At 59.1% G+C, this 131,313-nt stretch overlaps 16 protein-coding genes across 25 annotated transcripts in view; 9 read left to right on the plus strand and 7 right to left on the minus strand.

Moving 5' to 3' along the window:
• Positions 1-5,592: 5,592 nt before the first annotated feature.
• On the minus strand, positions 5,593-9,636 carry SLC35E4 (solute carrier family 35 member E4). The gene is made up of 2 exons (XM_066199961.1): positions 8,822-9,636; positions 5,593-7,441 (listed from the first exon to the last, which is right to left on the minus strand). Exons 1-2 carry the CDS (start codon positions 9,420-9,422, stop codon positions 7,014-7,016), a joined length of 1,029 nt encoding a protein of 342 aa, XP_066056058.1. The 5' UTR covers positions 9,423-9,636; the 3' UTR covers positions 5,593-7,013.
• A 626-nt stretch (positions 9,637-10,262) lies between these two features.
• Positions 10,263-13,654, minus strand: TCN2 (transcobalamin 2). The gene is made up of 10 exons (XM_066199969.1): positions 12,962-13,654; positions 12,243-12,432; positions 12,128-12,169; positions 11,914-12,047; positions 11,663-11,821; positions 11,411-11,586; positions 11,029-11,203; positions 10,746-10,938; positions 10,466-10,587; positions 10,263-10,369 (listed from the first exon to the last, which is right to left on the minus strand). Exons 1-10 carry the CDS (start codon positions 13,020-13,022, stop codon positions 10,308-10,310), a joined length of 1,314 nt encoding a protein of 437 aa, XP_066056066.1. The 5' UTR covers positions 13,023-13,654; the 3' UTR covers positions 10,263-10,307.
• A 767-nt stretch (positions 13,655-14,421) lies between these two features.
• Positions 14,422-21,377, plus strand: PES1 (pescadillo ribosomal biogenesis factor 1). Its single transcript, XM_066199747.1, has 15 exons — positions 14,422-14,502; positions 14,885-14,964; positions 15,306-15,459; positions 15,533-15,642; positions 16,601-16,772; positions 16,943-17,032; positions 18,223-18,339; positions 18,476-18,553; positions 18,902-18,991; positions 19,149-19,279; positions 19,423-19,548; positions 19,642-19,826; positions 19,912-20,075; positions 20,436-20,603; positions 20,903-21,377. Exons 1-15 carry the CDS (start codon positions 14,479-14,481, stop codon positions 20,987-20,989), a joined length of 1,776 nt encoding a protein of 591 aa, XP_066055844.1. The 5' UTR covers positions 14,422-14,478; the 3' UTR covers positions 20,990-21,377.
• Positions 21,378-23,555: 2,178 nt separating this feature from the next.
• Positions 23,556-30,447, plus strand: GAL3ST1 (galactose-3-O-sulfotransferase 1). Of its 2 annotated transcripts, none has more exons than XM_066199967.1 (3): positions 23,556-23,575; positions 27,057-27,190; positions 28,302-30,447. In XM_066199967.1, exons 2-3 carry the CDS (start codon positions 27,066-27,068, stop codon positions 29,449-29,451), a joined length of 1,275 nt encoding a protein of 424 aa, XP_066056064.1. In that variant the 5' UTR covers positions 23,556-23,575; positions 27,057-27,065; the 3' UTR covers positions 29,452-30,447. The 2 variants fall into 2 exon arrangements, with proteins under 2 accessions (XP_066056064.1, XP_066056065.1); XM_066199968.1 differs by lacking the exon at positions 23,556-23,575 and adding an exon at positions 25,672-25,691.
• Positions 30,448-31,772: 1,325 nt separating this feature from the next.
• Positions 31,773-34,566, plus strand: LOC136298684 (uncharacterized). Of its 3 annotated transcripts, none has more exons than XM_066199597.1 (8): positions 31,773-31,831; positions 32,364-32,510; positions 32,934-33,117; positions 33,252-33,366; positions 33,542-33,624; positions 33,898-34,001; positions 34,090-34,170; positions 34,267-34,566. In XM_066199597.1, the coding sequence occupies exons 1-8, from the start codon at positions 31,780-31,782 to the stop codon at positions 34,524-34,526; spliced, it is 1,026 nt and encodes a 341-aa protein (XP_066055694.1). In that variant the 5' UTR covers positions 31,773-31,779; the 3' UTR covers positions 34,527-34,566. The 3 variants fall into 3 exon arrangements, with proteins under 3 accessions (XP_066055694.1, XP_066055696.1, XP_066055695.1); XM_066199599.1 differs by having other exon boundaries at positions 33,898-33,992; XM_066199598.1 differs by having other exon boundaries at positions 33,545-33,624.
• Positions 34,567-34,952: 386 nt separating this feature from the next.
• Positions 34,953-37,117, minus strand: MTFP1 (mitochondrial fission process 1). 2 transcript variants are annotated; one of them, XM_066199982.1, is made up of 4 exons: positions 37,029-37,117; positions 35,830-35,957; positions 35,537-35,760; positions 34,953-35,162 (listed from the first exon to the last, which is right to left on the minus strand). In XM_066199982.1, exons 1-4 carry the CDS (start codon positions 37,078-37,080, stop codon positions 35,087-35,089), a joined length of 480 nt encoding a protein of 159 aa, XP_066056079.1. In that variant the 5' UTR covers positions 37,081-37,117; the 3' UTR covers positions 34,953-35,086. The 2 variants fall into 2 exon arrangements, with proteins under 2 accessions (XP_066056079.1, XP_066056078.1); XM_066199981.1 differs by having other exon boundaries at positions 35,537-35,957.
• A 504-nt stretch (positions 37,118-37,621) lies between these two features.
• SEC14L2 (SEC14 like lipid binding 2) lies at positions 37,622-42,652 on the minus strand. Its single transcript, XM_066199525.1, has 12 exons — positions 42,573-42,652; positions 40,455-40,530; positions 40,329-40,372; positions 40,112-40,171; positions 39,822-40,010; positions 39,131-39,226; positions 38,900-38,960; positions 38,741-38,824; positions 38,512-38,618; positions 38,297-38,436; positions 38,043-38,212; positions 37,622-37,961 (listed from the first exon to the last, which is right to left on the minus strand). The coding sequence occupies exons 1-12, from the start codon at positions 42,624-42,626 to the stop codon at positions 37,831-37,833; spliced, it is 1,212 nt and encodes a 403-aa protein (XP_066055622.1). The 5' UTR covers positions 42,627-42,652; the 3' UTR covers positions 37,622-37,830.
• Positions 42,653-45,845: 3,193 nt separating this feature from the next.
• On the plus strand, positions 45,846-51,059 carry RNF215 (ring finger protein 215). Its single transcript, XM_066199739.1, has 10 exons — positions 45,846-46,133; positions 46,780-46,911; positions 47,172-47,243; positions 47,317-47,402; positions 48,073-48,127; positions 48,370-48,474; positions 48,565-48,681; positions 48,763-48,900; positions 49,019-49,121; positions 49,235-51,059. Exons 1-10 carry the CDS (start codon positions 45,846-45,848, stop codon positions 49,255-49,257), a joined length of 1,119 nt encoding a protein of 372 aa, XP_066055836.1. The 3' UTR covers positions 49,258-51,059.
• Positions 50,373-55,383, minus strand: LOC136298927 (coiled-coil domain-containing protein 157-like). Its single transcript, XM_066200080.1, has 9 exons — positions 55,072-55,383; positions 53,752-54,529; positions 53,375-53,452; positions 52,468-52,658; positions 52,195-52,353; positions 51,542-51,710; positions 51,031-51,170; positions 50,697-50,758; positions 50,373-50,619 (listed from the first exon to the last, which is right to left on the minus strand). Exons 1-9 carry the CDS (start codon positions 55,381-55,383, stop codon positions 50,418-50,420), a joined length of 2,091 nt encoding a protein of 696 aa, XP_066056177.1. The 3' UTR covers positions 50,373-50,417.
• A 1,070-nt stretch (positions 55,384-56,453) lies between these two features.
• LOC136298766 (coiled-coil domain-containing protein 157-like) lies at positions 56,454-56,772 on the minus strand. Its single transcript, XM_066199740.1, has one exon. The coding sequence runs from the start codon at positions 56,703-56,705 to the stop codon at positions 56,454-56,456; it is 252 nt and encodes an 83-aa protein (XP_066055837.1). The 5' UTR covers positions 56,706-56,772.
• Positions 56,773-57,173: 401 nt separating this feature from the next.
• Positions 57,174-70,228, plus strand: SF3A1 (splicing factor 3a subunit 1). Its single transcript, XM_066199620.1, has 16 exons — positions 57,174-57,345; positions 59,451-59,563; positions 60,689-60,893; positions 61,673-61,930; positions 62,330-62,404; positions 62,943-63,093; positions 63,555-63,748; positions 64,350-64,467; positions 64,563-64,748; positions 65,057-65,178; positions 65,362-65,604; positions 66,211-66,421; positions 67,138-67,292; positions 68,233-68,334; positions 68,492-68,563; positions 69,592-70,228. The coding sequence occupies exons 1-16, from the start codon at positions 57,280-57,282 to the stop codon at positions 69,691-69,693; spliced, it is 2,373 nt and encodes a 790-aa protein (XP_066055717.1). The 5' UTR covers positions 57,174-57,279; the 3' UTR covers positions 69,694-70,228.
• Positions 70,229-72,602: 2,374 nt separating this feature from the next.
• TBC1D10A (TBC1 domain family member 10A) lies at positions 72,603-83,663 on the plus strand. The gene is made up of 9 exons (XM_066199795.1): positions 72,603-72,876; positions 76,056-76,155; positions 79,262-79,369; positions 79,514-79,620; positions 80,150-80,264; positions 80,470-80,535; positions 81,553-81,742; positions 82,020-82,174; positions 82,350-83,663. Exons 1-9 carry the CDS (start codon positions 72,677-72,679, stop codon positions 82,740-82,742), a joined length of 1,434 nt encoding a protein of 477 aa, XP_066055892.1. The 5' UTR covers positions 72,603-72,676; the 3' UTR covers positions 82,743-83,663.
• Positions 83,664-84,984: 1,321 nt separating this feature from the next.
• CASTOR1 (cytosolic arginine sensor for mTORC1 subunit 1) lies at positions 84,985-90,396 on the plus strand. 3 transcript variants are annotated; one of them, XM_066199946.1, is made up of 9 exons: positions 84,985-85,130; positions 85,250-85,320; positions 87,572-87,765; positions 87,867-87,999; positions 88,462-88,585; positions 89,138-89,254; positions 89,342-89,424; positions 89,545-89,639; positions 89,721-90,396. In XM_066199946.1, the coding sequence occupies exons 1-9, from the start codon at positions 85,018-85,020 to the stop codon at positions 89,784-89,786; spliced, it is 996 nt and encodes a 331-aa protein (XP_066056043.1). In that variant the 5' UTR covers positions 84,985-85,017; the 3' UTR covers positions 89,787-90,396. The 3 variants fall into 3 exon arrangements, with proteins under 3 accessions (XP_066056043.1, XP_066056044.1, XP_066056045.1); XM_066199947.1 differs by having other exon boundaries at positions 89,141-89,254; XM_066199948.1 differs by having other exon boundaries at positions 89,141-89,254; positions 89,545-89,635.
• A 2,283-nt stretch (positions 90,397-92,679) lies between these two features.
• LOC136298928 (uncharacterized) lies at positions 92,680-94,148 on the plus strand. Its single transcript, XM_066200081.1, has 3 exons — positions 92,680-92,716; positions 93,442-93,578; positions 93,693-94,148. The coding sequence occupies exons 1-3, from the start codon at positions 92,680-92,682 to the stop codon at positions 94,146-94,148; spliced, it is 630 nt and encodes a 209-aa protein (XP_066056178.1).
• A 4,765-nt stretch (positions 94,149-98,913) lies between these two features.
• LIF (LIF interleukin 6 family cytokine) lies at positions 98,914-102,514 on the plus strand. The gene is made up of 3 exons (XM_066199673.1): positions 98,914-99,004; positions 100,710-100,888; positions 101,020-102,514. The coding sequence occupies exons 1-3, from the start codon at positions 98,986-98,988 to the stop codon at positions 101,455-101,457; spliced, it is 636 nt and encodes a 211-aa protein (XP_066055770.1). The 5' UTR covers positions 98,914-98,985; the 3' UTR covers positions 101,458-102,514.
• Positions 102,515-121,214: 18,700 nt separating this feature from the next.
• The window catches only part of HORMAD2 (HORMA domain containing 2), a 24,020-nt gene continuing 13,921 nt past the window's right edge, over positions 121,215-131,313 (minus strand). For 3 of the 4 annotated variants that reach the window (XM_066199902.1, XM_066199900.1, XM_066199901.1), the window contains 2 exons: positions 130,581-130,645; positions 121,215-121,550 (listed from right to left, as the gene is read on the minus strand). In XM_066199902.1, the coding sequence (XP_066055999.1) occupies positions 121,434-121,550; positions 130,581-130,645 (182 nt within the window). In that variant the 3' untranslated portion in view covers positions 121,215-121,433. Of the gene's footprint in view, positions 121,551-130,580; positions 130,646-131,209 lie in introns of those variants that run through there. The other variant, XR_010723394.1, reaches the window with a different exon arrangement.

A 131,313-nucleotide genomic window follows, 5' to 3' on the forward strand; every position in this document is an offset into this window, starting at 1 on the left:
TCATCTTGCTTCAATCCACAGGGACACCTTCCACCAGACCAAGCTGCTCCAAGCCCCAGCCAACCTGGCCTGGAACACTTCCAGGGATCCAGGGGCAGCCACAGTTCTGGGCACCCTGTGCCAGGGCCTCACCACCCTCACAGGGAAGAATGTCTTCCCAATATCCCATCTAAACTTATTCTCTTCCAGGCTATCATTGGAACAACGTCTGAGTCCAGGTGAAGACCATGGCCAATGATGCCTGTAGCTTATTCCAAACCACAGGTGACTTGGATGTAGGATATGGCAGCTGTGTCCTGAGGTTAGGATGGAGGCACAACCACTCGTGTCAAAGGTGGCCCAAATGCAACAATTGCCTCTCTCAACCATTGCAGACAGCCTTGGCACCCCCTCCTGATCCAGCAGGCTGAAGACCTCCTTGTGCCACGGGGGGGGGCCATGAGCTTTGTCCCAGGGGAGAGGACACCTCACCTGCACCTCCAGGAGTTGCAGCTCATGGGCACTGGTGGGGCCGCTGGAGGTGGGCAGGGGGTAGTCCAGGTCCAGCTCCCAATCTGCAGGGCTGCTCAGGGTGAGAAAGGGCTTTGTGTCACAGGCCCATGGATTTGCTCCCGGAGTGTGAGGGGCCCTCAGCCCGGTGTGAGGGTTCCCCAGCCCAATGTGAGGGTTCCCCAGCCCCAGTCTGGTGTGAGGGTTCCCCAGCCCCAGGACAGTGTGAGGGTCCCCCAGCCCCAGGACAGTGTGAGGGTCCCCCAGCCCTGCACCGGGGCCTGCTGATCTGGCTCTGGGATGGTGCGAAGAAAGTGACACGAGGCCGTGTTTGGCCCTGCTCCTCCATGACCTCCTGTCTCTGCTGTTGACGGTCAGTTGTCGTCATGGTGACCTTGACAGGCAGCCTGTCAGGAGTCACCTCCCAACTCTACCTCAGTGACACAGTGGTCCCGACAGCTTCTCCTGCCCTTCACCCACTGCACCAGCACCATCCTCAATGTCTGCCTGGAGTAGTGACCAGGCTCTGTCCTGGCATGGAGCACCTGCGCGTCCCCATGATGGACACCCCCACCACCTGCATCTCCAGCTGCAGGGCTCAGTGACAACCAGGATCCACAGCGTGGGGACACATACGGGTGAGTCAGTCCCCACTTCTGCTTGGCCTGATGGAGCACCACTCCATGTCCCCTATGGGAATAGGACCACAGAGTCATGGAATCATGGAATCATGGAATGGTTTCGGTGGGAAGGGACTTAAAGCTCATCTTGTTCCAGCCCCTGCCATGGGCGGGGACATCTTCCACTATGCCAGGCTGCTCCAAGCCCCATCCAACCTGGCCTTGGACACTTCCAGGCGTGGGGCAGCCACAGCTTCTCTGGGCAACTTGTGCCAGGGCCTCCCCACCTTCACAGGGAACAGTTTCTTCAAAATATTCCATCTAAACCTACTCTCCTTCAGTTTGAAGCCATTCTTCCCTCCAGACCCTTGTCCAAAGTCTCTCTCCATCTTTCTTTCTCTCTCCATCTTTCTTGTTGGCTCCCTTCAGATTCTGGAAGGCTGTAATTAGGTCACCTTTTCTTCTCCAGGCCAAGCTATCCCAATTCTCTCAGACTTTCTTCACAACAAAACTGCTCCATCCCTCTGATCATCTTGGTGCCTCCTCTGGACTTGCCCCAGCAACTCCATGTCCTTCCTGTGCTGGGCCCCAGGGCTGGTGGGGTCTCACCTGTGTGGGGTAGAGGTGCAGAATCCCCCTTCCCCTGCTGCCCATGCTGGGGGATCAGCCCAGCTCAAAGTGGCTATCTCCAAGGTCAAATCCTGCCATCCCAGCAGAGAGCTCAACAGCTCCTGGCAGCAGGGTCAGGTCAGTGCCAAGTTCAGCATCAGCAGGTCCAGATGCTCAGCTCTCCGGTCAGGATGGTGCCCCATGTTTATGGAAATGAAGTAGGAGAAACTCCGCTGCTCTGAGTACAAACGAGCTGTTGTGACCTCTTGGCAAGAAATCCAGGGAAAGCCAGCAGCAGTTCTTCCAGATCCATGCTGGAGTAGTGAAAATAAACTCACATCTGAAGAGCTGGAACATGGTCTGTGCTGAAAGTACAGAGGATTTGAGATACCCCAGCGAGTAGTGAATTTTACTATTAATAAAATCAGCACAGTTTTCACTTCTCATTTGTACCAGAGCCTTGACAGGGACTCCGAGACCACCACGTGCTCAGGGAGTGTTGTTTTACTCCAGCACAAAATGTGCTGCTGAGGCAGGACAGCAATTTGCTGTGAGTCAGGAGACTTGGAACATCACCAACACTTGTTTTTCCTAGCTGGGATACAGCTTTGGGTTTTGAGACAGCAACTCAAAGTCCTGTCATCTGCTGCCTTCCAGAGAGGGAAGGAAGAGCACAGGCTCCAGCATCTCTGGTTGGGAGACACCCAAAGATGTCACGGCCCTTTCCCTTTCCCCACCTAATTGCCACAACTCTTTTTCAGGAGATGCCTCAGTTATTGTCTCTGCCCGTGGCAAGGCATTGGAATGAGATGAACTTTAAGGTCCCTTCCAACCCAAATCATCCATGTCTTATGATCTGAGCAAGTTCTTCCTTGATTGTGAAGAGCCCCATTCCTTGGTGGGGTCCCACAGCCCCAACAGATGTGAGGGGCTGGAGCCAGGGGGGCTCAGGCTCTCTTCCCAGGGAACAAGAGACAGGACAAGGGAGGTGGCCTCAAGTTGCACCAAGGGAGGTTTAGGTTGGATATTAGGGAAAAAATCTTCACAGAAAGGGTGGTAAGGCATTGGAACAGGCTGCCCAGGGCTGTGGTGAAGTCCCCATCCCTGTAAATGTTCAAAAAATGTATGTGGCACTTGGAGACATGGGTTAGTGCTGACCTTGACAGTGCTGGGGGAACAGTTGGACTTGGTGATCTTAGAGAGCATATCCAACCTTAACCACTCCATCTTCCTCTGATTCTAAGACTTTTAAAATGTCTCTAAGCTCCTGTGATTTCATCTTTTAGAAACTCAGCTACTCAGCCAAGAGCCTGCTCAGTGAGGGGCAGGAGCCTGTGACACAGAGCAGTGAAGCCAGCAGTGAAGCCACCAAATAGTTAAGGACAAAGCCTGGAGGGGATTTTTGGGTGCTGGAGCAGAGGCTGTGGGACTGGAGGGGAGTCTGAGGGGTCATCCTGTCCATCTCCTGGCCTCCAGTCTCATTTGGGCAGCTTCAAATGCCCTCAGCTCTCTGGGCTGTGATGTCCTACAAGGAAAAATGCAATCTTCCTACAACTACCCTAAAAAAGGCTTTGCCAAAATTCCACCTCCATGCCCAGGACAGTCCCTGACACTATTTGAGTACTGGGATGTGGTAGGCTTGAGAGCACAGCCCAGCATATCCCAGAAGGATATAATTTCCTGGCTCAGGCTCCCCAGCTTAGCAAGTGTTTGCCCCTGCTGCAGATCCCAAATCCTGCTGTGCCAGTGCAGTGAGCTCCCGACGAGCCCCAGGGCAACAGTTAATCCCTGTCCTGAAACAGAGATAATTTCCACCCTGTGCTCCCAGGCACACAGTAAATCCACCCTGGATTTCCTCTCCCCTGCGTGGGCACACGCTGCTGCTGCTCCAGCACCATCCCAGCATGTTCCATCGCCACTTCCAAGAAAGGATTCAGCAGTGGTTCAGCAGCAGATCCATGAAAAACTGTCTGGCCCAATGTCATTAACTACACTGTCCCACTGGACACAGGTTTATTTCTCCCACCCTGGACTTTCACACTTCACCTGGAGCTCCTTGATGGAGAGGGACTTTGAGCAAGGGTGTGGAGGAACAGGACACAGGGAATGACTTCCCACTGCCAGAGGGCAGGGATGGATGGGATATTGGGAAGGAATTGTTCCCTGGGAGGGTGGGCAGGCCCTGGAACAGGCAACCCAGAGAAGTTGTGTCTGCTCCTGGATCCCTGGAAGTGTTCAAGGTCAGGATGGACGGGGCTTGGAGCAACCTGTGCTAGTGGAAGGTGCCCCTGCCCATGGCAGGGGATGGGATGAGATGACCTTGAAGTTCCCTTCCCACCCAAACCATCTTGTGATTCCGTGATTCTTTGTCAGCCAGCACCTCCAAGCATGTGGAGACGCCACCCATCCCTCAGAGCTGTGACCCCTCCTCACAAGGGGTCACCCCTCCCCATGCCCATGTGAGAGCTGTGCCCCTTGTTCCCTGCTCCAGTTGGGCTGCTCCTGCCCTGTGCCATGGGCTGCTCTCCAGGAAGGTGTCTCTTCTGCTCCCCTCCCAAAAAACCCCAGGGCTTGGATGCCTTTCCCTCCTCCAGTTTGGCCGGAGCAGCACTGGACTCAGCACATGGGCAGCTGTGGGAAACCCAATCCTTCCTGTGGCCGGAGCAGAGGGATAACACCAGGCTGAGATCATGGCCTGGAATACCCAGCGAGAGGGTCACCACCCCCAGCCACCCCTCCTGCCACTGCTGGGCTTTCCATGGGCCACATAACCCCAATCCCAGCAGGAATGCTGCCCTCGGGACCCCCATGACCAGCCCAGCTACTCTCACCACTGCACAGGGACACACGCAGCCACAGCCAGCCACGCTCCCTGGAGCTGCAGGGCACCAGGAGCACCACAAGGCACTGAATCCAAGGTGGAAAAGGCAAAACCATGGATGGAGCCAGGATCTAGGCAGACCCCAGTGCCAGCAAATGAGTCAGGGGGTTGGGATAGGCAGAGTCCCAGGGGAGGGCTCCTGAGCCAGCGATGCTGCAGGTGGAAGGTTTGCAGGTCTCACTCCTCCCTTTTAACACTCCTCGCTATGAAAAACCCTCTGGAATGTGAGTCCAGGAAGCAAACAGGCTCCCGGCCAGAGCCGGGGCCGTTGGCTGATAACTGTGTCCCTTTGTGTCCTTTTCGGGAGGGGCACCACTCCAGCCATGCCGGGGGCACCTTGGCAAAGGTGGCGGCAGCAGCAGTGACACGCTGGGCACGCCCCGGGGAGCTGCCCACCCCTCACCTGTGTGCTGGGAAGGAGCCGTTCCTCAGGTGCTGCTGGAAGCAACCTCAAATCACTGCTCTAATGGAAAAAAGTCGCTGTTTGGGAAAGAGGGTGGGGAACCAGTGGGGATTTTCCAGGGGAAGTGGGGTTGTGCTTGTGTTCAAGTGAGTCACCAGGCTGGAAAGGGGCCGGACAAGCAACACATGGTGTGACTTTTGGGGCCGTCCTGTGCAAGGCAAGGAGCTGGAATCGATGATCCCTGTGGATCCGTTTCAACCCAGGATATTCCATGATTCCGTGACTCAGGATGCTCCAGCGTCATACCACCCCAGGGCAGGGCAAAGCTCCCAGCCCTTTTCCAGACACTTGTGGTCGGTGACTCCTCTCGCCGTCACTGCATCCCTCCCGTGTCCTGCGGGGTGTCCCAGTGCCAGCCCTGGGACTGCCAAACCGCAGCTGTCCCTGCTGGAGCTGCAGATGCCAGACACAGCTTCCCAGGAGCTGGAACATCCTGAGGCATTTCTGTGCCTCAGTTTCCTATCCCTGCACTGAGTGTCCCTCCCTTCCTTCCTTCTTGGCCAGGAGATCACTGGGAGCCGAGGGTGGAGTACAACAAAAATAGAGCTTTATTTCAGGACAAGTGCAATCGGAGCTGGGTCCTTTGGCCCCAGCGTGGAGATACAAGTGTGGCAACGGCCAACACGGACCCCAGCAGCGGTGCCAGGCACACACACCGGGTTGTCCCTTAGCCATGGTGAGCATGTGCTGTGTCACAGCCCAGCACTGTCCTGTGTCACAGCCCAGCACTGTCCCGGAGAGATGGCAGCTGGTCCAGGCTGCTCCGTCCCCTCGGCTGGGCTCTCGCCATCTCCGCCACGGATGCCAGTCTGCAGCGAGCTGGGAGGGGTGGGGACAGCTGTGGGGGCTCAGGGGCATGGTGGGGACAAAGACGACACTGGCAGCACCACCGGCAACCCTGTGGGATTGTCACGAGACGGTGGGGATGGGGACAGGAGAGGGGACACACACCTGCCCTGTCCTGGGCGTTCGGTTTGGCCACAAGAACCAGGGGCCACTCCAGCCAGCAGAGCTCAGTAGTGACACACACAAACAACACACACACACAAACACACACACACACCTCTTTTCCCAGGTGAGACAGCAGCTGGATGCACAGAGCTGTGTATCTGGAGCCGTGTATCCAGAGCCACGTCCCTGGGCGTGCCCAGCCCGTGTGTGCACACAGGAACACGTGCAGAGCCAGTGCACACACACAGGTACCTGCTCACCTGCACAGAGCCCCTGTGCACAGCGGTACCTGCCAGCAGCACACACCTGCACACACACACAGAGCTGTGCACACCCAACCTGTGCACACCAGCACACGTGTGCCACACACTCACCTATGTACAGTCTGCACCAATGCACACGTATGCCACACAGACACTCACCTATGTAGTCTGTACCAATGCACACTGCCCACAAGCACGAGACCTGCTTGCATGTAGAGCCTGTGCACACCAACACGTGCATACAGAGCTGTGCACACCAATGTGTGCAGGGTCATCAACACACGCATGTCCCACACCCGCAGAGCCTGTGCACACCCACAAGCACAGAGCTGTGCACAGACCCACTCACACCTGAGTGTACAATTCCACACAACGTGCTCACAGCTGTGCACACACCAGCACATCCGTGTGCACACCAGCACACATATACACTGTGCAAAGCAGGACGTGTGCACTCACATCTGGGCACGCCAGAAAACACACGTGCACGCAGGCATGCACACGTGTGCACCTCAGCACCTGCGTGTGCGCACAGAGCCGTGCACACTGACACACACGTGCAGAGGCGCACACAGGCACAGCATGCGTGGACTCACACACACTGGCACACACGTGCACCGTCACACACATCCAGAGTCACAGACACCGGCACACACATGCACAGAGTCACACGCACTGTCACACACGTGCACAGCACTCCCCCAGAGCCCTCCTGGCCCCGATGCCCCCGTGGGTCCCTACTCGTGGCGCGGGTGCCGCCGCAGCCCCCGCAGGCCCCAGCAGGCGGCCAGGAGCCGGGGCTGGTGGTACAGCACCATCCCGGCCAGCGTCAGCGCCACGCCGGCGTAGCCCAGCGCGCCCAGCCGCGTGCCGAACAGCAGCCGGGACAGCAGCAGGTTGCCCACCACGGTGAGGCTGCCCAGGAGGTGCAGCGTGAGGGCCGAGGTGAGGGACAGGAGGCAGGAGGTGGCCAGGTTGTAGAGGACGGAGCCCAGGCAGCTGAGCAGGACGCAGCCCCAGAGCGCGGCGTCGGGGCGAAGGACGCTCTGCCACGAGGGGCCCAGCTCCAGCGCCACGGCCGCTCCAAACAGCAGCACAAAGCTGGGCAGGGACGTCAGGCCGAGCAGGGACAGCGCGTCCAGACGGTCCTCCTGCAGCAGCACACCTGGGGGGACAGGGCACAGTCAGTGGGATATCCCACGGGAACACCCACCCGCCATAGGGACACACAGCACCCACAGGAGACACCCACCAAGACAAGACCAAGCAGTAAAAGAAATCCCCAATGTCACTGGGAAGGGGAAAATGAAGGGGGGAAGCTCCTTCCATGGGCTGGGGGTGCCCTGATTTGGGGGGGGGTCCCAGTTTAGAGGTTTCCTGGTTTGGATGTGTCTCTGTTCGTAAGTTCAGGAGTCCTTCCTTTCTGGGATTCCTTGTTTTAGGGGTGCCCTGGTTCAGGGGGTGTCCCACTCTGGAGATGCCCTGATTCAGAGAGTGTCCACTTTCAAAGGTGCCTGTGTTTGGGGTCAGAGTGCCACAGGGAGGGTTGGACAGGGCAGCTTTCCCAGCCCATTTCAGAGCCTTTGTCCCCATGACCCCCCCTCCAGGTCATCCGAGGACAGTAGGGACAGGAGGCACAGCAGGGCTGGCTGCCACACACAGACATGCCCCTTCCCTCCCCAGGGCCAGTGTCCATGTCCCACCGGGGGTGAGAAGGTGACAGGGCAGTGGCACAATGACCACACAGTGTCCCTTGGGGGCCACAGCACCTCAGTACAGCCATGGAAACGTTGGGGTGGGCACAGGGCCCCATGCCAGAGCCCGTCCCCATGGTGCCCCGAGTCACAGGCTCCAGAGGAAATGCTCCCTTCCCAGCCAAAAACATTCCAGCTGCCTCCTCACTGCCATCTGCCAAGGACACCACTAGCCTGGGTGGCACCGCGGCCACTCGAGTCCCCGCGAAGGGGGGACTCGCAGGGAGTCCAGCAGCCCACAGGGATGGGACAGGCTGGGTGACCCTGTGCCAAGCTAGGGCACTTCCACCCCCCATGGCCCAAGGACACCGCAGGGACACTAATGGTGTCATTACTGACAAATTAAAGTCAGGGCACCTCAGGGCCACGAGCACGGCACAGCCCAGAGAGGGGCAAGGGTGGCTCTGGGGTGGCACCAGAAACAGAGTGGGACAGGGGTGGCCCTGGGGCTGGGGGGGTATAAGGGTTGTACCAGGGCCAAGAGGGACAGCAGGTGGCACCGGGGCTGGGGTGAAAATGGGAGCCAGAGTGCCACCACGGCTGGGTGGTGCCACTGTGACCAGGGTGGGCAGGGAGTGTCACCAGCACAAAGGTGGCACTGGGGTGACACCAGTGATAGGGTGGGGTGGCATTGGGGCTGGGGTGACACCAGGGTGCACGGCAGGCAGCAGGACGAGCAGAGAGAAGCCCCAGCACCGGGGGTGGCACCAAGGTGACACCAGCACCCCCGTGCCCCAGGGGCCGTGCCAGGGTGCGGGCGGACATGCAGGACAGGGACAGGCGGCACTTACTCTGCTGGATGGACTTGAGGGCGCGGAGCACGGTGGCGGCCAGGAGGAAGCCGCAGCCGGGCTGGGAGAAGCAGAGCCCGCCGGCGATGCTGCAGGCGGCCCCGGCACACACCGGCCCCATGGCCCAGCACTGCAGCGGGTGCGGCCGCCGGCCCCCCAGCACCCCCAGCACCAGCGTCACCAGCGGCGTGGTGGTGGCCACGGCCTGTGCCACGTCCAGCTGCACGTAGCTCAGGCCCAGGTTGCCCAGGGCCACGCTGGTGCAGAAGGTGAGGCTGAGCAGGTAGATCCTGGCGCGGGGCCGGGGGCCCGGAGCCCGTGCCCAGCCCAGCGGGTAGCCCACGGCCACGCCGGACAGCATGTGCAGCGCCGAGAGCAGCAGCGGGTAGCGGAACCCGTGCGCCGCGAAGATCCACTTGTTGAGGCCGGCCATGGTGGTGCCGGTGCCCAGCCAGGCCAGCACGCTGAGGGTCAGCGGCAGCGCCGGCCCCGGCGGCCGCCCCCCGTCCGCCTGCCCCGGGTCGGGCTTCCAGGGCCGCGGGGCGCCCCCGCCCGCCGCGCTCATCGCGGCTTCACCGCCCCGCCGCGACCGCGGGCACATGGGCACCGGCTCCGCTGCCTGCGGCCGCCGCTCGCCGCTCTGCCCCGTCCTCCCGAGAGCCCCGCGGTGGGCGGCGGTGGCGGCGGCGCTGGCGGCGGCGGCGGCGGCCGCGCTGTCCCCGCTCCCTGCGGCGGCGTGTCCCGGCCGGGGGTGCCGGCGGGGCTCAGCGCCGGGGTGGCGATGCCATGTGCCGGGAGGCGGCGGCCGGGGCCGGGGCAAAGTTTGGCGATGGCGCGAGCGGAGGGCGGACGCTCCTCCCCGCGAGGCCCGCGCGTCACTGCCGGGCGGGCGGGGCGCGGCGGCCGCGGGCACCGGGGCCACACCCGGCCGTGCCGCCCGCCCCCGCGCCTCGTCACCGTGCGGCGGCTCCGTGGTGAGCGCGGGGCCGCCGCCAAGCCCCCGCCCGGCCCCCGGCGCCATCGCCCCCAAACCGCCGCCGCCCCGGTGATTTCGGGCGCTGCATTAAACTCCCGGGGAAATCACGCAGGTTTGGGCACACCCAGGGGTCCCCCTCGGGCACCGCTGTCCCCGAGCCCTGGGACACAGAGGGTTACAGAGGAGGAGGATCCCAGCTGGCACCTTGCTGAGGATGAACAGCGCTAACTCGGGCTCCCAAATCTTTGGCCATCCCAAAAATGCTCTGGACACCCCAAAAACGGCTGCTCCCAGCGGCCGCCTGAGCCATTCCAGAGTGGGACCAGGACTGGAGGAGCTGCTGGATTGGGTGCTGCTATCCCACTGCACCCGTAGGACACAGGGCATCGTGTGTGTCCCCTCCTCCTGCCCCTGGCAGATCTGGGGTGCTGGCCCCCGGAAAGGAGGAGGCAGGGAGCCGGCAGGTCATGTGCCCACAGTGGGGGTTTCATTGCCACCATCCCCCACCCTCTACCACTCGCTGAGGCGCAGGATGAGGATCTCCTCATCCCGGGGTCTGTAGTCAGCAATACCTGTGGAGAGAGGAACAAGGGTTTGAGGTGACACAGCAGCCATGGGGCTGCGGGGGACCCCTGCCACCTCCCCAGGGACACCCACCCACCACTCACCCATCTGCAGGGGGATGTCGGGTGCGGTCAGGAGCTGCCAGTAGTTCTGCTTCTCCTGCCGGGCCTCCAGCCCCAGCACCTGGGTCAGGAATGGGCCCTGGGAGGTGTCCTGGGTGTGGAACCTGGGGGTTGGGACAGCGGGCTCAGGGGGGTGAGGGTCCAGCCTCGGCACTGCCAGCGCTGGCACAGAGCTGCTCCCAAGGGAGCTGCGTGCTGGGAACTGGAGTGAGCCGGGCACAGGTGCAGGACACGTGGCCACCACCGCGTGACCCCCACACACCTGAACTCATGGGGGTCCAGCGCAGCAGCCGCCTGGAGCACATCCAGGAGGGAGGCAGCGGCGGGCACAGGCACCAGGCGGTCATAGAGCTTGAGGTCGTAGCACCAGGGCAGGGGACACTCCACCACCAACTGCACCGTCTTGTTCCCTGGCACCTCAGCCAGGGGCTCCATGTCCAGGGGTGTCAGCGTGTCTGTGAGAAGCCACCACAGCACTGACGACGCCCAGCCATCCCTGTGGGGACACCAGCACTGACCCCAATCCCTTTGCCCCTAGCTCCTACCTGGCTCCTCCTGGCAGTGCATGGAGGTGATGTCCAGGTAGGAGCGGCCGTGCAGCACCGGCAGCACCTGGGCCATGGTGGCAGCAGTGCCGAAGGCTTCCAGGTTCTCCAGCAGTGCAGCCATGGCCTGGCCGAACGCTGGCTCTGTCTGGCACGTTCCTGTGGCCAGGAACACCTGGGACAGGGAGGGATGGAAGTGGTGGGAAGAAGAAGGAGGGTTGGGTACCTGGGCTGCTGAGCACCACCTGCCCCGGGGCAGCTGCCCCTGCCTGGGCACCCACATCTGCACCCGCATCTCCACCTGCATCCCACAACTGCAGCCCCTCTCTCCCCCGTGCCCATTCTCAGTGCCAGCCCACATGTCCCCTCAGGTGACACCCACCTGCAGGGCCCACGGGGTGCTGTAGATGTTGCCGATGACGCCGTCGGGGCCCTGGGCCTTGGCCATGCTCCTGCTGGCCCTGTGCGCGGCCGCCCGGAGCTCGGCCGCCAGCTCCGTCCCCACCAACCTCCTGCGCTCCAGGCAGGTGAAGGCCAGTGCCACCACGGCCTCGGTGTCTGCAGGGACACCCCGGTGTCACCCCGGAGTCACACACCCGCCGGGGTGCCACCGCCTGCGCCCACGGGCCCTTACCCACGGTGTTGCCGCCGTGCCCGAGCCTTCCATGGTGCTGTGCCGCGAGGAGCCGCCGGATCACCTCCTCCCGCACCCGCTTGTGGTGCGCGCACAGCGCCAGCACGCCCAGCCCGTACTGGTAGTAATTGCTGAGGGGGCGGCCGTGCCGCCGGGAGCCTGGGGACAACGTGTGGTGTCACCAGGGAGAGCCAGCGCCTCACAGCTGGATGTGCAGATGCCAAGTGGGCGCCCGGCAGGGACACTCTCACCTGTCCAGTCCTCCTCCAGGCAGTATTTGAGCCATGTCACCAGCGCGCGGTGGGGACTGGGTGTGGGACAGGCGGCCCGCAGCCCCAGCAGGTACAGTGCCAGCCGCCCCGTGTGCGGGGGCTCCGCCGCGCTCCTGCAAGGCACCCGTCACCTCCCAGGACACCGCCTCAGGTGTCACCCGCCCCGAGGGGACCCCGGGACACCCACACGTACATGCTGTGCTCGGCGTCCCACCGGCCGCGCTCCTGCAGGCTCCTGCGGGGACAGGGCGTCAGCACGGGGGACAGGGGCGGCCCCCAAGACCCGTGGGGGATCCCCGGGCACCCACCTGCCGTAGGGGTGCTGGAAGGCGTCCTGCAGTCGCTCCAGGTAGCGCTGCTCCAGGCGCGGGTCGTGCTCCCGGGCCAGGCGCAGCGCCAGGTACACGGCGGGGTCGGGGTCCCGGGCGGCGGCCCCCGCCAGCCCCAGCAGCCGCGCACTCAGCGCCCGCACGGCGCCCGCCGAGCCCTCCGGGGGCTCTGCCCCGGCCCGGGGGAGGCAGCGCAGGTCAGGGGGCACCGGACGGCCGAGACCCCCCCCAGGCACGGCCCTGCAGCCCCACGGCCCCCCCAAAGCTGCGTGGGGCCGCGGTGGGGAGGGACCCCCAGCACCCACTCCCTCCGTGCACCCCACCCCCTCCTCGTCCCCCCAAATCTCATAACCTCCAGATTTCCCACCACAAAAAAAGAGGAAGAAACAAAGAGACGTGACTTGGAGCGGATGCACAGAGAACCCGAGGGGGTGTTAGGGGGCTGGGGTGTCACCCCTGTCCCCAAGGACCCGTGCGGGGGTGGGCACGGGTTGGCTCTGAGCAGGGGAAGGGGTTGCAGGGGTTGGGTTGGGGGAGCTGAGCCCCAGAGAATTTGTCCCCGACGGCTGCCACGAGTCGCCGTCCGAGGCTCTGGAGACGGGGCTCATCCCCCCCAGCGCCGCTCCTCGGGGACCCCCCGAGCTCAGGGCGAGCCCCCGGCCCGGGGGGACCCGGGCGGGTTCGGGGGCCGCACTCACCGCAGCAGCGGGCGGGCAGGAGCGCGGGCAGCAGCAGCAGCAGGACGAGCGGCAGCCCCATGCCGGAGAGGGACGGGGGGGACGCTGGGGACACGGGTGTGACACAGCTCGGCACAGCCCCGACAGCCCGGCGGCCGGGAGCGGCAGGATGAGCCGGGCCGGGAGCGGGGACGGCGGGGGAAGGTGTGGCGAGAGGCCGTTTCCGCACGCCGCCGCCGAGTCAGCACAAACGGGGCAGAACTTTGGCTGAGGCGCGGCCGAGGGGAACGGGGACAGCCCCGGCCAGCCCGGGACACCGTGCCCGGGACACCGTGCCCGGGGCAGCCTGACCCGAGGGGCCGCCGCTCGGGTCAACGCCGGCGGTCACAGCCCGAAAATAGACAGGGGTGAAAGGCGGCCAAATCCGGCCCCCTTGGAAACGAGAATTCCCATGCTCGCCTCGAGCTACGGTTTAATTGAGGAAACGGAGATTGATCAGCCCCACGCGGGAGCCGAGGGACAGCCGGGGAGGGGGCACGAACCCCAAAAAATATCCCTAAAGCCGGGGGGTGTGGGGGTCCTGAGCCCCCAGAGGTCAAACCCTCCCTCGCCCGGGGGGAGCCCTGAGCCACAAAAGCGAATCCCCCGAGCCCAGGAAGGGATCCCGGGGCGCCGCTGGGGCTCCGGTCCCGTCAGCCTGGGGACCCGGGGACGAGACCCCCCGTGCCCGGCCGTTCCTCAAACACCGCCCCGCTGTGGGCCCCGCAGGCCGGGCACCCCCGGGCCGGTGCCTGCGGCAGGTGCTGCAGCGCCAGGGACCACAGGAGGGCAGCGGGACCCGCAAGCCCGGCCAGGGACCCGCGGCCGCCATCCCGGTGTGCGACCGGCATGGAGCCCCCGGCCCCGCCCTCCGGCCGCCCCTCCCGCCTCGCTAGATCCCAGCATGCCCCGCGCAGGCCCGCCAGGGTGCATCCCGGCGTGCTCCTCGCCATCCCCTGCCCCGCTATATCCCGGCGTGCACCGCGCTATCCCTGCCTCATTATGTCCCAGTATGCCCTGCGCAGCCCCGCCCCGGTACATCCCGGCATGCCCTGCGTTACTAGGCCTCGCTAGATGCCGACGTGGTTCGCATCATCTCTGCCTCGCTATATCCCAGCATACTCTGCGCAGCTCGGGCAGGCCCCGTTGTATCCCGGCATGCCCTACGCGGCACCGCAAAATCCCAGTGTGCTCTGCGCCTCAGGACCCCTCCTGCTAGGGCTCTGGGCTGCCCTTGGCGCGCCTGACTGAGTCCCCTTCTGCCGCCCGACCCGCCCCGGCCCGGCCGCCCCCCGCGCCGCTCGTTGTGCCCGCGCCGCTCGTTGTGCCCGCGCCGCTCGCGGTGTCCGCGCCGTTCGCCGTGTCCGCGCTGCCCTCCTGCCCGGGCGGGGCCGCTCCGGTCTGCGCACGCCCGGCCGCGGGCGCAGGCGGGGCGGGGGCAGCGTGGGGTCCTGCATTGCGCGGGCGCACGTGGCGGCGGCGGCGGCGGCGGCGGGGCCATGGGCGGGCTGGAGAAGAAGAAGGTACCGAGCCCTTCCCGGCCCCTCCTTTCCGCCGCGGTGACGCGCCCGGGGCCCGTGCCCGGTGCCTTCCCGGGCCGTTCCTCCCTCGCTCCTCCCTGCCCTCTCCGTGCCCTCCGGTGTCGGTCCGTGGCCGCTGCCCCCGTTCCGCTGCCGGTGACGCGGCTCCGGCCGTGTCGTGTCCCTGCAGCCCTCCCTAGCGGTGGTGCTCGCCCCCCCTCCCGGTTCGGCTCCTGCCCCCCGCGCTGGCCGTGCCCGGTGCCCTCTTCCAGCCCCTCGTCCTCCGGTTCTTGCTTCTCCTCCCTGTCCGCCCCCAGGAGCCCCGGTGGCGCCGGGGCGGTTGCGGGGTCCCCTCAGCACCCCCAAGGTCCCCGTCTCTCCCTAGTACGAGCGCGGAGCCGCCACCAACTACATCACCCGGAACCGGGCGCGGAAGAAGCTGCAGCTGAGCCTGCCCGACTTCAGGTGCGCCCGGGACCCCCCTCCCCCTGCAGGTGCTCCCTGCACCCTGAACTCCCATCCCGCCGAGCTCTCCGGTCCCTTTGAACTCCCCCGGGGACGCCCGGTCCCCAACCAGGGGGAGCAGAGGGACCGAGGTCTGTGCTGGCTGTGTGGGGTGGCCGTGGGACACCCTGCACCCCTCTCCATGGGGTGGCCCTTTCCCTCGGGGTCAGGGCGCGGTGTCCTGTGTCCTGGGTTTCAGGCTGCCAAGTTTGGAATTCCCTCTCCAAGGGAAGGGCCCGAGGTGTCCCAGGGGACACAGGGATGCCGTGGCCCCTCTGTCCCAGCCCTGTCCCTGTCTCCAGGCGCCTCTGCATCCTCAAGGGGATTTACCCCCACGAGCCCAAGCACAAGAAGAAGGTGAACAAGGGCTCCACCGCCCCCAGGACTTTCTACCTGCTCAAGGACATCAAATTCCTGCTCCATGAGCCCATCGTCAACAAATTCCGGGAGTACAAGGTGATTGTCCCCCCCGAGGGGCCCCGGGGCTGGTCCTGTGCCACAGACACCCCACGTCCCCCTGTCCCCACAGGTGTTTGTCCGGAAGCTGCGCAAGGCTTACGGGAAGAGCGAGTGGGGCACTGTAGAGCGGCTGAAGGACAACAAACCCACCTACAAACTCGACCACATCGTCAAGGAGAGGTGAGGCAGCCCTGGCAGAGCCACCTGGAGCATCCACCTTTGGAGTCCCAGCCCAGGAGGGACCTGGAGCTGCTGGAGAGAGTCCAGAGGAGGAGATGCTCCCAGGGCTGGAGGCCCTCTGCTCTGGAGCCAGGCTGGGAGAGCTGGGGGTGCTCACCTGGAGAACAGAAGGCTCCAGGGAGAGCTCAGAGCCCCTGCCAGGGCCTAAAGGGGCTCCAGGAGAGCTGGAGAGGGACTGGGGACAAGGGCTGGAGGGACAGGACACAGGGAATGGCTTCCCACTGCCAGAGGGCAGGGATGGAGGGGATATTGGGCAGGAATTGTTCCCTGGGAGGGTGGGCAGGCCCTGGCACAGGGTGCCCAGAGCAGCTGTGGCTGCCCCTGGATCCCTGGCAGTGTCCAAGGCCAGGCTGGACACTGGGGCTTGGAGCACCCTGGGATAGTGGAAGGTGTCCCTGCCCATGGAATGAGATGATCCTTAATGACTCTGTTAGCCCAAACTACCCTGGGATTCTCTGATTTTTCACCGTATCCATCCCTCTCTGGGAATCCACCTCGTGTATTTTCTGGAGTTATTGATGGAATTTTGTGTTTCTGGGCTGGAGAAGAAGAAATGAGAGAGCAGGGAATGCCTCCTGGGTAGCTTCAGGATTACACAGGGAACTCTCCTGCTCTCCCTGTGGGCTGTTTTCCTTGGAGGGCTGGTGAAGGGTTAATGCTGCCAAGGCTTTGGTGAGTTTGGTGACAACAAGGAGGGGACACGGGAGGGAGGAAACCCCATAATCCTCGTGGGTCCCTTCCTAAACCAGGATATTCCATCATTCTCTGGCCAGCTCTGCTGGGATGTGCGGGCGGCTGCTCCACAGTTCCCATTCCTTTCTCCCTCGGGGTCTCCCCCAGCCCCTTCTGCAGGACTCTGGGGCTGGCTGTGACCCCCCTGGTCCTCCCCTGGGCACAGGTACCCCACGTTCGTAGACGCCCTGCGGGACCTGGACGATGCCCTGTCCATGTGCTTCCTGTTCTCCACCTTTCCCCGCACGGGGAAGTGCCACGTGCAGACCATCCAGCTGTGCCGGCGCCTGGCCGTGGAGTTCCAGAACTACGTCATCGCCTCCCGCTCCCTGCGCAAGGTGGGAGCTGGCCACGGCCTGGGCCTGCGGGGTGCTGGCCTTGGGCGCTGGGATGTCAGATCACGGGTCCCACTGGGATCTGGCGCTCCCTGAGGAGCCTCCTGCTGAGGGAGGCGGTGACAGGGACGCCGCGGCCTTCCTCTCACTGAGCCTTTGCTCTGTCCTGCCAGGTGTTCCTCTCCATCAAGGGCATCTACTACCAGGCAGAGGTGCTGGGGCAGCCCATCACCTGGATCACCCCCTACGCCTTCGCCCACGACGTGAGTACCTGGGAAGAGCCCGGGGGATCAGCAGGGAGGGGGTGAGGGACCATCCTGTGCCATCCCAGCCTGTGGTGAGACCTGCCGCAGGGGTACGTGGGGACAGAGTGCTCTGTCACCTCAGGAGTCCCCGAGGCTGCCTGTACCAGTCTCCGCAGTTCCTCGTGTTCTCAATTATTAATGTGCTCCTTTATCAGCCATAAAAGATTAACCTGTGGGAGCAAGGCTGATGGATTGGAGGAAAGGGATGAGTCAGATCCTGCAGCCTCCCCAAGGGGATTGTGCTGTGTCCCCCGGGCAGCAGGGCAAGGGAAGGTCCCCATTGTGCTGGGACAGCTTCCCCTGAGCCTTGGCAGGAGGTCACAGGCACAGCAGGGCCCTCTCCATTCACTCCTGGGATTTCCAGGGCTGGGCACCGTTGGGTTGAGGATTTGTGGTTTTGTGCTTCTGAATCACAGAATCCTGGAATGTTTATTTGGAAGGGACCTTAAAGCCCATCCCATTCCACCCCTGCTGTGGGCAGGGATACTTTCCACTGGACCAGGTGGCTCAAAGCCCTGTCCAGCCTGGCCTTGAACCCTTCAGGGATGGGGCAACCACAGTTTCTCTGGGCACCCTGTGCCAGAGCCTCATCACCCTTACAGGGAGGAATTCCTTCCCAATATCCCATCCATCCCTGCCTTCTGGCAGGCTGAAGCCATGGTCACTTGTCCTTGGACTTGCTCTTGTCCAACTCTGCCATACCCTGCACTTTTCACCTGGAAGAGCTGGGAGTCCCAGGCCTAAACCCCAAGGTCTCCATCCATGATGGGATGAAGTGTTCCATGTATCCAGGCATAGAGGGGTGGCAGCAGGACCCTGGGGGGAGCCTACAGCGTTCTCCCTGCCCAGGGTCTGGTGGTGGCTGTGACATCTCTGTGATTGGGGCACGTTTAGGTTGGATTTTAGGAAAAGCTTCTTCCCCCAGAGGGTGCTGGCACTGCCCAGGCTCCCCAGGGAATGGGCACGGCCCCGAGGCTGCCAGAGCTCCAGGAGCCTTTGGACAGCGCTGCCAGGGATGGCCTGGGTGGGATTGTTGGGGGCTCTGGGCAGGGCCAGGGGCTGGGCTGGATGATCCCTGTGCGTCTCTGTCTAAATGGGGATACTGTGTGATCTTTGTCCCTGTGTGCCCCCATGCCGTGTGCTGGCAGCACCCCACAGATGTGGATTACCGGGTCATGGCCACCTTCACCGAGTTCTACACCACCCTCCTGGGCTTCGTCAACTTCCGCCTCTACCAGTCCCTGAACCTGCTGTACCCCCCCAAGGTGAGGCCACCACCCAGGTCACTGTGTCCCACCCTGGGGTGGTGGCAACCCGGATTGGTGGGATGGAGAATGGAAATGAGGGATTTTTGGGATACCTGATTTTGGCAGCTGCCTCCACACCCCTTTTCCTCTCCAGATCGACAGCCAGGCTGAGGATGAGCTGAAGCCTGCAGAGGGCAAGGAGTACGCCATGGATTCAGAGAGCTACCTGGAGGTGAGGGGCACTGCTGGCACTGTGGCCCATGGGGACACTGTGGCCTTTGTGTCTTGCCCACAGCTGTCCTAGTGTGGCACTGAGGGACAGAGCCAGCACCCTGCAGGGTGGAGGGGGCTGATCCAAACTGCCTGTTCCTGTAGGGCAGAGCTGGGCTCGGCTTCAGGCACCACCGGCCTCCCCCTGCATGGCCAGGGACCCCCCCAGTCCCATGCTGGGGATAGTGCCTGGAGTGGGCTGAATTCTGTCCAGGCCCTGGCTCTTCCGGCCTCTTGCTCTGGGAAATCCCCCCATGGGGCTGCCCCTTTTCCCACCCTCTGGATGTGACTCCATGTCCTCTCCGTGCAGAAGCTGTCAGCTCTGAGTGCCAGCCTGGCCCGGGCAGTGGCTCCAACCCACGAGGATGAGGTGGAGATGGATGAATTCCCAGTGGAGGGGGTAAGACCCTGGTGTGGGACTCATCCCTGGCCTTGGGGGATCCTGTCCTGTGCCCAGGCTGGCAGTTTGGGGACAGCTCCTGAGAACCCTCTTTGCCAAGGGAGGGCTTGGCCAGGGCTGTGTGAGGGGAGGAGGCTGAGGGCTTCGCTCTGAGCAGGAGACGGCAGAGCTGATGGACGCCAAGAAAAAGGAGCAGGAGGCTCTGGAGAAGCACAAGAAGCTCTTTGAGGGGCTGCGCTTCTTCCTCAACAGGGAGGTGCCCCGGGAGCCGCTGGCCTTCGTCATCCGGTGCGTGGTGGGCAGGAGACCCTCGCAGCCCTGGCCTTCCCCTCTGGCAGGACTTTAGGGACCAACCCACCCCATGTCCTGTGCGTGGGGTGACCCTGAGGGTCCCACCTGCCCGCCTGACCCCTCACTGGCATTGCCCACAGGTGCTTTGGTGGCCAGGTGTCCTGGGACAAGTCCCTGTGCATCGGTGCCACCTACGACGCCACCGACCCGTCCATCACCCACCACATCATTGACCGGCCCCGCGTGGACAAGCAGGTGGTTGGCAGGTGGGTGAGGCGGGGGGCCCTCCCCAGAACAGCCATCCCAGAGCTGTCCCGTGGCCTCCAAGGGCTGAGGTGGGACCCCTGTGCCTCGCCCAGGTACTACCTGCAGCCCCAGTGGGTTTTTGACTCGGTGAATGCCAAGCTGTGCCTGCCTGTGGCCGATTATTTCCCCGGGCTCCTGCTGCCCCCGCACCTCTCGCCCTTCGTGACGGAGAAGGAGGGTGACTACGTCCCTCCCGAGAAGCTGAAGCTGCTGGCCCTGCAGAGGGGAGAGAATCCAGGTGCTGGGAGCCCTCGGAAGAGTTTGGGAGCTGGGCTGTGCCTGTTCCAGAGCATCCCAAGGGTAACGGTGGTGTCTCCTTGTAGATGAAGAGAGTGAAGAGGAGGAGGAGGAGGAGGAAGAAGAGGAGGAAGAGGAAGGTGACAATGACAAAGAAGAGGAGGAAGATGAGTCTGAAAAAGAAGAGGAGATGAAATTACAGAAGATGGAAGAGCAGAAGATGGAAGAGCAGAAGACTCAGAGCAACAAGGTGGGAGCCCAAGGAGGCAGCTCCGATGTCACTGTCCCTGTGCTGGGACCACTGGGATGCTCAAACAGTAATGGAATGGTTTGGGTTGGGAGGGGCCTTTAAAGCTCCTCTTGTTCCCCCCTCTGCCATGGGCTGAGAAAACTCCCACTGTCCCAGGTTGCTCCAAGCCCGGCCTGGAGCACTCCCAGGGGTGCTGCTGGCCCCACATCCATGAGCTGCAGCTCCCATCCCTGTCAGAGCCTGCCGCAGGTCCCGAGGGAGCTGTGGCCCTCCCTGGCCCGCAGTGAAAGGGCCGGAAATGCCAATCCCTGTGGAAGGGGGGTGGGTTCCCGGTATCCTGAGCTCCCTGGCTCCCCACAGGTGCTTCCTGTGAAGGTGACGGCGGGGAAGGTGCGAGTGGAGGACAAGCAGCGCCTGGAGCAGGAGCAGCAGAGCGAGGAGAAGCGCTTGGCCATCATGATGATGAAGAAGAGGGAGAAGTACCTCTACAAGAAGATCATGTTTGGGAAGAAGCGCAAAATCCGTGAGGTACGGAGACTGGGCCCCTCACCCACATCCTGGGACGGGCTCTTCCCAAACCCACTTGCTCCTTCCATACTCCCTGTCCCTGGTGAGGGTGTTGAGGTCCCTCCCGGTGTCCCCAGGCTGCCCCATGGCAGAGCTCCCTGTGCCCCTCAGGGTTGTGTCTCCTGTGGTCACTCTCCCCATCCCACCCCTGATCCTGGTGCTGTGGGGTCCATCCTCCACGTGCACCGGGAGCTTTGGTGGGACCGAGGGGTTGCAGCCCCTGTCCTGCTCTGACCGAGGGCTCGGGGGTCTCTCCCCAGGCCAACAAACTGGCTGAGAAGAGGAAAGCCCACGACGCAGCCCTCAAGATGCAGAAGAAGAAGAGCAAGAAGGCGCGACAAGCGTGACGGGACCGGGGGCTCCTGGAGTGTTTTCCACTGTTGCTTTCGGGTGGAAAACCCTTGGCTTTGCTCCTGGGACAGAAAGGCTGTGTTTGAAATGTTTCCCATCTGTAAATACACCTGCTGCTCTGCCTTTCCCCTGGTCCCCTCCGCGGAATCGGTGTGACAAGGACTGTCCTCCCTGTGCTGGTGCCACCTCGGCATGAGGAAGAGGAGGCCAAGGAGAGCTCTGCGATCGTTCCGTGTGAATTTGCACAGCCCTGGCTGCTGGAGCCTGGCTCCCAGGAGCTCCCTGGGGCAGAGGTGTGCAGAGCCCGGAGCTGCTTCCCAGTATCCACACAGAAAACCATATTCCCGTGTATTTTTATTTTTAATTAAAGAAGGTGATGCTTTCCTGGTGGTGTTTGTTGTCTGCCCCTTCTGCCTGGGCATGGGGGAGGCTCCTGAGGGGGTGATGTGGATGGATGTGGAGATCCATGGCTGATGCCAGGGTTGCTGATCCTGCTGGATGTGTCCTGGCATCAGCAGTTACCTGTCAATCCTCGGTTTTCCCCCCAAAACACCTTGGAGATACCACAGCTGGGGACAAGGTGTCTCATGGGGTTTATGAGCAGAAATGTGATGAAGACTCTGTCTCACTCTGAGGGATTTTTGGAGGACACCCCTGGCACTGCTGTGAGGACACAGAAGATCCCAGGGAGTGACAGTCCCTGGAAGGGAGTGAGCTCAGACAGGGAACAGCTGGGAACACTCAACTCATATGACCTTCAGATTTAGTTTCTTTTCCTAGATTTTTTTTCCATTTTTTTCTTTTTTTTTTTTATTTTCAATTTGGTTTAAGTGCTTTCTTCTTTTTACTGTTTCCATTCTCCCCTGTTGTGTTCCATTTTTTTCAGTTTTTTTTTTTCCTTTTTTCCTTTTTCCTTTTCTTTTTCCCCTTTATTTCTTTTCTATTTATTTATTTTTTATTTTTCCCCTTCAGTCGTTCCCCTCTTTCTTCCCCTCCCCTTTTTCATTTTCCTCTTTCCCCCCCCTCTTTGTTTTCTTTTTTCTGCTTCAGAGGGTTGGAAGGCTTTTCCTTTTCATGTTTCTCTCCTTGCTTTCCCCTCTGCCAAGAGGAGCAGGACCGACCCCTGGGGCAGGGCCAGGCCCGGGGCCAGGCCGGTGCTGGTGGCCACAGACCCCTCCGGCTGATAAAGGCCAAGTGTGCCCGGCCAAGGGTGACCCCTCGGTGTCACCACCCACTCGGCCTCCTCACCCAGCCCCTCAGGGCCACCCGTGGTCCCGGCCATCACAGCTTCCAGTGAGTGCTGCTTTGTACCCCCAGATCGGGGGGGACGGGTGGGGATGAGGTGGTGGAACCCTCCTGGTCACCCCCCTGTGGGATGTGAGACGTGGCATGTCGTGGCTTCCCGGCTCGGTCACATCCAGCGTTCCATGGCTGAGCTGCCATATACCGGCCACTGCAGCTTTCTTCTGGAAGAAGGAAGGAAAGGCTGGAAACCCTTTGCAACCCGTTTCCCAAAATCCAGGAAACCTGGAAATACTCTGCAACCCATTCCAAAAAAAAAAAAAAAAAAAAAAAAAAAAAAAAGGGAGAAACCTGGCAAACCTTTTCAATCCATCCCCCCCAAAAAACTGCAGGGGCAACCTGGAATCCCTTCATAACCCACCCCCAGAAAGGGGGAAACCTGGAATCCTTTTGTGACCCACCCCAAAAGAGGGAGAAACCTGAAATTAGGAGAGGTGCCCTGCAGAGAAGGGTGGGACAGCTCCTTGCTCTCACACCACCAATTTGACAGCAAATCCTGTGACTGCGACTGTGATCACTTGTCTTCGCCTCTCCTCTTGCAATGATGATGGTGATGATGATGATGATGATGAAAACTGAGCACAAGTGAAGTGTCGTGCAGGTTACTCTGGTATGAGAACTGGTCCTGATGAGGTCTGGCGAGATGGGGCAGCTGCCAGGAATGGGGCAAGAGCTGCCAGCTCACTGCAAGGTGATGCCTGTAAATCCTGTAGGGGCAAGCTCTGAACCCCAAACACCTCCAACAGGGACAGTGAGTCACAGGCACGGCCAAGGTGGTCACCCCCTGCGTGGGGACCCAAGGCCGACCCTTTAGCGACAGAGACCCGGGTCTGAGGGCAGCAGGAAGAGCCAAGGCTGGATCCAGGAGCGCGACAGCCCCTTTTGCACCCTGACGCATGCAGGGTGAGGGACCAGCGACAGGGCTGAGCCCTCCTGGTGTGGCCAGGGCACCCTCTGGCATGACTAGGGGAGGGTGGAAAGGCAGGTGGCATCGTGGTTGCTCCATAGTTGTCACACCAATGCTGGAGATGCCAGAATATTACTGTCATCAGGGCTGTAAATCCATGGAAACATAGTGGGAGGGAGGAAGGAGGGCGGGGAAGCTGCGGGAGAGTGGAGAGGAGCTGATGATGCGTGACCAGGGTGCCCCAGGGAGCAGGCGGCCGGCACGGGGTGCGGGAGCGAGCTCCCCAAACCCAGGTGAGCTCCGGCTGCAGGAGGTGACAGCCAGGCCATGAGCCGTCCCCTGGGACGAGGAGGAGGACGGTGGCTGGCGGGAGGTGGGTGCCACCGCCCGGGGACTGCCGTCGTCACCCAGGGCTGTGGGGCCACGCCAGGCCGGTGGCGGGGAGCCGAGGGGCCGGCAGTGGGGCCCGCGGGGACAATGTCCCCGTTGAGGCCGCGGTCACAGATGGAGACAAATGTCCCCGTTGTTCCCGGAGCGGGCTGAATGGCTCCTCTGTGCCCTGGCAGCGAGTGGGGGCCGGGTGGCTCGGGGTGGCCGCAGGCGCCCAGGGCCGGCCCTGGGGAGCCGGGCAGTGCCCGGCCGCAGCCCCGCGTCCCCCCGCCGGCCGCTCCCACTCCTGCCCCGTTCCCCCTTCCCAGGGCGGCCACCCGGGGCCGCGATCCCGGTGATGCCATAAACACCGCGGTGCAGTGGGGAGGCTTTGGAAAAGCCGGCATTTGCGGGGAGCCGCCCGGGAAGAGCTTATTCCATGTCGGAGCAGCATCGGCACCCCCGCCCCGTGCCGCCCGCTCCCCTGGCACCCTGGTCAGCACAGGAGAGCAGAGGCACGGCCCAGCGCCAGCGCTGCAGGCAGAGGAAAAGGTGATGGAGACTGAGGGGGCGGCGGGGAGTCGAGACGCTTGGAGGAGGCGGTGGGGTGCTTGGAGGGTGGCAGGATGGAAAGGGGGCAGCGGTATGTTTTGGGAAAGGTCAGACTCCACGGACGTTCCTACAGGGATGCTTGTTGGGTAGCTTGGGAGGCAGTGGGATGCCAGGGGGGGCAGCAGGATGATAAGGAGCTAGTGGGATGCTTAAGGGGGTGTTGAGATGCCTAGAGGGTGTTGGGATGCTGGGGGGGGGGGGGGGGGCAGTGGGATGCTTAGGAAGCAGCTCTGTGGGGAGAATTTTGTATGCATGGGACACAGAGGGGACAGAGGGGAGGGAAGCACCGTGCCTGTGTGGGATGGGGCCTGTGGAAAACAGTGTGTCCATGAATTTGTGGGATCAGGAGCAAGCAGGTGCATGTGCCTTGTGTATGGCAGGGGCTTGGCCCTAAAAAGATTGATCCTGTAGGGAAAACCCAGAAGCAGACTCTGGGATGCCCCCAAGGAGATGGGGAGCTGCTGGGACATGGAGATGGGGCTGCAGAGCTGCGTGGCCTGCCTTGGCCCAGGGGTAGCTCTGGAGGAGATGGTGTGTGCAGCCGTGTTCTCTGGCTGGGCATCCCAGCCGGCTGGCGCCGCGGCCAGCTCCTACCCGTGGGAGCCCCAGGAGAGCACCCAGCACACCACGTTTTTCCTGACAAGCTATTAATAATTAAGCTGCTCGCTGAAGGCAAAGTCAATAGAGTATTTGGCTGGGAAGTGTTTGCCAGAACCACCCCAGGGAGGCAGGCAGGCAGGCTGGCAGGGTGGAGCGAGGCATCCTCTGGGCATTCCAGAGCTCCAGAATGGGGTGCTGTGTGGTCCTGAGAGCCTGGTAGGGTCCCATAGGGATCTATCAGGATCCATTGGGACCCATCTGGACTCACTGGGATCCATTGGGACTCATCAGAGGGGTTCATGGTGCCATTTCACTCACTCCAGCGGAGTTGGTGCCAGCTTCGCTCTCGCCTGGCAGCACCCACAAAAGTGGGTGTCTCCCCAGCCCTGTCCAGTGGCTTTTCCAGGTGGTGCCAGGTGGTGACTGTGATGGAATCACAGCCACCGCGTAAAACTGGGCTCCTGCTGCTCCTGGGCACATGGAGCTCTCTGGCATTCCCACCCACACGGTGGTTTTGGGATGTAGTCTGAGCCGCCTGCTCCCGCCGTGGTGACACCGTGCCCCCCCACATCCACATGAAAACCACTCGGGGAGAGGCTGGATGCACCAGCCCTGCCTGATCCAGCGGTCCCGGCTCCAGGGGAAGTGGGGGGGGGACCTGGATGAGCTTTCCGGGTGCCCCAGGCGCCCCTCTCCCAGCTCCCTCTCCCTGTCCGCGGCGCTGTGCCCAGCACCCGGCCGCAGCCCGGGGCTCCGGTTGCATTTTCCATTCATTATTCATCGAGCTGGAAATCTCGGCAGCACGAGGCGATCCGACCCGGGGGGGCCGGAGCGGGGGAGCAGCGGCAGCAGCGGCACCCCGGGATCGCCGGGCGCCGGTGACCGCGGCGGACCGCCGGCTGCTGGGGGTGAGCCGGGAACCGGGGGGGGCTTTGCCTCGGGGGCTCGGGGGGTGGGACGTGCCGGGCTGCGAACCGCGGCGCATGGCAGCGGGATTTCATCCCGCCGGAATATCCGCGGGAGCTCTGAGGGGCTGACGGGGTGATGCGAGGCGGGGGTGGCGGACCGGGGTTTTTTTTTTCAGGGGGTGTTATTCAGTGGGAGCGCAGCCAGCCTCGGCCGAAGGATTCCGGAGGATGTGGAGCAGCGGGAGCAGCGGGAGCTGGGGCAGGCAGGCGATGCTGCTCCCGCCGCTAAACGGGGGTGCAGGGCCGGGGGGGCTGGGCCCCCAGCTCAGGGGGGGGCTCCCGGGCGCCGAGCTCTGCTGTGGAGGGCTGCGATCACCGGTGGCGTGTCCCCGTGTCCCCGTGTCCCCGAGTCCCCGTGTCCTGCCGCAGGGGACGGCCCTGCTGCAATGCGGTGTCACAGTGAGGGTGACCCTCGTGTCCCGGGAGGAGGGAGGGGACAGGGATGGGGGCCACGGGGGGAGTGCTGAGGTGAGGACAGCGGGGGCCTCTGCGAGCGTGTGTGTGTGTCTGTGTGCACATGTGTGTGTGTGTGTGAACAGGACTGATGTGTGTGCACATTGTGTGTCTGTGTGTGTGTGTGAACACGCATGGATGTATGTATGTATGTCCTGGTGCACACACGAGCACACGAGGGGGCAGAGGTGTCTGTGTGTGCCCCTGTGTGTACCCTCTGTGTGTGTGTGTGTTCTGTGTGTTTGGGGGTGCCGTCCTGCCTGCACCCCTGTGTCCCCAGTTCCGTGTCCCTGGCCCCCACCCTGTGCCAGCCCGAGCTGACATGACCAGAGGGGCCCCCGAGCCCCCCGGTGCTGCTGGCAGGGCCGGAGAGGCCACGCTGGGAGGGTATTGCAGCACCCAAACCATCCCGAGCTGCTGCAGCTCCTGCTCCGGCCTGCAGGTTTTCCCGGGAAAATGGATCCCAGCGCCCTCAAGGAGCTCCTGCCGGTGCTGGTGGTGACCCAGTGGAGAATGGCCACTCTGTCCCTCAGCAGCCCACACAGGCCCTGGGCTGTCCATGGCCCAGCTCCCCCTTCCCCCAGTCCCAGCCCTGCGGCCTCTCCCACCAGGCCTGGGAGTCAGCCTGGGAGTCACTCGGTTTTCCCAGGGCGGGCAAAGCTCGGCTGGGCGGGCAGAGCCGCTGGGCCTGGGCCACGGATCTGCTGTGCCCATGGCTGGGTCATGCCAGGCGCCGGTGAGATGCTTGCCTGAGAATTGCCATGCCCGTGAAATGTCCACGTGCCTCATCCACGCCACACACCCCCCAGTCCCCGTGTCCCTGGCACCAACATCTCTCCTCTCTGGCTGCAGGTGACCAGGATGCTGTGGCATGGGAAGCCCTGGAGGTCCATGTGCAAGGGGCTGGTCCTGGGGACCCTCCTGACCAGCTTCATGTTGCTGCTCTACTCCTATGCCGTCCCCCCGCTGCAAGTCAGCGTCACTGAGTGAGTCTGGGGTCCCTGCATGTCCCCCCCACAGCTCAGCCTCTCTGTTCCACACCAGGAGCCCCCAGCTGGAGGTGGGGGATGTGGAGATGGCCCTGGGACTTTCCAAGCCCTGGTGGCTTCACACCAAGATGTCCCCTTCCTGCTGGAGGCTGCACCCTGTCCCGCAGCCAGGGGGGAAGTGGCCCCCAACTCCCTGCAGGACTGGGGACACACCCTGGGGCGCTCACTGCCACTTGGTGGAAAGGGGAAGAGAAAGGAGGAGAGGGAGAGGACTCCAAGTCTCGGGTTCTTTCACTGCCAGAGCTCCACAGTGCTCAGCTCCCAGCCGTGCCACCTGTCATCAAATTAACCTCCAAGCTTGTAAACAAGGTCCACATGCCTCACAAGCCTGGTGCTGTTGGGTGGGATCCTTATTAAGGATCAGTTTGGCGAGTTCATTACAGGTGTCCAAAGTCACTCGACTGTGGGCTCTGCTCACTGTCCCAGGTAGCTCAGATAACGTCCTGTGTGTCCTCACGTTCTCCTCCAGGGCCCATGAACTCATCTCTGGGGCCAGGCTCTGGAATTATTTCCCCTGCTGGATCCTTCATGGATCCCACAAGGTGTTGAGAGCTCCCAGACCTCCACAGATCCCATGAGAGGTTTGTGGCTCTTGTAAGGGGTTGAGAGGTGTCCCTGACCTCCTCCATGGATCCTACAAGGGGTTAAGAGCTCCTAAGCCTCCTCTATGGATCCTACAAAGGGTTGAGAGCTCTCATACCCCATAAAAATGTTATCAGCTCCTCTCTGTGGAGTAGGGGCCATGGACAGCTCCCTTTAATGCACTTTTTGGCATCACCTCCACCAGGACCACTATGGCCATGGCCATGGAGACCCCCTGCTCTATTTCCGTTTCCAGCACCTATTCCCATTTCTAGAACCCATTCCCAAGGTCCAGCACCCATCCCCAGATCCAACACCCATTTCCAGGTCAGCATATATTCCCAACGTCCAGCCCTTATTCCCAGGTCTAGAACCAATGCCCAGATCCAGCTCCTCCAGCACAGAATACCCCTAAACTTTCAAAGTGGCAGTGCCACTCTCATCATGGTGCTCTTCTGTCACCCAGGATCCCCGTGCCCTTCTCCTGCTCCTCCCACCTGTCCCCCGTCCAGGCTCCGTCCTCGTCCAATGGCACGGGCAGCGCCTCGGGCTGGAGCTGCCGGCCCAAGCTCAACGTCATGTTCATGAAGACTCACAAGACAGCCAGCAGCACCATCCTCAACATCCTCTTCCGCTTCGGGGAGAAGCATCGCCTGAAATTCGCCTTCCCCAACGGCCGCAACGACTTCTACTACCCGTCCTTCTTCGAGCGCAGCCAGGTGCAGCACTACCGGCCCGGGGTGTGCTTCAACATCATCTGCAACCACATGCGCTTCCACTACGAGGAGGTGCGCAAGCTCCTGCCGCCCGACACCATCTTCGTGACGGTGCTGCGGGACCCCGCGTACCTCTTCGAGTCTTCCTTCCACTACTTCGGGCCCATCATCCCCCTGACCTGGAAGATCACGGGGGAGGATAAGCTGGACGAGTTCCTCCGGGACCCCCAGCACTATTACGACCCCAACGGATTCAACGCTCACTACCTCCAAAACCTCCTGTTCTTCGACTTCGGCTACGACAGCAGCATGGACGCCAACAGCCCGCTGGTGGAGGAGCACATCCAGGAGATCGACCGCCGCTTCCACCTCGTCATGTTGCTCGAGTATTTTGATGAGTCGCTGGTGCTGCTCAAGGACCTGCTGTGTTGGCAGCTGGAGGATGTCCTCTACTTCAAGCTCAACGCCCGCAAGGGCTCCACCGTGTCCCGGTTGACCCCTGAGCTGTACGAGCAGGCGACCGCCTGGAACCTCATCGATGCCAAGCTCTACCGCTACTTCAATGCCACCTTTTGGCGCAAGGTGGAGGCCTACGGGAGGGAGAGGATGGCCAGGGACGTGGCCGAGCTGCAGAGGGAGAATGAGAAGATGACCAGCATCTGCATCGATGGGGGACATGCCGTGGATGCCAGCGCCATCCAGGAGTCCTCCATGCAGCCCTGGCAGCCCCTGGGGGAGAAGACCATCCTGGGGTACAACTTGAAGAAGAAGATCAGCAAGAAGCACCAGAAGCTGTGCCGCAAGATGCTGACGCCTGAAATACAGTACCTGACTGACCTGGGGGCCAACCTCTGGATCACCAAGCTATGGAGCTACGTGCGGGACTTCCTCAAGTGGTAGGGGCTGGCAGGTGCTCCGCTTCCCTGGGGAAGAACCAGGTGCTTTTGTTTTTGTTACTCATGGTTCTCTTGGTTTGGAACTGGCTGGAGGCTCTGGAGCCCGGGAACTTTTGGGGGGATCCTCCATCACCTTCCTGCAGAGCCTCAGCTTGGGCAGGAGAGTGGAGACTCTGCCTCTATCAGCGGGGTCAAGGACTGGGGGCTCAGGGGTGGTGTTTTCCTGCAGGATCCACTTCTTCCTTCCCCATGGAAAAGCTGGAGGAGGGATTTCTGAAGGATGTGGCCTCGTCACAGCAGGAGCAGGACATCCATCACTAGGTTGCTGGGTACACGCAGGGATGTGCTGGGACAGCAGTGGTAGAGGTTCTCCCTTGGCCGGGGTGGGCAGAGGTGCCCACAGGGAACCCAACTCTCCAGGGCTCCTCAAATCACCCTGCTGAGCCCTGGTTTTGGGGTGTGGGAATGTCAGAACCTGCTGCACTGCCTCAGCCCATGGCTGTGATGAGTGCAGCATGTTCTCAGCCTGCCTACAGCCATCACTCCATGCCAGGCTGTGACCCAGAGCCACCCAGAGCCAATTGGAGATTGGAAAACCCACCCCAAAAGCCCCAGCCTTTATCAACAGCTCCCTGTGGCAAAGGGCACCCCCTCCCTGCGCCCCATCATCCCAGTTGGAGGGCCCGGTGGGGACATCGCAAAAGGCCAGCAGGGTCTGGTGACAACTGGCATGGGGAGGAGATGGGAGTGGGTGCAGTGGGACTGTCCCCGTGATGCCATCCTGGGCACAGTGGGGATGCTGAGGGCAGGGGCCATCCCCAGTCCCCACCCTGCCTTGGGGACAAACCTCGTGCATCCCAGCTGGGCTGGATGACACCAGTGACGCCGTGTCCCACTGAGAGTAGCCTTGACTGGGTACAGAGGTGGCACCTGTGGCTGAGCCACACCCCCCAGCAAAGGGACCCCTTTGTCCCCCCACCTGTGTTCAGCTCCTTCTGTAATGAGCAGAAATAAAAAAAAAACAATTTACTTTTGTAATATAATTGTATATTTGGTAGTTTTTGATATAAGGATTGTCCAGCTGGTGTCCAGCCATGTCCTACTTCTCCAGGATGGGATGGATGGGGTGAAGATGTTCTTACAGCCACAGCGGAATGCTCAGCCAGTCCCTGCTCCTGGCACAACTGTCCCCATCAGTCCTGAGGGTGGGGGGCCCTGTGTCCCCCAGGCAGTGCTGAGGCATGAGACCCTCAGTGCAAATGGGCTACCTGTGTCTGCCCCCAGTGTCCCTGTGTGCAAGTGCCCCCAGGAAGGTCTGCTGGCTTCACAGGGACACCAGAGCCATGGGAGCAGCCCTCACTGGTGACACAAACCACTCGTGCCACCACGTTCCAGCTCTGCTGCTGATGGGGGGCACAGCGTTTCAGGGGTGGCCATGGGACTTGCACTGGGACTTCTCCATGCTCCCTGTCCCTCTGTGCCCACGCCACCAGGTCAGCCCAGTCAGAGGAGGCCTGTGGTGGGGTGTTGGGGCTGTGATGGGGACACCTGAGACAGGCAGGACTCCGGGACACAAACGCTTCACCAGGTCTCTGTCCTGGCTGTGACCAAACTGCTGCTCCCAGGTGGTCTTCCTCTCCAGCAGAGCTGGAAGCAGAGCTATGATGGGACAAGGAGGGGTGCTGGGGACTGGGACTCTCTGGTAGGACCAGGATCAGCCATGGGATCATGACAATGGTGGGGTCAAAACTGTGGTGGGCTTAGGAGCCATGAGGTGGGACCAGGGACATCCAAGGGACCAAGGCTGAGTGATGGGACCAGGCCATGTGGTGAACTGGGATCAGGGTGAACTGTTTGGATCAGGGCCATGTGCAGGAGTAAAATGACATAGTGGGAGCAGCACCCTGCACAGGACAAGGACCAGCTGATGGGGATGAGACCTTGTGGTGGGATCTGCACCTGGCTGAGGACCAGGACCTCAACAATGACATAGGAGGCCCAGCACCACACCTGGGAACAGGACTGATTGGTGAGTATGGAACCAGGACGAACTGGTGGGTGTGGGATCATGCTGAGGACCACCTGCAGGAGCAGTCTGAGTGGTGGCACTGGGACTGTGAGATGGAATAGGGACTGGAAGATGAGCATAGATTCTTGTGGTGGGACTGGGAAGGTGTGAGGGATGGGACCAGCCCCACGTGTGGGGCTGCCAATGGCTGCCGAGACCAAGCAAAGCCCCCGACCCCATCAGTGCCAGCTGGGACCCATTGACACCCAGCCCCAAGTCCTTAAAAACCCCCAGCTGGTGGGGTGGGGATGCTGCTCCCTAGGGATGGAGCTGTGCCTGTTGGTGCTGGTGTGTGGGGCTGTGCTGGAGGTGGCAGGTGAGTGGGGCTGGGATCCCCCTCTAGTCCTCCCGTGGGTTGTACCGGGAGGTGGGGGGTGGGTGCCCCTTGCTTTTCCCAGTGCTGGCTCCTGATGGTCACCTGGGGACTGTCCTGGGGGAGAGGAGCCTTCCTAAAACGATCCCAAGCTCTGAGGGCTGGGGCAAGGGGCTGCCAGGAGCTCCTCCAAGGTCCCAGCAGGGCTGGTGGGACCGGGCTGGGGGGATCAGAGGTACTGGTGGGGTCTGTGGCTGCTGACGGTCGTGTCCCACCCCATGAGCAGCTCCAGGTCTGTCCCCAGCCCTGGGCAGGGTCGAGGTGCTGGGAATGCTCCTGGTGTGTTCCTGTAGTGCAGGTGAGTTCCTGCTGGGGTGGGGCTGAGGACAGAGGAGCCCCTGATGTGCTCCTGGATGCTGTCCCTGCCTTTGTGCTGCTGCCACATGTCCCCAACCAGTCCTGGGGACACCTGAGGACCTAGATGTCTCTGCTGTGTCTAGGACATGCTACTACTGGCTCAACCCTCCCCTTGCAGGGACCACCACGGTTCCAGTTGCCTCAGAGCCCCCTGGTCACATGGTGATAGCTCCAGTGATGTCCTCAGGCATGGGGACAGGGGGGGTTCCTGCTCACCCGCACTCTGAGGAGCCCATCATGAACTTCACCTTGAGGCTTCTGGATGGTGAGTCCTCTGGGGGTGCTGCAGGAAAATGCTGAGGGGTGAGGCCATGGGACGGGTCCAGCCAAGACCCTTGGGCTCAACCAGCAGCAGTCAGTGCCTTCTCCTGGCTGGCCCCAGCACTAGGACCACCAGGAATGGTGGCTGTCCCTGCAGGAACTCAGGAACTTTGAGATGCTCCCAATCCTGTGCCTGATACCACAATGGGGTTTGGGGGTCAGCTCTGCCCCTGGTGGGTGACGTGGTCCCTCTCAGCTCCAGAGGGGTCCAGGAAGGTGCTGTAGCTCTGGGGGGCAGAGCCAGGATGGGGGAAGCTGTAGGGATGGGGGCCAAGACACCGGTGGATGGTAGTCTGGGATGTGTCTGGTGCCCCCATCCCTCGTGGGGATAGGTTTGGGGCTGTCACACTGAATTCACACTTCTCAGAGCACTGCAGTGACACTCCAGGGAAGCTGCCAGTGTTCAGCCCCAGCTCTATGATCCGCCTGGAAGCCAGTGTCCACTTCAGTCCCACCATCTCCATGAAGATCCACGTGGATCAGTGCTACACGACCACCACGGAGCAGCCAGGACACTCCAGGAGAGTCTTCATGGTGGTGAACAGCCATGGGTCAGTGCTGGTGGGGCAGGAAGTTGGGGCTTCTTCTCCAGCCACTCTGTGGTCCTGCAGGACATCCTGATGGAAAGGGATGTCCAGAGCCTGGAGATAGCCCTGGAATGTCCTGTGTCAATCTCCTGCCACAGATGCCTGCACGGGGAGAAGTTGGGGAATGTGTCTGTCCAGCACCAGAGAGGGGGGTCTGTCCTCCAGCTCTCCATCCTGGCCCCCACCCTGGAGGGTGAGCCCGAGGAAGAGCAGGTGAGGTGGGGATGATGCCCTTGGTGGTGGGATGGAGGTCCCAGGGAGGGGGATGACGTGGGTGTCCCAAAGCGTTGTCCATCCTGAGACATGGTGCTCCTTCTGGGGTGGCCTCAGCCCCATGAGGTCGTGTGGAAGGAGAACAGGGTCCCTGAGGAAGGGTGTGGTGTCTCAGCAGGTCTATGTGCACTGCCTGCTGATGGCATGGGGACAAGGACGTGCCACCAGGTCCTGCTTCTACAGCTACACCACGGCCAGGTACGCTGGGTGTCTGGGGGCACGAGCACCCCACAGGTGTGTTGGGGCAGAACCTATCTCTGGGAAGACCAAGTCACCCCACTGTGGTCTGGATGTCACCTCTTATTCAATGGCAGCTGGTGGCATTGCCACAGGTCCCAGCTCCCTCATGCTGCTGATGTCTTGAGGAGGTGCTTGGAGACATCTCCTCTGGGATGGCACCATGTGGGACTTGTGGTGGAGTCTGGGGACCCCTAGAACTGTCCCCCCCAGTTCTGTCCTCTCCTCTCCCAGCTGGCATAACGCAGAGGACCCTGTCCAGAGTACCCCATGCCACTGCTGTGACATCGGTTGTCCCGCTGCTGACACTCTCCGTGGAGATGTGCCAGGTACCAGGGGTGAGACAGGGTGGCCCTATTGTTGTTTTGGGGTCTTGGGAGGGCTCCTGGACCCGGGCTGGATTGCATTGGACAAATCCTCCCACAGCATTCCCAGGAGAGGGGACTCTCCACCATGAAACAGTTGGACCAATGCTGGTGCAGAAGGAGAAGGTGCCATGGTACAAAGGTGAGGGACACCCCAACCCTCTCCCATGTCCTTAAAACCCTCCCCCTTGTGCTGAACTCCCCTCTGACCCCCAGGTGTGTTTTTTCCCTTTCCCAGCACCGTGCCAGACGATGAAGAGGTTCCTGCTGGCTGGGCTGGCCCTGGTGGGCAGTGCCGTGCTGGTGGTCGCCGTGCTGGGGGGGCTGCTGGGGCTGGCCCTGACCACCTGGGGCCTGGGCAGACCCCGGCAGGGACAGCGGCCACCCAGGCAGAGGAGTCCCTTCCAGGCTGAGCTGCAGAGCGTGGTGGGGGCCTTGGTGCTCAGGGAGACAGAGAAACAGGGCAAGATGGGACCAGAGCCTCTTTCTCGCCAATAAATGTGGTTTTGCTTTCTCTAAAGCTTCTCTTGGTTGGTAGCGTGTGGATGCCACCAAGGGATGGAGATGTGCCCCTACACTGGCAAGCCACATCTCCAGGTTTCCCCAGGTAGCTGGAGATGTGGCTTCCAGGTGTTGTGGCACTGTTCCAGCCTTGGTGTTGGAGATCGTGGCTCCCAGCTGGGTGGATTTCATATCCTTGGAGGCCATGGACATGGTGGCAGCTCCTTGGGGACAGGCCCCAGGATCCCCCATGAGGCTGTGGAGATGGAGAGGTTCCAGGGTGGGGGACAGCAGGGCTGCTCTGGGCAGGCAGAGACCCCGCCTCCCAGCTGGAGACCCCTGAGGGATTGGGACCCACCCAGACCATCCCCGCCAGGAGAGGAACTGGCCTGGCCATGGTGGCACCTCAGCATCATGGGCTCATGTTTGAAATGGTTTATTAGGACCAGTGTGGAGCAGGGTGGCCACTCTGGGGGTCACCAGAGTGAGGGGTCACAGTAGGTGGGTCACAGCAGCATGCCTCAGTTTCCCCAGAGGGCGCGGGGCGGTGGCGGTGCTCAGTGGGACGTCGGGGGCTCTCCTGGTGTCCTGTAAAGCTTGCGGAGGCTGGAATCCATCAGGAAATCTACAGTCCTGCAGCAGGAGAGGGTGTCAGCGGGGTCCCGGGGGGGTCTCTGGGGCAGTGGATGTGATGTGGGATGGGTGGGGCTGTCCTTAATATCCCCTGAGACACCAGCGCCACCAAAACCAGGTTTAGCACAACCTCACTGTGCTAATCCCGGCTCAGCTCCAGATAATCCCCACCCTGACAGGGACGTGTCCTGGCTGGACCCCAGCAAAGCCCCTTTGGAGTAGAGACATCCCATCAGCACCCTGTGCTCCCGGCCCCAAGCCCATTCTGGGACCCGTCTCCAAGGAGGCAAACGTGCTCCATCCCTCGGGGCGTGGGGATGGGGCGGTGGCACCCGCCTGTCCCTCCGCCCCAGGGGTGTCGCAGTGTCTGTTACCTGTCGATGGGGGTGATGATGAGGGGGATGGCAGCCAGCCCCAGGGCAGTGGTGGTCCAGCGGCGCACGGGCAGGGGCCAGCGGGTGAGGGACCCCAGCAGGGCCAGCGAGGCGGCACAGAGCCGGTTGATGGTGAAGCCGGGGATGGCCACCGAGGCCAGGCTCTGCCACACGAAGGTGTCTACCACGGCCACCCCCACGCGTGTGGGGTCCTGCGGGTGGGCCTGGGGGGACACGGGGGTCAGTGGAAGGGCAGGGACAGAGGCTGGGGGTGAGGAGGGGGTGGCACTCACGGTGGCAGCTTTCCGACCCTTGTCGATGGCGTCTGCGGTCACGTAGGCGGTGGCCACGCCGTAGCTGGCCCACACCACCGGCACTGGCACCAGTGGGCGGAAGGACTCACCCACCTCGTTGGCATAACCTGAGGGGATGGTAGGGTCAGGGACCAACTGTCCCCGTGTCACCTGTCCAGGGTGACCCAATGTCACTGGATAGATCTTGCACAGGGGGTGTTTGGATTGCCTGGGTCTCCTTGGACCCACTACCACCAGGACAGCTGGGTTGGGGGTGACCGGTGCCAGTGCTGGTGACAGTGCCCACTTCTAGTATCTGTGCCCATAAGTGGTCCTGGTATCCACTGCACGGTGCTGGTGGATGATGCCACTATCCAGTGTCAGTGCTGGTGACAGTGACAGGTACCGGTGCTGGTGTGCAGTGCTGTGAGCCTGTGTGCTGTGCCGTGCCCAGTGCCAGGGCCTGCTGTGTGGTGCTGATATCTGGCACCAGAACCCTGTACCAGTGCCCGGTGCAGCGTGCAATACCTGGTGCTGGGTGTCAGTGCCCAGTGCACTCTGTGGTACCAGTGCTGGGTGTCAGTGCCCACTACCACGTGCAGTGTCCAGTGCCTGGGTGTGTGATGTTGGTGCCCAGTACCCGACATGGTGGCTGGTGTCATGTTCCCAAAGCAGTGCCGGGTGTCAGTGCCTGGTTCCTGGCGTGCGCCTGACGTCGGCACCCGGTACCAGTGTTTGGTGCCGTGCCCAGCGACCAACACCACTGCCCACTTCCTGAGGTTAGTACCCACTGTCGGTACCCGGCGACAGGGGCCGGTGCTCGGTATCACTGCCCCGTTTGTGCAGCCAGTACCCGACGTCAGTGCCCAGGTACCGGTGGCGGTGTTTGATGTTAGTGCCTAATGCCCGGGTCCCCATGCCTGTGCCCGGGGCTGGTACCAGGAACCCGATGTCGGTACCCGATGTCAATACCCGGTTCCCGGCACTCCCGTAGTTCCCGGCGCCGGTACCCAGCGTCAGTGCTCTGTACTCAATGTCAGTGCCCGCTTCCCGGTGTCAGCGCTCAATGTCAGTGCCCGGTGCCGGTACCCGCTTCCCGGGGTCAGCGCTCAATGTCAGTGCCCGGTGCCGGTACCCGCTTCCCGGGGTCAGCGCTCAGTGTCAGTGCCCGGTGCCGGTACCCGCTTCCCGGTGCTCACCCAGGTATCGGACCCACGTGTCCCGGTACAGGTCGGGCTCCTCCTGCCCCATGGCGCGCGCCACCGCTCCCGCAGCATGCCCCGCCCCCTGCGTTCGTCACAACGCCACGCCCACTCGGGAGCAGATTTGCATGACTCCGCCCCTCGGGGCCGCGGGATGGCGGCGGGGGCGGGGCCTGGCCGCGTACGTGACCCCGCGGCCTTGCGTCACCGGCGGGCACGGGGCGACAGTGGCGGGGCTGGGGGACAGCTGTGGGGCTGGGAGGGAAATTGTGGGGCTGAGGGGCTCCTTACGGATCTGGAGGGACAGTTACGTGGCTGGCGTGGCGCCTGTGGGGCTGCGGAGACAGTTATGTGGCTGGGGGCAGCTGGGGTGGTTATGGTACTAGGGGGCGGTTACGGGGCTGAGGGGGCAGCAGGGGCAGTTCTGGGGCTGGGGGGGCAATTGTGGCACTGGGGGCACAGTTAAGGGGCTAGGGGAAGCCGTTATGAGGCTGAGGGGGCAGTTCAGGGGCCGGGGGGCAGCTGGTCTGGTTGTAGGGTTGAGGGGGGCAGTTCTGGCGCCGGGGAGCCACAAACCGGAGCAGACCCCATCAGTCCATCCCTTTACTCCCCACCCCAGGCAGCAGCAGCAGCAGCAGCAGCAGCGGTGGGTGCAGGACCCCGTAAGGCACAGAGTTTGGGGGGGCTGCGGGCGCTCGGCCCCACTCGGCCCCGGCCTCAGTCCGGCAGCTCCGGGGCTCAGCCCCGGCTCCATCTTCCTGTGGGGCCGTGCTGGGGGCGCGGTGCAGCCCGGGGGAGCTCAGGGGCTGTGGCTGGGGGACTCCCCCTGGATCTGCTGGGCAGAGGCAGTGTCGGGCAGCAGCACCTCCACGCTGTAGCTCACCTTCTTGGAGTGGAGGAAGCTGTAGGTGTTGTCGAAGCGCAGGACATCTGCGGGGGGACGGGAGTGTCAGCGACACGGGGGACGCCCCGGGGGTCCCCGCAGCGCCCCGGGGAGGGTTCAGCACTCACAAATGCCGGGCGTGGAGCAGGTGAGGGAGCCGTCCTCGGGCACCATGTGTGCGTTGTAGCGCTGGTTGGGGAGCACCTCGGTCATGTCGCCCGCCCGCTGCCGCTCCCCGACCTTGGTCTTCAGGTACACCCCGAAGCCGATGTCAGCGCCCTCGGAGCGGAACTGCCACCTGCAGGGCACAGGGGCGGTGCTGCGGCGGGGTGGGGACACCGCGGCTGTCACCCGCTCCCCGCGGCGCAGAGCCGCCGCTCACCTGAGGACACAGCCGGGGAAGAGGATCTCGTACTCGACCTGGTGGGATGAGCCCCGGTTGACCACGACCGAGTGCTCGTACTTCTGTGCCAGCTGGTCCCGCACGTAGTAATGCGAGGGCACATCCCCCCCGTAGTTTATCTGGAAGAGATGGAGGATATGGGGGTGGGAGAACTGCCCAGCACGCCTAAAGAACCCAGTGGGGACTCCTCCTACCTTGCTGGAGCACTTGGGGTCCCCATCAGGGTCTGTCAGTGTCCCCCCGTACTCCACCGGGATCTGTGCGGGGTCGATGTACTTCTGCAGGACCTCCTTCCAGTTGGCTGGGGGGAAGGACAGCAGGTTTGGGGGGCTGTGAGTTGAAGTATCCCCCCTGGGTGGGATGACAGCCGTGGGGGGATGTGTCACCCCCATTTGGGATGACGCGTGGAGGATCAGGACTCACATCCCAGCACCACGACCTTCTTGCGCGTGTCCTCGCTCAGGAAGTGCTTGACCAGGTTGTAGGCCACGGGGAAGAGCTTGGGGGCTGGGGGCAGAGTGGGGCATTAGGGGGGGTGTCAGCACCTGGATAAGGGGAGCGGGACCCTGGGGCCGAACTCACCCTTCACAATAAAGAGGCGCTTGAGGGACTCAGGGTAGTTCTCCTCGAACATGGCCAGGATCTGCAGGAGGGGGGAGCTCAGGTCACCCATGCCATGCACCCACCAGAAGCCCACCCAGAACACAGGGGGGGAGGGTGCAGGGCACTGCAGGGACCTGCTCCTGCATCATCCCAGGGGTCAGCCCAGACCCCTGTGGTCCAGCGGGAAGTGGGGTGGGCAGGAGCCCTCACCTCCCCATACGTGTCCACAGCTGGCTTCCAGAGGTGCTTCAGGCCCAGGCCCTCACAGTCGTACACCATCATCACCATCTCAACCTTCTTGCCCAGCTGGGATGGGAGGAGGGGGAGGATCAGGCAGGATTCGTGGGGAGGTGCAGGGATGGGGTGGCCCCAACAGGCTGGCCACCCCAGCCAGAGCCTCCTCCCAAGTTTAGGTGTAGGGAGAAGGGGCATCATGGGAGCTGGGAGAGGGACACAGGCTGAGGAACAGCAGGAACATGGGCTGGTGGGATGGGCAGGATGCAGAGTTGTGGTGTGAGACGATGAACCAGAGATGGACATACAGGGTTGGCAGGGACATGGTCCCTGGTGGGGTGGACAGGACATGGACTTGTGGGGCTGAGGGAGATGAACTGGACATGGACCTGTAGGACTGGCAAGTGAGAACATTGTCTGGTAAGAATGGACCAGAGATGGGGAGCTGGGGAGATGTGGGGCTGGGGAGGACTTTGAGTTGTGGGAATGGACATGCACATATAGGGCTGGCAGGGAACATGGATAGAAGGGAATGGACAGGATAGGGGCTGATAAGGCTGGGGAAAATGACGACTGGTAGGGGCAGACCAGTTGTGGACACATGGAGCTGGCACGGACATGGTCCCACAAGTCTGCTGGGGCCAGCAGAGGCTGGGCAGGTTCACACCTTTTCGCTCTGCTGGTCACACTCGCGCCGGAGCACTTCACAGTCCCGGAACTTGTTCTTGATCAGGTCCTGCTTGGAGGCGGAGAACAGCAGCCCCTTGGCGTCCAGCGGCCCGATGATCTCGTACCACACTGGGCTGCCCTCCCGGTCGTAGCCACACAGCCCTCCGGACATGTACTTCCGAATCACCTGCAGGAGCATGGGGGGTTCAGGGCACCTCACACACCCACCAGGGGACTCAGGGGGACGGTCCCCTCCAGGGCCACCCCCGGGAGGCCAGGGACACTCGCCTCAGGTGGCTCCCAGGCGATGATGTTGTCGGCGTCCATGTGCTTGCGGACCTCGATGTGCTGCAGCAGGGGCAGAGCGGGCCAGGGTGAGATTTGGGACAAGGTGAAGCCCGTGGGCAGGAACCCCTGTCTGGGCCGGTGGCTCACGGCAGGGCATCCCATGCCAGGTATGTTCCAGCACAGCAGGGTCCCCCCAAAAGCAGGGTGCCCCTCTCACCTTGCGGAGCATTGCCTCTGCCTTGGGCAGGTCGAAGGAACGCGCTGCAAGAGAGCAGAGAGCTCAAGCCCCTGCCAGCCCCATGGGGCTCCCACCCTGCCAGGGCTGCTCCCACTCTGGGGTTACCTCGGAGCCATTTCAGGAGGAAATAGTCGTCCTGGGAGGGTAGGGAGGGAAGCACGTCCTGCAGCTTCTCCCGGAACTGTGGGGACAAGAGGGACAGTTGGTAAAGGGATCCCTGATCCTCCCCAAAAAACTCAAGGCTGGAAGTTTGTCCCTTCCTTGTACCCCCAAAAACATGCCGGCCAGTACTGGGACATTCTTCCAGGGGAGAAGGGTCACCCTGTGCCCCCTCCCTGCCCCACGTGCAGCCAGCTGGGTTCAGCGGTCACCTGGCAGGGGACTGTCCCCAGGCCAGCTGCCATGCTCTGGGTGTCCCCTAACACAAGGTGCCCCCAAGCTCTTGCGTAAGGTGTGAGTGTGGGCTGTCACCACCCCACTCCTCCCAGGATGTCCCACAGGGAGTGGGTGAACCAGTCCCCTCCAGGGGTGTCCTTTGGGATGGGTGGAGGCCGTCACTGTGTGTACCCCTGCTCCAGTGACAGCCCAGTGGGTCACAGCCCCTTGGCACAGGCAGGAGGGTGTCAGGGTGCAGGACTGGAGGGGGGGGGTTGGGAAATCTCAGGGACCCCCCCCTCAGAGGGGGTCCTGCATGCACCAGGCAGACCAGGCCCCACCAATGGCATCCTTGGGATAAAGCCAGTCACCAGCAGTGTCCCTGTTTCAGTGACACAAACAGGAGGGTGTTGTGGTGCAGGACTGGGGGATTTGGTGTCCCCTCAGGGAGGGATCAAGCAGACCAGTCCCCAGCAGAGGCAGCCTTTGTGGTGGAGTTGGTCACTGTGTCCCCCACTGTTTGTGACCCCCCCCCAGTGGGTCACAGCCCGCTAGCACAGGCAGGAAACTATTGGGGTGAAAGACTGGGAGGTTTGGGGGACCCAGGCTCCGCTCTCCACATGGTCCCGCTCACCCCAACCAGGCTACGGCTCAAATCTCCGTACCAGCCGAGGCCCTCCCCTTAATGAGCCTGATTAGCTTATCTCCCGCTGAATTTAGGGGTAATTAAACCCGGGATTAGCTCCTTCACCCTGGGACAAAGCCGGTGGTGGTGGTGGACAAACGGGTTCGGCCACTCGCCTCCCTCACCCACCCCGGGCACGGCTGGCACCGGGCACGGTTTGGGCTCCGTGCCCCACTCCTGCCTCTGCCCCCCCACCCCGTGCTGGCACCCGGCGGGGTCATCGCCCGCCTGTGGAATTTGGCTGGGTCTGAAAGGCAGCGATAAGATAAAGGCACAGGGGTGCCCTCGTGGTTGGGGTGCACTGAACCCCGATAACGGCTGGCACCCAAACACGAGGGGCGGGCAGAGGTGGCCCTGGTGGGTGACAATCGCCAGTTCTGGGTGTCCCCGGGCCCGCAATCACGGCGGTGACGGGAGGAAGTTTTCCAGTCCCGTGGGAAGGGTGGAAGAAGAATATGGGGCTCGGCGGTGCCCGGTCTGGTGGGACACCCGGGATGGTCCTTCCCTGGTGGGCAGCACCACGGGGGTCTCAGCCCGTGAGCGTGGGGTCCAGGGTGGGATGGAGGTGGCAGACAACCACCATCCCAAGGGCCCGGCAGTGAGGCAGGAGGTTCCCAAGTCCCGGGGAGGATGGGAGAGGGATGTGGGCCCACCAGCGGGGTGGTCCACTCGGAAGGACACCCAGGACCCAGCGGGGCCCGTCCTGCCCTGGTGGGCAGCGCCACAGTGGGGCTCGGCCCGTGTGTTTGGGGTCCGGGATGAGGGATGGAGGCAGCGGAACCTCCCGGGGCCGGATTTAGGGGGCGGGGTGGAGGCTGGAGGCGATGGGACGTCCCCGGGGCCAGAAATCGGGGTGAAGCCGGTAGGTTTTGGGTGCGGAGCCCTCCGGAGCGGGGGTGATGCCGGTGGGTTTGGAGTCCGGGATGGGGGGGGCTGGGGGAGGCGGTGGGAGCCCCCCGGGGCCGGGAGCGGGGCCGATGCCGGTGGGTTTGGGGTGCGGTGGGGAGCTGGGAGCCCCCCGGGGCCGTAAACAGAAGTGCTGCCGGTGGGTTTGGGGTGGGGGTGATGCCGGTCCCGTGGCGGATGCGGGCGCACATCGGGGAGGACAGCCCGGCCCTGGCCCCGGTCCCCCCGCAGCCCCTGGTCCCTCCGTCCCAGCTCACCTGGGCCAGCACCTCCGCCTGCCGCGGGCTCAGGTCCCCGACGCGGCCGCTCATGGTGCTCTGCGGGCGGCTCTGCCCGGCCCCGGCGGCCGGGAAGGCTCCGAGCACCTCCCCGGGACCGCCCCCCGCCCCGCCCGGCCCGGCCCGGCCCCCCGCCCACCCCTGTAGCCTTGGACCCTGCCCGACCCCTGCCCGCCCGGTCAGCGCCCGCCGCCGGCCCGGGATGGGGGATGGGGGGTGCGGGGGGTGATGGAGGCATAGGGGATATGGGGGCACAGAGGGGCTTGGGGACTATAGGGGGGTATGGGAGGCTTGGGGGGTTATGGGAGCTATGCGGGATTTGGGGGCACAGGGAGACATGGGGGATATGGGGGGCATGGAGGGGTATGGGGGCTATAGGGGATATGAGGGCATGAGGAGGCACGGGGGGCTTGGGGACTACAGGGGACTGTGGGGGCTATAAGTGATATGGGGAGTATGGAGGACTTGGGAGGGTATGGGGCCTGTAGGGGATATGGGGGCATGAGGATGCTTAAGGGGTATGGGGAGTATGGGGGCATAGAGGGCCTTGGGGGTATGAGGGGCTTGGGGGGATGTGGGCGATAGGGGGACAAGGGGGATTTGGGGACCATAGGGGACATGTGGGGCAGGAGTACATGGGGAATAGGGGTTATGGGGGCACAGGGGGCCTTGGGGGGCATTGGGAACAGCGGGATTTGGGGGGCAAGGGGAGACATGAGTATAGGGGCTCTGGTGGTTATGGAGTGTACAGGAGGGTGGGGGCCCTGTGAGAGTTTGGGGGATGCAGTGGGGTACAGGGGGTGTGGGAGGACATTGGGGTCTGGAGGGAGATGTGGCCGTGGGGTGGGAGATGGTGATATGGGGCAGGTGTCAGGGAGAAGGGACAGTGATGAGGACAGTGACAGGGATGGGAGGTGGGGACAGGGGACAGAGGTGGGAACAGGGATCGAAAGTGGGGCAGGGACTGGGGCAGGGTGCCAGGTAGAAGGGACAGGGACAGACTCAGGGCTCAAGTGCAGTGATTGGAAGATGGGGATCAGGAGCAAGATGCCAACGGGGCTCTCTGTGTCCAGTGGAGCTGTGGATGTCACACAGACCCCCATGCCCCATGTGGACACATGATTGTCCCAGAGAGCTCTGCATGTGCTATGGAACCATATTTGTCCCATGGAGCTGTGGATGTCCCATGAGTGTCCCTATGAAGTTATACATGTCCATGGATAACCCATGGAAACATCCCACGAAACCATACACGTCCCTTGGGGCTGTAGATGTCCCACAGAACCATCTGTGTCCCATGTGGGCATGTCCCAAGGAGCCATTTATGTGCCATGGAGTCATATGTGTCTCTTGGAACTGGGACCCATAGATGTCCTGTGGAGCCACATTCTGTGGACCCATAGGTGTCCCTGGAGCTGCAGGTGTTCAGGAAGCCATCCGGATCCCACAAACCTATGGATGCTCCACAGAGCCATTCACCCTCCTTGTGTGTCCCCTCCGTGGAGCAGCTCTGGCAGCAGCCATCCCCAGGATCCATTTTGCTGTTCCCCCCAAATCCACAGAGTCCCGCACATCCATGCTCACCATTCCAGGCTGGTTCCCGAACCAGCTGTGCTCCCGGCTGTTGTTTATGGCACATCCGGAGCCGTTGCAATCGGGATGTTTTGCCATGTGGTTAAACCGGCTTTGGCTGCGGCCGTGGGAGGAGGGACCGTGCCCACCCTGTGATTACACCCCCGCACTTACAACATGGATGGAGACAGGAGGGACACGGGGACACACCCAGACCCATCCCACAGCCCCCTGCAGCCATGGGAACTGGGTCCCACAACCACGAGTCCTGTCCCCAGTGTGGCCCCTGCCAAAAGCAGGTCAGCCTGGGCCCATGCCGAGGCTAATCCAGCCAGCAAATCCCCCAGAGGCACATGTGCTGGGCACACGTGGCCAGAGCAGGGCCAGGATGTTGCACCCAGGGGTCGGGATGGGGCACCCAGGGATCAGGATGTGGCACTGGAGGCTGCCTGGCACCCACCAGGCTGAGGGTGTTGAGGGGTGTCCGGTGTGGGGGACAGATGGATTTTGGGGTACTTGGGTGTTGGTGTGTGTCCATGTCACTCAGGTGTGCCCTTGTCACCCTGGGGTGAGGGTGTGCCCCTGTCCCTCTTCCCCCAGAGCACATGTGTCCCTGTGTCCCAATGTGTCCCTGGATCCACACATGGGGATGTGGTGGACGTGATATCTGTGTCTGTTCCTGTGTCTGTCACTCCCCTGGTGACAGTTGGTTTCCTGGTCCCTGCATCCATCCCTGTCCCTGTCCTGCTGCTGGTTCCCATTCCATCCCGAGCTCCTTGTCCCTGTCTTGCCTGCCCCTGCTTCACTCCTGATTCCTGTCCTCCTGGTCCCTCTCCCTGTTCCCATCCTGATCCTGGTCCTGGTCTTTGTCCCCATGCTGGTCCCACTCCCTCTTGTTCTTCTGGTGCCTCTGCTTGTTCCTGTTTTCCACCTGGTTCCTGCTTCTCTTCCCATCCCGGCCTCATCCTTGTCCTTGTCCCTGCCCCATCCCTGTCCCAGTGCTGGTTCCCATCCCAGCCTCAGCCCTTGTCCCTGTCTTGATCTCCATCCTGTCCCATTCCCTGTCGCTGTCCCTCTCCTGGTCCCCATCCTCTTCCTGGTCCCCATCCTGGTCTCTGTCCCTGCTCTGTCCCAGTGTCCATCTTGGTCATGGTCCTTGTCCCTGTCTCAGTCTTGATCCCTGCTCCCTGTCACTGTACCTCTCCTGCTCTCTGTCCTCATCCTGGTCTGCATCTCCATCCCCATCCCCATCTCCATCCCCCGCACCCCTGTCCCTGTCCTGGCACTGGTTCCTGTCCCTGTCCTTGTCCCGACCCTTGTCCCGGTCCCCATCCCAACCCCTGTCCCTGTCCTTATCCCGACCCTTGTCCCGGTCCCCATCCCGATCCCTGTCCCTGTCCTTATCCTGACCCTTGTCCCTGTCCCCATCCCGATCGCTGTCCCTGTCCTTATCCCGGTCCTTATCCCGACCCTTGTCCCGATCCCCGTACCGGTCCCCATCCCTGTCCCTGTCCTTATCCCGGTCCTTATCCCGGTCCTTATCCCAGTCCTTATCCCGGTCCATATCCCGACCCTTGTCCCGATGCCGGTGCGGGCTCTCGGGCTCCCCCTGCGGGCGGTGGGGGCTCGGCGGGTCCTCCCCGGCGGCAGGGGGCGCTGCGGGGCGCGGGGCGCGCAGCCATGGCGGCGGTGCGGGCGGCCCTGCTCGCCCCGCTGCTGGCGCTCGGCCGGGCCGGGTCGGGCCCCGCGACCCCCGCGAGGGTCGAGGTGGCCGTGGCGGAGCCCGGGGCGGCGGGGCCGGACGGGGACGGGGCCGGCAGCGGGGCCGGCAGCGCGGCCGCGGTGCCCGGCGGCTCGTACACGCTGCGCGGGGCCGTGCTGGGAGCGGGGGGCGGCCGGGCCGGGCCGGGCCGGGGGGGCCCGCGGGGGGAGCGGGAGGAGATGGAGATCCAAGGCCGCCTGGTGCTGGTGAGCGCGGGGAAACGGGGAATGGGGCTGGGGGGGGAGGGCTGCTGCCACTGGAGAGCGGTTGGGAGGGGAGCACTGGGAACTGGAGGTATTGGGGGGCAGGGAGGGAGGGAGGGAGGGAGAGGAACAGTGGGGACTGGGGCGCACCGGGAGACATTGAGGGGCTGCCGGGTGCGGAGTTGGGGACGTGGGTGCGGGGTGGCAGGGATGAGGGGAAAGCGGTGGGAACTGGGAGACATGACGGGACCGGTGGGCATTGGCGGGGCAGTGGTCGGTGTGGGAGGGAAGGGGGGTCGGTGGGCACGGTGAGCCAGGGGGTGCTGGGGTGAATCCTTGGGCACTGGCAGAAGAATGAGGCAGGGGAGGAGCGGGAGCTGAAGGGCCTTGGGACGCACTGGGGGATTGGTGGGGAGGCCGGAGACGCTGGGGGACTGACCAGGGCAGGCACTGCTCGGGTGTGGCCAGCAGCAGAGGGGGGGTGCAGGCAGGGGCATAGAGGCAGCGTTCCCTGCGTTACCCCAGCTGCTGGCCCTGACCCCACACAATGCCTGGCTCCCCAGGACCCTTGGGGGGCAAAGGGGTGCTTTGGGGGTGCCCTGAACCTTGGGGTCCATGCCAGCTCTTCCTCTCCTTGTTACCTCCGCAGGTGGGTGATGTGGAGCCGGAGCTGGGCGCTGCCAACAGCTGGATCGGGGTGGTGCCTGTGGGCACCGAGGAGCCGCCTGAGGGCCCCCGGGGTGCCAAGGAGGAGTCCTTCACCACTGCCGTGGTCACCAAGGTGAGCCTCTGCCTGGCCTGAGGGCTGCCATGGTGTTTGCAGGTCACAAACCTGCAGGGGTGTCACCTGGGGTGTCTCCTGGCCAGATCTCAGGGGTCCTGGTCTGCGCTTGGGAGTCTCTGACAGCTTCTGATCCCTCTTGGGTCCCTTGTGACCCTTCACCCTGGCAAAGAGTTGCTGAGTGCTTCCTGCAGCGGGACAGGAGCTTGCCGGGGACACAGCCTCGCTGTCCCCTGATCATGTCCCCACTGTCCCTGCAGATGAAGCGAGCCCTGGTGCTGGGGGCCTCGGCGCTGCTTATCCTGGCGCTGAACCAGAACGCCATCCGTGAGGTAGGGCAGTGCTGGCGGCGGGGCCGGGCGGGGACCGTGCCCCGCTGATGGCTCCGCTTCCCTCCCGGTGCAGCTGGACGTATCCCAGCTGCTGGCCAAGCCCGTCATCGTCATCCAGTCCTCGGACAACGTCACCAGGCTGCTGGGAGCGCTGCTGCGGTACGGGCTGGAGCGTGGGAGGGCTGGCCCTGCCTGGACCCTGCTTGTCGCTGCCTTGTCCTTGCCTTGTCCCTCAGCAGGCTGTGACGCCCCAGGACTGCCCTGGGGGTCTCTCACTCAGCCCATCATGTTTGCTGGGATGGTGTTCCACCATGTCAAGGCCAGCTGGGGTTGAGATGCATTTCCAGGGGTGATCTGGGTCAGATCCAGCCCTTCCCCAGGGCTGTAGCCCTTCCTTGGCTTCCCAAGTGATGGCAGGTGTGACAGTGGCCTCAGCCAAGAGCTTTAGGACTTTCAGTAGAATTTATCCAGACTGGCTGGTTCTCATCGTGGCACTGGCATCCCCACAATCTCTGTGGGTGTTTCTTCTCACCACCAGCAGCAGTGGGACCCTGTCAATCCTCCTGACATGTGGGACATTGGGATTGCTGCCATAGTGTCACACATGGGGAAACTGAGGCACAAGGTTGGGAGGAAGAGCCCTGTGCAGGGTCACTGAGGGCTGGACACAGCTGGGGAGGAAGTGTCTTGCTGTCACCTCCCCTCTGTGTTCTCGGGTCCCCCTTGGTCACTGCCCATCCCTGTGGGGAGGGGGTGCTCCCTGGCACTGGGGAGCTGTGCCTGGATCCTGCTGTGTCAATGGAACTGACACTTTTCTCTCTGCTCACAGTGGGCTCCGGGCTACGGCAAAGATCACGTACCAGGCAGTGCTGCTGGAGAACCTGGTATGTTTGTCTGTCCTCCTCTTCCTCTTTCTGCCAGTGGGAGAGCAGTGGACTGTTTGGCCCAGCCAAACTTCCCTGATCCAGGGGAGGCAGCTGCAGGGAGCAGGGAAGGGAAAGGATCCAGTGGGAACAGGGCAGCTGGCAGCACTGTTCCTCCTCCCGTGGAGGGGGAGGAGGGACACGTGTTCTCGCATCGCTGGACCCTGCTGTGGCCATCAGCCATGCTGTGTCCTGCCTTGCAGGGAGTGACCCTCACGCTGTGGTCCACCTGTGGCCTGTCCCGAGGGGGCCTCTATGGGGAGTGGCAGGGGGTCATCTGCCCCGGGGAGAGCAGCTCGCAGGTCCAGGTACGGTGCTGGGGCTCCGCTGGGGCCGGGAGCGGGGCTGGGAGCGGGGCCGGGTCCCCGGCTGCCATCCCCACCTCCCTGTCCCCACAGAAGTACCTGCAGCAGCTGTGGAACACCATCCTGCTGATCGCCCTGCTGCTCTGCACCGGCGTCATGGTGCAGGCCCAGCGCCAGTCGCGGCAGGACCTGTCGGAGCGGGACGCCGAGGTGGGAATGTGGGAATGTCTCTGCTGTGCGCCGTACCCGGGCTTGTGGCGTGGGCTCTGACCCTCGGCTCTGCCCCCACAGCTGGACCTGAAGCAGCACATCCGGCGGCGGCTGTTGGCGCTGAAAACCCGGCGCTACCATCCCAGGAAGCTGCCCCGGAGCCGGGCCTGTGAGATCGACAGCTGTGCTGTCTGCCTGGACCAGTTCTACAAGAGCCAGGTGGGACTGGGCGGACTGGAACCCACTCTGGGCTAAACTGCTGGTCGCTGGCCGGGGTCTGGGCTGTGTCCCTGCCACCCAGCTGTGCTCACACGTGCCCTCACTTCCCTGCTGGCAGTGGCTGCGGGTGCTGCCCTGCTCCCATGAGTTCCACCGGGACTGTGTGGATCCCTGGCTCCTGCTGCAGCAGACCTGCCCTCTGTGCAAGCGCAACATCCTGGGTGAGAACTGCCCTGGCGTCCAGCCGAGCCCCCGCTGACCCTGGGGCACGGGCTGGTGAGGACCTGGAGCCTGCCAGGCTCCCTGTGCCAAGGCTCTCTGTCTTCCTTTGCAGGGAACTGCTGCACGGACAGCTAGCTGGCCCGAGGACACACTCCAGGGACAGATCCTCGGCTGCTCCAGGGACAGGGATGGGGACAGGGGGTGCCCGGCAAGCGGCGCTTGCTGCCGGAGCAGGGTTGCTGTGGCTGTGCCTGTCACAGTGCCCAGACTTCGGAGAGGGAAGGACTCGGGACTCTCCTGCCAGGTGGGAGTAGAGGGGTGGGGGGTCCAGAGGGGCAGTGTTGGGGAGGGAAGATTTGGGGCACCCATGGGTGTAATGGGGTGGGGGCTGGGGCAGGCAGAGCCTTGGTCCTGCTGAGCTCTTGCCCTGCTCACAGCAATTTTTCTACGACTTGGGTTTTTTGTCTATTTGCTGGTGGCCGTGGCAGGATAGGCAGAGCCTGGCTGCGGTGCCAGCCCCTCTGCGAGGTGGGTGACAGACCTGCCAGGGCTGGGGCTGGCAGGGCTGTGGGGTGACTCACGCCCTCATTATGGGAGGGCAGGGGTCAGACGCTTTATTTATAATAACTTATTAGAAAGGATGGCATGAGTTGGCTGCAGAGCCGACACAGGGCTTGGCTCACCCAACATGGTGATGGGGGACACGCCGTGGGTCCTGCCCAGGTCCTGCCCCACGGGCTGCAACACGGCACATGTCCATCCCTATTAAACGTGGAGCAAGGACTGGCTGTGTGGTTTGTGTGGGGCTTGCACAGGGCTCATAATGCTGGGGAGGCAGCTCAGAGGTCAGGGCCACCCATGACTCGGTGATTCCCAGCCCCTCTGGGTGCTCATGGAGGGGGGAATGACTTTGCCAGGTTGTGGCTGTGCTGGTGGACTAAAGGTGGCTCGGACTACTCTCATCCCAGGCCAGCTCTGCTTTCCTCTTCCAAGTGTGGCCACATCCCAGTTTCCTCTTGGGAACTGTTCCTGGCAGGAGTTATGACATGCTATGCCCTGGCATCAGCCCAGGGCTCTTCTGGGGACTCCAGCAGCAGTGTAGCCAAGGGTGACTGAGCTTCAGTGCCCAGGAAGGTCCCAGGAGCAGCTCCCCAAGGAACCAGGCAGAGCCCAAGTTTCCCAAGGGAATGCGCCTTCCTGGCGCACAAGGAACTGGTAATGAGGTCCCCTGGGCAGGGCAGGTGGCTGCTGGTGGAACACAGTTTCTCTGTTAGGAAATTGAGACGGATGCATGTTTATTTGCGGTGAACCCGGCTGTGGTGTGGGGAGAGGCCAAGCCCCAGGCGTCGCACCGGCAACGTTAGGCAGGGTTTGGCCTGGACTGTGGGCTTTGCCCGGAGCTGCCTGGAGTGTTGGCTGCTGGGAGCTCCCTGCCAGGCTTTGTCAATGCATCCCAGCATCCCTGTGCTGTCCCTGCTGCTTCCCCTGCTGAGCCACCTGCGGGGTGGGAGCAGTTAAAGGGGAGGAAGAGCAGGGAACCCGCCCCCAGCCCCTTTCTCTGGGTTCCTACTCACCCAGTGTCCTGCCTGCCAGCCTCCCTGTGGAGCTGGGACCCCAGCTGGGCCTGTGGGACGAGCTGGGGAAGGGAAGAGGAGGTGAAATTTCCCCCCACCAGCTTCAGCTCCAGTCACATCCATCGGCCACCGCAGCTGGTGGCACAATGGCCACAGTGAGGGAAAGGAGCTGGAACCAGCCCTGAGCACTTCAGGCAACACAAGTTAAACCAGAGCGACCTCCCAGCAGCATGTGGAGCCTGGGCTTGGCCCTGCTGGGGTCCCCAGAGGATGTCTGGGGGCCACGGGGTGGTTTTGGGGTACACAGCACCCACCCCTGTGGCACCCAGCTCACCTTGAGCACGCCCTGCTCAGCTGCTGCCTTCACCTTGGCAAGCAGCGCCTGGAGCTGCACGTTCTCCCGCTGCAGCACCTCGATCCGGATGGTGTTGGCCTGGAGCTGCCTCTCCATGTCCTCTGTCAAGTTCCCGCTGCCTGCAAACAAAATCCAACAGAACCCAGGCTGCTGCTGCTGCCTGCCTGCTCAGAGGCGTGGGCACCCCTCCTGCCTGCCAAGGAAAGGAGCCTGCCCCGGGCAGGGAGCACCGGCACAGCCCAGGAAGTGGCAGCTGGGACCCCAAGCCCTGGGGGCAAAGGAAGCTGTGCCATGTCCTGGTCCTGCCGTATATCGTGGCCCAGACATGGGATGCACAGCATCCATGCAGGGAAGCACATTGGGATGGTCACAGGTTCGCCCCTTCCTGGATATCAGTGGGACAAATGGAGTGTCTGGGGCCAGCAGGATCCCCCGGGAGCTCTGGAGACCCCAAGGCACAAACCCTCTGTGCTGCCATCTGCTCCCTTACTCTCAAACTGCATCTCAGTGGGGACGTGGAGATCAGGGAAGAACACCAGGAGCCTTTCCCGCTCCCTCAGCTCCTGTGCCTGTTCCTCCAGCCGGGATGTGTTTGCCTGCAGCTCCAGGATGGATTGCTCCAGTGCCAGCTTCTCCTGCTGCAGCTTGTCCAGCAGCTCCTGCATGGCACAGCAGGGAGGAGATGAAGTTTGCAAGAGTGAGGACTCAGCCCCTCATGGAAAGCTCCCACCCTTCCCTGATAAAAAGGATGTCCTGTGGCAGTGGGAAGTGGACAGTGACAACGTGCAGGGTGTTAGCTGTGAGATCCCTGTGTGTGCTGGAAGCAGGGGCACCAACCATGAAGTGTGGAGCATGTCCAGGTGTCCAAGAACAGAACACTGAAGATGTGGAGGCACCTCAAGATGTTCCTTTCTGCTGCTCCCGTCTGCCCTGACTCAACCAGAGACTCGTCTGGCACTGGGTGGAGGGAGAGGGCTCTTCCCCAGGGAATCCCCTGAGGACGTGGCCATGTGACAATGTCACCCTAGGTCCCAGAATATCCCTCCGGGGAAAGCTCTGGCTGTGGCTGTGGGACAGGGCAGTGTGTGGCTCTGACAGCCCCGTGGCACAGGCTGTGTCCCACACCTGGGTACCAGCAGTCACCTGCTGTGCGTGGAGCTGTTTCCCACTCTGCTCCTGGCTCTGCTCCAGCTGCTCCGCCAGCCGGGCCTTGTCCTCCTCGGCCTCTCCCAGGCTGGCCTGCAGCTCCTCACGCTCCTGGTCCAGGCTGTCCAGCTGCTGCAGCAGGGTCCTCTGCTTAGCCTGCAGGGACTGTGTTGGGGGGGTGAGCCTCTGTGGGGCCGTGGCACCCATTCCCCACAGCCCTGACACTCAGCAGCAGCTCAGCTGTTCCCACTGCTCCGGAGCCAGCCGTACCTCCTCGTGCCGGGACATGCTCTCCACACGGACCTTCTCCTTCTCCAGCTGCATGCTGGTGGCACTCAGCTCCTGGTCCAGGCTGTCCCTCTGACCTGTTAGTACCTGTACCTTCTCCTCCAACTCCAACACCTGGCTCCGGGCCACCATGGTGGTCGTTATCTCCTCCAGCAAGGTGGTCTTGGAGAGCTCTGTGGAGACACAGACACCGTGGCCCAGGCTGGGCACGGGCAAGAAGCTGGAGGACCATGGAGGTGATGAGAGGGATGGGCATGTTCAGCCTGAAGAAGAGAAGGCTCCAGAGAGAACTTAAGAACCCTTTCCAATGCCCAGAGGGGCTCCAAAAGAGTTGGAGAGGGACTTGGGACAAGGGCCTGGAGTGACAGAACAAGGGGGAATGGCTTCGTGCTGCCAGAGGGCAGGGATGGATGGGATATTGGGAAGGAATTGTTCCCTGGGACGGTGGGCAGGCCCTGGAACAGGGTGCCCAGAGCAGCTGTGGGTATCCCTGGATCCCTGGGAATGTCCAAGGCCAGGCTGGATGGGGCTTGGAGCAGCCTAGGGCAGTGGGAGGTGTCCCTGCCCATGGCAAGGGATGAAATGGGATGGGCTTTAATGTCTCTGCCCATCCAAACCAGTCCATCATTCTGTGGTTCAGGGCCACCCCATGCCCTCCACAGGCCCTGGCAAAGGGAGGCAGATCTGACAGGAGGCCTGTGACCCCCCAAACCTCCACCAGCATCAGCCCACTGTGGCACTGAGTGATGTTGGGGTGCTGCTGTGAAGGAGGCCCATCCTCTGCCCATCCCCACCAGCTCTACAGCCCAGTCTCGGGGCTGCTGGGGGCTACATGGGTACGAAACAGCCATGAGGCCAGGGTGAGGGCAGAGATGGGTGAGCCCCTTACCCAGCTCCTGCACAGCCATCTGCTTCGCTGCCAGCTCCTTCTTCACAGCCAAGAGTTGCTCCTCCAGCAGAAGAGCTCCTGAACAAGCACAAAACCCCTCTCAGTAATCAATTCCTTAAAAAAAACCCTAAACCAAGGGGCAGCAAACAACCACACTAAAGTGTTTTCATCCAGTGATTGTGTTGTGCTACCGGGGAGGAGGCAGTGATAGGACACAGACAACCAGCTCCCACTGCCCAGGATTAGCCTCACAGCAGGGAAAATTCCTCAGCACCTACAAAAAGCCCTGCTGGTTGTGGTGGGGCCAGAATTTGGCCATGGACTCTGTTCTGCAATGCCCCCGAGCCTGGGAGGGGATGCTGGCAGCAGCTGTGTACCTCTCCGGAGGTCGTCCTTGTCCTGCTCCAGCCTGGCCACAGCCTCGGAATGCTCCTTGACCTTGGCTTTCAGGCTCTGCTCAGCCTTCCTCTGCTGCTCTGCTTGGGTGTCCTTCTCTGCCTGCAGCTTCCTGGAAAAGTCCTCAACCTGTTTCTGCAGCTTCTTGTTCTGTTTGCCTGTCTCTTCCAGCTCAGCCTTCAGGGGGTTCACCTGCTGCAGCAGCCCCTGGAGGTGTTTGTTGATCCGGGAGAGGTCCTTGCTCTGCTCCGAGGCCCAGTAGCTCACGTCTTTTGCAGAGAGGTTCCTTCTCCCTGCGCTGTCCTCCAGCACCTCCTGGAATTTGCTGAGAGCTGAAGGGATGTTCTGGCTCTGACAGATGCTGGTGATGGCTCTGGTCACCTCATGGAGGCTGGCCTGGGCGCTGGAGCAGGTGTCACAGGAACCCAAGGGTGACCCTGGGGTCTGTGTGGAGACACTGCTGGTGCTCTGAGCCAGGCTGGGGCCAGCCCTGGGCTGGGAGCTCCTTGAGCTGCCCAGCACGTGGACACTTGGGCACGGGCACACAGAAGTGGACGGGGCAGCCTCTGGGGCACCTCCTGACTCCAAAACATCCGGCAAGAAGTGTTTCAGGTGCTCCTTTCGATATTTCTCAGTCTGGGGAGCAGAGGGGGGAGTGGATTGCTGTGTGAGGATCTCCCACCTGCAATCCTTCTCCTGAGGGAGACAGCACAGAACAAAACCAGAGCCCAGATCAAAGTGGAAATGACCCACAAAAGCCTAAATCAGGTGTGGAGATCGGACAGCAATGCAGGCAAGGGACAGTGACCAAGGGGAAGCCTCAGCAGCAAAACCTACTCCCCAACTCCCCACCATCCCTTCTTTCCCACCCCCTGCACTGCCTCCTGGTTTTGCCACGTGGATTGTTGTAAGACTTTTCCATGAGAAAGATCATTTTGGGGAAAATAAAATGCAGGAGAGGTTGTTTTTTACCACCAATTATTTCACCGTCTTGAGGCAGCTCAGATCCACAGTGGGATCAGCAGAGCTGCAGCATTTTGGCACAAGAATATTTTCCAAGCTCTAGAGGCAGCCCAGCTCACTCATCCCGAGATCCTGGAGCAGGATGGATGCAGTGGCACTGCTGGGAGGGGTGTAGGGAAGGGACTCAGGCTGGGAGGGGACAGATGTGTGACGCGGGGGCCAGCACTCAAAGGGTGCACGCACATCTGGCGTGGCCACAGGGTGTTGGGAAGGACCACGATCCAAATCCTGGGGGGAGGGGAGCGACTCGGCTCACCGGACGTCCCCAAATGTCCCACCTCGTCCCGGAGCTGCTGGCAGAAGGCCCCGAGTTTCAGCATGGTGCTCCAGAAGGTCCTGGCCGTGAGCCCCGCGGACATGCCGGGCCCCAGGCCCCGCGCCGGCGGCACCGCCTGCCCGCTCAGCACCGTCTCTGCGTACGCGGTGAAGCTCTGCAGCAGCAGCAGCAGCCTGTCCCGATGGGAAAACACACCTTGGAGCAACGGGCAGCTGGGAATTGGAGCTGGGGCAGGGAGGTCGCCCCCTCCCATCACCCGGACAAAGGCGGTGTGATGCAGGAGGATGCTCCCCTCCCGGGACTCCCCAGGCATGGATCACTCCATGGAGCAGCCACTTCCAAGAGGCTGTGATTAAGCTCCCCCCAAAGATTTGGGGCACCCATGCTTCTGCGAATCCTGACTCTCAGGGCCAACAGCTCAGTGGGAACGGCTTATCTTTTAAACCAGAGCTGTATTTATTTCACCCAGACTGCAGAAGGGGCTTTGGCCTCCCAGGGCTGTCGATGCAGCTGTGTCCGAGTGTTTCCAAGGTTTTGGGAGCCAGTTTAACAAGCTTGTCCCATCTGCTCCACCTCAGCTCCGGGGTGGAGCATGTCTGGCTCCGCTTCTTCGTGGCCAGTTTGTGCTGGGAGCTCTAAGCGGGGAAAGGAGTTGGGTTTTAAAGCTCAGCAGGGCATGAGGCCAAGGTGCTGGAACTGCTCATCATGGAAATACATGGGGAACAAAGCATCCAAAAGACTTCATAAAATCATGGGATATCCTGAGCTGGAAGGGACCCAGGGATCATCCAGTCCAACTCCTGACCCTGCACAGACACCCCAACAATCCCATCCTGTGCCTGAGAGCATTGTCCAAAGGCTCCTGGAGCTCTGGCAGCCTTTGGGCCGTGATGTGGCACTTGGTGCTACGGTTTCATTGATAAGGTGCTGTTATGTCATAGCTTGGACTTGATGATCTCCAAGGTCTTTTCCAACGCAGCTGATTCTGTGATCATTCCCTAAGGAACCTGTTCAGTGCCTGAGCACCCTCTGGGAGAAGAACCTTTTCCTGATATCCGGGCTAAAGCTCCCTGGCACAGTTCCAGCCATTCCTTTGAATCCCACCCCTGATCACAGACATCCGAGCTGTTTCCCGGGAGGAGCTGCAGCCCCGGTGAGGTCTGACCTCCGTCTTCTCTGTTCCAGCTGAACAGACCCAAGTGCTCTCACCCTCAGCCCTTCACCACCCTCTCAGCCCTCATTTGGACGCTCTCTAACAGCTTTAAGCTCTTCCTGTGCTGAGGTGCCCAAAACCTTCACCGGGACTTGGATAAGCTCAGCACGTCAGGCACACAGCCCCCCTTCCCCGCGGGCCAGGAGCCGCTCAGGGGTGCCCGGGGCCTCTCACCTGTCTATGAGCAGCTCCAGCAGCACCACGTGTGCGTGCTGGCTGAACTCGGGCTGGCTGTCGCTGTGCCTGTAGCGCTGCAGCAGCACCGCCATGTCCAGCTCGCAGGACACCTTGTCGGGGAACTTCCAGGAGGGGAAGCGCACGGCGCCGGCCCGGGAGCCCACGTCGGCGATGGCGGCCTGCAGGTCCCGCAGGTCGGCCCGCAGGCTCTCCATGCAGCCGCGGTGGCCCAGGAGGTGCGCCATGGTGGGGGCTGGCACGGGCCGGGGGACACGGCCTGGGAACAACGGGGCACTAGGCCACGACCGATGGGGTCACCGAGCCCGGCAGGGAGGGAACGCCCTGCGGGGACAGGCTGCTGGAGAGCGGCCGCCACGGAACCCCCCGGGCCCGGCGGTCTGCAGCAGTGCTGGGGAACCGGAGGGAACCGGCGGGATCGGAGGAATCAGCAGCAACCGCGGAGAAAAAGCGCCGGGCGCGGGGCCTGTGCTCGGCCTCGGCGTCCCAGCGCCGTCGCCGCGGCAACCACACCCCCCCGCGCCGCAGTGGCGCATTCCTGCTTTGGGCCCCCCCCCCCCCCCGGGGGGCGCTAATGGTACATCCCACAGCGGGCGCCGGCGCCCCCGTGCCCAGCCGCTTCCCGGCAATCCACGCCTGCGTCCTCGGGCCTTGCGTCACTTCCGGCGCGCACGCGCGGCGCTACGCCCGCCGCCGCCATTTCGCCCCAGTCGGTGCCGGCGCCGCGGCTGGTCCGGACCGAGCCTCGCCCGCCCCTCGATCGGCCCCGCCCGGCGCGGATCGCCCGGCCCCGGCAGCGCCATGCCCGCCGGACCCGTGCAGGCTGTGCCTCCGGCGCAGCCCGCGCCCCCTGCCGAGAGCAAACCGGTGCGGGCTGGGGAGGGGGGGCGGGGAGGGAGGGGAGGAATGGCGCGAACCGCGGGGTTTGGGAGTGTGGCCCTCACGGACCGGGCTGGGCTGGGGGGAGCTGTTGTTTCGTCCGGTGCTCGGCACTGACCCCTTGTGCCCGCCCAGGTGAGACCCCACCTGCAGAGCTGCCCCAGCCCTGGGGCCCAGCACAGGAGGGACCTGGAGCTGCTGGAGAGAGTCCAGAGGAGGACATGGAGACAATCCAAGGGCTGGAGCCCCTCTGCTCTGGAGCCAGGCTGGGAGAGCTGGGGGTGCTCACCTGGAGAACAGAAGGCTCCAGGGAGAGCTCAGAGCCCCTTCCAGCGCCTAAAGGGGCTCCAGGAGAGCTGGAGAGGGACTGGGGACAAGGGCTGGAGGGACAGGACACAGGGAATGGCTTCCCACTGCCGGAGGGCAGGGATGGATGGGATATTGGACAGGAATTGTTCCCTGGGAGGGTGGGCAGGCCCTGGCACAGGGTGCCCAGAGCAGCTGTGGCTGCCCCTGGATCCCTGGCAGTGTCCAAGGCCAGGAGCCTGGCATAGTGGAAGGTGTTCCTGCCCATGGCAGGGGTTGGGATGAGATGAGCTTTAGGTTTCCTTCCCACCCAAACCATTCCAGGATTCCTGCTGGGGCTGGGCAGCAGCCGAGCCCTCCCCTGGCAGTGCCCCAGGGCTCTGATTCCAGGGAGTGTGGGGGGTTGCCAGGAGTTGTGGGAGCCACCCTGGCTCCAGGAATAATGTGTGGAAGGCTTATAAGTCTGAGGGCAGTTTCAGTACTGCTGCATCCCAGTACTCTCCCCGATCCTTTCTCTCTTGGCCATATTCGTGTTCTTTGCAACCCTCCAGAGATGGGAATAGAGCTCCTGCAGAGCTGGGGCTGCTGTCCTGACTCTCACACAGCACCATCAGCACTCCTGGAGGTGACAGGGAGCTGATCTCACTGAGAACCTTGGGAAATTGTGATTTCCCCCCCAAAACCCCGTGACTTTCATGCACAGATGTTACCAAGGCAACTCGGCATCACTGTTAAATAAAACATCTCAAGTGTGATGTTGCCTCATCCTTCAGCTCCTCAGGATGATGTTCTGAGGGAGTGGGAATAAAGCCTAAAAGTGTTCATGGTGCCTTTCTCATAACACACTTTATGGGGGTTGTGTTTTATGGAATGGTTTTCATTGGAAGGGACATTAAACCCGTCTCACTCCGCCCCTGCCGTGGGCACGGTCACCTTCCACTGGCCCAGGGTGCTCCAAGCCTTGTCCAGCCTGTCCTTGGACACTGCCAGGGATCAGTTTGACCTGAGAACATTTTCTGGCTCTGATTCTCCATGGATTTGGCAGAGCTGGGAGCTTTACCTGGATTTTAAGTTATCCCTGACTGTCATTGTTAGGATAATAAACATTTCCAGCAGATCTGTGCTGGTTTATAACACCTTTTCTTGTAGGCTCCTTGGTGAGGAAAGAGAAACAGCATCTTCAGAATCCTGCATAAACAACTTCTGGTTTTACTGGAATACAGAGCCATCCACAGGGAGGGTTCTGGGATTTTTGTTTGGATCCTCCTGTAACATGAGTGAGAAGAACACTCTGTTGGAGATTTTCTCTTCAGAACAGCTTCTGTTGTAACTACAATGGCATTAAAAGCTGTGGTTTATTTAATGTGGAGTTAATAAATCAGGTCCCACAGGCCCCTAGAAACATGCAGAACTTCCACACCTAGCGAGGAATGACGAATTATTCCTGGAAATGTTACTAGAGCCTCTTGGCTCAGCATCTAAAAACATCCTTGGGGTCGAGGCTGATAGAGTAAAAACTGTTCTAGTTCCCATTGAGGCACCTTCCTTGTTGTCCTGCTGCCTCTGCCCCTGCAGCAGGTGCCCCCGAGAGGCAGAAAATGTTGTGTGTCACCCTGAGAAACCAAGGAATTGGTGGGATGGGTCATCCAGATTGTTCAACCAATTCAGTGGTTGAGGGGCTGAGGAGGAGCATGGATAAATGTTCCTGTGAGCCATTGGGATTGTGTTTGGAATGCCTAATCCTGACACCCCTTCACCTTTTGTAATGAAACAAGTCTTTATTACAGCCAGAAGAGGAGCCTAAAGAGGAGGCAGCACCAGCCAAGCCTGTGGTGGGAATTATTTACCCTCCTCCCGAGGTCAGGAATATTGTGGACAAGACCGCCAGCTTTGTAGCCAGGTAAGTGACACTGGTACTGTCTCTTTTTCCTGGGATTTTCATGCTTCTGCTGTTCAGTGCAGCTCCTGAAGCTGAGGAAGGTCCCAGTTTTGTCATTTTGCATGAAGGATTTTAAGGATTGAGGCTGTACCAGTGAGACTGGAAAAGAAACAACAATATTCTAGTGAAGAGGGTGTAAGACACCCTTTGCTAGAGAAACCGGTAGTAAGTAAATGAAGTCCTTGTTCAGATGTGCAGTGGATGCTGCAATAACTGAGTGACAGGGCCTGTTCTGAACCATCTGAAGGGGAAACCAAATTCCAGGTGCAAAGGAAGCCTTGGTACAGGAGTCATGGCTGTGTTTTAGTGCTAAGATGTGGTGGGTCTTGGTTTCAGAGAATTACTAAATGTTGCTCCACTCAAACCCTTATTGTGTAACTCATCTCTAAAGTGCTGCCAAGGAGTGTTGGCTGCTTCTGAGCATAAGGACGGGACTGTGTTTATCCTTTGGGATTGTAGAGACCTCCTCTTTTGGAGGAGGTGGAATGTTCAAATGAGACTGGGAGATATCCAGAGAATATGAAGAGGAACACCCTGTGGCAGCTGGGAATTTTCTTACACTGCCCTGAAATAACTGGCTCGTGCTTTAGGTGGGAGGAGGGGGTGTTACCTGGACTGGGGCTCCTAAATGCAGCACTCTGGGCTGGTCAGCCCCTGCTCAGGCTCATGGTTACCTGCTTTTTTTCCTTTTATAATTGTTCTGGAACTGAAATTAGTCTTGAAAACTTGTTAATAGAGCAGATAAAATTGATGTAGTAAGTAACTTTTAAACTTCATGCTTCATAACTGTAAACTTCAGTCAGTGGTGGAAATGACCTGTGAGTGCAGACAGATGTGACTGTGGAACTCTTGTGTGTGTGTGTGTGTGTGTGTGTGTGTGTGTGAATTTTTAATATTCACATTAAAGACAAAGTTAGGGGGATATCTGTGTGTGTCCAGCTGGGTGTGAGCTGCTGAGAGAGAAACTCCTCCCACGTGAGAGAGAAAATGATGTTCCAAGGGGCAGATACCTCAACACGTCCTAGTCTGAAGGAGACATTTACACATGAGTTGATGACCTAAACAATTTTTCTTGCTGCTTCTCAGAAATGGTCCAGAATTTGAAGCCCGAATTCGTCAGAATGAAATAAATAACCCCAAGTTCAACTTCCTGAACCCAAACGACCCTTACCATGCCTACTACCGGCACAAGGTCAGTGAGTTCAAGGAGGGCAAAGCCCAGGAGCCCTCGGCCGCCATCCCCAAGGTCATGCAGCAGCAGCAGAGTGCCCAGCAGCAGCTCCCACAGAAGGTGAGCGTTCCTTTTCATCACTTTGGGGAAGAATTTGGCCACTTTGGAGTGGTGTCACAGCTTGGGGTTGAGAAGGAAGGAAGCTCAAAAGTCAAAAAGGAGCAGTTAGTGATACATTTGTCAAAATGCCAGCAGTGACAGGCTTGGAGTTGAGTGTCTGGGGCTTTGTTTTGATGCAGATATGCATCTCTCAAGTGCTCGTAACTCAGAGTTGTTTGAAAGTGCCAATATACAGTTTTATTGGTCCATTTCAGTTAAGTTTAGCTTTATATTGACTGAAGAGTACTTACACTAGGGATCCCTTGGACTGGATGTGACAGAGGCAAGCCTTGGGAATCTCTTGGAGTTCTGTTTGGCCTTGTTGCATGCACTGTTTTGTAGAAACATTTCCTCCCAGAAGGATCGATCTCCCCTTTAAAACATGCGCTACAAAATGCTGCTCACCTTGTTCAGCTGTGCCTTTAAACATACTAGGTGGGAAAAGGGCATGGAGTGAATCCAGGGCTTTTCTATCCTGGGCACAGCCAGCAGCCACACTGTGGTGTTGGTGGCCCTGGGAGGGCTATAGCAAAGTTCTGATACTTTCCAGATCTCTTTGCTGTTGGAGCAACATGTTTAATAGTATTAAGTTATACCTGATGGTTTCTCATCCTTGCACCTGCCAGAATGGCAACTGGCATTGCTTTCCCGCAGCAGCTGGAGGCAAACAAAGACTCTGCTGAGTGTTTGGTGACCGTTCCTTGCAGGAAGTGCCTGAGCTGTGTCTGTTCTCCCTGCAGGTGCAGGCCCAGGTGATCCAGGAGACTGTGGTTCCCAAGGAGCCCCCGCCCGAGTTCGAGTTCATCGCGGACCCTCCGTCCATCTCGGCCTTCGACCTGGACGTGGTGAAGCTCACGGCGCAGTTCGTGGCCCGCAACGGGAGGCAGTTCCTCACCCAGCTCATGCAGAAGGAGCAGAGGAATTACCAGTTTGATTTCCTTCGCCCCCAGCACAGCCTGTTCAACTATTTCACCAAGCTGGTGGAGCAGTACACAAAGGTACTCCAGGCAGAGTGATTTCCACAGCAGGAATGGATTTGCAGGGCTGATGAAGCCCCACAAACCAACCAGGCTGGAAATACAGGTGCAGGAATCCATCCTTTAAATCCTACTAGAGTGGATATTGTACTGAATACAGTGAGCCATTACCCGAATGCACTATTGTAATCTCAGTTAAAATTTGTTTCTTTTTGATCCGGAGGGTAATTGGAAGCCCACAAGTGAATATTTTGAAGTGCAGGGATGAGCAGTAAATAGTGAGAGAGCTGCAGTAGAATTAATGGGATGTAGCCCTGGGGGTCTGCTGGCTTTTTTAGCAGTGTGGAAAGAGAATAATTGCTCTGAGAGAGGTTTTGGCACAAATAATTGTCACCAACTGTCATGTAAAATGTGTTTCAGATCTTGATCCCACCGAAGGGCTTGCTCCTCAAGCTCAAGAAGGAGGCTGAAAATCCCAAGGAAGTCCTGGATCAGGTATTTAGAAAAAATTTGTAAAAATGCTGAAGCATTTTGGTTATGTTTTGAAATTTTTTTTCTTTGTGTGTTCTTGGCTTGTTGGCAGCAAATAGAGAATAAAATGGATGTGTCACTTGAGTACAGGGGGCTCAAAGTTGCTTTAAATGGCAGCTGGTGTTCATATTGGGAGTAGTTTGGGGCAGCACAGAGATACTGCACAACCCCATTTCCAGGTGCCTACAAAGTGGAATCCTGGAATATCCTGAGTGGGAAGGATCCCACCATTCAGCCCAACTCCTGTCCCTGCCCAGGACACCCCAACAATCCCACCCAGGCCATCCCTGGCAGCGCTGTCCAAAGGCTCCTGGAGCTCTGGCAGCCTCGGGGCCGTGCCCATTCCCTGGGGAGCCTGGGCAGTGCCAGCACCCTCTGGGGGAAGAACCTTTCCTGATCTTTAACCTGACACTACTCCAGCTGTTCTTCCTTTCATTTGCAAACCCAACAGTGCAATGACTGTGCTGTTCCCTGTCTGACAGTGCTCTGTCTGCTCCTGCAGGTCTATTACAGAGTGGAGTGGGCCAAGTTCCAGGAGCGAGAGAGAAAGAAGGAAGAGGAGGAGAAGGAGAAGGAGCGTGTTGCTTATGCCCAGATTGACTGGCACGATTTTGTGGTTGTGGAAACAGTTGACTTCCAGCCCAACGAACAAGGTACTGATGTTAAATGTTGTCACCTCTATGGAGCTGTCCCCTTTGTGCTGTAAATGTGTCCTGAAGTGCCATTTTTAGACAGAAATTTGGGTTCACAGCCTTTTATCCTTCAGAGTTGAAGGAAAGAGCCTTACACTGACATTTTGCAGGGCTGTCGTGTCTTTCTGGAGTCACTGATGTTCTCCTTGAAGGAAGTCTAGGACTGTAGTAGTGGCCACTTTTCCACTTCCACCAGGACAGCAGAGTTTGTCCCACTTTCTAGTAGTACTTCCATTTATAAGTCACTTTATCTTCATATATCATGTTAGTGTTTGTATAGACTCCATCCATTCCCTTCCATATCCTCTGGCTGCCAAGGATTTTGTTGCCACTGCTTTTTGTTCAAGAATGGTATTTCTGTCAGTGTGCGTTGAGTAATGAAATGGGATAGAGAAACGGGAGCTCTGTTTTCTGCGTTGTAGGGAATTTCCCTCCTCCCACCACTCCAGAAGAGCTGGGAGCTCGAATCCTGATCCAGGAGCGTTACGAGAAGTTTGGGGAAAGTGAGGAGGTGGAGATGGAGGTGGAATCAGATGAGGAAGATGAAAAGCAAGAGAAAACAGATGAGCCTCCAGCCCAGCTGGATCAGGACACACAAGTGCAGGATATGGATGAGGTAACTGGACAATAGGATTTTGTTCCCTGAAGTTCATGTGGTTTATGATGGTCCCACTTTCACTGTAAATAGTTCTTCAGTTTTTTGAGGAAATGAAATTTCCCTTTGCTGAAATCTCCAAACAACCTGTTACTGCTGGAATATGGCTGTTTTTACCAATGTTTTCCATGACAATACAAGTTCTAAGAGAGAAATCCAGTAATTTTGGCACCCAGTGGTGTGGATTTGATATTTCTGTGGTTTTCAGTCTTCCAGACTTTTTTTTTGTGCCCAGAGTCTGAAGGCCTGAAAGATGACTCATCTTAGGCTCTGCCCACTGTAACCTGTTTTTTTGGTAACAGGGAACAAGAATGTGGTTAACTGTAAGCCCCTGTGTGCAAGGCTGCTGTAATGTGGAAGCTGAGGAATATTTGCTTCCTTTCTGGGGCTGTTGAATTTCTGAATCATGGTCCAGAGGAACCACTATGCCATAGGTGTCCAGAACAGCTCCCTTGCTTTGAAGCTGCATAGTCGTTCTTCCGACACTGTAGGATTTTATGTCTCTCTCAAAGGAATTTGACCACTGGAGCTTGGTTATGATTTTTGTTTCCTTTTCAATAAGGGGTCAGATGATGAAGATGAAGGTCAGAAGGTTCCTCCTCCTCCAGAAACCCCGATGCCACCCCCACTCCCTCCCACACCAGATCAGGTCATTGTGCGGAAAGATTACGATCCCAAAGGTAAATCAAACTGAAAAACCACCTTTATTTCTTCCTGAAGAATCCCAAACCATTTGTTTCTAGACTGAACCAACACTGTGGTTTTGTTCTCCTAGCCTCAAAACCATTACCACCCGCCCCGGCTCCGGATGAGTACCTCGTGTCTCCCATCACTGGAGAAAAGATTCCCGCCAGTAAAATGCAGGAGCACATGAGGATTGGGCTCCTGGATCCACGGTGGCTGGAGCAGCGGGATCGATCCATCCGGGAGAAGCAGAGCGATGACGAGGTCTATGCCCCAGGTCAGCTTGAGCATGGATTGCACAGCCCCTCACTGCCCCACTGATCAGGACGTTCTGAAATGTAACTCTGTATGGTGCCCTTTCTGTGATAATGAGATGGGTATATTTGTCAGCTGTTGCTGGCCAGTATCTTTCCAAAAAAACCAAAGGGGACAGGAGTTGGACTTCGATGGCCCCTGTGAGCCCTTCCAGCTCAGAATATTCTGTGTAAAAAGACCATCACTCAGACACTAGGTATCAAGTAATAGAAACATCAGTAAGAGGCTTGGTTATATTGCTTCAGGTAAGAATTGCTCTTTTTTCCTCAGGTTTGGATATTGAGAGCAGCCTGAAGCAGCTGGCAGAGCGTCGTACTGATATCTTTGGTGTAGAAGAGACTGCCATTGGTAAAAAGATTGGTGAAGAAGAGATCCAGAAACCAGAAGAAAAGGTAGAGTAGAATTTGGGAGTTTTTGTTTGATTGGTTGGGGTTTTTTTTATTATAGGTCCCTGTAGCATTGTGAATGCTCAGAGACGTGAGTCTTGAATTTTTTTTTCTTTCTCTCAAGCTGCTCTCTGGATTTCTTTGCAGTCTGGCCAGGCTGGGTTAATCTGATACATTTTACTCTCTCAGGTGACCTGGGATGGCCACTCGGGCAGCATGGCCCGCACACAGCAGGCTGCTCAGGCCAACATCACTCTGCAAGAGCAAATTGAAGCCATCCACAAGGCCAAGGGACTGGTGCCAGAGGATGACAGCAAGGAGAAGATTGGGCCCAGCAAACCTAATGAGATACCCCAGCCACCCCCTCCTTCCTCAGCTTCCAACCCCCCTGCCAGTGCCCAGCCCATCACATCTGTACCTCGTCCACCCACTGTGAGTGTTTGGGCTCTCAGAAGCCAATTACTGGGGCTGTAGTTAATTAGGAGGGGTCCTCTTGGGGGGTCCTGCAAGGGTGCTGGCATGGAAGAGAATTTTGTGGGAAGTTTGTGGGTTAAGCGTAGTTTGGAAATACTAGAAGAACCTTATTGAACTTGCTGTTAAAAATGGAATACAGTACTTGGGTGGAGTTTTTACCTTAGAGGTATCAAAAAGACTGGGATCAACTGGGCAGCGGGATCTTAGAGGCAGAGAATATGGCTAAGAAAGGGATGGCCGAGGGCTGCTGTTGGTGTAGAGTGATGCTGGACAAAAGCAGCCCGAAGGGATCTGCTGTGAGTCCCAAACAGCAATTTAGCAAAGGAACTAAGTGCTTGGAGGTCTGATCCCAAAGTGGGGAGGGAAGGAGGACTCCTTTAATCTGTTAATCAGGCTTTTGTACCTGTCCAGAGCAGCTTGGGTTGCCCATGTGGTGGGGCCACTAGGGCTCCCTGCGAGTCTTTGGGCAGCAGAGCACGTGGTTCTGTGTTTCCTTGTTATTTTAGTTGGGATTGTGGCCAGCCCTAGGCATTCCCGCTAAGGAAATTCCCCTTCTCTCCCCAGATGCCTCCTCCTGTCCGTGCCGCCGTGGTTTCTGCAGTTCCGGTCATGCCTCGTCCCCCCATGACTTCGGTGGTCCGGCTGCCCCCGGGATCCGTCATCGCCACCCCCATGCCTCCCATAATCCACACCCCACGGATCAACGTGGTGCCCATGCCCCCCTCTGCTCCCCCCATCATGAGCCCTCGCCCGCCCCCCATGATAGTCCCCACAGGTCAGTGACTTCAGCTTTTCCTGGGGAATTGTCGGATAATTCTTTCATAGTGGACTTCTTGGAGTCTTTTTCCTTCTGTGCCCTGCTACTGGTGTGTAACTGGGACTGCAGGCCCTCAGCTGTGGTGTTAAGAGTTTGGGGGTGTTTGGTATGGCTCGTCTAGTCGTGTTTTTGGGCTCAAGGCTCTTCCTGCACCATGAAATGCAGGGAATCCTGTGGCCCCAGGAGCCTGCCTGGGTGAGAATTAAGAATGCAGGGTAAAGAGAAGCTGCCAGCACCTCAGTGGGTGTTGCAGCTCTTTACAGAAGCTGCTGCTGCTGGAGGAAAAGCTGTTTGCTGGCCCTTTTCCTCATTAGGTGCTTTGAAGTTAAAAACCATGATGTAAGAAGCAATTCTTCCTTTTTTTCATCTTCTTTTCTTCCCTAACTGGAGGAGCTGGCACCGCTGCCTGCCAAACTGAGAGCATGTTCTTTTTTTTGCAAGATCTGCAGGAAGCTCTCATGCCTTGTTATCTCTTCCTGGAATGCTTCCCAATATAAGAGCTCTCTGAATGTTTGAAGTTTGCATGTTGCTGTTGGTTGTAACTTCCTCCATGTATTGTGGCATTTATTTTCAGCTTGTGCTGCTCTGCTCAAAGCGTTTTTGTTGTGAGGGGGTGTTTGCTGTGCACTCAGGGGTGACTGTGGGTTGTGTTGTGTGTCCCCCATCCATTCCAGCCTTTGTCCCTGCTCCTCCCGTGGCTCCGGTCCCGTCCCCGGCGCCGATGCCTCCTGTTCACCCCCCACCACCCATGGAGGATGAGCCAGTCTCCAAGAAACTGAAGAGTGAGGACAGCCTGATTCCAGAGGAGGAATTTTTGCGCAGGAACAAGGTACATGTGTGGGTCAGAGTCCTGGGCTGCTCCACTGCAGCTCCAAAGGGGCTGTAAAGCACAGAGGGGCAAAAATACCCAGCAAGAAGGAGACTTCCTGAAGTATCTCCTTACTTTTGTCGTTCCTGAGCAAACCAAACTCCTTTGTCTCTCATTGGGAAGAGCTACACAGAGTGGGATAGTGCTCTTCTGTAATTCAGGGCAGTGGGAGGTAGGTTATAATGCAGAGAAGAACTGAAGTTGCTAATGATCTTTTAAGGAGAGGAGGGCTAAGCTGAAGATGCAAAGAGATCAGAGTATCAAGGCCAACATGATAGTAGGGTGATGTGGTGTATTCCATAGCAAGGTGAGCTAAATGTGAGCCTCAGTTCCTTCCTGAGGAGTGCCTGTGTCACAGGAGGAGTTTTAAATCCTTAGGAAGGGCTGTATGGTTTTTGTGGGAATATTTTAAGTAAAAGAGGAAATTTAGATAGGATACTGGGAAGGAATTTTTCTCTGTGAGGGTGGAGAGGCCCTGGCACAGTGTGCCCGGAGAAGCTGTGGCTGCCCTGTCCTTGGAAGTGTCCAAGACCAGGTTGGACAGGGCTTGGAGCAGCCTGGGATGGTGGGAGGTGTCCCTGCCCATGGCAGGGGGTGGGACTGGATGGACTTTAGGGTCCTTTCCAGCTCAAACCAATCTGTGATTTCATGTGCACAGAGAAGCTGTCTCCTGTCCAGTGCTTCACACCTTCACCCTGTGAGACTGTCAGTGCACGTGGTGCTCGATAGATGGTACACAAAAGGAAGAGAAATCCAGCTAAATGTTTTATTGTCAGAGCAGAGGAGTAACTGGTAAACACATTTCAGTGTGTTTACTGAGGAGCCAAGATATGGAAATAAATACTTCATCTGGTGCTGTGTTATCACAGCCCTGAGAGACTTTATCTGTGTTTTCCCACAGGGCCCGGTCACGGTCAAGGTCCAGGTTCCCAACATGCAGGACAAGACGGAATGGAAGCTGAATGGCCAAGTGCTGGTGTTCACCCTGCCCCTCTCAGACCAGGCACGTACCTCATCCTCCTGCCCTGCTCTGCTCCGTGTGCTGCCTGTGAGAGCAGCGCAGCAGCTGGGAGCTCAGCCTGCTCCCCACGCTGCAGCTCCACGTGGCTGGGGAGCAGGACTGGGACAAAAGCACTGAAGGAGCCCTTTGATCTTCCCAGGTGTCTGTAATAAAGGTTAAGATCCACGAGGCCACAGGGATGCCAGCTGGGAAGCAGAAGCTGCAGTACGAGGTGGGTATAAGCCCTTCAAGTGCTGGTTGTTTCTTCAGTGCGTTCTCTCACACGACCTTTTTACAAAGAAAAATTATAATGTATAGTTTAATACACAATGACATACTGGAAGAGCAAAGGGAATGTTTTTCCTGCCTGCACAGCACAGCTGTGACAGAACTGCCCTCTGTTCCAGCAGGACAGGCTTTTAGTAGGTGATTAAATCAGTGCATTTTCACATTGTTGCTGCTGCAGATGAGTCCTCAGGCTTTGTCTGAAATCAGCCTCTTGTTTTATTAGAGTTTGGGGGGTTTTGACATTTAACTGCAGCAGCCTGCTCCCACAGCTCTGCTGTGTGCTCCGGGAGGTGGGCGAGCATGCTTTGGAACCCTGGCAGCTCGGGGAAGGCTTTCTTCAGAACGGGGAAGGGAAGAGCTCACTCTGTGTTCTCTCTCTTCCTCCTGAAGCTAGAGCTGTGAGAAAGGCCCCGTTCCTTTTTAATGACTTATTTCCAGTCATGCATGTGCCCAGGCAGGCACAACCTGCTGCCTAAGCAGTGAACTTTGTGCACTTATCTCCTCAGAGTTCATCTGTGGGCAGATCCTGTGTTAACCCTTAATGAGAAAGGGAGCTGAGCTGATTATTTTTAAAGGAAAAAAAAAAAAAAAAAAAAAAAGGTGGGGGGAGAGTGGAGCCTGAAGAACTCCCCTTGTGGTGACTCTTTATCTGTGTGTTGTAGGAGCCACATTGTCAATACTGGCTGGTCTAGTTAAAAGTGTCCCTGCCCATGGCAAGGGGGGTGGAATGGGGGGATCTTTAGGGTCCCTTCCAACCCAAACCATTCCAGGATTCTGTACCCACCTCCAGTGTCCATCTTGGACACTGGAATCTCTCTGGAGTCTTCAAAGCCTGCAGTGTTCTGTCATTGCCGTGCTCCAAGCGTACAGCCACATGGGTTGGGATCTGGGTGGGATTCTGTGGGAAGCCAGCACTGAGGTTTGTGCTCTGACTGCTCTTTCATGTTTTTTTTTCTTTTCTTCCCCCCTCAGGGCATATTCATCAAGGATTCCAACTCCCTGGCTTATTACAACATGACAAGTGGCTCTCTGATTCACCTGGCCCTCAAAGAGAGAGGAGGCAGGAAGAAATAGGAGATTTGGAGGCCTGAGACGTAACATGTCCATGTTGTAACCCCAGCCCTCCCAATCCTATTTCCATTCTGGCCTTTTGTGGCTGCATCCACTGCCCCCAGCAGTAGTTTGAACAGAGACTCTGACCCCCACTGATAAGAGAGGAGAAATGTGTCAGTGTAGTGAGTAGTCTGTAATGATCAATGCTTTGCTAGAGTGCAGGCTCTCCCTTGAATCCCCTCGGGAAAAGACATCATCAAGGTCATGCCCAGCTTAGTTTAGATCCATCTTTGAGGGATTTATAGTGGCCAGGAGCATCATCTGTCTGCCCTCAGCACTCACTGCTTTATTTAACCTTCTGCTAATTGAAAACTTCTCCTCCACACACTTATTAACCCCCTTGTTCTTGTTCTTTCGCTGTCTTGGATCTTGTACTGACCCTGACTTGAAGGTTTTTCCTCCCTTGGCATGAGTTTGTGTTGCTGTTCCTGTGATAAAGGAGGTCTGGGTCTGCTCCGGACAGAATGTGTTTTGTTTTAATAAACATGCAACTCTCCTTGCTTGGATTTGGGGTTTTTCATGGAGATGTGCCTGGTTTCGTAGTGCTCAGATGGGGAAATACCATCAGGATTTGTAATTAAGCAGTTTACAATAGGAAATCCTCTTATTTTCTGGGAAAAGCTACAAGAAAAGGGACTTGTTCAAGTTTCCCTGGTGCTCCTCAGTCATTCCTGAAGGAATGCTTATGTCTGTTTGTGAGAGGGGGATGAAAAATACTCTGAACTTAGCAAGAATTTTATTGGAAAATGTGATTTACAATTATATCCTGCAGCTGGAATCTCTTGGTCCTGGAGAGCATCTGGGTCTGGAAAACAGATGATTCCTGTGCCTTCAGTCAGAGTTTGATAGAAACACAACACTGCAAAATTAATCCATGGAATTAGGTGCCCAGGAGAAGAGGCAGGTGTCTGGGATTTGGGTACCTCTGGTTTCTTTGGGTAACCCAAAGCCATAGATTTATTATTATATTTATTTTTAGTCATGGTCAGGCAGTGTATGAACATCCTGTTTACCTTATTCCATACGTAGGAGGGGAGAGAGGGATGAAGCAGGAGGGAAGAGCCGGCATCCTCCTGCCTCTGGTGTGCTCCCCTGGGATCCTGAGGAAGCCCTGTAGCTGTGGGGAAGGTGGCTGGCACTGGCCCAGCCCAGGTGGTCAGTGTTCCCTGGCCACAGTGTCCAGCTGTTGTCTGACAGGTCTCCACGTGTCCCTGTCACAGTCTGCTCCCCTCCCTGCTTCAGGAATCCAGAGTGTGTGGCTGGATGGTGGATGCAGGGTGCTCCTGCCCTGCAGGAAGGCGGGATAATCACTTCCCTTTACTCTTCAAAACCAGACAATAGGTACAGTCCTGGAGAAAACAGGCAGTGAGCGGGGTTTTCCAGAGCGGATAGAAAAAAACTGCCAAGAAATGGAGAAGTTGTGTTTGTATCCGGGGCCGGGCCCGCCTGTGCTGGGCTGTGCTGAAGGTCACCCTGTGTTCCTCCTGCCGCTGTGCTCGGAGCGTGGTGCCCACGGAGCTTCCCAGTGGGAGCTGCTCCCTCTATTCCCTCAGTAACATTTTCAGCCAAGCCCCTTTACTGACACTCCAGCAAGAAAACTTCCCCCTGGAAATCACTTGCATGGAGTCTTGCCAGCCTGTTTCCATCTAAATCCAAGGGCTGAATGCTGCAACAGACTGTGTGTGTGGAGATCTGGTACAAAACAAGTGCCATCGGAGCCTTCCACTTCAGTGGCAAGGACTGACAGGGCTCGGCTGCCAGAAAAATCTGGAAATAGGTTGAGTTGCTGATTTCAAGGAGCCTCATTCCCTCTTCCTTTGGCACGGTACCACCTTGAGAGGGATCCTTCCAATAACCAACCCCCTGTTCTGTGCTGTAAGAGGGAGGAAATGGAGAGCTGGGCTCTCGAGAAGTGTCTGGAGGTGGGATGGACCTGCCCCTGGAAGGCTTTACCTGGGACAGGTCCTAGCACATCCCAGGCTCCTGCAGATCCTTTGGTGTTTATTTTTGGGAGAGCCAGGCTGGTTTTACCTGTCTGAGGTGCTGTGGATGGGGACTTTGGGGTGATGCTGCAGTGGTCTGGCTGTGGGATCTGCACGGCAGGGACGGCTTTGGAGAGGGAAACAAATCCCACCACTGCCCTGTGCTGGTGTGTGCCCCAGTGCTTCCCAGCACAACCCTCCTGCAGTCCCAGTATCCAGCCTTCCTGGAATGCCAGTGCCATCCCAGTACAGCCTCAGCACAGCCCCACTGTGGCTCAGTCTGGTCCCGCTACAGCCCCCTTATGAAGGTCCCCAGTACAGTTCTGCTATGGCCCATACTGGTCCCGGTATAGCCCATTTTATCTCACACTGGTCCCAGGACAGTCCTATTTTATCTCATCCACATCCCAGAACAGCTGTGTTGTATCTCATACAGAACCCAGTACATACAGCGTGTTGTGCCCCGTACTGGTCCCAGTACAGCTCGTTATGTCTCATGCAGAACCTAGTACAGCCCCTTTCTATCTCGTACTGGTCCCAGTCCATCCCGTTATGTCTCCTACTGGTCCCAGTCCATCCCGTTACGTCTCGTACTGGTCCCAGTCCATCCCGTTACGTCTCCTACTGGTCCCAGTCCATCCCGTTACGTCTCCTACTGGTCCCAGTCCATCCCGTTACGTCTCCTACTGGTCCCAGTCCCTCCCACCCCAGCGCTGCCCCACTGCCGGCGCACGGAGCCCCGCCCCTCACCGGCACCCGCCGGCGCTTGACGGACAGCTCTCCCCGTTCTCTCGACCAATCAGCTCTGGGGGCGGACTCTCCTTTCCGCAATCCTGGAGGCTGATTGGCCGAGTCTCCGCTCCCTCCCAATGGCTGTGATGAGGGGGCGGGGCCGGGGCGGGGCGTGGCCGCCGCCGTGTCCCGGCATGGCGGAGCGGCCGCGCCGCCGCTGAGGCGCCGCCATGGCCAAGAGCCGCGGGGGCGGCGGGCCCAGCTCGCCCGGCGGGCGCAGCCTGGCGGGCACCCGCGAGAGCCTCGCCGACCCTGGCGGCGATGAGCTTAGTTCGCTCGGCTCCGACTCCGAGATCAACGGCGGCGGCCCCGAGGAGCGGCGCGTCGATAAGTTCGGCTTCATCGTGGGCAGCCGCGGCGCCGAGGGGACGTGAGTGGGGGCCGTGGGGGGGGGCCGGGGCCGGGGCCGGGGCCGTGGCCGTGGCGGGCCGGGGGGGACTGGGGCACCGAGGCGCAGAGGAGCCGCCCCGGGCCCGGCCCAGTCCGCTCCGGCCGCTCGGCCCCCGCAGGGCCGGGCCTGGGGCTGGGCCGGGCCGGCCGCGGCTCTCCCCGCCCCGGGGGGTTCGTCTCCGCCGCCCCCGGGATGGGCGCGGGGCCGCCCGGGACCGGGGTCAGCCATCGTTCGTGCCCGCGGCGGAGGCCGCTGCGGCCGGGATGTGAACAAGGGAGTAAGGATGGGAGACCTGCGGGTGTTCAGCCTGAAGAAGAGAAGGCTCCGAGCAGAGCTTAAAGCCCCTTCCAGTGCCTCAAGGGGCTGCAAGGGAAGCTGGACTCCTGACTTTGGATAAGGACCTGGAGTGACGGGATAAGGAGAAATGGTTTCCTTCTGCCAGAGGCCAGGGATGGATGAGATGTTGGGGAGTAATCGTTTCCTGTGAGGGTGCTGAGGCCCTGGCACAGGGTGCCCAGAGCAGCTGTGGCTGCCCCTGGATCCCTGGCAGTGTCCAAGGCCAGGTTGGACATTGGGGCTTGGAGCAGCCTGGGACAGTGGAAGGTGTCCCTGCCCATGGCAGGGAGTGGCACTGGATGAGCTTTAAGATGCCTTCCACCCCAAACCATTCCATGATGTTTTGATGGCTCAGTGAAGAGCCCTAAAAGCTGTTCCAGCTCTCCCATCTTCCTCTGAAGAGGGGGAATGGCTGGGAAGTGGTGTCCACACCATTTGGGATCCGGAAGCTGCCAGCACACCGAGGTCAGTGTCTGGTCAGCTCCAGGCGCTGATTCTAGTGGACTTTTGGCCTCTGTCGAGCCAAGGAGGCCAGGCCGTGGTGTCGTGCCAAGGGCTCCTTGTTGGTAGTGCCGGCAAAGGTGCCGTGGTCTCCGACTCCACAGAGGAAACCCGTGGAGGAAGTGAGGCTAACCCGAGGCGCTGGGCCCCGGGGCGGTGCTGACACCTAGGAATGTGCTGTTGCTGTCAAGCTGGTTCGGCAGCGTGTTTGGTGTTTGCCTTCCTGGCCCTGCTTTCACAGCAACGCCCAGAGAAAGTCGGGATGGCAGTGGGGACAGCGCGTGGCAGCCAGCTCCTCTCCTGCTGGGACATCGCCTGGGGCGGGCTCCCTGGCTTTTTCCAACCTGGGTGCTCTGGTACCGGCTGTGCCTCAGTTTCCCTGTCTATGAGGAGCAGAGTGTTCATCCCCCATTGCCTGTGGGTGTTCCTGGGTGGGTCTGTGGGGTGAAAAGGTGCCGGAGGTTGGAATGTTGGCGCTGGGCAAGGTGCATCACTCCGGGTGATAGACCTTGTTCCTCGGCACTGTGGGAGTGGTGTGACCTCTCCTTCCCATGGCGCTGCACCCTGTCCTGGCCACACACCACATTTAGGGGATACTTGTCCTGGCTCTCATTCCTGTGGCTGTCCCTGGGGTGGGTGTCCCTGGGCCTGCAGCGAGCAGCAGCAACTCCGGATGAAGGTCGTGGTGCTGGAGGCCGGTGGCTGCTCCCAAGGGTGCTGACAGTGTGGTGGCTGCAGTCACTGGGGACTGAGCCACCTGCAGCACCCCACAGATGTGCTGGGGCCCAATCGTGTCCTGCTCAAGGGGTTTATTGGCTCACTGTCTGTCCAGGAGCTGATGAAGGGGAATACGTGACCTCCTGCTGTGGCTGGCAGAGTTGGGATTGCCCTGCTGGGAGGGAAAGCACAGGAGGGGCACGCAGGGTATCCCAGCATCCATGGAGGGTCTGAGGGCGCTGCAAAGGGCCGAGCTGTGGGGATGTCACCTGCAGTGTGGATGCAGAGGAGCGCATTCCTGGCACAGAGCATCCTGTCACTTCCCCGCCTGGAGTGCCCCCACCCTCCCGCCTGGGCCATATGCAGTGCAGCCGGTCCTCGCTCCGTGCCCGCTGCCAAGCAGCCATCAGCTGGGAGCAGCTTCCAGTCTGTGCTGGCAGGGCTCCAGCCGGCCCACAGCCAGCTCCTGTATCCAGCGTCCCGCGCTCCCGAGCTTCCCACGCCTCGCGGAGCCCCGGCTGGAGGCCAGCGCTGCCTCCATCCCCGTGCCGGGCTGGGGAGCTGCCGGCCATGCCTGGCCGTGCTGGGGAGGGTGGGGAGCCAAGCAGAGCAGATCCTTTGGAAGCAGGTTTGCTCTCAGAACAATCGCGCTCGCCCCATCCGACCCGCTGCGGTGGGTGGGACTCGGCGGGGAAGGGCTGGGCAGGGCTCAGGGCACTGCTGCCAGCTGGATGCAGCCCTGGACTCGCCGTGCCGCTCGCTTTCCGGCTCAGAATGTGGAGAGAGGAGGCAGGGCCTGCATGTCCTGTAGTGGGGCTGGCTGCTGGAGGATGCTCAGTGTCAGGCCACTGTCCTCGGGTCCTCAGGAAGGATCTGACTCCTCCTGAGATTGGCGTGGCCACGGGACAGTGTGGAGCAGAGCCTGGGAAGGCATTGAGTCTGCACTGATGGCTTGAAGGAGTCTCTGCTCTCCTTGGGTGTCCCTGCCTGGGCCTGCCCGAGCTGCCTGTCACCCATCTCTGCACTGATGTGGTACCATGGGGGTTGGAGGCCGTGGTGCCGGCTTCAGCATTGCAGCAGCATCCCCCCTGCCTCAGCAGGGTTAAATCGGATTCCCTGGCTAGGCTGAGCCGTTTCTGGAAAACATTCCCCTCCCTCCTAAAGGACCCTGCTCCGGGCTCGGTGCCGGGCCTGGAGCAGTGCCAGGCATTGGGAGCACAGTGTGGCCGGAGCTGTGTGGATGACATGATGCTTATGGCCCCGGCTTTCCGTGTGCAGCCAGCCCCTGCCACAGGGATCTGATCTCGCTCATCCCTCACCTTCCTGCCATGTCCCTGGGGATGCTGCAGCACGTGGTGTGTGCAGTGCAGGCTGCTCCGGAGAGGTTTGAGCTGCTGTGCTGGTGCAGTGACTTCACTCACGGGTGGCGAGTGCTTCCGGCAGCTGCCGAAACACCGGAGCTGCCGAGCATGTCCTGAGCCCTGCGCCCTGAGGGGTGCAGCCACCTGGGCGTGGGGGGCACCCAGGGGGTTCGGGAGGCCAGGGGGCTCAGCACCATGCGTAGGGCCAGGCACCCACTGACCCTCTTCCTCCCGGTCCCACAGGCTGGAGGAGGTGCCCTTGGAGGTGCTCCGGCAGCGAGAGTCCAAGTGGCTGGATATGCTCAACAACTGGGACAAGTGGATGGCCAAGAAACACAAGAAGGTAAGTTACAGCCGTGTCCCCTCTGGGAGGTGGCAGCCAGGCACAGCGGTGTCCCTTTGGGGCAGCCTGGTGCGACTGATTTCCCTCCCTAGAGTCTGTATGCCTTTGGATGATGCTGTTGGCTTGAATGGGCTGTTCATTCTCCTTGGAAACTGGAGCTTGGGGGGGCTGAGTGGTCCCAAGCCAGCCCACTTCTGCCTCCAACTCTTCCCTGCCGGGCCAGAGTCTTCCTAGGGCTTCTTTGGCTGCCTGCAGGCAGCTATGGGAATTGTTTGCTCATGGAAACTTCTGTTCTGAGTGTCTTGCAGACCAAAAAAAGCTCCACGTAGGAAATGTTTGAGCCTGATGCGCGTGACACTGGTCTGCCAACTGGGGTCCCTGGGAGACTCCTGGTGTGCTGGCTCCGTGCCTTAGTTTGCTGGTGCTCCTTGATCCCCTGAGCCTGCAGATGAGGTGGGAGTGCACCAAGTCCGGGGTTGCTGCTGTGTGTCTGCTGGGAGCAGTGAGGCTGCTGGCATGGGACAGCAGTGCCAGAGAGTGTCCAAAGGACATTCTCCTCCTACCCATGCTGGCAGAGTCTCCTGGCACCCCTCAGTGTGCCCAGATTGCTGTCCCTACTCAGTGCCTGGTGAACAACACCGGAATCCCTCATCTGTTTCTTGGCTGCTTTTAAAGGAATTGTGAGAGTTTTCTGGGCCACGGCAGGCGGGCGCTTTGTTCCACGGGCAGTTTCTGCCACTCTCCGGCCGTGTGCCACAGGGTGCCCTCCAGGATGGGGTGAGTGCTCCAGCAGCCCTGCGCCTGCCACAGCAGCTTCCTTGTGCTTGGTCCAAGCCTCCTGGGGTCTCCATGGGGCTGATGTGCTGTATAGTCTGTCCTGCAGCAAAACTCCATGCCTGGGGCTTTGGAGAGGCTGCTCCAGAATGGTGCTCTGTGACTGGATCCCTGGGGCTGCTCAGGGAAGGCTGCCAGGCCTGGCCTTGGATGCTGTCAACTATCCTTGGTCTGGCAGGAGCCTGCTTGCTGCAGGTCCCTGCTGCTCTGGGGGAGCTCCCTGAGCCTCTGAAAAACCCCAGTACTTTCCTGGCTGCCTCACCAGGGTTGGCAGGCAGCCCAGGGATCCCTGGGCCAGCTCCTGCCAGGCTAGCTCACACCTGCACCACTCCAGCATCCCAAAACTCCCTCCCTGGCCCCGATCCCAGGGGAGCCTGATCCCACATCCTTCATGGTGCTGAGCCGTGCCAGCCCCGTGTGCTGCAAGGAGGGCAGACATGTGGGTGAGCAGCTCCCACTGCTCTCCCAGCGTGGGCAACACTCTGACTTCACCTTGTTTTCAGCATCCCTCAGCCCAGATACACTCCCAGTCCCTGGAAGATCACAGTGGGATCACGGTGTGATGGCCGGACCCCATGTGGGACCAAGGGGATGAGCTGCTTGGGCCCAGCTAGCTGCAGGGGCTGCTGAACCAAAACCCAGCGAGGCGGTTTCCTTCCTGGCAGCTCAGTCAGCAGGAAGGGGAGCTGGCTGGAAATGGGAGCTCTCAGCAGCCATGGAGCTGCCCACAGCAGCCCTGGGCATCGTCCGCTGTGTTTCCTGCCAGCACAAAGGGACCGTGTAAACAACCAGTGAGGGAGCAGCAAACCCCCTGGGGAGGTGATGGTACTGTGCTTGGAAACAACCACCTGCTCCCCAGCTCCTCCAGCAAACAGTGAAACACAGCCCTGGGCAGGCAGGAGAGGCCTGGGGAAGATTTGGGTGCTGTTGGCCACTGCTCTCAGAGCCCTGGCACAGTTGGCATGTGCCACCCGAGCAGGGACATGAGGAGTGGAGGCTGTGCTGGGGTTTTGCAGGGGACTGTAGGGGGTGACTGTGCTGAAAGCACCAGGCTTGTGGGGCCCACTTTGCTGCATGCCCTGGCTGAGGACTGTGGGGAGAAGAACACAAGGATGTGGAGTTGCTGGAGCAAGTCCACAGGAGGCCATGGAGGCTCCAAGGGCTGGAGCCCCTCTGCTCTGGAGCCTGGTTGGGAGACCTGGGGCTGTTCACCTGGAGAAGGCTCCAGGGAGAGCTCAGAGCCCCTGCCAGGGCCTAAAGGGGCTCCAGGAGAGCTGGAGAGGGACTGGGGACAAGGGATGGAGGGACAGGACACAGGGAATGGCTTCCCACTGCCAGAGGGCAGGGATGGATGGGATATTGGGCAGGAATTGTTCCCTGGGAGGGTGGGCAGGCCCTGGCACAGGGTGCCCAGAGCAGCTGTGGCTGCCCCTGGATCCCTGGAAGTTAGGACTTGGAGCAGCCTGGGATAGTGGGAGGTGACCCTGCCCACAGAATGAGATGATCTTTAGTGTCCCTGCCAACCCAAACCATTCCATTATTCTGTGATTTGGAGCTGCCTGCTGTGATGAGGAGTTGGAGTGGGATTTGGGGGCTCTGTTTTGGTCCCTGCTGGTGCAGGTGGCACCAGGGCTAAGCTGGCTCAGCTCCCCACGCAGGGTAGGCACCAACTGCCTCGCCTGGACTTTGGTCCTGGCTGGTGCCCCGTGCCAAGGAAACCAGGGGCACAGGAAACTGTGGGCATGGAGCTGGCCCCAGGGGCCTCAGGATCTGGCCATGCATGGAGATAGGACCAGACCTGCCCTTCTGCTCAGGATGTGCAGGTGGAAAGGCTGAGACACTCATCAGGGTGCACATCCCTGCTTTCCATGTCGCCATGGGGGAGTGGGGGGCTGGACTGGGGGCTGGGGAGCCTCCACTGTGTCCTCAGTGTTTCCCATGTGGACAGGGCCACCTGCTTCCCACCTTGGCTCCAATGTTTGCTTTTCCAGCTCCCAGCAGGATCTGGCTTTGAGGCAGTGCCAGGCTTGTTGGAAGCTGTTTGCAAGCCACAAAGCCTCTGCTGGGCTTCTGGCAGCTCCCCCGTGCTGCTGGTGCAGCCTTGCCTGCCATTCCTGCATCCCAGGAGCTCAGGGACAATTTTCCTTCTTTGAGAAGCAGCAGGGGACCGGCCTGTGGCTGTGGTGCTGGCCTGGCTCCCACCTTGCCCCAGGAGTCTCTTTGTCTCCCAGTGCTCCGTGATTTTCCCGTGACGGCTGTGTCTGTCCCGCAGATCCGGCTGCGGTGCCAGAAGGGGATCCCGCCCTCGCTGCGGGGCCGTGCCTGGCAGTACCTCTCTGGGAGCAAGGTCAAACTGGAGCAGAACATGGGCAAGTTTGATGTGAGTCCTGCCGGGGACCCTCCTGCACCACCAGGGAGGGGACAGTGCTGGGCTGGCTCCTGCTCGGGCTTGGGTGTATGTTGGGATCTCAGACATCTTGTGGGGGTGTCAAGGGTGGTGCTCACCCCAGTCTTCCCTCTCCAGGAACTGGACCTCCTCACAGGAGATCCGAAGTGGCTGGATGTGATTGAGCGGGATCTCCATCGGCAGTTCCCCTTCCATGAGATGTTCGTCTCACGTGGAGGCCATGGGTATGTGGAGCCACTGTGTGTCCAGCCCTCAGCAGCCATGGATGGGGTGGCCACTGTCTATCCCAGCTCATGGAGCCTCACTCATGTCCCCAGTGTCCTCCCCATTCCTCCAACATTCCCACAGTCACAGAGCATGCACTGACTGAAAACAGGACGGCTCAGACAAGCTCTGACACCCAGTGGGGTGGGAATTGCCATGGCAGGAGGGCAGAGGGGGCAGGTGGCAGCCTGCGGCCTCTGTTTCACCAGGAAAATGCTGCTCCCAATGTGTTGGGGAGCATCTGTGCCCCTGTGCTTGCAGCTGGGTCCCTGCCTGTCTGTGGCTCGCTCAGGGCCGGATGCTTGTCTCCATGGCTCCCCTCCCAGATCCACGCAGGACCTGCTCTCTGTGGGCAGAGCTTCCCACAGCTCTGGGTTTGTGTGGGAAAGGGATGCCTGCCTGGGACTGAGGCAGGCTCGTGCCTGGGATGCACGGGGAAGGCCACAGCCGTGCGGTGTGCCCAGCTGTGCGTGCCGGGTGTCTCCGCAGGCAGCAGGACCTGTTCCGGGTGCTGAAGGCGTACACGCTGTACCGCCCGGAGGAGGGCTACTGCCAGGCCCAGGCGCCCATCGCCGCCGTCCTGCTCATGCACATGCCAGCCGAGGTACGGGCACGCGGCTCAGGGGACAGACTGGCACCTCCTCGGGGGTGGGGGGCCCTTTGGGGGGTGCCCGGCTCAGGGCAGTCAAAGTGCCCCAGGGGAGCTCTGCTGCTTCTCACCCTCTCCTGTGGTCCCTGGGAGCAGGGAGGGTCCCAGGGAGCCGCAGGGATGTCCTCTGGGTGCTCACCTGCTGTCCCTTGGCTTGCAGCAAGCGTTCTGGTGCCTGGTGCAGATCTGTGAGAAGTACCTCCCTGGCTACTACAGCGAGAAACTGGTGAGTAAAGGGCTCATGGTGCTTTCAGCAGTGGCAGGGACCTGCAAGGTCCTGCACCTGGATTGGGGCAACCCCCAGGATCAATCCAAGCTGGGGATGAAGGGATCAAGAGCAGCCCTGGGGAGAAGGACTCAGGGATGCTGGTTGGTGAGGGTTGGCCATGCCCTGGCCATAAGTCCTGGGCTGATTCCCCAGCATGGACAGCAGGGGAGGGGGGATTCTGTCCCTCTGCCCCACTCAGGTGAGACCCCACCTCAGAGCTGCCCCAGCCCTGGGGTCCCAGCATAGGAAGGACCTGGAGCTGCTGGAGCCAGCCATGAAACCATGGAGCTGCTCTGAGGGCTGGAGCCCCTCTGCTCCAGAGCCAGGCCGGGAGAGCTGAGGGTGCTCACCTGGAGAACAGAAGGCTCCAGGGAGAGCTCAGCCCCTTCCAGGGCCTAAAGGGGCTCCAGGAGAGCTGGAGAGGGACTGGGGACAAGGGCTGGAGGGACAGGACACAGGGAATGGCTTCCCACTGCCAGAGGGCAGGGATGGGTGGGATATTGGAAATAAAATCTTCCCTGTGAGGGTGATGAGGCCCTGGCAGAGGTTGCTCAGGGCAGTTGTGGCCACCCTATCCCTGGAGTGTTCCAGACCAGGTTAGACAGGGCTCAGAGCAACCTGGGATAGTGGAAGGTGCCACATGGCAATGGAGTGGAATGAATGAGTTTTAAGGTCCCTTCCAACCCAAACCATTCCACGATTCTGCATCTCCAGGCCAAAAACTTGTCCAGCTCCTCACCCAGGGGAAAGAAGGGGTCTGGGGAGCTGTTGGGTATTCCTAGAGTCACTGTGTTGTTCTGTGGTTCCCAGAAGCATTCCACATTCAGGGTTGGGGGGCCTCAGTGTCACATCCATGGGGCACAGCTGTGCTCTCATATCAGATGTAGAGGGTTGGCTGCCCCTGCGGGGGCCAGGCACTGGGGGCTGGTCTCAGGGCTAGGGTATTCACTGGGGTGCTGATCCTTGTCCCTGCAGGAAGCCATCCAGCTGGATGGACAGATCCTCTTCTCACTGCTGCACAAGGTCTCCCCTGTGGCCTACAAGCACCTGAGCAAGCAGAAGATCGACCCCATCCTGTACATGACGGAGTGGTTCATGTGCGCCTTCTCCCGCACGCTGCCCTGGAGCTCCGTCCTGCGCGTCTGGGACATGTTCTTCTGTGAAGGTAGGAGCTCCCCACCATCCTCCTCCTCCTCCCGGGGTGACTGCACTCCCCACAGCCATGGGACCTGTAGCAGGGCAGGTTTGGGGCAGCCACATGCCTGGGGTGGAGATGGGCTGTTTTCCTGGAGGTTAGGAGGCATGTACATCCCAAATTCACCCTCTTGCATGTCCTGACTGTTGGTGGGACTGGGATCTGCTGCCCCACAGCATTTGAGGAACACGGTAGCAGTGTCACCCTGTCCTGCCTGGTACTCACTGCCTCACATCACCTCTTGCAGGAGTGAAGATCATCTTCCGGGTGGGCCTGGTGCTGCTCAAACACACCCTGGGCTCCTCGGACAAGCTCAAATCCTGCCAGGGCCAGTATGAGACCATGGAGAGGCTGAGGGCCCTCAGCCCCAAAATCATGCAAGAGGCCTTCCTGGTGCAGGAGGTGAGGTGCTGGGGACGGTTTGGGGGCCCAGTGCTGCCAGACTGGGCTGTCCCTGGGTGGGCAGAGCATGGGGAGCAGCCCCCTAAAAGCTTGGTTAGCGCCGTCCTCTGCCCTGAGGGGGATCCCACACCCAGCCCTGGCGGCACTGTCACTGATGGCACAAGTGTCCCCGCAGGTCATCGAACTGCCGGTGACGGAGCGTCAGATCGAGCGGGAGCACCTGATCCAGCTGAAGAAGTGGCGGGAGACGCACGGGGAGCTGCAGTGCAAGTCCCCCCCGCGCCTGCACGGCGCCAAGGCCATCAGCGAGGCGGAGCCCGCGCCGCGCAAGGCGCTGGAGCCCGTGCCCTCCATCATCGTCTCCCCCGGGCCCGCCCCCGTGCCCAAGGCCCGCAAGAGCAAGGAGAAGAGCCGGGAAAAGGGCTCGGCCAGTCCTGCCAACGGCCCCGGGGCCGAGGGCAACGGGGCGCCCGGCACGACCCGGGAGCTGCTGCACCCCCAGGTCTCCCCCCACCACCAGTCCAAGGAGAGCCTGAGCTCCCGGGAGAGCGAGGACACGTACTTGTAGGGCCCGGCCCACACCCCGGGCGGCCGGGCTCAGCGGGGCTGTGCACGGACCCGGGCGCGAGGACACCGAGGGGGACCCCTGGCACCCGGCGCTGGGGGCTCTGAGCTGGAGGGATGGGACAGGGGGGCTGTGCGGCTCCGTGAGAACAGCGTGGCCCTCTCTGGGCATCCGTGGGGCTTGGCCAGGTGTGGTGACCAAAGGGGACACCGTGGGTCTGCGCTGGGTGCCCACCCCGCAGGGTGCTGGCACCAAGAGCGGTGGGAGCCCCCGGGCAGGGGGTGGCTGAGCCACCCGAGCTCCCTCCCCACACTGGGGGGCTGGGCTGCCCCTCGGGCCCTTCTCCCCCGTCCCAGAGCCCCTCGACCCATCACCCCCCGGGTCCCTCGTGTAGCCCCCACCCTGCGCCAGCCGGGCAGCCCCAGCCCCGGATCCCGAGCACTTAGGCCTGGCGCAGGGCACTGGGGGTACGCGAGGAGCCGGGGGACCCCTCGCCCCCCTCTCATCTAGTGAGGATATATCAAGCTGTAGCCCTATATGTAGTACCCAACTTACCTACTCACTGAGCCTATTTATTATTCCTCCCAGGCAGGACAGGGACCGAGGCAGGATGCGCTAGAGGCAGCGGGATTTGATGCCGAGTTTTGGGGCTCAAGCCCCCCCATCCCATCCCCTCCCATCCCCAAGCTCCCCACAGCTCAGGGGGAGTGTTTACCCTGCCAGGGCTCACCCCACCACTGCCACCCTCCCCCCAGGCCCCAGTGCAGGTGAGACGGGGTGGGTGAGCAGCAGCCAGGTGTTCCCTGGTTGTGGGGTCCCCTCTGCCCCCCTGCCCTCCCCGAGGGCGGGTGGTGGGTTTGTAAAATAAAGCGGGAAAAGCAGTTTTGTACAAAGGGGTCAATAAAGCGAGTGTGTAAAGGCGCAGCCTTGGCTCCCACCTCTCTTGGCCTGGGATGGGGGTGGAGGGTGGCAGGAGGCAAGGGTGTCACCCCACTTGCTGTACCAGTATCAGCTTTGGGGGACACCCTGACCCGGACCCTACCCATGGTTCTCTATCCCTGGTGAGCACTCCCTGCATCCCATTTACACTGGACACTGACCCTGGCATGCACCCTTCCCTGGGTCCCATCTCCCCTGGCTGCCCTTGTCCTGGGGGGCAGGTGCTGGGCAGTGTCCTGGGCAGGGCCGTGTTGCTGTCACTGCTCTGTCACCGCAGAGGGTGGCCCAGCCCCGCTGTCTCACCCAGCCTTGGGGCTGCCCCTTTGAAGTGGAATGGGAGGAGGCTGAGACCTGCCCCAGCTTGTGATAGTGGTGGCTGCCAGGCCCTGGTGGGTGCCATGGGGAGCACTCCCATCCCAGCACCCAGGCCCTTCCCCTCTCCCACTGTCACAGCTCCTGTGGCTTTAACAGAGCCAGGGGACCCCTAATTAATCCCATGACACCCCAGAGCTCAGCTTCCCACCCCAAAATGGTGCCCAGGCTATCTCCTGCTTCTTGCAGGTAGGAATTCTGTCCAAACCTCCATTCCTCCCTCCAGAAACCCCTTTCTCCCAAGGGTGGCCCTGGTTTGGTGAATCCCCTCCCCAGGCCTGGTGTAGGGGCTGAGCATGTGGGACCTGGTTGGGTGCCGGAGTAGGGGGTCGGGTGGGGTTGGCAGTGGCTCCCAGAGGGTCTCCCTTGGTTGGACACCCCGGGCTGTTAACTGAGGCTGTTAACTGTTAACTGAGCCCTGGTACCCCCAGGGCTGCAGTTCGGGGGTACCCCGGCACTCTGAGTTGAAGCTGCTCCAGGTACCCCGGGGGTGAATTTGGCCTGGTATGGGCACCATGGAGCTCCGTATTGAGGCTGGTTCCGAGGCTTCGGTGCGGCTGTCCCGGGTCTCCAGTGCGGGCATCCTGGGGCTTTGAACTGCGGCTGCTCCCGGAGCGCCGGGCCCGGCTCGTTGCCTTTCTCGGGGTGCTGGTCGGTGCCGGGGCCAGGCGGGCGGTCACAGGGCGCTCCCAGCGAGATGCGGAGCGTTCCCGGATCGGTCCCTGGGCGATGAGGGCGGTCACAGGGCGTTGACGAAGCGATGCGGGGCGGTTCCGGAGCGGTCCCGGAGCGATGCGGGGCGGTCCCAGGGCGGTTCCGGGCCGATGCGAGGCGGTCCCGGGGCACTGCGGGGAGGTCCTGGGCCGGTCCCGGGGCGATGCGGGGCGGTTCCGGGGCGGTTCCGGGGCGGTCCCGTGTCCGCCCTTATAGCGGCGGCGGCGGCGGTTCCCGGGGCGGCGCGGCCGCCATGGACCTGCACATCCTGGAGCATCGGGTGCGGGTGCTGAGCCTGGCCCGCCGCGGGCTCTGGCTCTACACCCACCCGCTGCTCAAGCTGCTCTTCCTGCCCCAGCGCTGCCGGTACCGGCCTTTCTCCCCCCGCCACCCTCCTCCTCCTTCTCCTCTTCTTCCCCCGACTCCCGACCCCGGGGAGACGGCGACGGTTTTAGGATCGGTAGCACCGATTTCTTCTTCTTCAGATGCAAGTTCTTCAGCCTGACGGAGACCCCCGAGGACTACACGGTCATGCTGGACGAGGAGGGCTTCAAAGGTACCGAGCGGTGGCCTCCTGGCAGGGCGGGCTGTGCGCGTCCGCAGCCCGGCTCCAGGGCCGCAGGGGGCGAGTCCCGGCTTGTGCTTGGCTCCCTCGGAACATGCCCGTCCCGTCCCCTCGGCGCCTGCGCCGGGGATGTACCGGCTTGCCCGGCCGGGGCTCTCCCGGCGTGGCTGCCCTCGCTCCGACAGCTCCTCCCGGGCAGAGCTGCCGCCCGGCTCGTGGCACCAGGCTGCGCAGAGCCCGGTGCCAGCTCGAAGCCCGGGTGCTCCCGGCAGGGCGCAGAGACCTCCCGGGATGCCCGCGGGCAGCGCTCCAGGCTCTGGCAGCCCTCCTGTCATCGTTCCCGTGTCCAATTTCATCCCGTCCCTCCGCCCGCCGAGGGCCAACTGGAGCTTTTGGCAGAGGAGGGCAAAGCACAGGCCCAGCCAGGCTGGCAGGGCTGAGCCCTGTTCGACAGCAAGGTCCGGCTTTTGGGGTGTCCTGGGGAGGTTTGATCCCTTCCAAGCCAGTCCCCCTCCCAGGGATGTGGCATTTGGTGATGTCCCCTCCTCTGGTGACCCGGCCCGTGCCATGCATCACCCTCACCGCCGGTCCTGCCGGGGGTACCGGCCCAACGGGCTGAGCCAGAGGGTCCGGATCCCGGGCCAGCTTCCCACGCCCAAACCTTCCTGCCGAGGCCGCAGGAGCTGGGCGCAGCGGATCCTTGGCCGTGACCCAAGGAACAAGGGTCAGAGCTCCGGCCACGGGCACTCACGGCCAGGTCGCAGGCTCACCTCCTTTTGCTGTGGAGCGGGACCGTGTCCCGGGCTCTCCCCGCTCCCAGAGCCAGAGCTGTTCCCCATGTATTGTTTTATTTCGGGGCCTGCGGACAAATGTTCCTCAATCCCGAGGGGAGGGCGGGAAGTGCTGAACAATGGTCCTGCGAGCCTGCGGCCCCGCAGTGCCCTGTGAACCCCCCTTGGCTGGGGGCTTGCCAGTGTCCCCCCGCTGCTGGGCTGGAAGGGGACCCCCAGCAGAGGAGAACTGCAGCCCCTCCCTTCCCTTGGGGATCAGAATTAAGCCCTGCGGTGGGTGACACAGGGACAGCGGGGTCCCCTTGCTTTTAGCCTTGCCCAGGGTGGTGTTGAAAAGCAATTAAACATTGAGTTCTGGGACAGGTCCCCATGTCCCGGAGTCCCTGTCCCGCCCCCCTGTTCCCAGCACTGAGCCCTGGGCCGGAGCCGAGGCTGTTCTGGCGCTTCCTGCACAGGAACAGGCGCTGGGAACACCCGCCGAGGCTCTGGATCCGGCCCTGCTCCCGCCCTGCCCTGGGCCGAGTTTGGGAGAGGGGTACAGAGCCTGTCCCCTGATGGGGTCCCCCTCAGCGGGTGCTGGATTCTCCCCATGCGACCTCCCCTCCACCACTGGTGGGATGAGTCTGGGTCTCAGCTGGGCTTGGGCACTGGGTGCCCACCAAAGGACTGGGGGCTTGTGGGATTCCCATGGGAGCTGCTCCCACCTTTCCTGGATGGGAGGAGTGGATTGGAGACCCCTCGGGTGCCCTGGCCCATCCCTTGCTGGGAAGGGGAGCCCAGGGCAGAGGGGGCAGCTTGGCTGAGTCCTGGGGTGCCCCAGCAGTGCCGGACCCTCTCCTGGGCAGGAGGGTGGGAGCAAGGGGCATGTGAGGCAGGAACAGCTGGCATACGCCCACCCTGCCAACACCAGCAGGTTTTTGGGAAGCAGCTGTGGCCCTCTGCCGGCCTCCACCAGGATGGTACCAGATGCTGGTACTCCCGGGACAGTGGGATGACCCTCCCCTTGTCCCTTCCAGTGCCCTGTGTGCATCCCTGAGCATCCTGAGCTCGGCTGGGGGTCCTGGGGGACAGAGGATAAGCTGGACAGCCCCGGGGCCCTGGTGGTGCCGTTTTTGGGGTGCAATGCCAACACCCCCATGCAGCCAGCCTGAGGTGCTGGCACAGGGAGTAGAGACACATCTTGGGATTTGGGGGGGCTGTAGCCTTGGTCCCCCTCATCCCTATGGCCAAATCCCAGTGTGGAGCAGCTGAGCCCTGTCTGGCTCATTCCACCTATGGATGGGGCTTATCTGCACCCCCAAACCAGTGTCCCCACACCTGGGCCTGATCCCAGGTTCACTCATCACCCGGGGGACAGTGTGACACGCCGTGCCTGAGCTGGCACTGGCTCTACGTCCGGCTGTGCCGAGCCCTGTGGAGCCACCTGCCTCAGCGTCCCTTGTCCCTCGCAGAGCTGCCGCCCTCGGAGTTCATGCAGGTGGCAGATTCCACGTGGCTGGTGCTCAGCGTCGTCTCCAACGGGCGGGAGCCGCCCGGCTGCCAGGCCACCGGTGTCACCAAGATCGCGCGGTCGGTCATCGCGCCGCTGGCCGAGCACCACGTCTCGGTGCTGATGCTCTCCACGTACCAGACCGACTTCATCCTGGTGAGTGGCGGCCACGGGGGCACGTGGCTGGCTGCCCAAGGGCCCCGCGCTGCCCTGCAGGAGGGGTGGCAGGGGTGCCCTGATGCTGTGCCCCGGGGCAGGTGCGGGAGCGGGATCTGCCCGTGGTGATCCACACGCTGGCCGGGGAGTTCGACATCTACAAGGAGGAGAGTGGCGAGTGTGTCCCTGTCACCAGTGATGACGTGAGCAACGGCTTCCTCAAGCCCAAGCCATGTGAGTGACCCTGGGCTCTGTGTCCCCTAGGGCCACCCAGTCCCACCAAGGTGCTAAAGCTACAGCTGGTGGTACCCATATCCTTGAGGGACCTCCAGGGCCACCCAGTCCCCACCGAGATGATCCAGTTGTCACCAGTGGAACCCACATCCTGGGGGACCCCCATGGTCACCCAGGACCACCCAAGTCCCTGCCAAGGTCTTCCTGCTCCCGCCAGTGGTATTTAGGTATTTGGGGGACCCCACCAAATGCTCCAGTTCCCGCTGGAGCCGCCCATCTGGGGACACCCAGGCCCACCCTGTCCCCACCGAGATGCTGCAGTACCCGCATCCTTTGGGACCCCCGGGCCACCCCTCTGCTCCCTGAGCGACTCTGGGCTGCGGGCGCGGTGGCCACGGGGTGGCACTGCGGGACTGTCCCCGAGCTGTCCTCAGGCCTGACGCGCGGCCGTTCCCCTGCCAGCCGCCAGCCCCATGCTGCACCCGGTGCAGAGCCCCCAGACCCGCTTCTGTGTCCTGACGGTGGCCCCCGACACGCTGCCCGCCATCGCCACCATGCTCATCGACGTCCTCTTCTACTCCCACAGGTGAATCCCGGGGATGGGGACATGGGGGTGGCCTCTTGCCTGGTGCCACCTGAACTGCAGTGACATTGGTTCCCTGCCATTGGTCCCAGTGGGTTTTCAGACTCTGGGAGTGTTTTCCAAACTGGTTTTGCCTTCCCGGGAGCTGCACTGTGAGGGGTAGGAACCCCGAGGTGACACGGGGGACAAAGCCACCTATTGTACCAAATCCCAGCGGGGAGACTGTAAAGCAGGAGAGGGATGGGTTTGGAAAAGGCTGTAGGGATGGTGCTGGGGGTAGGGAATGCTCCTGCTCGGGTCCTCCCCTGTCCCCTGGGATGGGGTCCCTTCTGGTGGCATGCTTCTGCTCCAGAGTGACTGTGGCCTTTTGAGAATGCCCCAAAACCTGCTGTCACCTGTGAGCTGCAGACCCTGTGGGGACCACCTGCTCCTGTCCCCTCTCCCCCCACCCTGCAGCACCCTAGCACAATGCTCAGACACCCAGTGCCACCACCAAGCTCTTCTCCTCCCCATTTTGGGGGGTGTGACCCGTCTCTGTGTCCCCTTCCCCCTCAGCAGCCCCCCGTGGGATGCAGCTGCCAGCAGCCAGGACCTCGACTCCATCACCTTCTTCTCCTTCTCCCTCATCGAGGGCTACATCTCCATCGTGATGGATGCCGAGACCCAGAAGCGGTAGGTGCCATCCCTGGGCTGTCTGTCCCTCTGTCCCTGGCTCTGGGGGCTCAGGGAGGGGGTGACACTTGGCTTCATCCCCCTCAGCTTCCCCAGTGACCTCCTGCTGACCAGCTCTACAGGGGAGCTGTGGCGGATGGTGCGGATTGGGGGACAGCCCCTCGGTTTCGGTGAGTGTGGCCGTGGTGGCCATGTCCTCTCTTGTGCCGCTGCCCCCCGGGGAGTGGCTGGGTCACTGCTGTCCTCATGTGTCCCCATGGCAGGGGTCTGAGACCTCCTTTCCCCCCCAGACGAGTGTGGCATCGTGGCGCAGATTGCAGAGCCGCTGGCGGCCGCTGACATTTCAGCCTATTACATCAGCACCTTCAACTTTGATCACGCCTTGGTGAGCCCCTGCCCCTCCCTGGGGACCCCTGCCAGCCCCGGGGTGTCCCCTGAGGCTGACACCCCCTCTGTCCCCTGGCAGGTCCCCGAGGAGGGCATCGCTGAGGTCATCCAGCTGCTGCAGCAGCGGCAGGAGAGTGGCAGATAGCGGCCGGCTGTCCCCACGCTGACTGTCCCGGCGCGGTGTCTCTCCTCCTGCTCAGCCCTGTTCATTAATTTTTGATTTTAATGATCCCCCAGCACAGGACAGAGCCGGGCACAGCATGGCTCCCTCTGTGCTGGGAATGTGGTGGCTTTGGGGACACGGTGGCCTGGTGGCAGTGGGCACTGGCCCACAGGAGAGGGGTCAGCCCCTGTGTGCCATCCTCTCCCTCCAGCCCTGTGTGGGTGGGTGGCCCGGGGAGAGTGCATATGTCCAGGTGGAGGGACACGGGGGGGACATGCCAAAGAGCAGTGAAGTGCCACCGTGGTGCTATAGGGGACAGCCTGGGGCTGATGGGATGTGTCCCCTTGGGAAGGGAGGGGTGGCCACGATGCTCAGGGACACCCCTTGACCAGCCCCATGGAGGGGAGAGCATTCCTGGAGCTGGGGTTACCCCTGGCACCCCAAAAATCTCCAAGGGGACAGTGGGGGGGCTCTGATTCACCACCAGCCCTGGCTGTCACCTGTCATGGAGGGGTGACAGGGACACCCAACCCCTCACAAGTTGTATTTTCACATAGTTTTTGATAAGTCAATAAAGTTCTTATTATTTTTATTTCTGTGTAGCCCAGGGAGGTTGCCCAGCGCTGGTCCCTGTGTTGGTGGCAGGGGCTGGCATGGGACAAAGGGGACAGAGTCCCACGGTGAGGTGACTGGGACACTGCCACTTTCTCTGCTCTGTATTTTAGGTGAAAAAATGGGTTAAAGCTGCAGCCCTGGGGAAACCCAGGCCCACATTTATGCCCTCCCCCTGCCCCACACTGGGGGAGGCTGGGGGGGAACTGAGGCATGAACTTGACCCCAGGCCTGGGAATGTCCCTGTCACACTGCCTTTGTGTCCCCATGTCCTCTTCCCTTGCTGGCAGCATGGCATCCTGTGGCGAAGTGGGATACACGGGGTGGGGGCTGTGCCTTCCTGGGGGTGCTGCAGCCAGTGGGTGCCCCCAGGGGGTGCCTGGTCTTCAGCCAGACCCAGCACGAGCGTGGTGGGAACCTCTGCTCCCATCCCATCCCCAAATCTGTCCCCTGCTCTCCCACGTTCCGAGCAGGACTGTGCCCTGGTCCTGGCACATTCAGTCTTGCCCCACACACTTGCAGCCGCCAGCTTCCTGCCAGCTCTCCGGGTGCTCTCTTTCCTGTCTCGGTCCCTTCTCCGAGTCATGGGATACCAGTGACGTGCTTCTGGTGAAGAAATTACTACTGGCCCATGCAATCACTGGTGCTATTTTTGTTCCTGTTGGGTATTGCACAGCCCAGGACACCGCGGTGTCCTGCTGACCCAGCCCAGGGAGTGACAGTGGCATATGGAGGGGCCAGGACCACCTGTGGCCAGGGTGGGGACCTGACCACCCTCATGGGCAGGGTGTGGATGGATGGATAAAAATGGAACAGGAAGAAGTGGATGGATGGGTGGATGGGTGGATGGATGGATGGATGGATGGATGGATGGATGGATGGATGGATGGATGGATAGACGGATAGACAGGTTAATGCATAGCTGAATAAGTGGAGGAATTTTTGAATAGGTGCACAGATGATGGATGGACAAGTGGACAGACAGGAGGACAGATGTACACACAGGTGGATTGTCAGATGGGTGGATGGACAGCCTGTCTGGGCAGCCTGAGGGATGGGCAAACTGCTGTGGAGGAACAAGATCTTCTCCTGGTTTCTCCACCTCTCCAGGACTGCCCTGGGCACAGCCCTGCCCACCCCATGGAACCCACCCCAGCTGCCACCTCTGCTGGGGAGGCCCCGGGGAGGAGGAAGAGGAGCCGTCAGAGGCAGCTGGTGGAGGAAGCAGACTGTGTAAGTTGTGGCATGGCCGGGACAGAAATTTTGGGAAAGTACTTCTAGAAGTGAGTCACCGCTGCATCCTTCCTCCTGGAAGGAGCTGTAATTTCTGGGTTGTCCCCCTGCGCCACCACCGAACTCTCCAAATGCGTAAATTCGGCGAGGGTCACCAAAATCACCGGGATTGCGACACACCTCACTCAAAGCGCTGATCGGAGACATTCACCTCGCAGGAATGGGAAAGCCCCTGTCGGTGCCGGCCTCCGCCTGCCAGGAAGGGGCCCAGGGGGACAGGGGGGACTGCCCTGGGTGCTGCTGGCGATGCCGAGGCCGTGCCGAGCCCCGGGGCAGCAGCGCTGCCTTGGGCAACACCCGGAGCCCTCGGTGTTCCCGTGGGTGCTGCCGGGCACAGAGGCTAAGCCTGGTGTCCCTCACTTGGTTCAGCACCCAAATTTGTCCCCCAGAGCTGTGGGTGAGTATGAGCAGGCGGATGGAGCATCCCCCAAAGCATCAGGCGGTGCTGGGATGCCTGGCACTTCCCACGCTTCCACCTCCCTCCTTTCCAGGGTAGATTTTTGCCTTCCACGGCTGGATTTGGGGTGCCAAACACCCCGTGGTGGCACATGGGTGACATCTCTGTCCCCGCTGCTAGCCGCCGCTGCCCTCTTTTGCATTGGGGTTTCAGGGCAGCCGGCGCCGGTTTCAGTTCAACCTGATGGGTGCTTAGCGGTGACATCAGCGTGAATCAAAAAGTCTCTTTCCCAAGAATCCCGAGCTCGGGGGTCCTAGCACGTACCGCAGCCTTCCAGGCTGGACGCGCCCAGACTCCGTCGAGGGACTTCGAAGAATTCGAAGAAATGCGCATCATTCGCCCGACCCATTTCGACCAACACAACGCTTTCACCCTGTCCTGCCTTCACTTCTCGCTGCCTGCAGAGCAGGGGTGACTAGGGTGCGCGTGTAGAAGTCGAGCTTCCCCATCGCCGAGCACTTAAGGAAGTGGTTCGCGAGCCCGGCAGCGCCGGGCGGACACCCTGCCCCGGCCATGCGGTGTGACGGGCGGCCCTGGGGCGTGCTGGCAGGTACGTGTGTGCCGTGTCCCCGTGTCCCCGTGTCCCCTCTCGCTCGGCCCGGCCGCGCCGGTCCCGCCGGGAGCCGCGGAGGGAGCGCGGCCGCGGGGCGCCCATGGCGGTGCTGGGGCAGATGGCACCCGGGCTGTGCCACGGCAGTGTCGCCTCCCTCGGGCCCTGTCGGGGACGGGGTCGTTCCCCGCTGTGGCACATGCGGAGCACTGGGAGTGGGCAGCCTGGGAGAGAGGGGATGCTGGAAGGGGTGGGCAGGAGGGGACAGTTTGGGGACCAATGGCAGAAGGTCAGGAGTCAGCTTGCCCTAAGGGACAGAGGCTGTGTGTCAGTCCAGTGCCATATCCAAAGTCCTGTGGGTGACAGCGGGGCCGGGTCAGTAGCTGGCCGGAGGTGGACAGCGGGACAGGATCCAGGAGTGTCGGTGCTGTCCCCTCCTTTGCGGTGGCCCGCGCTGGCAGGGGGAGCTGCTGGAGCAGTTGCTGTGGTTGGTCTGCGCATCCTGGCTGCTCCACAGCCCCTCCAGCACCCCCATCCTCCTCCCTGCCGGGTGCCCTGCGGGATTTTGGCACAGGGGCTGGGTCACGCCTGGAGCGGGGACAGGGACTGTGGTGCAGGCAGCGTTTCTGGCGGGGGGGGGGGGGTGGTGACCCTGTGAGAGAGGGCTGTGTCCCTGCACCCGGCGATGCCCCAACGGCCCCTGACTCCCTCCTCTTGCCCCCCAGCTGTCGCCAAAGGGCTGCTCATCCTCTGGGCAGTGCCGGGCCAGGGGGGCAGGTCCCCGCTGGCCCCCACCGTGCCCCAGACCCAGGCGCTGGTGAGGCTCATGGCCGAGGACGCGCAGGAGCTCTTCACCTTCTACGTGAGTCTCCTTCCCCAGGGCAAGGGGTCACGCCTGTCCCCTCCGCAGGGCAGGTGGGGGGCGGCCTCGGTGCTGCTTTCACCTCCCTGATCTTCCTCTCTAATCTCTGGGCAGGAGAAGGAGCAGCACCTGACCATCCACAACATCTGCCGCACCAACAATCCCCCCGAGTGGCTGCAGAGGCCGGGGAAGGGGCCCTGGGGGCTGCGGAGGCTGCGGAGGCCCATGATCCACATGGACCAGGCGCTGCAGGACATCATCCGGCACCAGCGCAACCTCCACCACCCCGAGGCCGAAATCCTCCGCCGTTTGAGCAGGACCCACCGGAAGGTCCGAGCGCTCCTCAACAACCTGGCAGGGCTCTTCCCGGCCCCCAGCCCCCGCCCCGGCCGCCGGCCCCTCCCCAGCCCCGCGGCATCCCTCAGCATCTTCCGACAGAAGCTGCAGGGGTGCCAGATCCTCTGGAGCTACGCCCGCTTCATGGCCGAGCGCAGCGCCGAGCTGGGCGCCGGGAGCCGCCGGGCGCGCCGGAGACGGCAGCGGGACCCACGGCTGTCCGCACGCCCCTAGGGCAGCCCCTAGGACAGCGGAGCTCCAGTCTGCGACTCCATCATCTGCACCATCTCCATTCCACGTCACGCAATCTCAAGCCCGTTCTCAGGTGGACAGGCAGCCGATGGCCGGGATGCACCACGGAGCCCCTCTCACCTCACCGGAGCGAGGGCTCAGATGCGCGAAGAGCGTCTGTCACCCCTTCGTCTCCTCGTGGGGACCCTGCTGTCCCCGTGCCACCCCTCGGCTGCAGGACAGCCCTGGTTTGCTCTCTCGCATCCTGCTCCACTTCCCCGTGGATCCAGGTAGCCCCGGTGGAACCGGGTGTCCCCCGGGTGCTGTTCCCTGTCCCCGAGCCCCGCCGGATTTTCCAGTGATTCAATGGGTCAAGTGACACGGCCTGACTCGCCCAGCACCCGCCACCGGGCCCACGGAGGGCGCTGCTGCCACCGACCACTGACACCGGTGCTGTGACAGGTTGTCTCAGGGAGCAGCTGCGAGTGGAATCCTGTGTCCCTGCGCAGCCAGAGTCCCTGCACAGTCTGTGTCCCTCTGCGCTTAGTGTCCCCAAGCTCACTCCTGCATAATGGGTGTTCCCACGCTCCCAGGCCAGGAGGGGACACGGAGAGGACAGGGGCCACCGCAACCCTGAGTGTGCCCAGCAGGGACTCAGCTCTGGCTGCTGCACTGTGACACTGGGTGACAGCTCCCACAGCCTCCCGCCTAATTTATACATTAATATTTCTGTGTTTATTGTATTTATTGATTATTAAGGTTAATTTAAGTCCTGTAGCTTGAGAAGTATTTAAGGACATTTTTAATACATAATTATCTATTTTTTTTTTGTACGGCGTAAACTGTGAACATCACAAGGATTTATTTATGCATATTGATATTTTTGGTACACATAGAAGGGCAGTGCCCCCGCCCACGTGGCACTTCTTTATTTTGGTACAGTGGCAGAAGGAAATAAAATGCTGACCTTGGCCAATGGGCCACTGAGACGTCGTGTCCCTGGGTCCCTTTGTCCCTGGGTCTGTCCTGGTGGCTGTGGGCAGATATTCTGGTGGCCAGGTTGAGCCTGATGTCACATGGGATGTGACACAGAGGGAGGCATGTGGGAAAACATGGTGTGACACATGGCATGGCACCTGCTGGGATGTGGCCCATGGCATGGCACAGAGTGTGGCACAGGATATGGCACACGACACAGTGTGACACAGGACATGTGACATGACAGGCTGTGGTGTGCCATGACAGGGCCTGGCACTGCCAGGAATCCAGGAATGTGCCACGTCATGGTGTGGCACGGGCCGCACGGCACCTCCGGCCACATGTCACAGCCCTGTCTGGGCCAGCGCCACTGCCACGCTGAGCGCAGCGTCCTGCAGTCTGGCCAGGGCCACCATGGGGACCGGGCCACCCACTGCCATCAGTCTCTCTGAGTCAAAAATCCTAAGACCTGGTCATGTGTCCCCATGGAGTCACTCGTTCCCCGTGGGTGCCGTGTGCGGTGCCACCGCACTGCCCGGCTCTGCCGCCGGCACTGAGTCAGTCTCAGGAGCATCGCCACCAGGACGGCCACCACGGTCCTCTGGGGACACTCGTGCTGGGACAATGTCACCATGAAGCAGCCTGGGCCAGCTTGGCGTGCTGTGGGTACCCGTGACAGTGACCGTGACTGTGCCACCACCGAGCTGCCCACCCAGCTCTGGAGAGGGCTTCAGAGGGGAGGGTGCAGGTACGTGACCCCCCCGGGACTGTGGGTAGGACTGGGGGACCCAAACACGGGGTGACACCAGCTCAGCGTCACTCAAGGGGTGGTGGCTTCTCTGGTGTCCCCAAGGAGACACCCAAGGGGAACCCAGTACCCACTCATGGGGAAAGCCTGTGGGTGACACCTGTGGGGTGGCACCGGTGGGGCGCAGGGACAGGGACAGGGTGAGGCAGCCCCAGCAGGGCCCCACCGTGACTCAAAGGGGAATTCGGTGCCCTCCGTTTTTCGTCTCTGGGTTTCCCCGGGACGGGAGCACCTGCCCCGCTCAGCCCTTGCTCAGCCCCCCGGGAGGGCCCCCGGACACGCCCAGCCCAGCACAGCCCCAGCCCCACACCAGGGGACACCGGGTCTTTGGGGGACCCTGGAATCTGCGTGTCCCCCCTGCACGGGGACACCGCGGGATGGGGACTGGAGGGCAGCCAAAGGGGGTAAGGTTGGGGCGTGGGGGGCAATTATGGGGTGGGGCAGGAATGGGGGGAGCTGGGGCAGTTCTGACAGGGGCTGGGGCAGTTCTGGGACGGGCTGGGGCGGGGGGACAATGATGGGATGGGGAAGGGCAGGAGGGGACAGTTGCTGGCTGGGAGAGGAGAGGTCTGGGGTGCGGAAGGGGCAGGGGGCAGCTCCGGAGCGGGGATGGGGATGGGTCGGTTCCGAGCTGGGATGAGGCGGCGGGGGGGCAATTATGGGATGGGGAGAGGCCAGTTCTGGCCTAGGGCAGCAGGGGGCAGCACGGGGACAGGGATGGGGACAGGGATGGGACAGGGACGGGACAGGGATGAGCGGGCATGGAACGGGGATGAGGAGGGGACTGCATGGGGACAGGGAAGAGGGAACAGCAGGGGACAGGGATGGGGCAGAGAGGCGTCATGGGGACAGGGAAGGGGACAGGGAAGGGGTGGGGTGTCTGCGATGGAACTGAGGACAGTTACGGGCGGAGATGCTCAGAGGGGATCTCTCGGAGGGGCACGGAGCAGCAGCATGGCAGCGGGGGCCTTGGAACACCCTGGGCAGGTCGGCGGTGGGGATGGAGGGGACAGTGGGGACAGTGGGGACTGCGGGCACAACCTGCCCCAGCTCCTCCTGGAGCCTCCAGACCCCAGAGGACCCTCAGTCTGTTCTGGCAGGGAGGGCTGGCTCCCCCCGTCCCCATTTCCTGCTCCTTCCTTGGGACACACTGGGACCCCCCCCCCCCCCGTCTCCATCTCCTCACGCTCCTGCATCCCCGTTCCTGCTGCCCGTCTCCACGGGGCATCGGCACAGGCTCCGTGCGGGGATATTCCTGCTACCAAAGGGATAGGGAAAGGGGATATTCCTGGGCATCATCTCCCGTCCCGATACCTCCCACCCTGGCTTCTCCCATCTCCCAGTCTGCCATCTCCCTATCCAGCCTGTCTGGACCAGGAATTCGAGTTTTCCCATGGGAGCATTCCCGCCTGCTGAGGTTCAGACCCGGCGGGTCGGTCTTTTTTCCCTAGAGAAAACCCATCCTTTAATCCTAACGCTTTTGCCAGAAGGGCTGAGCTGGTGGGGACACCGGTGCCAGCTTGATGATCCCACCATGACCAGGGGTCCCACACCCCTCAGGGGACACCAGCTCAGCTCCAGCCTGAACTCAGTTGCTCCTGAGAAATCCAGGAAAAGGTCAAATCCATGTCAGCCCTGGCACACAAGCCCCGCCAGGACGTTCCCTACGATAATAATTAAGTGCTATAAATTCCTCAGCTAATTAAGCACGTCAGGCCATCAGATGTCCATCAGTATGTGATGTGCTGCTCCCCATTTCCCAAAAAGATTTGGGATGAGGCTGCAGGGCGGGAGATGGAGCTCATGGTCCCCACCCTCCACGGTCCCCAGCTCATCCCTGATGTCCCACTAAGAGCAGAGTGGGCTAAACAGGGCTGGGGCACCAATGCCACCGGCAAACCGGGCTGCTCCTTGCGTGGGGAAACTGAGGCACGCAGCAGCTATGGCCCAACTCTGCCAGCATAGGGGGGGGTCTTCGTGTCCCTCCCTCTCCGTGTCCCCCCCGCCAAGGGAGGACAGCCGGGGTCGTGGTGGCTCTTGCGTCATCGTTCCCGGACCGTCACCGCCGGTTCACCTGCCGGGGCACAAACTTGCTAAACCTGATTAAAGTTTCAGTTCGGCCCCGGTGAGAAAAAAATACAGAGAAGGACAAAAAAAAAAAATTAAAAAAAAAATCCATTTAACCTGTTTTTCACCCCAAACTTCGCAGTGTCCTGATCCCACGGGATCCCCACGAGGCGGTCACCCAGGGCCCTCTTGTGTGCTCCAGCACCCTCTGCCCGCTCCGGGCAGTGGACAGCCCCGCCGAGGGAAGGGTTAACCCGGGGGGGCCGGTCCGGCCTCTCCCCCTGGGTGGGTTTGTCCTTTTTCCTGCAGAAAACCCACCCTTTAGTGATAATACTTTTGCCCAAAGGGATGAGCCTGCGGCGGGCTGGGGGACACCGCTGCCACCGCGGCCATCCCACCGTGACCGAGGAGTGCGGTACCCCGCCACCACTGCCCCGCACCTTCCATCTTTCCAAAACTCCCCCAAAACTCGAAACCAGACTTTTTTACCCGCTCCGTTTTATTGCCTGCTCTGGCAGCCAACAGGGAAGCCCCGAACCGGGGAGGGGGACCCGGGGATGAAAGCGCTTGCGTCTCCTGAGTCACAGCACCGCGCGTCCGCCACCGCGCCTCGACACCCCCGAACCCCACGTGCGGCCGCGCATCTCCCTTGGGGGGGCTTCAATTCATCCAGTGTGCTCCCAGCCCACCCACTTCTCCGAGCTCGCGCGTGAAACAAAAGACGCCACTAAATTCCTGTAACATCAACTTTTTTCAGAAGTTTATTTCTAAGAATCATTCATGATTTCCAAAGCCTCGACTTCCTGATTTCCAGTTTCAATAGAAGTACGATAGCGGCTGATTCTCCCCCACCCCCTCTCCTCCCCTTAAAACAGGCTGGCTGCTGGACCGGTATATAAACCCCGAGAAGTCCCCCAGTATGAATTTCTGAAAACTTCCTCTGCCAACACCAATCCCTATTAAGTCGCTCCCGGGACGCGGCTCACAATGAAGTTCGTGCCGGCAGGTAAAAAAAAAAAAAAAAAAAAAAAAAATCGACTTTGGAGATACTATTTCCTCTTCTTCCCCTCCCCCTTTTTTCCTCCCCCTTCCCTCCTTTTGCCGGTGATGCTCGGGTGCAGGCGGGTCCCGGTTGGATGCCGCCGCTGGAGCCGGAGCGAGGGCTCCCGCCGCTCTGCGTCCCCCCCGGGACGAGCATCTCTGGGAATTGGCAGCGGGAGCGGAGCGCGGCGCTGGCGCGGTGCAGCCAACATCTGGACACTTATATAACTGGAAATGCTTCCAAGGGAGGAAAAAAAAAAATCTCAAGGAGGGGGGGATTTTTTTTTTCTTTTTTGTACTTTTAAATACTTCCCCCCCCCCCTCCTGCTTTTCCTGCTTCTGGGTCTCCCGATGCCGCGAGCCGCTGCCGTGTCGGGAGCGCTGGAAGGATGGAGAGGCTGCCAAGTGCAGGAGGGGGGTTGGAGGGAGCAGCCCCCACCCCAGAAGCCGTTCTGAGGGGCCCCATGGGGCAGCACCCACCTGGGACCCCCCACCCAGCCAGCCCCCGGCACACGTGGGTGCCGAGCCTCTCCCTGCCCAGCTGTGAAATGGGCAGAAGCGGCGGCGGGGGGGACAGAGCGAGAGGGGCTCGTGAGGGGTCAGGGAATCTGCATCCCGAGGGAACAGCCGGGGCCCCGGGGGCGCGGGGAGGCAGGGTCCCCCCGTCCCGCGCGGGAGGGGAGCCGCGGGCCAGGGATCGGAACACGCCCAGGTAAGTCCGCTCCCACCTGGGCAGGGCAAATCAATCGAGGCTTGGATTACCGGCGGCACGTCCGAGGCGCTGACAAGTGCGGGCCGTTTCGGAGCTCGTCACGGCCCCGGGACTTCGCCCGGCATCACCCTCGCGGCGGGGCACGGGACCCCCACCCTGACGGGGCCCTGTTGGTGGCATCCAGGTCACCCAGCGGCGGTGACACCCGGGCCACCCTCCCCGAGGATGCCCAGCGCAGTGACGGGCTCCAGAGGCGGTTTGGCCTCCCCAAGCAGGGATGGATCCCGGCTTGGGGGAGTCCCAGTGGATTGGGGGCTGCAGCGCCCCTCTCTCAGGAGGGGATGTCGGGGCAACCCAGCTGCCTGAGGCTCAAGGGTCCCCTTGTTCCGCGTCCAGGGATTTCCTGGCTGGAGCCTCTGGCAGCTGCATCGTCTCTCCCCGGGGCTCCTCGGCGCTGCGCCCGCTTGTCAGACGGGGAAACTGAGGCAGGCGGTGGGGCCGGGGGCGGGAGGGACGAGGGGAGGGCACGCCGAGAGCAGGTTTCCTTGCGGGAGCCCCGCTGAGTCAGCCGGGCCGGGGTGGGGCTTGCTCCCGAAGCGCCCGGACCAGGACAACGGAGAAAAAAGGGTCTTGCACGTTGTGATTAAACGCGACAGGTCGCCACCGGGCCGGTTACGAAATGTGGGAATGCTGCGGGGGCCCCCGCCAGGAAGGGAGGCGGGGGAGCGCCTGCCGGGGGGCAGGTGAGGGAGCTGCGGCACGGCCGGGAGGGCAGAGTGGGGGGTCTGGGGATTCCAGCTGAGCTGGACACACACTCAAACGGGGTGAGTCCCCGCTCCAGCTGGACACCCTCCCTTTGGGTGCCTGGAACTGGGGTCATCCTCGGTGGATGCTCTGCGTCAGCCACCACCGCCTCGTCCCGGTCCCCACGGTGACCCCGGCCTCTCTCCCCACACAGGCGTCGTGCCCTTCGTGGCCCTGCTCCTGCTGCAGCGGCGGCCGGTGGCCGGCCGGGCGCTGCTGGTGACCGGCTCCGGCTGCCCCAGCCACGGCTTGTGCCGCTCCAACGTGCAGGAGCAGACCCGCAGGCAGGTGGCCGTGCTCAACGCCACCGCCCAGGAACTCTTCAGCCTCTATGTAAGTGACGCTTGGGGATGGCCAGGGGGGTGTGAGCAACAAGTGCATGAAGCGGGAGGGCTGGGGACACCGCGGGGACGGTGCCGAGGGGGACACAGGGGACGTGGGGTGACGCTCGCCTCTCCTCCCAGCTGAAGTGCCAGGGAGAACCGTTCAGCAGCGAGAGTGACAAGCTCTGCAACCCCGCTGGCATCTTCTTCCCCGCTTTCCGCGTCAACCGGACGAGCGAGAGGAAGGAGGTGATGGTGGCCATGTACAAGCTCTTCGCCTTCCTCAACGCCTCGCTGGGCAACATCACACGCGACCAGGAGGAGCTCAACCCCATGGCCAAGGAGCTCCTCGAGCGGCTGCACAACACCACCAAGACCACCCGAGGCCTCATCTCCAACCTCACCTGCCTCCTCTGCAAGAACTACAACATCTTCCAGGTGGACGTCAGGTACGGGGACAGCTCCAAGGGCAAGAGCGCCTTCAAGAAGAAGCAGCAGGGCTGCCAGGTGCTCAGGAAGTACGTGCAGGTCATTGGCCAGGCGGCACGTGTCCTCCTACCTCATCTCAGCCCCTCATGAATGCCGGCCCCAGCTACGCTGCCTCTCTGCTCCGCGCCGCTGCCTCCTGAATTTCCACCTCCCTATTTATTACCCGGATCCTGCACTGGCCCCATCTGCCCTCTGGTGATTTATTGCCCCTTGAGGGGGTGAACGTTGCAGCCTGGAGTGTCCCAGGCTGAGCAGAGCCAGCATCCAGCAGGACGAGGCAGCGCATCCCCGAGGAGATGCCGGGGCATGGGCTGGTCCCGGGATGGGCCTCAGCCATCCCTGTGCTCCCATGGGGTGCGGGGAGCTGTGGGAGCTGGCGGCAGGGACGGACTCTGTCCCCCACAAACGGTGACATCACGGAGAGCAACCAGACAGATGCCCCTGAGCACTGTCTGAAAGATGTCACTTCCCTGGAAAAAGGAGTGCGAGGAAGGACACTGGGATCCAGTGGCTGGCAGGGATGTGGGGACATGGGGACATGCTCCCCCTGCACATTTTAGGGCTGGGCTCCCCTGCAAGGAGCCAAACTGAGGGTACTGGTGGCTGGGGTTGGGTCCCACCGTCTGGGACAAGGCCACCTGTGTGGGACAGTCACCCCACTGTGGAACATCATCCCCCGGTGCGGGCACGGCGGGGCACGGAATACCCTTTTCTTTGGGAAAGTGCTTTTCCCACTGGAAGAGTTCTGAATGTACTAACAGCCAAGAGCTGGGCTTTGCACGGCTGAATGCAGCCCTGGCATGGGGGCGTGGGACAAGGGGACATGGGGACACGGGACACGGGGACATGGGACACAGGGACACAAGGACAAGTGGATGTGGGACATGGGGACGTGGGGACACAGGGACGGGCCCCAGGCCTGTGGCAGGTGGCGCTGGCTCGCTCCTGGCACCAGAGCGGGCTGCGAGGGTTATTTATTGCCTCCGTGGAAAGCCCAGAGTGCACTGAGACCTGACTTTTAATAACTTTATTGTTAATAATAATTAATAATTATTAATAAGATTTATGTAATATATTCATGGGATTCTATTTAAATATTTATTTTTTTATACTTCTTGCCCTACTTTTTTTAAAATAAACCAATAGAAACAGACTGTATTTGGCTGCTCTTTGTTGGTCCCTTTCGTGCTCACCCTCAGACACCTCTGCTCCCCCAAAGCACCTTCAGGGCTGCCCCAAAACCGCTCAAGGCATCGCTGTGGATCACAGCCCCCTGTCACCTTGTTCCTTCCACCCTTCCCACTTGCTACGGTATGGCTGATTGGAAAGAGAATTTTCCAATGATTTTTTGACATTTTTTCCAGGGGGGAATGTTTAAATTGATACTCACCAGCTTCCCAAAAGTGCTGGGACAATGTGGGGACCGTTGTGGTGCAGGGACCATCTTGGTGCAGGGATTGTCCTGGCGTGGGGAGCATCGTGGTGTGGGTGCCATGGCACGGGCACCATCATGGTGGGGGGACCATCCCAGTGTGTGAAGCACCATGGTGTGGGGAGCCTCACTCTGGCAACCCTGGAAATTCCTGGGGAAAGTGAGAAAGGCTGGGAAGAGTCTGGGGAAGCTGAGCGAGCATGTGCGAGGTGGAGGGGACACACCAGATAAAATCACAGCCGCTTCCCAGGCTGTGCTGGGAGAGGCTCAGCAGAGCTTTGCCGGGGCCAAGACCACCTAAGGCTGCACCAGTGCCCCGGTCCTCAGCGAGCGCCTCGCATGGGGCTGTATCGGTTAACAAGGGGCTGATTATACAGGAGACGTTGGAGCAGGATGATGAAATTTTCCTCCTCCTCCGGAGCCCTTTGGGCCACTGGCCAAACCTCCCAGGCATGAGACAGCAAGCGGATGAGCTAAGATCCTGTGTGATCATCTCTCGCGTCTCAGAGGAGCCCCAACCTAAAGATCATCGCAGAAATTCAGAAGTTGCCCCCTAAGCCCCCTTCCACTGCCCTGCAGGGTCGTGCTGCCCAGTCGTGTGCCCCAGCTTCTATGGAGGTTTCATGGTGTGGGTTTGACCCCAGACTGGCACTGCCTTGTGCCAGTGACAGCCTCGTGCTGCACCAGTGGTGACAACAGGGCCAGCGGTGGCCATTTCCAGCCTGGCCCTGCTGTCCCTTCATGGAAGGGGTGAATGCCAGGCTCCTCCAGAACCATAGCCGAAGCACCCAGGGACGTCCCTGGATGCCATGGTGTGTCCCCATGCATGATATGGCTTTCTTCCATCATCCAGCCTGCCACCAGGGAAGGGACCCAGGGTGTCCCCTGTGTCCCTGCCCTGGAGGATGCCCATTTTGGGGTTGCAGCCCATTTGTGGGGCCCGTTTCCTGCCTGCATTGTGGGATACAATGCACTTAAAGCACCTGAGTGCATTGTATCCCAAAAACAGCACCCCCAAAAACACAGGCATGATGCAGGGCATCATCACTTTAGGATGGGCATTATGCCCCAGGGCCAGGTCCTGCAGCACTTGTCACCATGGCACCCTGATGGCTGCCAGGGTAACCCTGACTCTGCAGCTGGGGACACAGAGGTGACCCCATGGCTATTGTTACTACGGCGTTATATGGCCAACATTTCCTATGCTGGGAAGTCCAGGGCTGGACATCCAAATTCAGCCCTTCCTCGTGCCAACGCCCACAGTTCATCCCCGCCAGGGATGTGGCAGGTGCCATGGGGTGCCACCAACCCGCCCCGGGCAGCTCAAGGGGTGTCAGGGCCTGGGGGCAGGGTCGGGCTCGGCGGGGCCGGGAGCTGGGCTGGGGACGATGTCCTGCGCGGGAGCGAGGAGCTGTGCACATCTGGATTTCTCACGCTTGCGTTCAACATCCCTCCTCAACCAGATGGCAAAAATAAATAAATAGAATAAATCACAGCCTCCTGACATAAATCGGGAACTCACGCCCCGGCTCTGCGTTTCATGAGTCTCCCTGGAAGACAGTCAAACACAGGCGAGGACAATGGGTTCACTTCTCCCCTGTGTCGGGTCATTCCCAGTTAAGGCTCATTAGCAGCAGGCGGGGGATTAACTCTCCCTTGCCTGGAAACCCGTGGACAAGACCCTAAAACTCTCCAAATCCCTTCCTCTACCGCCCCCGGAGGTTTTGGAGTCGGGGCCGGCGGCGGCCCCCGGCTCGTGCCATCGCCCCAGCGAGGCAGGACGCGCTGCTCCGCTCATTCCAGACTCGGGAGAGATGGAAAGGGCTTTCAATTACCTCAGCCAACGGCTGATCCCACCCAGCCGGCGCCCCGGGGAAGTGGGCCAGCCCCGGGAGCCGCACCGGGAGCACCGCGAAGGAACCGGCGCTGCGGCTTCCCCAGCGGCAGCGGCAGGACCCCGTCGGTGACTGCCCTCCGGTCCCAGGACCAGAGAAACTATGTTGGCTGGGACGAGAGCCAGGAGAAGCTCCGGGGAGCCATCCGTTGCGATGGGAGCGATGCCCGCGCCCCGATAACGGAGCGGCCTGACCATGGGCCCCGAGCGGCGGGTCAGCGCTGCCTTCGGGGAGCGGGATACGTGAGGAGCTGCTCCTGCCCGCGGTGAAGTCAGTGCCGCTGCCTGGGTGTGACTGACTGACCTCAGCCCTTGGCCCCGCGGCGCGGATCATGTGCTGCCTGACGCCGCGCGAACCCGGCCGGACGGGCCCTGCGCTGCCCCGGGGCCACCGGCCAGACGGGACTTGCCGTCCGCGGGGGCAGGTGCGGGGCTGGGGCATCGCCGGCTGCGCGTCCCCTCCGCGGGGTGACCCGCGCTGCATCCCCGGCACTGAGCCGGCGGCACCATCCCTTAGCGGGGCTGAGTCGCCGGCAGAGCCGGGGGTGGCGGTGGGGTCGTTCCCTGAGAGATCCCAGGAGGAGCATCCATCCTTCCCCCGTGTGCACCGAGGCTGGGGTCGGACCCAGGCAGAGCTCCTTCCCCATCCAGGGTCCCCCCCGAGTCTCGGCACTGGCCAGACGCATTTGGCTGGTGACGATGTCTCCAGCAGGTCCCCAGGCCGGGTCCCTGAGGACGGGAACATCGCATCCCCGGGGCCGGCTGGAGGCTCCATCCCGGGCTGGCCGCCGGCCCGAGCACGGAAAGCGGAGCCGAGCCCATCTGAAACGCATTCGGGCACTGTTGCTGCAATAGCAGATGCTCCTGCGGGTCGCCGGCCACATCACAGCCCGGCGGAGCGGGAACCGCACGTTCACATGGGAAGAAACAGCGCTTGTCCCAAAAGGCTCGAACTCCTAATTGGGGATCAACCGTGACAAATAAACAAGACAATGGGCTGGAGGCGGGACGAACGCAACCTCTGCCGCAGGAGCCGGCTCCGAGAGCCGCCCCCGTGCCCAGCAGGGGACCTGGCACAGGCTGGCAAGAGCCAGGGGGAGGGCAGGGGCCAGGATCCGGACCCCCCGGCAGAGCCACGCTGTGTGACACCGCTGGAGCACGGGGCTGGCTCGGGAGCAGGATGACACATCCCCAGCGGTCCCCCGAGGCCGCTGTCGGCAGCTTTGCTCAGCAAGTGTTGAGTCTCATGGTGAGCGAGCTTTGGAGCGGGGTCAACTCCAGTCCTGTGGAGCTGCTGGAGAGGCCTCTCCTTGGTGCACCCCAACTTGGGGCTGGCCGGGGAACCTCCGCACGGGGCTTAGGGACCCTTCTCCCTCGAGGAGGGAAATGCTTTGGGCTGCCTTGGAGCGGCGGGCGGGGCCAGCCCCGGGGTTCTGATAGCGGGGTTATCTCGGCGCAGCTATCGCCCTCCGACAGACACCGGGGCACTTTCGCAGCCTCGGGTGCGCTCGGGACTGATGGAGGAGCCTCGATAAAGTTCTCAGTGCCCTGGCCAGACCTGAAACATGCAGAGCACACGGTCATCAGCGTCTAAAAGAGAATGAATATTCCGGCTCTTCCACCCCTGCTCTGCTCAGGTCTCATGGGATGTGGAATCTGCCTTGGAGACCGAGCCCAAAGCCCAAAATTCAGCAGGACCTGTGAGGCTGGAGCTGTTTGAGACACATCTGCTTAACAAGGCATTTCAGATGGCCTGAACCTACATCATTCCTGGTCCTGAAGGGAGAATCAGGGCTCAAGGGAAAGATCTCACCTAAGGAAAGGGAGAGAGCACTTTGGGATGAGGTAGAGGACTGGCAAGGGTGAAGAGATGGGAAGAAAAGTGTTTGGAAGCAAATCCTAAGAAGGCTCCCAGAAGAGCAGGCAACACTGGGAGAGACCTGCCAGGATGGCAGGGATGGTGGGGAACGACCAGCCCTGGGACTAAGCAGGAGCTGTGGCAGGTCCCCAGGGTCCCTGGAGCCAGGGCGGCAGAGAGGGCATGCCACTGTGCCCCTCCTGCTGCTCCAGTTGGTGGCCTCTGGCCCTGTGGGCACAGGGGGTTGTGCCACTTTTGGCTGCACACCACTGCAGTTCTGGGGAAAAAATGAACCCCTGCTGTCCCTTTTCCCACTAAGACTAATTCAGAGAGTCAGCAAAAGGAGTGGAGATTCCTGGAGAAACAGAGAAAAGGAAAGCAGAGGTTACTGTTGATATTACGGGGAATGGACAACAGCCCTGACTGAGCCTGATGGGTCTGCCCCTGCTCTTTGCTGTCCCCACACTCTCTGACCCCAGGGAACTGCAGCACTTCCAGCCCAGTGGCACCACAGGGGAAGAGGGGGACACTCTCAGTTAGAACTGGGGGATGTCCCACCCTTTATTTCCATACTCGGGGCTTTACCCAACACCAGCAGGACCCCTCTGCTGAGGACCCCCAGCCCATGTCCGCAGCAAGGCAGGGATTGAGCCTCGATGGGCACCTTGGGTGTCCCACCGAACTTGGCCGCACCTCCCTCACCTGGCTGAGCTCACCACGAGGATGCCAAGCTTCCCCCTGGCTTTCACTGCATCTGGGCCAGGTTTTAGGGCTAGAACAGTTGACATGTTAATTTATTACAGCAGAATGAAGCACTACCCGGCCTGGGTCACGCTCCCCTCTTGTTTCCTAAGAAGACAAGGTGTGCGTGCAATCCTGCCGGGCGAGCATGTGCGCACCTGTGGCTGCCAACCAAATTTGACTAAGGGCCCGAGGCTCCAGAGATAGGAAGTTCCTACACGTCTTGTGAAGAAAGGAGAGGGAGAGGAGCAAGCTCCAAACGAGGCCCCGCGGCAGCAGCATGAAACAGCCCTGAAAAGCCACTGGAGATTCTCCTCCCTTGCAGCTGGGCACTGAGGCACAAACCTGCTCCTAGAAAGATTTCTCCTTGCTTTTTTTCCCAGCCTGGCATTTCCCACATGGGCTCTGCTGTTGGGGCAAGAAGGGCAGTAGTGGGTGGGTGAAGTCTGTCTCTTCCTGGCAGCCCTGGTGAGATGCCTGCCAGGTGCTGGGATGGGGTTTTCCATGAGGAAGCTGTGGTCACCCCACCTTGGCGTTGCCAAATTGTGCTGGTAAACACCCCACCTTGGTGCTGCTGTGTATCAGCCTGCTGTGGGCCAGCACTGGCTCTCTGAGGTGCTCATCACCCTGGGCTCACAGGTCACCCTGACACCTTTGGTCCTATCACCCCAGCACCACTGGTCACCATTATCCTGTCACCACGGGCCCCCATCACCCTGACACACTGGTCCGAATCATCCCAGCAGCCTCCAGGGTCAGTCCCCACCACCCCAGTACCATTGGTTCCCATCACCCCAACAGGACCAGACCCCACCACCCCAGTACCACAGGTCCTCACTACCCCAGTACCATGGGCCCTCACCACCCCAGCACCACCAGTCTCCAGGGCACAAGGAGCTGCAGCCCCTCAGGATTTACCAATCCCTAGGGACAAAGTGAAAGGCTCTCTCCTTTCCTAACCCTGCTCTAATTAATATTAAAGCTTCCTTTGCCCCCTCCAGCACACCTGGGCAGAAGGGCCTAGCCCGGCTCCCGGTGCCGGCAGGGAGGGCTCCACAGCCCCGACCCCGGGTGCATCCACGTCCTCGCATGCTCGCCTTGCAGCCAAGCCCAGGAGGAAACAGGCCCCAGCTGTGCCTCTTCACAGCTACTGTGACCGGGCTCTTCCCCCAGAAGGTCCCGGCCGAGCAGCGGGAGGGACCTGCCCCACGGTGCCGGAGCAGAACAAGCTGCACTGCATGGACTGGAAGTGCAGGGTGCAAGCGGCTCCTCGCTCCCCGCGCCGCAGCCCCGTCCTGCCGCACCACAACCTGTGAAAAGCCGGGATAAGACAGGTCCCATCCCGCGTTCCCGGGGCTGGTTCCGCACAGGGCAAACTGTGTTTACATGTCCCCGTGCCGGCCCACATCTGTGTTTATGTGTGTGTTTCCGTACGGGTGCGTGTGGCTCCGTGTGTGTGGCGGGGTTTCTGGGTGTGTACGGGTGTCTCTTAGCGTCGGGCTCTCAGTTAACCTCTTAGAAAATGAAAACAAGCCTGGAAGCCTGGCAGCTGTTCCCGAGCCCCGCTCCAGCGCCGCTTCCAGACAGACGGTAACCGCAGGTCTGATGACCGAGCACACACAAGCTTCCCTTCGGGCCTTCTTGATTGCACCGTCAGATATTCTGAAACAAAGGAAATTAGAGACTAAACTGATAGCAATAAATATGTCACAGGAGCAACGGGAGGCGGGCAGCTCCCCGGGCGGCTGGGAACTAGCAGCAGGGAAGGAGAAGGGGATCGGGAGCCGCTGGAGCCGTGAGCAGGAGACCAGGCTCGGTCAGGGCTCTGCCGAAAGTTGGGTGGGCATTGGCAATGCTGCTGACCCCGGGAGAGGCCTGGGAACGCTCCAGTACAGACGGGCTGGATGGCCACGTTGGATTTCTCATGGAAACTTTCTTAGGATCTTGCCAGGTCCCAGGATTTTTTTTTTTCCCTTGTCTTTGCCCAGATTTTCTCTTAGCGGCTCCTCTGATTCCCTCCAGCTGCCTGCACGCGAGCACTGCAGCAAACGCCTGGAGAGAGGTGGGAGGAGAGATGCCACCCTCTCCCAGTGGGCACATGGCTGGTGGCACCCGGCTGGAGGGGACTGCTGGGCACAGACCGGTTTGCCTGCAAAGGTGTCAGCACCGGTTTAGGGGCTGAGCTGGATGGGGACCACCAAAATGGTGCTGGAGGATGGGATGGGAGAGCACTGGGAAGCCGAGCTGGTGCAGGCAGGCTTCAGAGCAGGGATGAGCAGGATCTGACAGCAACTTTGGCAATGGCTGCCAGAGCATGGGGACTACTCTTCCATCAGCTGCCGGCTCACGGGATGAGGTGATCACTTTGAGAAAGCCCTGACCCAGCACGGGCAACAGCCTGACAGAGGGGCTGGAAAAGCCCAGTGCCTGCTAAGCCTGAAAAGGTGCAGAGGAGGTGAAGGGGAGGTGGTGGAGCAGGGCAGAGCGATCTGCTGTCCGCCACTGGAGGGTGGGACAAGACACTCCAGGCTTTGACCACAGTGAGAGACCTTCAGGAGAGATTTTCCTGATTTTCCAGGATCTCTGCCTGTGGAAGAGCACCTGCAAGAGACAGGGCAGGGATGCAGAGCAGGCAGCTGGCTACCACGCAGGAGCTGCTCACCCCAGCATCTCCAAGATTCACTCCCCAGTTCCACAGACTTTCTGCCAACTTCAGCTTCCCAGCTGGGATGTGCAAGCAGTTCAGTTGAGAGAAGATGGAAGCAAGAGTGGCTCAGACACAGCAGGATGAGGGGTCGAATTCAGGCAGCAGAAAGGCTTCGCTGGGCTAAATCCCTTCTGGAGCCAGAAGGTTTTTTGGCGTCCTCACAGCGGTGCCCGGCCTATTGTGGGAAAGCACTGAGTGCCGATCCCAGCGCTGGAGGCACTGTCACACAGCTCGCGGGGAGCGCCGCGGAACCAAAGCACTTTTGGCTGAAAAACATCTTTCCATAACCACAGGGGAGGAGAGAGCCAGCTGGGCAGAAAACACAGGCAGGGCAGTTCCCTAGAAATATCCAAACACCTCCAAAAAATAACCTGAGGTAGCAACTGTCCTCAGCCCCGAGAGATACAAACATCCCGTTTGTATCACTCAAATCCCCTGGCTCTCCCAACTCCGCTATTCCACTCCTCTGGCGCAATTCCTGCCAAGTTCCTTGGGCGCTGATCCAAAAGGCAGCTGGGTGTCCCTGCGGCACCCGCAGCCTTTTTGCTGATGGGCACTTTGCTGGGGCAGCTTCCCTTCCCGGGAGCCGGAGGGGAAGGAAGCGCGGCCGGCAGGGGTGGCAGTGACCCGTGGCGCTGCCAGGAGCGGCTCGACGTGTGGCTGCCACTTCCGCTGCTCGGAATTGCGAAGCTGCTGCCTCGGGGCACTGCAGGCAGCTGGCAGGGAGGGACAGGCCAGGGCGCTCCATCCCAGCCTGAAATCCTGGCCGGTGGCCACCTGCCATTCCCGCCGGGATGTGTTTGGTGCCAGAGGCAGGCGCAGCCCCGCGGGGTCAGCCCGCAGCTCCCGATGCCGTGTGCTGGGAGAGAGCCAGACCTGCCCACCAGCTGGTGCTGGCACAGGGAGTCTTCAGGTGCTCAGCCTGTTCTGGAGCCCAGGAATTTGCTCCAAGCACGGGGCAGCCCTGAGGAGCAGAGCAGGTGGGAAGCACTGTGTGGAATCCTGCAGTTGAGCATCTCTCAGTCCCAAATGCAGCTGCTTTTGGGGCCCATACTGGGACCAGTGTTATTGAGTATCTGCATTAATTATGTGGAGGAAGGGATGCAGGGCACCTTCAGCAGGTTTGCAGATGATGCCAAGCTGAGGGTACAGTGACACACGCAAAGGACAGAGCCATCCAGAGGGACCTGGGCAAGCTCAAGCATTGAGTCCATGGAAATCTCATGTGGTTTAACAGGACCAAGTGCTGCTGCTGCACCTGGGTTGGGGCAACCCCCAGGACCAATTCGGGCTGGGGATGAAGGGATCAAGAGTAGCTCTGAGGAGAAGGACTTTGGGGTGTTGGTGGGTGAGGGCTGGCCAAGGCCCGGCCACTGGGATTCAGAAACTCCCCCCGTGCCCTGGGCTGAGCCCCCAGTGTGGGCAGCGGGAGGGGGTGTGGGGGATTCTGCCCCTCTTGCCCCACTCAGGTGAGACCCCACCTGCAGAGCTGCCTCCAGCCCTGGGGCCCAGCACAGGAGGGACCAGGAGCTGCTGGAGCCGGTCCAGAGGAGGACATGGAGATGCTCCCAGAGCTGGAGGAAAGGATGAGAGAACTGAGATTGTTCATTCTGGAAAAGAGAAAGCTTTGAGGTGACCTAATAGTGGCCTTGCAGCTTCTAAACAGAACCCGCAAGAAAGATTTTTATAAGGATGACAGGACAATGGGGAATGGCTTCGTTCCCCTGTCCAGAGGGCAGGGATGGATGGGATATTGGGAGGGAATTGTTCCCTGGGAGGGTGGGGAGGCCCTGGCACAGGGTGCCCAGAGCAGCTGTGGCTGCCCCTGGATCCCTGGCAGTGTCCAAGGCCAGGCTGGACACTGGGGCTTGGAGCAGCCTGGGACAGTGGGAGGTGTCCCTGCCCATGGCTTCAATGTCCCTTTCAACCCAAACTATTCTGTGATCCTATGAAAGGAGCAGAGGAGGCTGTTTGATGCTGCCCACCCTTGATGCAGGAGACAGCCAAGACTCTGGGTACATGAGGATCCTTCCTGGCTGTGTGTCACACTGGGAAGAGGATGGAGAGGGGCAAGGCAGCTTCTCTTTGAGTGTCAATGGGAAAGCAGCAGGAATCAGAGCACCTTGGGCAAGGGGAAACCCATGGTCCTCCCCCACCTTTGTTCATTCATGTCCACGGGTGAGACATCCCGACATTCCAGGGAAATCACTCCCTTGCTCCCTGTCCCGGGAATTCCCTGTCTGGGAATCATGGAGCAAGCTGTGGCCCTGCAGACCCACGCAGCCCAGCTGTTCCCATATCCCCCTCCTTCTTCCCCAGGTGAGCCTCCGAGAAGGAACTTCCCACCAAGAACAGACTTGCCTTGCTCCCAGCAAAGGGAATCTGCACCCTTGCTTGGCTTAGGAGTTCACTGTTACTCAGAAAGGATCCAGCTTTCTCAGTAAGCTCCTGCCTGGCGAGGGGCAGCTGCCGTGCCTGGCCTCTTCTTTCTCCCGGCCCACGCAGGTGGGGGGAGTGCCTGGCACAGAACTCCTGCTTTCCTGAGCAAAGGAATGTTCCTTGGCTGAGGGAGCAGCAGCAGGAGAGCAGGTGGGCTCGCAGGAATGAAGTGTTTTTCCCTCCTGTCTTGGCTTGAGGAGGCCAGCGCTGCCCTCGCCGTGTCCTGGAAGCAGAGGCTGGAGCCAAGGGAATTTTATCACCCTCCTTCACCTGTTGGCTTCTTCAGAAAATACCACAGAAAAGGCTCAAAAACCAGTCCCCCAATTCAGTGTGTCTCCTGAGTGCCCTCACAAAAATCCTCCTGAGTTAGTTTTTTCAGCAGAAAACCAAGTCTCATAGGAAGCAGAAACAGACAGCAAAACCACCTGAACATGACCCAAAACTCAGTCCCTCAATGATTCCCATCCCATCCCATCTTTGCTCCACTGTCATACACCAAACCATCTTCTCTCACGTCCCCCCTGTGAGCCTGCCCAAGGCAGGCTGTGCTCACCCAAGGAGTCCATACACAGCTCTCAGGAATGCTGCACACACCACAGGATTCATGGGGATCAGTGCTAATCTCCAGACTCACTAAACCCAAAGAAAGTGACTCTTTGTTTCTCAAAAAATCTGCAGAAATACTGAAATCAGCAAAATCCTCGTCCTTCCTGCACCAGTAAGCAATGGCTGAACATTATTCTAGATCAAAGGAAGATGGATCAGACCAAAAGCCCAAACAACCCATCTCTGCCTCCAGCAGTAACTCCCAACAGATGCTCCAGAGGAAGGTGCAAAGCCTCCTCAGTGCACAGACACAAAATAATGTGCCTGAGCAGGACTTCTGATCATCCCCTGCAAGGGCACAGCAGCAAGTCCAGTGGCTTTGCTGGACAAGACCAGTGGGATGCAGGTGGAATCCACAGCAGCTCAAAGACCAATGTTATGGGGGAGATGTTCCTCTGCAGATAATGGAGAGAGAGATAAAAGGCTTCCTTCAGTGATTCAAAAGGAGAGTCTGTCTCCATTCTGAATCACCCTGGGAAAGAGCTGATCTCTCTTCATCGACCAAATAAGGAGTTTAAGGCCACTGGCCTTCAGCCAGAGCTTTCAAATACCTCAAATTGGAGTGGGTGCACCAACAGAAAGGGTTTCAGCTTCAGCAACGTCCCTCCAAATGCACTTCTCTTTGATGCCTCCCTCAAATACCAAATGTCACCCCTAAGGTGCATATCACAGGAGAAAGTGAGATGGCCCCCAGCAGAGTGCTAAATTTAGGGAAAATTCATTTCCCAAAGCCTTGTTTCACAAGGCTCTCCGGTAATATTCCAGACTAACAAAGAAAATTCCTCACAGAAATCTACACATCATCAGAAACTGCAGGGAAGCATATATTGAGAACACCTTGAAGAACTGAGCTCTGTCAAATCACTCCTGGCTGGCAGAGTTGTGACCTCAGGAGAGTCACTTCCACTTTGAATTTCAGCTTCCCCTCTTCATAGTGGGCATAAAGATCACAGAATTGTAGAATAATTAGGGTTGGAAGGGACCTTAAAACTCATCCTGCTTCACCCCCTGCCATGGGCAGGGACACCTTCCACTAGCCCAAGTTGCTCCAAGCCCTGTCCAACTTGGCCTTGGACACTGCCAGGGATCCAGAGGCAGCCACAGCTGCTCTGGGCACCCTGTGCCAGGGCCTCCCCACCCTCCCAGGGAACAATTCCCTCTCAATATCACATCTCTCCCTGCCCTCTGGCAGCGGGAAGCCATTCTGTGTCCCGTCCCTCCCTACATGAGATGCTCAACCTCCTTCACAAAGCATCTTGTGTCCTGTGGATGCAATAGGTGCTGATCAATTAATGGAATTACTAATGGAAAGCAGAGGAAACAGCGGCTGAAAAACCCAAGGCTTCCCATGGGCAGCGTTTCCTGCCACAGTGATGCACACGGGGCTGGTGGTGACAGCAGCAGAGCCCATGTGACGTAACACATGCAAAGTCCTGGAGTTCCCGGCAGCTCAGTGCAATCCCAGCAGGTCTGAACGGGAGACAGGGCACACGTGGCGTCCTCAGCCCGGCAACATGAGCCACGAGGCGCTCGTGGAGTGGCTTCAAAGGTGCCCTGACATCAGCAAAGCCACGGCACGGCTGCAGGTCTGGCCAGGCCTACGCGCCCCGCTCCTCCTGGAGCAATTATCAAAGCTCTTGAGTCATGGAGCCGCGCTGACCGTCACTGAGCGCCGCCTTTGTCCGGCGTGGAAGGATGCCCAGGCGGACAGATCTGACTCTCACATCTCGCTCTCCTTCCCAACAGAGCTTCTTACACAGCATGCTCTGTTGCTGGGCAATAGGGAATTTGTGTCCTGGTTTTCTTGACGTGATCCTTTTCAGACAGAAAACCCTGACTCATGAAGCCGTGACGTTGAATGTGCTGCTGTGTAAGGCCTGACACAATGAGACACTCGGCACCCGCTTGCTCTGAGTCCAGCCACAGGGAATATATGAATTTTTAAGAACTGAATATCCTAATTTTTTACTTTTAAGGAATAGGGAAGCCTTAGCAATGCCATAGCAACGAGGGTCACCCAAACACAGTCAATGTCTCCCACTGGAGAGTTAAAAAAGCAAAATGAAAAAATAATGGTTTTCCCTTTTCTTTTGCAGTCAGTGGCCAAATATGCTGCTGCTCTTCCGGAATGAGCAGCAGCCAATTCCAGAGGAGAAAATCTCTTGTAGCCAAGTAGCTCAGCTCTTACATTCCCTCCAAGAGCCTGGGAAAAAAGAAAGGCGGCCAGCCAGTCGGCTAAATAATTTTTGGAAATAAATAGGTAATGGCCCTCCAACACACCACTGCCATGGCAAGTTTACTTGCTGGCTGACATCTTTTTCTAAAGCAGAAAATTGACACATCCATGTCAAATCCTTATATCTCCTTTACAGAAATGCTGTGAGTTGACTGTGGGTCAGATTTCCAAGTTACCAAAAGCTTTAAAGCACACAAAGCTTCCCCAAAATTAACACATGCAGCAAAAGATATTTGGATGAGCCCATCTGGCCTTATCTAAAATGTACTGGGAGTTGGGTTGGGGTTTTTGGGGTTTTTTTTTTGGATATTCCTGCTCCAAGGCTTCCAGTTAAACTCTCTGTGCAGCTCTTTGAAAATAGAAAGAACACGGTGACAGGCAACTGGCCTGACTCCTTTTTTATTTCAGTATAATTCCAGTGCTTCGGCAGGGAAACCAGGTAACAACCATCAGGAATGGGAAATATTTGAATGTACAGGCAACTCAGCTGTGCCTGAATGTCCTGCTTGCCAGCATCCCCCAGGTGCTGAAGCATGCACTGATTTGCCATGGAATAACACCAAACTGTTTCGGGGAGTTTCTGTGCTGTGCTACAGGCTCTGGCTCCTCTTGAGCTTGGTCAATGTGGAGGTTTGTGACAAAACAAGAGTCCTTGGAGTGTCTGCCCCATGGAGAATTCCCCTTCCACCCTCGTCAGGTGTTGGCAATGGGGGGAGGTGGGTTAGGGGAAAGGTTCTGGATGAAAACTAACCCAACCCACAGGAAGTTGGTCCAAGTTTTCAGGAGAACACACAGGTTGTAACTACCTGTACTGTCCCTTCCCAGCCCATTGTTTAGGGGACACAGATGGGAGTCACCAGAGCCCTGATGATGTGGGATTTTGTGCTCCAGGAGCAATGAACAACAGCAAGTGATCACCTTCAATGGATAAGATCCAGTCTTCAGTTAATGGCAGGGAAGATACTGGGACTGGAAGATGGGGATTAATTTCCATGGCGAAACCCCCACCTGCAGAGCTGTCTCCAGCTCAGGAGTCCCAGCACAAGGAGAACATGGAGCTGCTGGAAACAGTCCAGAGGAGGCCATGGAGGTGCTCCAAGGGCTGGAGCCCCTCTGCTCTGGGGCCAGGCTGGGAGAGCTGGGGGTGCTCACCTGGAGAACAGAAGGCTCCAGGGAGAGCTCAGAGCCCCTTCCAGGGCCTAAAGGGGCTCCAGGAGAGCTGGAGAGGGACTGGGGACAAGGGATGGAGGGACAGGACACAGGGAATGGCTTCCCACTGCCAGAGGGCAGGGATGGATGGGATACTGGGCAGGAATTGTTCCCTGGGAGGGTGGGCAGGCCCTGGCACAGGGTGCCCAGAGCAACTGTGGCTGCCCTTTGGATCTCTGGCAGTGTCCACGGCCAGGCTGGACAGGGCTTGGTGCAGCCTGGGACAGTGGGAGGTGTCCCTGCCCATGGCAGGGGGTGGAATGAGGTGAGCTTTAAGGTCCCTTTCCATGAAAACCATCCCGTGATTCTGTGCCTGGAGAGCTGCAGCAGAAAACGGCTGGAGATGTGTGAGCAGAGTTCAGCATGTTCTTGCATGTAGGTTTTTGCATGTAAGCAGAGCTCCTTCACTCTGGAATTATTGGTTATTAATGGAGCTGCATCCTGCAATGCTGTTTTAATGACACTGAGGAAGCACTTGGAAACATCCAGCAGATCAAACCTCTGTAACAAAGCTCCTGCAAGGGCTCCTGAGATGGTTCCTGTCCCAAAAGCCAGCATTTCCTATGTGGGAGTCCTTCCCTAAACCATTGAATGGTCCCACAACTGCAGGGTCTCCTGCATCCCAGCGCTGCTCCTCACCCACAGGCACATGCAGCTTCGTTTTTCTGTCTAAAGTGAACTTTTAAGGAAAAGTATTCAGGGACAAAAAGCAACTGTCCCACTGATTCTCCTACAAGGCCCTGACCCGTGGCTGCGCCTCAACCACCTGCTCGGGCTGACATTCACAGAGCTGAGGCTGGCAGAGGCTTGGGCACATTCTAGCCAACTCCAAATGCCAGTTTTGTTTTCTGGAGACACCATTTTCCTGTGTTTTACACAGTCTTGCCCTCTGTTACTGAAAAAAAAGGTCTGTGTGTGATTCAAGGTCAATCTACAGCACAAAGGACTTGGTTTCCTGTTATCAAGCCGAGACTTTCATCAGAATAAACATCCCCTTGCTGCACGTCCTGTAGAGAAACACAAGTAGTATGAACAGAATATAGCATGACATGCTTGGAAAAGAAACCAGTACCTTGTATTTGCCTCCCACATCCCCCTTCTCCCTCTGGTGTTTGCCCAAAGGCCTCCAGGGCAGGGCTGGGTGCTTTTCTTATAAACAACTATGAGCCTTCCTGAAGGATGTTAAATCACAGAATTGTGGAATGGTTTGAATGAGAAGAGACCTTAAAGCCCATTTCATTCCACCCCCTGCCATGGGCAGGGACACCTTCCACCATCCCAAGTTGCTCCAAGCCCTGTCCAATCCAGCCTTGGACACTTCCAGGGATGTGAGTGTTGAATCCACTGACCACAGCCAGAATATTTGCATTCCTATTTTCCAGTGTAAAGCCAGCTCTACAGCCAGGTATTCGCATCATCAGCCAATCAATTCTGCATTAGAACAGTGGGTCATTGATGCTCCGGGAAATGCCAAACAGGCCTGTCTGGCACATGGATACCCGGGGCGGTGTTTCCTATGGAAAACTGTGAGCCTTCGGAATCTCAGCCTCCGCTTAAAGGAAAGATCTGCATGCCAACCAGACTTAAATTAGCCTTGGAAACTGATTCTGGAAAATGTGCCAGCTCAGATGCAAATCCCTCTTACTTACCTCGTGATGACAACAAAAGCCTGGTGAAATTTTACTCATCCATTAACAGAAAAGACCTTGCCCGGCGACACACGTGGGTGGGATTCCAGCAGGGTGACATTATGCTTTTGGCACGAGGGCCTTGGCCCCCAAGAATGGCAGCCCTGTGGCATGACAAACGCAGGCCACAGCCACATACCTTACCTGCTGACTCAAGGGGAAGAATGCAGAACCTACAAAAATCAAACTGCCAGCCAAAATCTTGAGATGGTAATCTCACAGCACAGCCCCTGGGGTCAGAGATTGATGATTAGAATTACACTCAGGAAAACACTGGCTGATTTCTAAACACCTTCAGAGCAAGGTATAGCCAAGACATTCCACTGGGGTCACTTCCTAAATCCACTTGAGGGAAAACATGAGCACTCAGCTCACAGGGACAGTGATTTTTGTTTCACCACCACGGATAGAGGCCCCTCCATGCTCTATTAAAATCAATGGCAGAGCTCTCCTGTTTTTAGCATGAACTCATCTTCATTTCTCTTTCTCCTGGGTTATGTTTCGTTTCTCCTCTCTGCCATCTCTCCAAAACTGAAACAGCAACAGTAGTGATCAGATCAGACGACTTCCTAGATCACACGCAGCCGTGGAAATCCCAAAAGAATCCTCTGGTTTCAGGTGAAAACCAAATTCTGACACCTGTCCACCAACTTCCCGCACAGCACCAGGGGCTGGGGTTATTTTCTTGTCGAGGACAGGTTACTTAAGGATGTGGTTAAGACAATGCGTTTTCTGTTTTACTTCAGAAACCGAGAGTGCTCTTCTTGTTAAATGCCATCCCAGAAAGAAGGAAGGATTTCAAGAAGGCCCACTAACCTGACTTTGGCTCGGCAGGGTGAGGATATCCACACGGCAGCGATTGAAGAGCCTGTGGTTGTGATAAAAGAGAACAGGTTCCCCTTCTTCGCTGGTTTTCTGAAAAACCCTGGGGAGCATTCACTTTCCCCTTACAGAACGTTCCTAATATTCTGTGTTTTTTAAGCAGCTTTTAAGCTTAATTGCTGTTGGGATCTTTGGGTGATCAAAGTGAGGATGGCTGTGATTCTTTGTATTACTCACTGCTGCATTAGCACCGGGATCAAATATTCATTTATTTTGGTTGGGGAGGTAACAGTCTCCTTTCACTGCACGCACACAATTACAGTAAGCATGCAGGGGACTTGCCAAATGATGCATGAGGGGAGGAGGAGAATCTTTGAAGAAAATTGTTCAAACGTAATTTAGTTCACTAATTGGCAAGGGACCGTTACTAACGAATCGCTTCTGTTTTATGTCAGTAGTGAATCAGGTTGATGATGTGTAACATACATTAAGTCAGTTAATGAGTATTAACTAGAAATGAGACTGAAACACAAGAAAAAGGGTTTTTCACCTTTAACTAGCCAAGCAGAATCACCAATAAATAAAAGGATATGTGTAAGTGGCTTAGATGATTCCAATCTGCAGTGGAAAGACTTTTCTTAGAATCTGATGGTAATCACAACTTTGTAGGAAAAAAAAAAATCAGACGCTTACTGTGGCACTTCATCACCACTTGTTTTACTTCTAACCAAGCTTGAAATGAAAATGACTAAAAGTCATTACCGTAAAATAGCTGATTAGAACCCAATGTGAACTGAGACAGTGAGTCCTGGCCCTGGCTACAGGACCAGGGCATCGTGGGGCCAGTGATGGTGTGTGTTGACTCGGTGGTGGCTGTGTGTGCACTTTCACTGGGGGACAGGACACTTGGCATCCCCCAGTCTGCACTAGGCAGGCTGGTGCGCCCCTAACCCTTGGGAATCACATGGAGAGGACGGAGGTCACCTTGCTGGAGCAGCCATAATCACAGCCATGCTTCAGTCTCACCTCTGTGAGTAACCCAACAGCACAACACAGCTCCCAGTGCAGTCAGGGCTGCAGGAATGTGGCCCTCAGAGCCCAGGAGTGCCAGGGCAGAGCTGTGAGGTGACAGCAGGCCCATGTGCAGAACCTGCCTCACTCATGGCAGTGCCTCACACTGAGAGCAAACACTGTTACAAAATCCAGGCAGAAGGAAAGTTTCTGGCTGGCTCTGGCATGTGAACAAACTGGCTTATTAGGCCACAGGTGCAAAAATAAGAATATGGAGTGAAAGTGAGGATAAAATGGAGAATTCTTGTGTTCTGCAGGTTTTGTGAAATAGGCATCAGGTCATGGAACCTGCCAGACACTGTGGGAGGCTCAGGGACAGGCAAGGGTCTGTTTGCTGTGGGCCACGAGGGGACAACTGCGGAATTTGCTTTAGGATTGCAATCCAACACTCCACTTCCTGGAGAAGGAGGGTGGCAGAACATCTCAGGGGGCTCAGTCCAGGCATGTCAACTGGATGTCAACTCAGGATTTTCAACTTTCTGGCTAAGCAGAATCAAAGCAGAAGGGAGATGCATCAATCCCATCTCCCGGCAGCTTTAGGCAAGGAAAGACCACCGTTCCAGCAGCAAGAAAGGGTCCTGATGTCTGCAGCCAATCTTGGACACTGCCACAGCAGATGACAGCTCCAGACTCTGTAGATCAGATACTTGTCATGTGTGCTCTCCTTACCTGTATTTGCAGCTACCAGCTACCTTCTTACAGCTGGTTCTAAACTGGGTGTTCTGCAACACAATTTATATCACACAACTGCTGAGCCCCTCGGCACACGGTGGGGTTTAGAAATAAGCTGATAATACAGTCATGGCAACACTACTTGCAGAGTCAGAAGAAAAACCTGAACATCCAGCAGCAGCAGAAAATGTGTACAGATTAGTTTATCTCTGCACCCAATAGAGATAAGACCCCTTATTTGAAAAAAGAATCTAAGCTCCGGAAACAGCAGAAAGGATGAAGTTAAGCACAATGTGGTGGATCATGAGATGTGCTGCCTGCTGGCATTGATACCTCAGAGTTCATCTGGAAATAATGCCATTAAATAGGGGTGACAGAGTGGCACAGGACAGTCCAGCCCCAGAGGAGGGGATTTATCCAGTGCAGGGCAGGGGGTGTGAGGGAAAGAGGAAAAAGAAGCACACAGACACGATTCATGTGGAATGGTAAATCCTCAGCTTAAAGAACATCAAACAAGTGCAGCTGGTTGACAAGGCCATGACAGTTCTGGGGCTTGTTGTCTCTTGGCAATCCAGAGTTTTCACGAGACAAATAAACACACAGAAATACACGTGGGATGGGGAAGAGTTAGACACTGCTCTGTACCAGTCAGATGACAATGCAAACTCACACCTTCCAAATGTACTGTGTGTCAGAACGAACATAATTTCCTGCCGTTCAGAGGAAGCTTCTCTGGCTCACTGACCTTCCTTTTCTTCTTGGGTCCCACCACCTCTTCCTGGCTGAAGGCAAGGTTCAGGAGGTTTATCTGTAACAACCATCAGAAACTGTGATCATTCTCACAGGGCACGCTCCTGCAACATGAGTTTAAAAGTACAGCTTCCAAAACTGTCCTGTGTGTGCCTGGATCCTCTTGGCTTTGCTCAGTGTGATCCTGTTCTCCAGAAAAGCAATTAGGCAAGGAATCAAAACTTGGGAGTACTGGATGGAGCTGGGAATGTAAGAGTTGTGTAAGCAACAGGTTCAGCTTTAGGGACAGGGAATGGGTTTGGTGGCAAGGGGATAGGACCTATCTCCTCATCACTGACAGAAAATAGCAGGAGCAAGGAGACCTTTGAGGAATACAATAGCTGATAGGGCATTTGTTTCTCCACCAACCTCAGATAATCATAACATATGGAAAAAAAGGGGGCACTTAGGTCAAATTTGTGGTCACGGCCTTTCAGGAGAAGACACACAGTCCCTTTGTACATCAGGGAATTCAGTGTGAGCCGGTCAATCTCAGGCTTCCAAACTACCTGTGAGTCTGTGAAAAATAACTTAAGCCAAGCAAGCTTTTTTCCAGAAGGCTTAACTTCCCTCTAGAAAGACACAAACCTCTCCCAGAAAAACTCGGAGCCTGCAAACCAAGAGGTTAAAAAACACAGATAAATATATGTGAGAATATAAGTGAGTCAATGGAACAGACACTTCAGACAGACCACAGGGAGATGGACAGCCAGGACGACAGCTGAAGTGCTGGCTGCGCCAGGGGACAAACTCACTTATCCTCTTTATCATGTCACATATTTGCATTTCTACAACAAAAATCCAGAGCTGCTGAGAGCAACGTGTGTTGTCGCCCACCCAGAAGGGACGAAGCACAGTCTGGCAATGTGGCCTCTCTCACTGGAGCTGAGGGGACACACCACGGCACAGAGCTTCTCCTCCAAAACAAAGTTCACTTGGATGACAGCGAGGTGAATGGAGAGGGAAAGGAGTGCTAAGAGAATTCCTGCTCCCAAACAGGAGTACCTCCCTCTAGTGTCACTGCCAGGCAGAGGAGTGCCGGAATTGCAGCAGGGGAAGCACAAGGAGTTAATAAAGAGCTGTTCCAGAACACATCCCGGTGATGAGCACAAGGTCTCCAGATTACAAGATGTGGTCATTATAGAATTCCCCGCTCACGCTCACGTCACCAAGGCTTGCTTTCCATCTGACCTTGGAATGAGGCTTCGGCAATCTCTGCATAGCAATGGGCTTTCTAATGTGTGAAACAGCTCTGATTAGGGATTAACAGCAAAATACTTTGAAACAGCCTCACTTCGCCTCTCTAACGTGTTTTATATTGTTTTTCTTCCCTCCTCTTCATTATGAGCAATACAATGTTGCTCAATGCAAAAGTCCAATTTCCTTTCCCTAAAAACAGAGAAAACAAGAAGGTGCCAAAGTGGGCTGGGCAGGTTCTCCCTCATCCTGCACAGTCAGGCTGACAGAGCTTTCCAAGGCTGCCCGTGGTTTGTTTGCTTGAGGACAGAGCCATGAGTGGCTTTGTGTCACAGCTCTACACCTGATATTCAGCTGCTCCAACTGGCATTTTTGGCAGCTATTTACCTTCCTCTCCCAGGCATTGTTTTAACCTGTCTGGTTCTCCATTTTTTTTTTTTTTTTTTTTTTTTTGAAGTGAAGGGCTCAGAGGAGAGAACACTTTACCCAAAATCTCTGCAGTGTTAACACAGTTGCAGGGTTTGTACCTTGTCCTGCTGGCCACACAATAAAGCAGGGGCACAATTTCCAGTCTCCAAGCCCCAACACCAGAATGAGGCAGCTCTCCCTCTGTTTTAACCTAAACCTAGCTAGAGCTGGTGCTTTAATACCCTCTACCGAGGAATGGATCTTCCACAGCCCAGAGAGCTACTCAGTGAAGGTTTTACCCCTTTGCTACTCCTCCAGAATTTCCTGCATGGATGGGATACTTGTGAGGTGGAGAAATAGCCACGATGAGCAGCTGCTTGCACTCCAGCTCCCCCCAGCTCTCCTGCCCTTTACCACAGGCAGCACGAGCACCTCGAGCACCTCGCAGGAACTTGAGATGAGGAGTGAAAACATTCAAGGAAGCCATGGAGGGCTCCAGGGAAGCACTATTCACCCATGCAATGAATCAGATGTCAACAGTGAGAGGTATTTCACCAAAGCCAACGTGTCCAACGTGTCCTGGCCTGTCCCTGCCCAAGCTCACGTAGGAGCTCGGAGCCAGGAACAGACCCCAAGCCCAACTTCAGCTCCCATCCTTAACCAAACACTCCAGCTTCTTCCCCAGAAAAGCTGCTCTAAAGGGGATTAAGACAGATCTGACGTGTGCTTATTTGACTTGAAGCAGAAAGTAAACCTCCTCAACGGTGTGGTGAGAAGCAGGAAATCCCTCCCATTGATTAAACATACAATCAAAGCCTCCAGAAGTTCATTATTTCTAATTTTTCCCATGTACTGGGGTGCTTCACTTGAATAACTGATGTCAGAGCTTGGGCTGTGATAATGTTGCTTTTCCTCTTACACAATCTGAGCCCCGCGGATGAGCCGGGTGCTGTAAAAGCAGGTAGGACAAGGTGCACCCCCTCGCACCCTCACCCTAAAATGGGACCATGCTGACAGGTGGGACAAGCCTAGAGCAAGCAGCACAGGCAGCAGCAGCAGCTCCATGACCTCCTGACTCTGAGTCCAAGGCAGAGTTCAGGGTCTGGGTCATACCATGAACACACAGTGAGTTTGAATCTCCTGTTTTACTACGTGTAAAAAAGCAGTATTTTGCCACAGGAGTTCTCCTGTGGAGCTACAGCTAACTTGTGAATCATACAAGCGTTACTAATTTCTGGCATAAAACTCACAGGACAGCTGCGCGTTGTCTGGAGAAGATACCAGGCTAAAAATAGATTAGACTTAGATTAAAGCCTTCCAAAGGCAGACTGGTGGACGAAACAGAGTGAGCAGACCACAGCCACACTGCTATTCTTAGATAGACACAATCAGGACTCAGTTTTTTGCTCTGCAATTTGCAATTCCCAGTGTCCCCACAAATTCCGGCCAAAAATTCCCAGCATAAATTGAAGAAAATTTACAGCTCTCCTGACATGTTTTGCTTCCCAAGGCATCCTATGCAGAACAGCTGAAATTGCACAAGAGCATTCGGCTGTGTCCCTCTTTGTCCCTGCTGCCCCATGCTGGGGTTTGGCACTCGGCGAATTTTATGCCCTCAGAAGAGTTCCCTTTGTCCAGGACACGGAGGGTTTTGTTTGGTACCTTGTAACTATCCCCACAAATTCACAAGCACATGAATGTCAAAAGAAGTGCAGTTCCATCGAGCAAGCTGGAAGAATAAGGGCTGAGATACAAGACTGAGCTGCTGAAATGAGGCAGAGTGACCCTCAGGTGTCAGGACAACACAGTCTGTTGCAGGGAACTCTCATCATGAGGGATGTTAATCAGAGTGACCTGAGGCATCCTGTGATTTCAGCTGCAGCTACCACTGACTCAACGGCACAGCAAACTCTTGTCATTTCCAAAAATCAACCCGAATTGGTTCACATTGGTCCCCTAAGACCTAATTCCTGCCTGCTCACTGACAGCTGGCTGCTCTGAAGCACAGCAAAAATCCAGGGTCACTCATGGCGTCAGTGAAAGGATGAGAGGAGATGGACATGAACTGAAACCACAGAATCAGATTGTCAGAATGGTCTGCATCGGAATGGATCTTAAAGCACATCTCATTCCACTCCCCTGATGTGAGCAGGGACACTTTCCACTAGCCCAGGTTGCTCCATGCCCCATCTAACCTGGCCTTGAGCACTCCAGGGGAATAGAAGAAATTCCATTTAAACATAAACACAAACTTTTTAGTTTTTTACTGTGAGGGCAACCAAGTAGTGGTCAAAGTCATGCAGGGAGGTTGTGGAGCCTCCTGCCTTGGGAGATATTCACCAGCTGAGAGGACAAGGTCCTGAGGAACGTTCTCCCTTTCCCTGTGCTCTCAGCAGGTTGGTTGGTTGATCCTGAGCTGGCCCTGCTGACCCCGGCGGCTGTGCAGGGGTGGCTCTGAGGTTAAACCCCAGCACTGGGCTCCCACCAGTTTCCAGTGCCATGGTCACACTGACATCAGTGGAATCCATCCTGATTTCCATCTGTGCTGGAGGATCATGCTGGTTAGTGTGAAAGCCAACTTACGCAGGTGGAACAGTGGAAGACCCTCAGTGTGGTGCTGCTGTGGAAAGCTGCCAAGTTTTTGTGCCTAGGAAACCATGCCTACACATCACTGACTATCACCAGTCCTCTTCCTTTTCCTCAGCTCCTGATAAAACCTTTGTCATTCAGTGCCACTCGTGTCTCACGTCCCGTTCTGCACCTTGTGTGTCTTATAGATTTTAAAGGATTAATGAACAGATCCTTCCAGAGTATTAAAAAAAATGCTCCAAAAATTCCTGTTAAAAGACAAAATTATCAGCACCTCTCCTGTTAATCTCCTCCAGGACTCACAATCATACTGCCCACTTCCATGATGGACATTCTCATTGCTGGATCACAATCACTTCCCAGAATCCTGATTCCAACTCTGTAACAGAGAGGAAAAAGACAATGGACACTCCTGCCTACTAGGCTGCTACCCAGCAGCCCCTCATGGGATATTAGATGCGTCCAACCTTAATTTATGTGGATTTCTCCAGAGGGTCTGGCTGCTAGAATGCATGGCAGGAACACATGGAATGGCAGCCAGCACGGAAGCGCCATGTCTTCCCGAGGATGTCCCTGGGGGAGCTCCCAGGGAATCTGAGGGTGCAAGGGTTAAATCTCCCTGGATCTGTGGGGTGACAGGCCTCACCTCTGCATGCAGAGATCACTAGGAAACTGTTTCCTGCATGCTAGACAGGGATAACTCATGGAAGGGATGAATGGCCCCCAGATACAGCTAAGGATCTGACGTGAACTGAGAGAAGCCAGGAATTTCCTGACCTCCCTGTCTCACTCCTCCCAGCATGGCCTGAGCTCAGAGGAAGGAGAGGCAAGCTCATCTCTGAATCTCTCTCTCTTCATTGCTTGGGTCTGTGTAGCTTCAGCTGGTTTGGAGGAGAAAACGTTCTGGGAACTTCTCATCAGATACAGCTCTCTTGATAGACAGACAGAGATAAACCTTGCTGCTTTTTTTCTCTTCTGCAAAAGTTCAAGATAATGACATTGCCACAGAAAAATGCTTTCCTATTGCTCTGCACATGGCAGGTTTCATCCTTCAACCGCCTTCTGTCGTGGCACTTCTGAACGTGGCTTGCCTGGGAAAAATCAGACAACAAAGGTCTTGCTCTCCAAGCTGTTGTTCTGCAGTTGAACGCACTTGTGCTGACCTTTACTGCCAGAAAGAAGCTGTGTACAAACACTGCAGCTCAGCAGGGCACAGGAGCTGTGGAATGGTTTGGGCTGTAAGGCATCTTAAAGCTCATCTCACTCCACCTCCTCCCATGGGCAGGGACACCTTCCACTAGCCCAGGGTGCTCCAAGCCCTGTCCAACCTGGCCTTGGACACTGCCAGGGATCCAGGGGCAGCCACAGCTGCTCTGGGCACCCTGTGCCAGGGCCTCACCACCCTCACATGGAAGAATTTCTTCCCAATATCCCATCTATCCCTGCCCTCTGGCAGTGGGAAGCCATTCCCTGCGTCCTGTCCCTCCAGGCCCTTATTCCATGTGCCTCTCCAGTTCTCTTGGAGTCCCTTTGGACACTGGAAGGGGCTCTGAGGTCTCTACCAGGGTAACTGACATTGATCCCTGGTACACCAGACAGGTATTACAGGTATTACTGCATCATCCATGAAAGTCTGTGTCCACACTATCCCTTGGAGAAAGAGCACACGGCCAGGTAGTCAAGTCCTCTGCACAAGGAGCAGCAGCTGGAGGCCAGACAGACTGTCCTCTGAGGCCTAAAGCAGCCCTGATTCACAACACTGAGGTATGAACCTCTCCCCTGACATCTCAGTCGCAGACAGCTCCCATCAGGAGAGCTGATCCACATGGCAGAAGCCTGCCTACAGCAGCCAGTGAATCCCAGAGCAGAATCCCTCAGCCATCAGCGATCCCACTGGGATGCCCACACAATGCCAAGTGTCAACACACTCCCTCATGTCCCACAGCAGTCGACAAGCAAGGCCAGCCCAGCAGCAGGAGCAGTGTCTGGCAGCAGCTGATGAAGCCAGAAACTTGGGAGGCAGAGCTGCCTGGTGCTGTGCTTATACAGCCACGCCATTCCCAGCTCAGGGCGAGCCAGGGCTCCCTGCACGGCTGCCTCACTGTGCACTGAGACTGTGCTCCAAGGACCACCCCAGAACTTCAGCCCACAGCTTCCTGATGGGAGATAAAAGTCTGCAGAGGCGTTCACATGGTCAGATTTTACTCATCTTCTTGTTCTGTTTCATTCCAAACTCATTCCACTGCAGCATGTTTGCTTACACGAAGACAAAGCCGACCAAAATCAATTTTCAGGACAAGGACATTAAAGGATGTTCTTTACAAGAGGATAGAAGGGTTTGCAGAAGAACTGAGAAGTTATCCCAAGTTCAGTGCAGGACCTCATTCTCACCAGCAGATATCTATAAGTTAAAGCAATGGGCAGCAATTCTCTATTTCCCCCAACTCTTCACAGCTCCTAAAATGCCAGTGGAAAGAAGGAAGATGCACAAAGATAGCACAGGAGGACAAACCCTTAGCTGATGCAATCAGAAGGCTCCTGAAGCCAGGAGAGGTGAGCTAATTTACATGCTGGTGCCTAACTCTGGATGATTAAGTGCAGAGATGCTCTGCTGGGAAAGGGCAATCTCTCATTTGATCCCGAGGATCATCAATCACGAGATGGCAGATAAGAAGCCAGTGTAGTACGTGGAAATTTTTCCCCAACCTGCAAAGCCCTCTGCCAGAGACGCTCTGTGACCGCTCCTAAAGGCCAGTTGCAGTTCTCACTGGGCAGGAAGAGCTGCTTCTCTTTTGGCAGATGCACATCCTTCGCCTCTCCCATGTTGATTAGACAAAAATAAGCCTTTAATACTTTCATTCCTCGTTTTTCTGAAGAGCTCTAGGTCAGCAAGATAATGACCAATAACCTCAATTCCAGTTTTTATTTTTGGTAACCAAGCAATCAGAAGGATTCACTCCAGCTGACGAGCAGAAATGTGCTCACCCACATTTCCAAAAGCAACTTGTGACCATGGGTAACGGTTTCAAACTCAGAACTTCTTGAATATCAAATCCTTGTGCAAACAGCAATCTTCTGTGACACTTCAAATTGTTCCGGTTAGTACAGAAAATTTTGGCATTCCCACCCCAACCCAAGAGCTGGAAAACACTATTAAAAGTGTCTGCATGGCAACAAGGTGCTCACATCCACACCCCACCAGGTCTGCTCCTCCCCATCTCACCTACAGCTGACCCTGTCAGACAACACTTAACTCAGTCCTCACATCCATCCCAGCTTCTCCTCATTTTTTAGGACAAACTTCTCCCACCAGCTTGGCTTCCTGATTCACATGGACTACACAATGGTCATTTGTTTTAACCACTTCCTTCAGAAAAGAAGGGAAAGTCCCTCTCATATGGAAAAGAGTGTCAAATTTTTATTAGCGCAGGCTTTACAGTGATGATTCTATCTACTGGCTTGACTTTGTTTTTCCCTAAACTGGGTGAAATATTAGCCAGCTTCTAAGCTATGAGGTTTTAAAAATAGCATCAAAGAATACATTAAGAAAAGAATCTCCCAGGGCTTGGAATTTTTTTTTAAAGTCTTTGGAAGCACATGATGGATAAAGTGATTCTTCCATTTTTCAGCAACTAATGCTGTTTCCACCACCTTCAGACACTCTCACTCCTGCTACCGAATTCTAATGAAATGCACATGCTGAGAGAGGTGTCTGGTGCTCTGCTGGCCATCGTGACAGCCCCAAAAGAAGGTCAGAGCATGAATCAGTGGGGCAACCATGAGTTGCAAACAAAAAAGGCTCCTGTTTTCACAGACGACAGAATAAACAATGATCAGAAGGAAAGCGGAGGATGTGACACGGAAAAAAAAATGTGGTTAAAGTTTGAAAAATACCAGCCTAGGCACAGAAGTTCACTTCTAAGATCCAGAGTCAAGGCAAATACCTCGCAGATGCCTTTAGAATGACAGCGTGAGTTGCAGTCTGCAGTTGCTGTCTGGGTTAGACACCCCGGGATTCTTTTCAACAGAGGCGGGGAAAATTTTAGTAGCAATTTCCTACTCTCGTTAACTTATCCTGTAAAGATGCAGTTTCTGACCATTCAGGCTCACATGATTCTCAGCTAATTTGAATGGGAGGAGGATCAAGTGGCAAGTCTGGTGGTGTTCAAAGATTTGCCATGTCACTGAACAAATCTCTGCACATGCCCATGAGTTTGGGCTCTGACGGTGACTCAGGGTTTGGCTGGGCAGCCTTTAGGGTGGGATTAATTTTTTACTTATCTAAAAACAACCTAACTGGTCTATCCTAATTCCTTGGGTTGTCCCAACAACCATCAAAAAAGAGATCAGTACCTCCAGGGGATAATTCTTCCTACCCCAGAGGGGTAATCAAAACGGGATAGGATTCATTAGGTACCTGTGACTCACTGTAAAGAAAGTCTGGAAGCAAGAGGGGAGAAGTGAAGACCATATTAGGCAAAAAATACACCCTTCAAACCTAAAATAGGGTGGTGATTTCAGACCCTTAATCCAAAAGCACCCACAGGTAAACCAGCCTGGCTGGGACAGAGAAAGGCTTAGTCTGTGTGTGTTACTCACAGGTACCAACTCCAGAGAACAGAATCAAATTCTGGTACTAGGTGGAGGAAATAAACTGATCATGGAAAGCTTCTTCCTAAATGTTTCCAGTTTTTGTTTACATCCCTCTGCTACTCTGTAGCCTCTATGTACTGTGACCCTGCACAATAAATCCACTAATGTTAGTGAATTTTGTGTCATCTTTGATGATGCAATGATCCATGGCAGTGAGTCCTCCCGTGTCTGGAGTATCTCAGAACCATTAAAGCTTCCTCACCTGCTGACACGTCCTTGAGCAAGGCATTCTGTCTGTCTCCTTTATTTCCCTCTTATTCTTCCTACCTGCAACCCAAACAGCAAAACAAAATTAGCTGCAAAGTGCTTAACTAAAAGAAAAATATCTGGAAGCCTGACTAAACCACTGAGGCAAAAATCCCATGAAATTGTGTAAGCATTGCACTCAGACACTGCCAGCAGTGGCATTTTATTCCTAGAAAGAGAGACTTCAGCATGAAGTGTCATCTGAACATCAGCTTGCAGCAGCTCTATCAATTATAATCTCCTTTTTAACCTGGATCTAAGAAAACAAAGCTTATGTCTAGACATGCCCTAAGTGTGAGGGGTGGGGAAAGGAGGGGAAATCTCCCCTGGTTAATATTCATTAACCTTTCAGACAGTTTCAATAAAATTTGAGGGGGTGTCCAAAGTGACCCAGTTTCATGAGATCATGCAACTGCTTAGAGGAGGAGGATCCTGTTAAAATCCCCAGAGCAATAAAAGTGGCAGGATGAGTTAATTCCTTATTAGTCATCAGGGAATCTGCAGGGGAAAGACCTGCAAAGGTGATTTCACAGACAGGGAAGCTGCTTTATCCTACTGCCCAGCAATCCCAGGAATGCTATTTACCATTTTGTCACTAGATGGTATTGTTCCACAGGCTATATCCCAGAGCCTCGAAGGTCAAACACAGCATGGTATAGCAGAGGCTGGGTTGATTAAAGCCACAGAAA

This window comes from Chamaea fasciata, unplaced genomic scaffold, assembly GCF_029207755.1.
Source record: "Chamaea fasciata isolate MVZ Bird 193981 ecotype frontalis unplaced genomic scaffold, bChaFas1.0.hap1 SCAF_18, whole genome shotgun sequence".
Lineage (NCBI taxonomy): Eukaryota > Metazoa > Chordata > Aves > Passeriformes > Sylviidae > Chamaea > Chamaea fasciata.

Excerpts from the sequence above, each read along its gene's own strand:
- LOC136298766 (XM_066199740.1), bottom strand. The coding sequence starts at position 56,705 with ATGGCGCACCTCCTGGGCCACCGCGGCTGCATGGAGAGCCTGCGGGCC.
- SF3A1 (XM_066199620.1), top strand. The coding sequence starts at position 57,280 with ATGCCCGCCGGACCCGTGCAGGCTGTGCCTCCGGCGCAGCCCGCGCCC. Across the intron at positions 59,564-60,688 it reads ACCGCCAGCTTTGTAGCCAG|AAATGGTCCAGAATTTGAAG; the intron begins GTAAGTGACACT and ends GCTGCTTCTCAG. Across the intron at positions 64,468-64,562 it reads GAAAGATTACGATCCCAAAG|CCTCAAAACCATTACCACCC; the intron begins GTAAATCAAACT and ends TTGTTCTCCTAG.
- SEC14L2 (XM_066199525.1), bottom strand. The coding sequence starts at position 42,626 with ATGAGCGGCCGCGTCGGGGACCTGAGCCCGCGGCAGGCGGAGGTGCTG. Across the intron at positions 40,172-40,328 it reads CAGAGGCAATGCTCCGCAAG|CACATCGAGGTCCGCAAGCA; the intron begins GTGAGAGGGGCA and ends CCCCTGCTGCAG. Across the intron at positions 39,227-39,821 it reads GTGACCAGCAGAGCGAAAAG|CTGGGCAAGAAGGTTGAGAT; the intron begins GTGTGAACCTGC and ends CTCCCATCCCAG.
- PES1 (XM_066199747.1), top strand. The coding sequence starts at position 14,479 with ATGGGCGGGCTGGAGAAGAAGAAG. Across the intron at positions 15,460-15,532 it reads ACAAATTCCGGGAGTACAAG|GTGTTTGTCCGGAAGCTGCG; the intron begins GTGATTGTCCCC and ends CTGTCCCCACAG. Across the intron at positions 19,549-19,641 it reads GACAAGCAGGTGGTTGGCAG|GTACTACCTGCAGCCCCAGT; the intron begins GTGGGTGAGGCG and ends TGCCTCGCCCAG.
- LOC136298684 (XM_066199597.1), top strand. The coding sequence starts at position 31,780 with ATGGAGCTGTGCCTGTTGGTGCTGGTGTGTGGGGCTGTGCTGGAGGTG. Across the intron at positions 31,832-32,363 it reads GGCTGTGCTGGAGGTGGCAG|GGACCACCACGGTTCCAGTT; the intron begins GTGAGTGGGGCT and ends CTCCCCTTGCAG. Across the intron at positions 33,118-33,251 it reads ATGGTGGTGAACAGCCATGG|ATGCCTGCACGGGGAGAAGT; the intron begins GTCAGTGCTGGT and ends CTCCTGCCACAG.
- RNF215 (XM_066199739.1), top strand. The coding sequence starts at position 45,846 with ATGGCGGCGGTGCGGGCGGCCCTGCTCGCCCCGCTGCTGGCGCTCGGC. Across the intron at positions 46,134-46,779 it reads TCCAAGGCCGCCTGGTGCTG|GTGGGTGATGTGGAGCCGGA; the intron begins GTGAGCGCGGGG and ends TTACCTCCGCAG. Across the intron at positions 48,128-48,369 it reads CAGTGCTGCTGGAGAACCTG|GGAGTGACCCTCACGCTGTG; the intron begins GTATGTTTGTCT and ends CCTGCCTTGCAG.
- CASTOR1 (XM_066199948.1), top strand. The coding sequence starts at position 85,018 with ATGGACCTGCACATCCTGGAGCATCGGGTGCGGGTGCTGAGCCTGGCC. Across the intron at positions 88,000-88,461 it reads CTTCCTCAAGCCCAAGCCAT|CCGCCAGCCCCATGCTGCAC; the intron begins GTGAGTGACCCT and ends TTCCCCTGCCAG. Across the intron at positions 89,425-89,544 it reads GGGACAGCCCCTCGGTTTCG|ACGAGTGTGGCATCGTGGCG; the intron begins GTGAGTGTGGCC and ends TTTCCCCCCCAG.
- LIF (XM_066199673.1), top strand. Across the intron at positions 100,889-101,019 it reads AGGAACTCTTCAGCCTCTAT|CTGAAGTGCCAGGGAGAACC; the intron begins GTAAGTGACGCT and ends CTCTCCTCCCAG.
- GAL3ST1 (XM_066199967.1), top strand. The coding sequence starts at position 27,066 with ATGCTGTGGCATGGGAAGCCCTGGAGGTCCATGTGCAAGGGGCTGGTC. Across the intron at positions 27,191-28,301 it reads CTGCAAGTCAGCGTCACTGA|GATCCCCGTGCCCTTCTCCT; the intron begins GTGAGTCTGGGG and ends TCTGTCACCCAG.
- LOC136298927 (XM_066200080.1), bottom strand. The coding sequence starts at position 55,383 with ATGCCTGGGGAGTCCCGGGAGGGGAGCATCCTCCTGCATCACACCGCC. Across the intron at positions 54,530-55,071 it reads GCCAGCAGCTCCGGGACGAG|GCTTTTGTGGGTCATTTCCA; the intron begins GTGGGACATTTG and ends CACCTGATTTAG. Across the intron at positions 52,354-52,467 it reads GCATGTCCCGGCACGAGGAG|GCTAAGCAGAGGACCCTGCT; the intron begins GTACGGCTGGCT and ends CAGTCCCTGCAG.
- TBC1D10A (XM_066199795.1), top strand. The coding sequence starts at position 72,677 with ATGGCCAAGAGCCGCGGGGGCGGCGGGCCCAGCTCGCCCGGCGGGCGC. Across the intron at positions 72,877-76,055 it reads AGCCGCGGCGCCGAGGGGAC|GCTGGAGGAGGTGCCCTTGG; the intron begins GTGAGTGGGGGC and ends CCGGTCCCACAG. Across the intron at positions 80,265-80,469 it reads TCATGCACATGCCAGCCGAG|CAAGCGTTCTGGTGCCTGGT; the intron begins GTACGGGCACGC and ends CTTGGCTTGCAG.
- SLC35E4 (XM_066199961.1), bottom strand. The coding sequence starts at position 9,422 with ATGTGCCCGCGGTCGCGGCGGGGCGGTGAAGCCGCGATGAGCGCGGCG. Across the intron at positions 7,442-8,821 it reads CCTCAAGTCCATCCAGCAGA|GTGTGCTGCTGCAGGAGGAC; the intron begins GTAAGTGCCGCC and ends CTGTCCCCCCAG.
- MTFP1 (XM_066199981.1), bottom strand. The coding sequence starts at position 37,080 with ATGGGGCAGGAGGAGCCCGACCTGTACCGGGACACGTGGGTCCGATAC. Across the intron at positions 35,958-37,028 it reads CACGTGGGTCCGATACCTGG|GTTATGCCAACGAGGTGGGT; the intron begins GTGAGCACCGGG and ends CCATCCCCTCAG. Across the intron at positions 35,163-35,536 it reads ATCATCACCCCCATCGACAG|GACTGTAGATTTCCTGATGG; the intron begins GTAACAGACACT and ends CTCCTGCTGCAG.
- LOC136298928 (XM_066200081.1), top strand. The coding sequence starts at position 92,680 with ATGCGGTGTGACGGGCGGCCCTGGGGCGTGCTGGCAG. Across the intron at positions 92,717-93,441 it reads GCCCTGGGGCGTGCTGGCAG|CTGTCGCCAAAGGGCTGCTC; the intron begins GTACGTGTGTGC and ends CTTGCCCCCCAG. Across the intron at positions 93,579-93,692 it reads AGGAGCTCTTCACCTTCTAC|GAGAAGGAGCAGCACCTGAC; the intron begins GTGAGTCTCCTT and ends ATCTCTGGGCAG.
- TCN2 (XM_066199969.1), bottom strand. The coding sequence starts at position 13,022 with ATGGGGCTGCCGCTCGTCCTGCTGCTGCTGCTGCCCGCGCTCCTGCCC. Across the intron at positions 12,048-12,127 it reads TGGGACGCCGAGCACAGCAT|GAGCGCGGCGGAGCCCCCGC; the intron begins GTACGTGTGGGT and ends GGTGCCTTGCAG. Across the intron at positions 10,588-10,745 it reads CTGGACCCCCATGAGTTCAG|GTTCCACACCCAGGACACCT; the intron begins GTGTGTGGGGGT and ends CCCAACCCCCAG.